Genomic DNA, 144,179 nt, shown 5'->3' with positions numbered 1-144,179 from the left:
TTACTAATCTGAAAACTTATGAATCTGAAAACTTATGAAACCCATCAAAAACAAATTCAGTCGATGGAGATTAAAAGCAATGATTTTAAATGTCATATTCGTTCATAATTCACACAGAATAATCGTCACAATTAAAAATAAATAATATTTTTAAATTTAGATTTCGTTTATTATTCATGTAATTCACCACGAAAATCTCTTCGCAGGTTTTTGTAGAATACTCGTTTTTGGTTAGGTATTCTACCAGAGGTATTCTACGTAGAAAACTCGTCGAAAACTACATGAGGTTTTCTACATGACATCCCTGCCTGCGACTGAGAAAGCGATTAAAATTGCACTTGCTCTACCATGTACAACATGCACGATTGAACGCTCTTTCAGCACATTACGTCGGGTGAAAACCTGGCTAAGGTCTACAATGGTTGAACAGCGGTTTAGTGCTCCCTGCTGAGATTTTGAAGTAAACGCCAGAAGCACAAAACCGCTCCAGAAGCGATTTGTTTTAAATCGTTCCCGAATGAACAGAAGCGCTTCATTACGCAATCTGATCTGATAGAATCTGAGTAAATATGTTAAAAAATGGCCATTTCTACAATACAATGTTCGGACAAATTGTAGAGATAGAGTATCTCTACAAGTGCTTTATATATTGTTCGAATTCTAATTCAAGAGACTTCTTTTTGTTTTAGATTTTTCATTTTAATTTTATTTTAGATTTTTAATTCAATAACAGGATGATCCTAGAGATGATCCTTGTCACTGTATCGATGCAATCGATTTCAGGATATGTAAAAGAGTCGTTTTATTGTTATTTTAATTTAAAAGATTCAATAAAACTCACGCTCAAAAAAATTTTTTGGTCTCTGGGTAAATGTGCTGCTTGCGCTGTTCGCCATCGTCACTATTTTTGTTTCGCTTCAAGGTTTTGACGTTTGTCAATTGGAATTGCAGCTGTAATTCAAGCGATTTAAACAGTGGTGATAATACAAGAGATAATCATTATAACACGACGTTGATTTCAATTTATCAGTTTTCAACGCAAGATCAGTTTATTGGAAAGTGTTAATCATCGAGAAATCACCACTAAATCACTTCAACTTGCAGTGTGATGTGACGAATTGAGTCAAGCACAAAAACACTTGAATTAATCGTGACATTTTTTATAGTGTACTAAGCGAAATGGCGCTAACGCCACTTCTCGTTCTTTATATTTCTCTGCTAATTTTCAATATTTTTGAAAACGGCAACAAGCATTTTGAAGAAGACTGCCCACACTATAGTAATACGTAAAATAATGAAATTTGAAAGTTTGGCGTTTACGTCAAAATGCAAGCCCACAGCAGAGATGGTTAACAACAATCGTGAATAATTTACTGAATCAGCTTTGGAGCGATTTGCGGAGGATAAAAGGATGATTGTTTTTAGTTAACGACATTGTTATTGTTATCTTTCTACGGCAGGTTTAGAGTAAATTAACTTACAGTTTAGTTTAGTTAGGTGTTAATAAAAAATGAAATTTAGTGTCGATCACTAAGTACTAATATTTATTTTTATTTCTCAAAATACCATTTTGTACTCCTAAAATTTTGAAGAACTGCCCCCCCCCCCCCCATATTCGAAATTCTGGCTACGTCCATGACAAATTTCAATATACAAAAAATAAATCCCCCGGCTATATACCAACAAAAACAACCGGTTAAAATACAATGTGCAAGTCGAAATTGAATTGTCACAGCAGTAAAAAAAGATGACTGTTAATTCTAATGGTCAGTATATGATTTTATCATATCTACCATATAAAAGAATCCATTCATCTCCGAGACACATTAGACACATCACGTCTAATGACGTAACCGGATTAGAATACGGAAAACTTTAATGAGTATTTAAATCATCCACTTAAAATTGCACGATTTTGAAAAATATAGAGCTTCTAAACATAGTTGAAAATTAAAACACAAACAACACTCGTAAAATCACGATCATGTAAGGTTGAAGTGTACTACATCTCCCATTAAACCAACAACTCAACTTTATGTTCATGAGTCAAAGAGTCAATGGCTTAATCCGGTTATACACGTCGATACTGGTGTGTCTCGTGTTAGATGAAATCTTCGTTTGCAGGTCAAAGTGTGATTCGTTTAAGTAATGAATACCTAGGTACAACATTTTCATTGACACGACTGTGCAGTTAAGTCGCAACGCAACACAGTCAATCCTATATTCGTTGGTCATAGAACGATTTCGCTCTGGGACTTCTCACGCAAGCACCGCTGATTATTCTTCTTGCTCGGGCTGGTTTATGTTGAACTGAACCGTGTCCCAACAACGATCTACACCCAGCGATACTAAGTGTTATAAACCTAAGCTAAGAGACGCAGCATGTTGAGGTCAAGGCAAGAAGGTCATCATCCATTCCGTCACCGATCAAGACGAAGCTGACGGCAATGACGACGACACATAGTCGAATACAGTGATGTGTGCAAGCGCCATGGGAATGGATTTTATCGACGCAACTGAGCCGGAAGCGAAGGATGGCGTGATGGTGAATTTTACCGTGTTTTATTTCAGTTAGTAATTTGAATGTCAGCCTTAGCTATCAACTGCTGTGGCTTACAATTTAGTTTGTCGAAAGATTTTGGTCTTGTCACTTTCGGATGAAGTCACTATCATGTTTCCCGAAATCGATGGTTCAAGCCACAACCTTGACAAAATTTCTTGAATGTTAAAGTTCTACAATGGTTTGTCGAGAAACGGAAGCATGCCGAATACCACAAGCAAATTTATTCTCATGCAAAAACGCGCAAACCTTTCGGATTTCCCCGCACGTTTTTTTATCATACATCAGCAGATGAGCCCACCACAGCGCGTTTATAAAGAAAGATTATTATCTCATCGATCGTCTCCAGAGCATTGCATGATGGCTAACAGCATCCAACCGGATTCAAGCCGGTGTAAATGCGTGCGGTCATTTGGACGACCATTGAGAAATCACGAACATCGCGCGCGAGGTTCGTTACTATGAAGGTGTTCTCATGTATCCTTTAAACGGTTCCATTTAAAGTACACGATAAGTCAAGCGCCGAAAATGTAGCAAAAACCCGATTTGATCCACCTAATGGTGAATCAAACTTGCGTTATACTATCGTCGTGGATCGTAAGAAACATTAACCTACCAGCTAAGCTTTTCGACGGATTCCACACAAACATAACAAAGGTCAACACATCACGTTCCGCTGCGCTGGCTCGCATCGCAGGGTAACGTTTATTTTAAGAGAACCGGAAAGACGTATTTTGTGCACCCCAGTTTTCGTTAATTGGCTGATTATTCCTGGAAGCAAAGCCGGATTGACCATGATCTACCCTCCGGTTGTTCCTTTTTGGTGGGACGATTCCGCACGGTCAGCGTGAATGAAACGTGTCAAGCAATAATCACCTAATTATACAGCCACGATGGTTTGGTCTGTTTGATTCGAAGAAACCGAATTGAACCGAATAAATAATAATTTTTTTTTTGGTACAATTATTATTGCACTATAGGTAAATGGTGTTTTCGTGATGTTGATCGTGTTTTGGTGATTGTGTTCATGACAAAAATGGTTGCAAAATAATATGTTTCTTATTGGGCATGTTATACATTATGTTATTAAATTCTGCTACTGGTACTAAATTCTGTTTTAATGAACAGCGAGTGTAATAAACGTATTTTAATGCGTCGCAGTTCTTTATAGGATCATGGTTATGAGATAGTTGGCCAAGCATGATCCATCATTTAGTGAAGAAATTGTTTTGAAATAAAAATGATAAAAAGGTACGAAGCTGCCTTCAGTCATGTTCAAAATTAAACTTTATTCAGTGCGTATGGAAAACTAAAAAGACATGGCAAGGTCTTTTTACTATAGTTTTTCATTCAAACGATGGACGTGAAATTCATCCACCGACGTTCAGTTGGTTGTACTCAATATCTAAATAAACTTTCAATTATTGGCAAATAATTAAACGCATTGATTTCATATTGTTTGATGGAATCGACAAAATTCCCGCATGTTCCCGCATTTTTCTTAAAAGTATATAGTTCCCCAGATTCATCAATATAAACGTGGGAAAGGCGAAAAATTGCGCAGTTCAATGAGGCTATGTCATGTAAATTTACACTTTTGAATCACTTCACTTTTTATTTCTAGAATAGAATTAAAAAGTAAAGTGAATTTAAAGTGAAAACTAAAGTTTATCCCATTAACAGCTCAAACGAAAGTTAATATGTCATGTAGCACTAAAAGATGTACAATGTGCACGGTCTTCGGTCAATGAATTCTAAATTTTCGAATTTGGTGGTTTCAAGAAAAAAATAATAAATTTCATTGAGGTTTTGATGAAAAATTCGGAATCCATAATTTGCCAATTTTTCAGTTTATGGATCCTAGAACATTAGTTTTTGGGTAGGTCTTTTTAGAAATCTGAGGTCTATTGCACCACTTTGTATGATTACGAAAATGCCATTATTTGATCCGTTTAATTATGTTTAAGAGTTCGAACTCACAAACAAGCACATTAGCAGTAGCTTACAAAAAATGAGAGAGGCCAAAAAATCAACTTGATTTCCCTTCGGTTTTTGCATTTTCGCATGTAATCGCCGCCTTCCTTTTTGTTTAGTGCTATTGTACTATTGAAAATTTTCAAGTCATTTTAAGACGCAAAATTCGACCTCTAATTGGTCGCTTGATGCTTACTATCTCAAGCACGGTCGACATACTTATAGACCTAGTAAATCGGGAATATACTGTTAGGCCTTCAGTCTAAACTGGTCATATTAGTTCTGGACAGCGACTGCAACAGTCCTTACTTAGCATCAGTGGCTGCAGATAGCAGTAGCAGCACCAACAGCGGGTATCAACGAGTATCTGCATAGATATTGGTAGAGCCAGTTGGTGCAGCGGCACTTCCTCTAGTAAAAAGCTGCCTTTGTGCGGTAGCGGGCAGCATCAGTAGTAGGTACATCAGCCGGCATTTCCTCTGAAGAAAAGCTGCCATATTTTTTTATCGATAATTTAAAATCACAATTATGCTTAACTGACCCATAATACTGCGATGACTGTACACCACTCACTGCTCATTCAAATTTGCAAACTCAATAAAATTTGCAAACTCAATAAAATTTGCCGAATTGAAGCACGGCAGGGCGAATTGACTCGCGCCGACGCTAGCGTCTTCCATGGACAGGGCCAAACTTAGGTTTGTGAAACTGGTATTGGTGTCCTTCGTTTCATATCGTCACGATTTTTTTTTAATTTCCTCTTCCTCTCTATTCGTGAAGTGCTGTATGAAAGCCTCCTGTCTCCGTCAGCGCTCACTGTCATTTTCAATTGTGAATCGTCGTGTTATAGTGACGCTGTTATTCTCCGCCTTTAATTGAAACTAATTTCTCCCCTTTTCAAGCCTTTCAACTGTCAAAATCAAAGCAAAAACTTTCGAGTTATTTTCATATGACTCACAAAGTGCTCGAAAATGAAACAAATGCTTATCAATTGAAAGCGACTGGTTTAAGCGTCACTACAACCTGGTGATTGTCAATTACCGCAGGAGTTCCGCAAGATTCTATCCTAGTACCGGTGTTGTGGAATGTCATGTAAGACGGGGTGTTGAAACTCAAGTTTCTTGTAGGAGTTGTGATTTATTTATTTATTTATTTCTTCATTTATCAACAGGCCTCAAACGTCCCCAATGATAAAAATTAAAGTTAAACAAACACTAAACATTTTTCAATAATTTAAAAATAGTTGTCTCAACCTAATCCTTGGAACATTTAAGTCGAAAATATGCGACGCACGATTAAACAGTCTTTGAAGCCCTGTTATTGCAGCATTTGCGGAAACGTTCGTTCTGCTATGGGTTAATCGGAGAAATGAACTGCTTCTTAAACTACGCAGCCTTGCTTGGATGTTGATGCGCCCTAGTAGAGATGAAGCATCACAACGTCCTGTCAAGGGATCGGATACTACTAAAGCCCGAGCTGTATTCCTTCGAGCATGTAGAGGGTCAAGACGGATGAGTTGACATCGGTTTTCGTAGCTTGTTATGCCCTTCGACAGTTACCTTGGCATGATCCATTAAGACTACAATGGATCATGCCAAGGTTACTGTCGAAGGGCATAACGAAGAAACCGGCGTTGAACATTTTCGATTCTTTCAGCTGCATTCAAGAACACTTGGTTCCACACTACTGAGCAATACTCCTGAACTGAGCGAACAAGCGAGCAGTATAAGCCTTTTAGGCAGTAAATGTCTGTGAAGTTTCTGGTCATTCGGAAGATGAAGCCTAAGTTGATATACTGCTGAAACGTTAGCTTAGAGTCAAGATTCGACATCAATTGGAATTATTCCAAGGTCCTTCACGTGTTCAACGCGAGGAACTATCACGCCAGCAACTTTGTATTCGAACTTAATTGTATCCTTTCTACGGCAAAAGGAAGTCACCGAACATTTCATTGGATTTAATCCCATCCGATTCCGTTCACACCAATTGGTAAAAACATCGATTTGCTGCTGGAGATCCAATGTATCATCGTCAACTTCAATTCTGCGGAAAATCTTTAGGTCATCAGCGAATGACAGTCTCGGTCCATCGAGCGCATGATTGATGTCATTAAAATAGAGCAGAAAGATTAGCGGTCCCAGGTAACTGCCCTGAGGCAGGCATGTCTAAACCCACCACACCACCCGCGTGTGTGTTTCAAGCGATGCCACGGAGGGTATTCAGATTTCCCTTCAGTGCCTATACAAAACGAAAAACCCGCAGTGTTCTAGATAAAACAGCCCTTCGAAAGATTCGGCAAACACAAACCCGAGTGTTCTCAACTTCGTGAGCCCTCGGGAGCCCGCATGCCTACACGTGTTTTCTCAAACGCTTCATTTTTTCAAAAGTATGCGATGGCTAACATCCAACTATCCATGATTATTCCATTGTCAATCTCTTCGTGGCGACTAATGCTTGTGTGTTCCCCGAAACTGCAAGCCCTCGGTTGCTTCATGTGCCGAAGTTTAAAATCCTCGGTTGGCGTGTTCACGAATGGCTCTCCAGTGTTTTGTTTTGAGCTCGCGACGAAGAGTAATACGAAATGCCCTGCGTGGTGTGGTTGTAAGCAGATGGGCCACATGCGCTTTGGAGTGCTGTGGTTTCCCCATGCCTGCCCTGAGGTATACCTGAAATGGCCGTAAACGGGGTAGAATAAATTTTAAAGATATTCACGCTGAGCTGGCGATTTGTTAAATAAGACTCAAACCACCTCTGAAGCGAATCACCGAAACTCATTTTTTCAATTTAGCTAGGATGATGTTATGATTGATCCTGTCAAAAGCCGCAGACAAATCAGTATATATTACGTCTGTTTGACAGTTCTTTTCAAATCCTTCGTATACGAACGAGGTTAGTGAAAGCAGATTTGTAGCGGTTGGTCGATTTGGCATAAACCCGTGTTGCTCATCGGAGATAAAGGGTTTGCAGTGGAAAAAAACTGATTTCATTACCACCAGTTCAAACAGCTTTGATACCGCGCACAATGCCAAAATTCCTCTATAGTTGTCAACGTTGTTTTTATCTCCTTCCATAGTGCTAAGACAGGTGCGTCCTGGGGTCCGTGTCCGAAGTAGCTGCATGGCATCTTGTAGACCGGAGAGCGAAATACTGGATCGTGGCGAGTTGTCAAATGTTGAAAATTCAACGTTCGATCCTGAGGCGTTCGAATCAGCGTGTAACAACCTAAAAGAGGAGGCAGCATCAGGCCGAGAAACGTCGTGATTAAAAATATACTTGCCGTGACAGGCAGCTTGGAGAGCCCTGTCCCCGGCAATAGACTCAGGGCCGGGACGACTGAGGTGGCAGGAACAAATGATTTTAGCAATACTGAAATCTGTGGCGGGCACGACTGAGCTAAGTGGATACAGGGCTTCCATACTGCTTTGTGACGTGCGTCCCAGGCCGGTTAAATCGGTGTTTGGAAAATGAGCGGATGATTCCACAACGTTTCAACCCGGTGAAAGGCATGTTTCTAAATTTAACATTCCTCTGGATTGGCTTCAAACTGAGATCCTTCCTTCGGTTTCAGGTTCAAGCGTACGACTCTCGTGAAGTTTTTTGTGCGATTATCCTCGAATTCGATTATCCTCGAAATACAATTTCAGGCCATGTGTCACGCGTTAGTGCGATTTCTTTCAGCTCATAACTAACGCCGACTTTGAAGGAAACAAACCTCAAAGTAGAAAGGTCTATTCCTTTAGGGACTAGTTTAACAACTCTGGGTATCAGATCCCAAATTCAAGCATTCGCGTACCAAACCAGCAATTTCGTCGTGATCGTCGGCTTTGCAGACGACATAATGCTAGAGGTCTACGGCGAGTCGATCGTGAAGGTCAAGTTAACGTCCGCGCACTGTATACGCAAGGTCGTAGACTGGATGCACTTCAAGAAACTTGAGTTAACGCACCATAAGACGGAGGTCACGGCTGTGAATAACCGTAAATTAGAGCAACAAACAGTGGTCAGTGTCTGGATCTGCACCATTACCTCAAAGCGTTCTTTGAATCTTTCGGGGACTACGGTTGACGATAAGCTCACTTTTGTGAGTCACGTCAACTATGCTTGCATGAGGGCTTCAACGGCTATTGCAGTAATCGAATGATGTCGAATACTTCAGCGGTAAATGGCAGCAAGCGTAAATTTCTTGCCAGTGTGGTTTCGTCCATACTTAGGTATGGGGGCCTAGTGTGGTCCAAAGCGCTAGGTATTAACCGTTATCGTGGTAAAATTGTACTTTCCATATGCATTGGCTTGAGGGTTGCGAGTGCGTTTTGTGCAGTGTCGTACGACGCAATCTGCACCCTGTCCGGCATGATGCCTATCAGCATACCCATCAACGAAGACGTAGAATGCTTCGACCAACGTGACACAAGCGGCATACGAGGTACAAGAAGATCATTCTCGATGATCAGATGGCAGCAGGTATGTTCCAATTTCGCGAAGGGTAGATTAACGCACCGACTCATTCCAGACGTATCCGGATGTGTCGGGAGGAGCCATGGAGAAGCTCACTGCCACCTGACACAGATCCTGTCAGGTCATGGCTGCTTCAGGCAGTATCTACACTGGTTAGGGCATGCGGGGTCCCCCATGTACCCCGAGTTCGTGGATGCGGGAGAGACTGCTGAGCATTAGACTGGGACACGGTTATATGGGAAAAACGATGGTGTTATTTTTTCGCTCCCATGCACTTTTCGTGTTCCTTATGGGTCCTATAACAACCGTGTAACTTTTCAGATCGAACGGTGAAACTATATTTTTGCGCCCGATTTTTAAAGTTTCCATACGATTTTATATGGGAAAATTCACTTTTTGAAAACTTATTCTCAAGAGATGTCCAGTTGGCCCCTAAAAATAAATCGATACATGATATTTGCAGGAATTTTTTCAGGGAAGAACTCTTCTGAAGACCGTAAGGCGCTACGATGCTTGTAGAAAAACTTGTTAACACCAAACTGATTGAATGTCTGACGAACGGCTCACCATTGAATTTTTCCAGCAACACTGTCACAGCATGTTGATATTGCAATCTTGCTTAAGAATGAGAAATAATTTCGCGTGGAAGTAAGCTTCAAAGTGTAATTTTTGTTCATAGTATCTTCCTAGAAGCCTCCAAGGTAAGTTTTACACGATATTGTTTTTCATCACATGATTGAATTTAAAACAGCAGCATGCTGCAGCAGTATTGCTAGTAAAATTCAATAGTGAGCCGTTTGTCAGACATTCAATCAATTTGGGGTGAATAACTTTTTCTTCAAGCATCGTAGCGCCTTACGATCTTCAGAAGAGTTTTTCCCAGAAAAATTTCTTACAAATATTATGTATCGATATATTTTTAGAAGACAACTGGACATCTCTAGAGAATGAATTTTGAAAAAGTGGTTTTTCTCATACAAAATCGTATGAAAACTTTTAAAATCGGGCGCAAAAATATAGTTCCACTGATCGATCTGAAAAGTCACACGGTTGTTATAGGACCCATAAGGAACACGAAAAGTGCATGGGAGCTAGAATTTTTCGTATCTCCTTGTTTTGCGCGTGCGCGGAAAAACATGATGGTAGTGAGCGGGCCAGACACTACTCCGGACAACCTAGTTCAGAGGATGCATGACGACCCGAACATCTGGAGAGCGGTTTGTGCAGCCGCCTCTCAAATAGTTCTAGAGTTGCAAAGCAGGTGACAGGTTGACCACCGACGGTTAACTGCCAGACTCTAGGCTAGTTAGCTAGTTAGCTAGGGGTCTTGATAGAGCCAGGAGGTTGCACAAAGCATAAAAGCCGCTCCCCGAAGCAATACCAAGTGGTTGTCCCGGGGAGTATTTTGGGCTGGAGACCGTAGGGTTTTTAGCGGGACAACCCCACACTACCCGAGGTTGGTCTCTCAGGTGTTTGGCAGCAAATTTTCCCTCTACCTGAAATAAAAGAGAAGGGTGAGATAGGTTTCATCGTCTATCACCACCACGCCACGTCGCGATTCGCCAGCAAAATCGACTTGACCATCTTACTCAGCCGTTGCCACTGCATCATTGCGTGCAGCTCCGAGACTTGTGGACGGGACTACCGCTTTTTGACATTTATATCTATGTTTGCCAGGTACTTTTTTACTATTTGGCCGGTTGCATCGACCTCCCGGCCAAGCGCACGCAGCGATGTAGCTACTTTGAAATTTCTTGTCGCTCAGGGTCGTTCGATGCTCTTTCTTTCGATGGTCTGATCGTTGTCCAATAGTGCCAAGATGTTGCAGATGCCGAAGCGGGCGTATCCGACGTCCAAAAAGCGCCGCTCGAACGGAGTAGCTTCACTGTTTTCGCCATCACGGTTAAAGTTCGAATAATAGAACTGTCAGTTTTTGCCTGCTGATTCATAGGTTACTATGATTGATTAACTACTATTATTGATTAATCTATTATTAATTAATCTCATTCATATTTTATCATGAATTTTATGGAAACAGGGTTGCAACAGAGTTCGCCTTCTCGTGGTGTAACTTGGGTAACGCTAAATGGACTCAACAATGGCTTACTTGATGCAAATCCTATCCAATCCCTTAGTTTCCTCCAATTACGTAGTATTCCGTAAACTGTTCAAATTAGAATATCAGAAAAACTTTTCTTAAACATTCTGGTTTAAGACAGCATTAATAAAACTGGTCGACAAAATGAAAAAAAGTGCATTCCAATAGCTCAAACCGAAGAAAAATGAAACAATTATAGCTTTTTAACCATTCCTATGATTTTTAGAGCGAGAGTGTCATATACATAGAAATTGCTCGCCGAGTTCGTCGCTTTAACGTTATGTTTACGAGAAAACTGATTTAAGTTTCTGAAAAAAAAAACGATAATGGCTAGGGACACCAAATTCACAGAAATGGATGATTAGCTATAATCTTTCATTTTTTCTGGCTTGAGCTTTTGGAGTGCACTTGTATTGACCAGTGTAATCGAATCTTAAAGTACAAAGTATAGATTACTCTGAGCGATGTGTGTTGACATTTTCTCACATTTTCGGTAATTGCGAGTAGGAATGGAATGCTTTTTCTGGTATGTTTATAATGGCGTTTTCGTTTTTGCGGTGAAGCTACCCCGCGGACTACACTTGTCCTATCACTGTTTTTGCGCAAGAAACCGAGTGCAGTTTTGAAGACACCAACATATTCACACGTATGTGTCAAAATAAAAAAAAAAGTGTCAAAATCGGTATGCTTTGATTATCGCTCTTCGCATGTCAAACATCAGGTTGAATTTTATTTATTTTATTTTGTTATTTTGTCATTTTTCAGTAAATTGGCAAATTTTTCGTACAGTAGCACAAATGCGATAAAAGACAATGGCGATAATGACCAAAACAAAAGTGACAGTTACCTCTGGTATTACGCACACCATTGCAACTGCTCGGAAAGTGTTTTTTTCAGCTGCAAAGCGTAGTCCGGGACGGGATAGTCCTGCCGTAGAAACGAATTCGACATAAACTAAATTTGTATTCACGTGGGTCGTAAATGTTTGATAGAAATAAGCATGGCTTCTCAAACCCGGAGGCTATTGCCATAGTAAAGGCGGGAAATGTCGCGTCCATGTTCTCCTTGCCGTGGTTAAATGTACAGCCCTGCCTAATGCTATGCATAATTTACGGCTAAGGAAATATGGATTCGACAAATTTTACACCCTCACTATAGTAGGGGCCTACAACTGTTGAAGCGTGTATTATTGAAAGTTTTTATGACTTTGCTTGCGATATTTCAATTTGAATTTGAATTTCACCATTTGGACGCAGATATGGCGCTTCGATCCAAACTACTTCCACTTACACGCCAGAACTTTGCGGCTTTCGGCAAACTTGTATAACATGAAATTTTAGGAAACTTTGTAGAAAAAATAAAATTTCTTTTTAAACGCTTCATGGATGAAGAATCATAGCAAAATCTAATCCTGACAGCGTTTATATTACCAAATTTCCTCAATTCGCAAAATTAACGGTCGGTGGTTCTGACGATAAAACTCAGCCGATGACGATGGGATTGGCTACAAAAAATGTTTTTAAAATGTCTCCATGATAAATCAAACCTAATAGTGCCGATACGGTGACAAGCGAGTCGTTAGTTATAAAGGTGCTAGTTGGTATTATCTCTTCGGATTTATTCAGTATTTTATTGGTATGCAAAATACGGGTGGCGCACCGACTCAAAAGCATCTGAAGCGGGGGCGTATAGAAAAGCGTGGGCGGTGTGCATGTCAGCTGCTTATGTTTGGAGTTTTTGCAGTGACCTTCTGAATTTAAATAGGTGGATTAAACCATGTTTATTAATTTATTTTATCCACTCCTTTCCCTAATTTTTATAATTTTACGTTAATTTGATATTGGTCGATTGCTTCGGTATAACATACGAAATGAATGGAAAGACGAAAAGTAACAGTATTAGTTGTAAAATCGATAAAACGAACATCTCCTGAATCCCAACATAAAGGTAATTAAAGAGCCGATTCGCTACTGCGACTACTTTTTCTTGTAATATAACTTTCAGACGTCCCTGCTTTAGGACTCGGTATTTTTTGTGAATATAACTTGTTTATAGGTATTGTAATTGTAAGGGTTACCCTTGAAATGCCATTATAGATTAAAAACTTGTGCACTGCAACTAATCGTCATGACGAGTTCTTAAGTAAAAACACATTTAATAATACTCCAAACTTAGGATAAATAAAACGAGAAAAACCAACAGCAACAAGACTATCTAAGTGCTTTGCGCGTACTGTCTGTATGTAAAATTTCAGTTATAAAGGCTGTTTCCCGCAAAATAATATGGTGTAATTAATGAAATCGCAAAGACCTAGATAACAGAGGAATATCTAAAATAGTGAAGAAGTGGATCACCGGATCGCTCTGGGCAAGATAAGTGTCATTATATTCTCGAAACTCTGTTATTTGTTTTAAGTTCAGTTAGATTAGAAACAAAAAAATACCGACCTGCTCTTTTCTCCAATATCCCGATGATTTCTCGTAAAAGCACAGAAGTGTTCTCGGCTTCCAAAAAAGCGAAAATCATATCTACATATTCCTATACACACTTCCTCATGACCTGCATTTAAGTAAAAGATTAAGGTCACCAGATCACACATTGAAGATGAATGTTAGTCCCAAACATCATCCGTTAGTTCTCTGTGTAACTACAGCTGACCTAACAATGACGGAGTAGCAACCGCTAGCGGTCAATCATGCTCATGCTCATTAAACGTTAAAAGCCAATAACTAATCTAAATATGTTTCATTATTCAGCACCATCTTACTTCAAAACGGAAAACATTCATTACCAATTATTTTAATCTTATTTTTTATGATCTCACGCCAAACAACTTCGAATGAGTTTAATTGCTTTCCATTCTCGACCCTAGCACATAACGGCCGTGATTGTAAATGACCGAAATCTATCAGCCGCATACCTGTCTTATAAAAATAATCGCAGATCGGTACATCAGATACACACAACGAGGCTAACATTAGCAAAAATTAATCCACAGAGCGTAATAAAATCCATTGAAAATCAATTAGTCTTCCTTTCGAATGATCGTATGAAATAGGGTCCGGACCGGATCTTGGCCGTCATTAGAATCATCATCACAAGCGTCACAAATGCCATCGCGATGCATCGTTAGTAATGGATCTTCATCTCGGAAGGATATGACTAAATTAATTGATTTTTCCGCCATTATCTCGCCGGAGTGTTTGCTACATAGCAGAAGATGGTTAGGGTGATCTTTGAATGAAGCTTTGAATTTAAGTGCTCATACTGCAGGAGCCTCCAACCTCCAACGCAAGCTGCTGCTGAAATGCTAATTGTTAGTGGAGTATTATTGCCATGGCTCCAAAGTACCCAATGGTCGTGGTGGTTCCGGTCGTGGGCTTAAAGGTAATAGCTTCACCGATTCTAATCATCTTTGCATAGACTAAATTGCTAAGAATGGGTGGCCCAATGCTCCACATAAAGCAAGAAACTTACAGTGCTGTAGTAAAAAAATAATAGCCTTCCAGGCGGTGATAATACTTGTTGATGACGATGGCTAATAGGATACATATAATAATTACCGCAGTTTTCTGGCTTGTGGCAGTTACTCATACCGAGCACAATGATTGCAAGTTGAGTCTCATCATACCTGTCAAGTCACGCTTTACGACCTAATTGCTGAACTTTCCGATTGAGTGCATGGCACGGTATGACACGACTTCAGGATGGCTGATGTGACTGATAGTTTGCAGTTTGCAGCGGAGGTGTGGCATTTACATGTACCAAATCTGTGACACATGATTTTGTAGTTTAGTAATAACTAGTTCTAGTTGATATTTTTTTTTAAAAAAAAGGGGGGGGGAATGTTTGTAATGATTTATTTATGTACTAATATCTATTCAGAATTGATATTGTGTGTTCTGCCACAAATGGTGACATTTCAACACTATTATATATATATATATATATATATATATATATATATATATATATATATATATATATATATATATATATATATATATATATATATATATATATATATATATATATATATATTGTACGCTTTTTTATATTATTGAATGTTATTAGCTTTCGCAGTTAAGTTAATGTAATTGTAGGAAAATTATTAAACCTACTTGTCAAGGAAAAAAAAAAGGACTAAAACAAAACTTAAAATAAACTCAAAACTATCTTACTGACTATAAAGTGAGCTAATCGTTGCAATTTAGGATTGCAACGATTTTTGTCGGAATTTGTTGATAATTTGGCTTGACATATTTTCTAATGTTTCTACATTAGTGAGCCTATGTAGCTCGTTCGTGCTAAACCAGGGAGGACGCTTCAAAATCATTTTCAAAAGTTTATTCTGAATCCTTTGAAGTGTCTTCTTCCTGGTTGCACAACAACTTGTCCAGATGGGAACTGCATATAACATCGCTGGCCTAAAAATTTGTTTGTAAATTAACAGTTTATTCTTGAGACAAAGTCTAGAATTTCCGTTGATAAGAGGATATAAACATTTGATATACTTATTGCACTTTGACTGGATATTTTCAATGTGCTCATTGAAAGTAAGATTCTTATCATAAATTAGCCCTAAGTATTTACCTTGATCAGACCAATTTAAGACCACACCGTTCATTCTAATAACGTGGTTATGGTTGGGTTTGAGAAATGAAACTCTTGGCTTATGTGGAAAAATAATTAACTGTGTTTTAGAAGCATTAGGGGAAATCTTCCATTTCTGCAAGTATGAAGAAAATATATCTAAACTTTTTTGTAGCCGACTGCATTTAACACGAAGGCTTTTTCCTTTTGCGGAAATGCTTGTATCGTCACAAAACAGAGATTTCTCACAACCTGGTGGTAAATCAGGAAGATCAGAAGTAAAAATGTTATATAAGGTTGGGCCCAAGATACTCCCCTGAGGCACACCAGCTCTAACAGGCAATCTATCAGATTTACCATTTTGATAGTTAACCTGAAGAGTGCGGTCAGCTAAATAACTTTGTATCATTTTTGTAAGGTAAAGCGGAAAACTGAAATTTGACATTTTAGCTATTAAACCTTTATGCCAAATACTGTCGAATGCCTTTTCTATATCTAGTAGAGCTGCTCCAGTCGAATAGCCTTCAGATTTATCAGTTCGAATCATATTTGTTACTCTAAGTAACTGATGAGTAGTGGAATGCCCATGGCGAAAACCAAACTGCTCATTTGCAAAAATTGAGTTCTCATTAATATGTGTTATCATTCTATTGAGTATTATTCTTTCATAAAGTTTGCTAATAGAGGAAAGTAAACTAATTGGTCGATAACATGATGCCTCAGCTGGATTCTAATCGGGTTTTAAAATTGGATTGACTTTGGCATTTTTCCATTTCGTAGGAAAATGTGCTAGTGCGAAGCATCTGTTAAAAATTTTTACCAAGAAATTTAAAGAGTTTTCGGGAAGTCTTTTAATAAGGATATAGAAAATCCCATCATCTCCTGGTGCTTTCATGTTTTTGAATTTTTTGAGAATAGTTCGCACCTCATTCAAGTTTGTTTCCAATACCTCTTCAGAAAGAAATTCTTGGGTGGTGATCTGATCATACTTTTGGTTTACTTCATTTTCAATAGGACTTACTACGTTCAAATTCGAGTTATGAACGCTCTCAAACTGCTGAGCAAGTTTTTGAGATTTTTGTTCATTCGTTAGAAAAATGCAATCACCATCTTTAAGGACTGGAATGGGCTTCGAAGGTTTCTTAAGAACCTTCGAAAGCTTCCAGAAAGGTTTTGAATAAGGTTGTAGTTGTTCAACTTCTCTCATGAAATTCTCATTTCGCAAAATGAAAAATAATTTTCAAAGCAGGATCACGAGATCTTTGGTATTGACGTCTCCGTATGTTCTTCAAACGTATAAGAAGTTGAAGTTCACTGTCAATAATTGGTGCATTAAATTAATGCTCTGTCAATGTCAGCACTATTTTGTAAAGTAATATCATCATTCAAATTTTCTTCGATCGTAGAACGATATCTATCCCAATTAGTCTTGTGATAATTTAACACAGATCTAGTGGGATTTAAAATAGTTTCATGGGAAATAGTAAATGTTATGGGAAGATGATCAGAATCAAAGTCAGCATGAGTTAATGAATCACTGCATGAATGACTTTGATTTGTTAGTACCAGATCAATTGTAGATGGATTCCTAATAGAAAAATAACATGTAGGACCATTTGGAAATAAAACTGAGTAAAATCCAGCCGAGAAATCATTAAACAATATTTTTCCATTGGAATTGCTTTGAGCATTTTTCCAAGATCGATGTTTCGCATTAAAATCACCAATCATTAAAAATTTAGATTTATTTCTTGTGAGATTTCGCAAATCTCCCTTGAAATAATTTTTTCGCTCACCAGTGCATTGAAAAGGCAAATACACTGCGGCTATAAATAGAATGCCAATACTTGTTTCAATTTCAATTCCCAAACTCTCGATAACTTTGGTTTCAAGATGGGGTAAAACACGATGTTTTATTCGACGGTGGATAACTATTGCAACTCCACCACCGGCAACATCAATTCTATCAAACCTATGAACCATGTAATTTGGGTTCTTTTTTAGTTTAATATTTGGCTTAAAAAGCGTTTCAGTCACAACTGCAATATGCACATCGTGGACTGTTAAAAAATTGAAAAAGTCATCTTCTTTCGCTTTTAAAGAGCGAGCATTCCAATTTAGAAAATTTACAGCATTATTTAAAATCATTGCTGAATTTCAATTTCATAACAATATTAGTTGTAAATTTTATACCTTCTTGAACAGCCTCCATTCGAGTTACAGTTCAACAAAACGGACATTAGCTGCAGCATGGATTGTTGTAGGTATTCAATCTTTTCTGGAGTTGGACTACCTAAATCAATACTGGCTGACTTTTCAGCACCAAACACGAATGGTTTGTTACTGTTTGAATTTGAAATATTACCTGTAAGGACACTGGCATATGAACAGCCTGGTGTTGCCTGAACAGGATTTTTTGTCTGAAATTTGTTAACTGAATTTAAATTATTACCTACAGACACACCTGGTAATGAAAGTGCTGGTGATGCCTGAACAGTATTGAAAGTCTTTTGTATACCCACTTTGACAACAATTGCTTAGAATTTCTACGTTGTCTGGAAGCAATAATTTTTGACCTTACAGGACAATTAAAGAAATTAGATTTGTGATTTCCCCCACAATTTACACATTTGAAACTATTAGTGGTCTCTTTCACGGGGCAGATATCTTTCGTGTGACCAGTGTCACCACAAATCATACATTTTGCTGCCATATGGCAGTTTCGAGTTCCATGACTATAGGCTTGGCAATTCCGACATTGGGTAAGATTATGGATTTCTCCATGTCTCTTGAAATTTTCCCACTTTATTCGCACTTTAAATAAAACACGTGCTTTTTCCAAACATTTCAAATTATTTACTTTGGTACGATCAAAATGTACTAAGTAATTTTCCTGGTGTATTCCAGTTTGATTAATTTTGGCATTTGCCTTTCGTTTCATCAAAATTACTTGGTTGGGAGCAAAACCAAGTGATTCTGACAAACATTCTTTAATTTCCTCAATAGTTTGGTCATTTGAAAGACCCTTCAAAACAGCCTTAAACGGTCTCTCGTTTTTGGCATCAAAAGAATAAAATTTATACATCTTTTCAGTCAAATACTGTAAAAGCTGTTTATGGCCATCAAGAGATTCGGCCAAAATACGAATTTCGCCTTGGCGGCCAATTTGAAAATTAACTTTCACATTCGACAGAAACGATGAAAGCTCTGATCGAAATGCTTTAAAATTTGCTTTAAAACAAATACCACAATAGGTGGAACTTTAACCTTCTTCATAACGGCTTTATGCTCAGTATGAGAAGTTTGAATTTCTTGATCCCCAACGAAAGAAAGAATATCATACCTGTTAGTCGAAATTTCAGTGTCACTTGGAGGAGATGCCTCACGTTTCCTTGAAGCCGCATCAAAGCGAGCTTTTTTATTTTTTCCAGGCATAACTGGAAAACTTCACTACACTTTCACTTCACTATAGAATTTAATTAGAAATATCTCAAACCAAATTTACTCACTAAACACTCGTTAACTTTAAAAACAAAATTATTACGAAAAACAAAATTTCAATATCTCTCGGTAGTCTAAGACTTAGCCTCGAGCTGTTGGTAAAATGCGACCGTACTGTAGGACAGTTCAAGTCGATCTGTAGTTCTAGTTGATGGTTATTGAGTAATTAAGGGAACAGCAGCGAACCTCGCTGGATGTAAATTACCTCCCGTAAATGTTGTTTGCTTTGTAATGCTTCTGGGGAGCAGTGTGAACATAACGAGTGTTATGATTTATGGTTTTATTATTAATCCACACCCATTATCCTTTAAAATGCACTGCATAAGTAGCGTAGTAGCCAGCAAAGGTTTTCGGTACATCATTTAGCTTAGATAACTAATTATCCAACTGATCAGTTCCCACAAGGATGTTAACGGCAGAATGATAAATTATACTAATCTCACATGTCAACTTCTGCCATGACGTTTTGGCCCATATTAAAACAAAATGTCAGACTACACAACATCATATATGATCCGAAAAGAACGATCGATTGGTTTCATCAATAAAATAAATCCGTTCCGCAGCCATTCATTATTCAAACCATCATCAAGAAGCAGCTATTAGATAATCAATCTAGCAAGAATGCCACCGAACAATTTATAATCCACTCGCGGGGCTTACGGTGGAAGACTTCATCACTCATTCCCATTCACCACGGCGACGACAACGCTGGCGGTGGCGGCGGTGATGATGACGCTTAAGTTCACTAATTTGTACTCCTTTCCCATAGCTTAATGGCGCTGTTGACCATCCGGTCGTTTAGTAATTCTCGATAGACTAGGATTAGGTTGAAATGCTGGATCACAGTAAGCACCATGATTAGAAGATTCAACGACAAAGTTGCACCGGTTATGTAAAGCTGTTGTAAGTTGATGACACCCAGCGCATCAATGCGCTGTCTACGTAACATCGGCGGCGGTTGATATAAAATATTTGCGGTTTCCATTTACTGCTTGTTTGGAATAAGCCTGTATTATAAACGAGTTGGTGAACATACCATCGCAGGAAAGATTCACTTTCAACGAGTGTGCTTTTTTAAATTCTTTATTGCGTCAAACATTGTAGACAACAATCGTAAATTATTTGCTAATATTACAAAAACAGTATGTTATTCTTGTGATGAATGTTTTTCTCAGTACATTCTGTGTCATGTCATCTTTTATTTAACAACCACGCAATCTATATAAAAGTCAAGACTTTTCTACCAAATCTGGCATACGTGTTCTTTGTACAAGAATGCGGTACTAGAATATGGGAAAAGGAAGGGGTTTCTACCCCCTACATTCCGGTATCCCATTCAGTAAGCCCCACCTTACAACATTATTGGAATCTTTTTAATGAAAATTAGTTAAATTAGTTAGAATATTCAAATATATAAAACTTTTTAAAACTCAGAGGCAGTAATTTAAAATAATTCACCTCACACTTCTAGGTATCATATAAATTAAATTAAATTATATTAAATTTTACGCGAATTATCGAATTTATCGATTAAAGTGTAAGTATTTGAGTAAGTAAGAGACTAAGTCAAAAAAAAAACTCCGAAGAATCCGGAATGCCCGTAAAAATACAATTTTAAAACTGGTCGTAACCGTCTCAGCTTTTTTTTCTGACTCCTTTCTGGGTTTGACTTACTTTACGCGGATTTTTTAACCAACGCGATTTTTACGCGGTTTTTTCACGAGGTTTGTATTATCCCCAGCGTAAAAAAAACCTGGCTGTACTGTATGCAGTTATTGTCACTCAAACCTGGTGAATGTAAACCACATAAAGAGCGGATTTCTGGTGGAGAATGTACTATCATTGAAGGTATGTGAATTGACAGTCACCGAGCCGACCTAAACCAAATGACGAGATGCACTCGATATCGAGGCTGGGGGGATGGTTTGCAACCTCAGTCATGCCAACCATTCACCTGCTTGCTCACCTGAGTATCCGCAAGCGACAAGAATGGCAAACGAACATAGGGGAAAAATACGAACAAAGTTGGTGAGCTAATTTCAGTTCGCATGTTAATTAGGCGTCTCCACCTTCAACGGTCGCGTTGCGGCACGTTGCATCATGAATCGGAGCCGGTAGGGAAGGCCTTTGAGATGGGCCGCGCAATGATGGCGTAGCCGTTTTACTGCCATATGGATAAAAATGACGTCGTCCGGCGCTGGTGCACTCGCTCTGTGCGGATCCATTCGAACAAGTTGATATTTATTGAGTTATTGGAGACATTTGAGCTTGCAAAGGAATGGAATGCATGGAATTATCTATGCCGGTCTAGGCTTTTACTGAGCGTGAGAAGATGGCACAAGCAGCGTTAGATGTCACCGGTGTAAATTACTAATAATAGCTTCCAATAAAAGAATTAAAAGAGGATGTTCCTATTGCAATGTCGATGCACACATGTTACTACTAGTAATGAAATTAGGAGCAACAATGCGTCAGTTTCATACACGATAATGAGTAATACGATTATATGGAATAACATACCATGAAGAACAAGCTTAAAGACCGCCAACTCAACATTGGAAGTTATTTTAATGATAACTTAGATGAGCTCAAGAGCACTTCCAGATCGAAGCTTTCCGATATTGTACGCTTTTAATAAAACACTGTTTATGTGCTTGCTGCTTCCCACAATTGTATTCATCCTTCTCATTAGATTCTGTTATGCCTTTTTCGGCGTGGAAAAACTGTAACTTCACACCGTAAAATTGCTTTAGTCAATTAAGGCTCACAAAACAATATCACATCTTCTGATCCTCTGATAAAAAAATAACTAACTTTGTATTGACAGGCATATTTTAAAGGTATTAATGCTCAGTTGATCATTATCTTAATTGTTACTGTGGTTATTCATATTTACGATCAAATTTAGGAGTTCATAAGTCTCAATTCTATTTTACCCGAGCTGGCATTAAAGCGCTCATTTCAATATTTTTCAACCAAAAAGCATTTTAACTTCGACTCATTCATATATTTTATGCTAGGTATACCGAAGAAAACATTCACAAAACACATCTCTTACGCTTGCGATATTCAGTTACTATTTTGTCTTAAAATATACTATTTTTCTTTGAATAACCCTGTTTACGTTGTTCAGCAAATAACTGAGACATAATAAATAACAAGTTTTAGACTAAGAGTAAAGCCTGTTCAGACGACATGGCTAGTGAGCTGCAACCATGGAGCAAGTTGAATGGAGAAGACTTCTATGAATAGCAAGAAAGACTTCGGCAAACTGGTAAGGTAAGGTAAATACAATTGAACAAAATGAAGTTGACGTTGGATATATGATTCTTTAGCAGCACTTGATGGCGAATTTTGTTATATTTCTTTCACAGAATCATTGCCCAGATTGTATTCTACAAGATATGAAGGTTTTCAGTACTTTCAAACTGTTATTTTACAAGAAATAGTGAAGTTTAGAAACTAGGATAAAAACGACGTTTAGCAATCAGTGCGGGTGAAACCGGCACCCTTTGGGGGTAACACCAATTTGAATTCGAAAACCGCCGAATGAGAGATCTTAAATTTCTGTATGTTACTGTTGAATTTGGTTGTTGTCGGTTAGCTGGTTCTGGGCAGATTGCCAGAACAAGTTCCGGTGAACATTATGTTTAAACAATGAAAGAATTTGATACGCGGCAAGCCTATCATGTGGCACTTTAAATCATATTATTAACTACAGGGTGACAACAAAGTGCGGTCACACAGGAAAATCTCAATATTTCGAAGAATAAGAAGAAAATCTGAATCTGGCTTTCATAGCTTTATTCAGTAACTCATAAAGATACTTCACAGACGATATCTCGGAATTACACCACCTTTCTCTGATCGAACCAGCTTAAGACGTCTTGGAAAGTCGTCGCAAGCGGCGCGCACGTACTCCATCGGCATCTCGTCCCAGATTTTCGTGATAACTCGCTTTAATTGCTCCAAATTTGTTATTTTATAGTCGTTCAGCTTCGACATCATGTATCCCCACACGAAACAATCCAGTGGATTCAGATCCGGAGACCACGGAGGCCATTCATTCTTCGAAATGAAATCGGTCAAGTTTTCCTCACACCACGCTTGAACTTCCTTTGCGGTGTGGGATGGGGCGCCATCTTGCTGGAAGCAGTAGTAATCGTCTTCAAACAATAGTTCAGCTTGAGGCAGAACATTTTTATTCAAAACCGTGTCCCGGTAGTACGCTGCGTTGATTTTGACCCCTTTATCGATAAAAATAAGAGGCAGTTTACCTCTCATGCAAATGGCTCCCCAAACCATCGCTGACGTCTTATTTTGGAACCGGAAAACGTTCAGCTTGTCCGCAGGAGCTTGCTGGAGGCTTACACTCCAAACTCGATCATTTTGGCGATTGACTGTTTGCTCCAAAACGAACAGCTTCTCGTCCGAAAAAATAATCTCGTCATCTGCGCGCCAACCGAGCAACTCCCGCGACCGTTGGTACCTCTTGTCCTTTGTAGCTTTGGTAACCCCATGAACCACCTGTTTTTTGTACGGTGTAAGTTTCAAATCCTTGCGCAGAAGCAGGCGGATTGATTCTCGGTTCATTTTAAGGTTCCTGGCCAGCTTCCGTGCAGATTGGGCGGGATTCCGGCGAATCCGGTCTCGTATAATCTTTTTCAGCCTTGAGTTCTCACAGACCTTGGTCGTCCAGATCGTGCCTTGTCCTCGATGCCTCCGGTCTCTAGGTACCGATTTATGGTCCGGTACACGAATTTCCGGTTGATTCCGAGCGGTTTTAGGTGTTTGAATATGTGTCCGGGTTTGTACCCTTTCACATATTCAGCGATAACAGCTGCTCTTAACTCTGCCATGGCTCACAACTCAATGTAAACAAACTGCACAGAAACGAAACTCTGCCACTTTGGGCAACAAAGTTAACCCTTTCATTTGACAAATAGATGGCACCAAAGAGATGCAACGTGTAGGCTACAGGCGACCCCAAAAAAGTGTGACCGGACTTTTTTGTCACCGTGTAGTTTTATTGAAGCCAGGATCACATTGACCACACCGGAGCATATTTCAAATACAACCGGGAAAGCCGTCAGTTTTGTGACTTGATCCAGTACATCTGACACCTCTTATAACTCTTGGAATCATTCACAAATCACAGAAGAGCTTGAGTGCATGGTTCTGAGTCGATTAATTAATTTATTTATCAGCGAGACATCGGTAATAGATGAGAAATATGTGTCAGTAACATCCAACTAGCCTCAGACCATGTCGGACATACCCCACTCACTGGGTGACGGTGTTACCCTGACAGCACACAATTTTTTAAAAAGAGTATTCCTACAAATTTATCGCTTCAATTTACCTCAGTTCGAATTCCTGTGATTGCTAACAATACAGGCAACAAATTGTAGAGCAACGAAAAGTTATTCTAGTCTTTTCAAATGAATAAAAGCTTAAGTTCCACTCACGAAAAATTACATCCGTTTACGCATTAGCTGCAGTAGCGTATGTTTTGTCTATTATTTTGACGTTTGACGTTTCACGGTGGCTTCGATGTGTTTTAAAATGTCTAAAATATTAAATACCAACACTTCACATATTCCAAAACACAGTTAATTAGCGTTTTCTAGTAAAATCCTAGGGGTGACGGTCTTACCCTCAGTGCCGGGCTTACCCCCAGTACCCCAAAATCATTTCGTCGTTAACGGTGGCGAATTAAACAAACTCTGTTGATTACACAGTGCAACAATTTTTTGCCTTGGCTTCTACGTTTGATTTTTTGATGAAGTTTGATGCGAAAATAAATTTCCCGGAGTTTGAACACATTTCAACTTAAGGTGCAACAATGGCGCCATTTTGAATTTTTGAGAAACTGGAAATTTTTGATGTTTTTTCGACGCCATTTTGTTTTAAGACCAAATATCAAAATTCTAAGAGTTTGTCCACATATTAGCATCTTTTTACCCATCTTTTGAAAAAAAAAACAGATCTTAAATCGGACAAAAACTGAGCTCAAAACGGTGATTCTACGAAACCGATTTTGGCATAGTTTTAGTGTATTTCACAAAGCAAAATAATATCGATTATTTCTGAGCAATAATGGTAATTCACAAGTATCTTAAAGTGGTAGTCAAATTATATCTTATCTTGAGTAAAAAAATTTTACACATTTTACGTAGATCAGACACCTACCATTCGATTTCTGAGACTTTTTTACTCAAAATAAGATATAATTTGACTACCACTTTGAAATATTAGCGAGTTACCATTAATGCTCAGAAATAATCGATATTATTTTGCTTTGTGAAATATACTAAAACTACGCCAAAACCGGTTTCGTAGAATCACCGTTTTGAGCTCAGTTTTTGTCCGGTTTAAGATCTGTTTTTTTTTTTTCAAAAGATGGGTAAAAAGATGCTAATATGTGGACAAACTCTTAGAATTTTTATATTTGGTCTTAAAACAAAATGGCGTCGAAAAAACATCAAAAATTACCGGTGCTTCAAAAATTCAAAATGGCGCCATTGTTGCCCTTAAGTTGAAATATGTTCAAACTCGGGGAAATTTAGTTTTGCATAAAAATACACAAAAAAATTATATATAGAAGCCAAGGCAGAAAAAAAAGTCAATTTTTGTTGCACTGTGTTATTATAATGATCAAGCAAAGATCGCGAAATAGATTTCAAGATAACGTTTCGAAATAACGTCAAGTCTTCTCTTCTATTTTTGCAAGCTTTCCAAAGAATGTAAGTCGTCATGTGGGATTTAAAAACTGGCACCGGACATGAGTATTTGGATTCTGTACGTCATCTCGATACCGAAAACATACATATTGCAGAGCATAAATTCGTTTTTCGCAAAATTCTGAAACCGGAAATCGTCATCTTGAATTTTAAAAATTACGTTGGACTTTTATTTCTGGTTTATTAGAATCATCCTGGTTCCGGAAATACAAATGTTGGGGTGTTTGTAAACGTTTTCCACAGTTTTTAAAGCTTCCCAGAAACCGAAAGTCGCCTTTTTTCGAAAAACATCGGACATCATATTCCGGTCGCTAGACATCAACTTCTGGCCATGACTGACCGAGGACATGACAGTTATCGTACTCGTTTAAAAAGTTCCCATAATGCACTATAAGACCTGACTTATATTAAAACCTTTCCCCCTTTGATAGTTGTCGCTCCATGTTTTCGACATATATTCCACAGTTCCTGGAAATCAATTTCCGGTCTCCAGACATGACCAAAGGTCAGAAAACTATCGTATTCATGCAAAAAGTTCTCATAATGCATGAAAAACTTGATATTCTTATAAATTAAGACCCCCTCCTCCTTTGGGGGTTGCCCCTACCTCTTCCCAATATTTCTATGACAACTTTCTTTGTACAAAGAACACGTATACCTAGTTTGGTTGAAATCGTTTCAGGCATTCAAGAGTTATGCTGGAACATACTTACATGCATACATACAAAATTTGTCTTTTATATAAATAGATAATAGATAATAATAGATAATAAAAGCTATCGAAATATTTTTTTCAATTTTTCATACCGACCGATCAGTAGCACACATTTGTAACTATTGAATAGCTTCAAAATATGACAGATGAGTGTAGGTAAAAATAGCCAGTGTGTTAGGACACATTGTAATTAAATAAATCCTAAAATAGTAATAAAAAAGCGCATTATGTGTGTGAATACTTAAGCCAGCTTTTTGGATCAAAACCTATGGGCAACGGCAGAAGATTCTAGATATGCTAAAAAATTGGCAAAGAGAGAATAGTTTATAATAGAAATGGTTGGGTATGGGAAATTTGTTACCCTTACCCGACCCGTATCCGACTAATCGAAAATTTTCAAACCCGTACCCGACCCGAACCCGAAGTCTGGTTTGTTTAAAATACCCGTACCCGACCCGAACCCAAAAAATATCTATTCCAACAACCCGTACCCGACCCGTACCCGAAAGAAAAAAACGCCGAAATTGCTTGAACCCGACCCGTACCCGACCCGTCCTGGAAAAATACCTGGGTACCTCGCACGTTATATGCACTGATTGTCATATGTGGTTTCTCGAGATGATGGCCGGAGTTAGACAAGAACCGAGTGTGAATGTGAACGAATGTTAATGAACCCAGAGTTCCAGGCGGATGGTCCACTTTTAAAAGTGCATGTCTGGTAAAGTTGAAAAAAAACGACGAGTTTTATGTGAACATCGCAGCAAACTGAAATTTTATTATTATAATATGGTCAAAATTAATATTGTTTATAACTTGAGAAAAATTTAATAATTCATTTGCATTTGCCGAAAACCCTTAATTTTTGAGTACAGATTCAATGTCATCGATTCAATCTAAAAATAGGTTTAACACAGATATTTCTGTACATGTGACATCCCTGATCACAGTGCAAACCAAGACTATGCTATCGCTGTCATATCTCATATACATATTTGCTTCGTACCAAACATCTCTATACACAGTGGGGAATCGGTGGCCACCCGCCTGAAAATTTTTTTACGTCAGCTGTTTCATAATGTTTTTCCATTGTTGCTATAACATTCAAGGGCTTTAATCCAAAGTTTTCGAAGTTTGGCATACTGACGTTTTTTGACATGTTTAAAAAAAAATCATTACTTAAAACGCTCCGCAGCTTCAATGATAGCTTGGATTTTTTTGGCGTCAAAGAAAAAGTTGATTTGTAGTTAGTGTGTATTACTTATTTCGTTTTAATTTAAAAAAACCTTTTTTTCGCAAAATTTGGGTGATTTGAGGAGTTGTGCCAAAGCTACGTAATTTGTTTCTGTGAGGAGGACACCCTGTGGCGTTGCTTGTGGTTGAAGATATAATTCTATTTAATGAAAAAAGTATAGGAAAAAGTGCCAAAATCAATAAAGACTAGGTCACGTGTTTTATGGACGGCCTCAAATAAAAAATGGAATGGATATTGGTATTGAGCACCCCAAAATTAAGTAAATACGATATTTTTGTCGCATTTATCCACACGTTTTTTGCTCAGCCAGCCTTTGTATTAAGTTGCCTTACTGTGCAATGCCCCGCGGTTTCCCAGACAGATATGAAAAAAGCCCGGCAAAAATTTCAATTAACTCAAAACGGTTACAGGAAGAAGTATTCACTTTCACATTAGAAAAAGATAGCACGATGTCATTCCCTTGGTGCAAAGACTGCCGGCAGCTGTCAGAATAGATACATTGGGGTAGTTTTTCACGCGGTTGGTTGTACCGCGTTTAAAAGATTGGATTAGATTTACTTATACTAAACTTATTTGATACCGCTTACAAATTATCCGTTCAAACGCGTAAAAATAATCCGCGTTATTGTAAATCAATCGCGTTTGAAAAAACGCATGAAAACAACCCGCGTAAAAAAAGACCTCAGTGTATTGGCCGATCTCTCGTTGATTGAGAATGGGCAATTTCTTCTCCGATCTTTCCGATTATCGACACTAAGAAAACACCTAGGTTTGAAATGTTAAAAATTAAATTCTCATAATGCACGAAAATCGAATTACCCGTACCCGACCCGTACCCGACCAATTGAGAACTTTTCAAACCCGTACCCGACCCGAACCCGGAGCCTTGGTTTTTAAATTACCCGTACCCGACCCGAACCCGTAAAATATTTTTTGGCGTTACCCGAAACCCGACCCGAACCCGTCGGGTACGGGTTTCGGGTAAAAATACCCGTACCCGACCATCTCTAGTTTATAACGATATCAGCAGCTTGAGAATATAATTATTATAGCTGCGAACGATCACCGACGGGCGACGATTAATGATAGCAGCAGCAGCTGCAGCGAAACAAGCTTTAAGGTCGTTTTCAGCAGCAACACAAAAAAAATATTTACCGAGATTGACTTGTGTAAAGATCCCAAACGTTCCGCGTGGTAGACCTTTCCGAAGGCGTTCTTCGCACGAGATTCGATAGTTTGATCTTTTATGGCTATTGCTGCTGCTGCTGCTGCTGCCACCGCCACCGACACACTGATTGCGCCGGACTTGCCGAACCTAGACTGTTAGCATTATGATTACTGTCGGGGAACAATCGTCACCATACACTGCCCGGGCGGCACGGTGTTTAGGCGAAGCAGAAAATTATTATGAAATGAAATGAACTGTCGTCATTGCGCAAGTTAGGCTGCTGCCGCGCCGTTGCAGCCCTCGAAGCGCACATCAATTTCTCATGAAGGGGTCAAAATGTGCGCCCGTGTTTTCCTATCGATACAAACGAAAAACGTGATTCGGTGAAATTAAGGTCTTAGAGAAGCGTGTCGATTAGAAATTTTATCAACAATTGACAACGTCCATACAATTTACGGTATTTATTTATCCATGCTCAGAATTTAATGTTTTTGAGGGGCTATATGTTTTTTAAAACATTCTTCAAATTCAGGATAGTTCTTGTTGTTTCAATCCATAACTATTTATTGTTAGTGCCCAAACAGATTTTAAAAAATTTCCTCTCAAAAAAGTACGACTCCCAACTCCCAAACAAAACCTGCGCTCACAGAAATACCGAAACTCTGTATATGAAATAAAAAATCTCATATATAAATATTTATTCGTTTGAGGTTTATTTTGGATTTTTTTTCGATTTTTAAGATAGTGTACCACTCCGGTACGTAACGGCTCGTTTAATTCAAGCTCCAAATTGAAATTCAAGGACAACTATAATAAGCATCTAATAAATATCTCTTAAAAACGAACCAACCATAAACCCTCCATTATCTACCAAGCGCTGCTCAAGTTTCAACCTAACTAACAACTATATTGCCCATTAATTAGCGTGCTAGGCGATAATTAAATAGTCCTATAACCCCCCACCCATGCATACCATCCAAAAGTTGTGTTTGATTTGATTTTCATAACAACCAAAGAGGAAACCAACGAATTTGACTATGGAGAGACTTCATCAATGTTGAGACAACCGTAAACAAGACAAAAGAAAAGAGTGGTCTTGGTAATTCATCATTTGCCATTGAATGTTTTTTCTTAGCAAACCTAATACTTCACTATTTATCTATCTTGTGACATAACCAGCTGAGCAGAGTTCGATGTTTGCGAAACCACACAAGCATAATTGTAACTCATTCGCTAATTTTCTCATGACCTAAATGAATTGTTCCGTTAATTGATGCCTAACAATTGCAGTCATTGAAGAACCTTCGTGCCCTTTTGGATTCACTCATCGTGGTCCTGATTCTTGCCATCTATCATTTAAAAAACCTGCAAGCATGAGTTGTTCAAATCAACACTCTAATGACTATTTCTATTACAGTAGTTGTCACTCATAAAACATTGTCGATACAGATATGATGCTTGAGCCGTGACATTTCCGCTGTGCTGGTACATTTTGCAGTGAATTGCATCGCCGTTGTCAAATGCAGCGGGTAATTTTTCATCGCTGAAGGAAACACCGTAATTATTTTCGCACCCTTAAAACCCACACCACGCCACTCGCAAAAAGTGGTCGTAACCTGTCCTATGGATGGGTAGACAATAACCTGTTTCGGACTCTAGCGTCGCCCACTGCGCGTGAACCGGCTGACAGATGGAGTCAACCCCATCTCCATTAGGGAAGGTCACGCTTCTACTAGCCGGTCGGTAACGGGGCAACCACGGCCAGCTCAGTAAGGCCCCTGATGATTTGTGTCAAATGGTACGATGCTGCCGATACTGGTGTAGGCAGCTTTGCGAGGGCTTGTGAGCGTGCAACAACCGGCGCAACTTTTTAGCCACCGTGCTAGCCCCGATCTGCACACCATTTGTTTGCATATTAACCAATTCTTTGGCGACGCCTTATTTGAGAAGAAGCTGTGCGAAGTTACACCTATGCCTGTAGCGCAGGTGTTATCATTTTCAATTGATTCTTCGTGAAAATACGCGAAAGATTTATCAAGAGTTTTTTTCAAGGACGCGTGCATTTCACCATACACTCTATTAAATTATTGTAGCTGTATTATGCGCTATCTTGGACTGAAAAGTAACAGGTGACTACTAAAACTTTGGATTTTTTTTTCTACTGCTGTCAAAAATAAAAAAGGGTGAATTTAGAGAAAAACAGATTTATTTCTCAATAAGATACATGCATTATGAACTAACAAAAAAAATGAACATTTGAGAAGGGTACATTTCCGGAAAGCATCTCATATTTTTGCACCGAAGAAACTCAAAATTCCAAAGAAACCATCGATTGGACGACACTGAGGTAGATTTATTGGGTAGCGTATTTGGAGTACAAATGGAGTAGAGTGGTTTTTTAGTTTTTGAATAGTTTATTTGACACGGCACGATACAATTTATGTTTAACTGAGCCAAGTACATTTTTTTTAAATTCTAAGTTAGCAGGGAAAAGAGGGAGGCCTTTTTTTCATTCTCGCGGCCGACTACGAGCTAGTGGGGATTTAAGGTGAGAGGAGGGGTGTTACAATTTTGTTTTTAACTATTTTATATTACAGAATGTATTCATTTGTACGTGACTATCCAGTGATGTTCTATTTGAGCAGTTTTGGTCTGAGGTGTCTGCGTAAACATAGAGATGCCGAGTCTTCGTTTTAGTGTCTCCAGCCGGGTGTATCATTCTCTTTCAGTTTGTGACAGAAATTGTATTCTAGCAAATAGATAAAAGAAACCAAATTTTAATGCCAGCATTTTTTATAAACCCGTATAGCTGTGTCATGTACTGGAGATCACCGCTTCCCAGAATGTCTCTAACGGGTACGTTCGGTTGTTTTCCTCGGGCCCGAAGGGAATCTATAAGCTCAGACCTAACACCACAGTATTCGGTACACGACCAAACAACATGCTCGATGTCATGGTAGCCATCGCCACAAACGCAGTGATTACTGTCTACAAGCCCTAGACGAAAGAGATGCGTGTTTAACGTATAGTGATTGGACATAAGTCTGGACATCACGCGAATGAAGTCCCGACCTACATCCAACCCCCTGAACCATGCTTTCGTCGATACCTTAGGAAAAATGGAATGTAGCCACCGTCCCAGTTCATCTGAGTTCCATGATGATTGCCAACTGTTGAGTGTTCTCTGACGCAAAATGCTATAAAATTCATCATAAGCAATTGGTCTTACATAAATATCGCCATCAATAGCACCCACCTTAGCTAAAGCGTCAGCCTTTTCATTGCCGCTAAGGTAACCCGGTTATTTTTATCTGTTAAAGCACTTAAAAACCGCCGTATTTTACCCAGGAAATACGGGGTGTGCTACACAGGCTTCATCGATCGCAAAGCCTCAATGGTACTGAGACTATCTGTGAAGATGAAGTAGTGGTCTATGGGTAGGGTTTCGATGATCCCAAGTGAGTACTGAATAGCAGCAAGTTCTGCGACGTACACGGAAGCAGGAGCATCGAGTTTGTAGGAGGCGGTAAAATTTTCGTGGAAAACACCGAAGCCAGTGGACTCATCTAGATTAGATCCGTCGGTGTAAAACCTTTTATCATAACTAACATGTTTAAACTTATTGGAAAAAAATTTTAGGGATCTCTTGGGGTCGCAATTGATCCGGGATACCAGAAATGTCTTGTTTCATGGTGGTGTCGAAGAATATAGCATTATTAGAAGTATCTAAAAGTGCGACATTGGAGGAATCATATGAAGAAGGATTAATATCTTGAGCCATGTAGTCAAAATATAAAGTCATAAATCTGGATTGAGATTGAAGTTCGACCAACCTCTCGAAATTTTCAATTACTAATGGGTTCATAACTGTGCATCGAATTAGCAACCGGTAAGAGAGATTCCAAAAATGATATTTCAACGGAAGAATACCCGCTAGCACTTCAAGACTCATCGTATGGGTCGACTGCATGCAACCTAAGGCAATTCGCAAACAACGATATTGTATTCGTTCCAGTTTGATCAAATGTGTGTTTGCTGCGGAGCGGAAGCAGAAACACCCGTACTCAATTACAGACAATATCGTTGTTTGGTAAAGCCTTAGAAGGTCTCCTGGGTTGGCTCCCCACCAGGCTCCGGTAATCGTACGAAAAAAAATAATCCTCTATTGGCATTTTCGTGTCAGATACCTAATATGGCAAGCCCAGGTGCATTTAGAGTCGAACAAGACCCCGAGGTATTTAGCGACTAAAACCTGAGTGATTGTTTTACCCGTTAGTAGGAGCTTCAGCTGAGCTGGGTTATGCTACCTAGAAAAAACGACCAGCTCAGTTTTCTCCGGAGAGAATTCGATACCCAGCTTAAGAGCCCATTCAGACAAATTGTCTAAGGTATCTTGCAATGGTCCTTGCAGATCGTTAGCCTCGCTTCCAGTAATAGATACAACGCTATCGTCTGCAAGTTGCCGTAGCGTGCATGAATTTGCAAGACATTTATCGATGTCATTGACATAAAAATTATATAAGAGAGGGCTTAAACATGAGCCCTGGGGAAGACCCATGTAACTAATTCGGGAAGTTGTCGAATCACCATGTGAGAAATACATATGCTTTTCCGACAACAAATTGAGCAAAAAATTATTCGAATTTGGTGAAAGTCCCTGCGAATGAAGTTTCTCGGTTAAAACTTCTACAGAGGCAGAGTCAAAACCCCCTTAATGTCCAAGAATGCAGAGCCATTTGCTCTTTTCGACCAAAGACGAGTTGAATTTCGGTAGAAAGCAACGCTAGGCAATCGTTCGTTCCTTTGCCCCGGCGAAAGCCAAATTGAGTATCTGAAAGTAAACCATTTGTTTCGACCCATTTGTCTAACCGTAAGGGGATCATTTTCTCCATTAATTTCCGGAGGCAAGAGAGCATAGCAATCGGCCTATAAGAATTGTGATCAGAGGCGTGTTTTCCGGGTTTTTGAATAGCAATGACTTTTACCTCCCTCCAGTCGTGCGGAACAATGTTTAGCTCAAGAAACTTGTTGAACAAGTTCAACAAGCGTCTTTTTGCAGAGTCGGGTAGATTCTTCAACAAGTTGAATTTAGTTCTATCCAACCCTGGAGCTCTATTGTTGCACGCGAGGAGAGCCATTGACAATTCCAACATCGAAAATGGAGGCTCTTCCGTAGCTACTAAAAACGCGTCGCGAAAGGTCTTCTGTTCGGGGACAGAGTCCGGACAGACCTTTTTGGCGAAATCGAGTATCCAGCGATCTGAATACTCCTCACTCTCATTCGAAACGTCACGGTTCCGCATGCGCCTGGCGGTATCCCAAAGAGTGCTCATCGCTGTTTCCCTCGACAACGCGTTCACAAACCGCCGCCAGTATCCGCGTTTTTTTGCTCTTATCAAGCTCTTCATTTGTCTATCCAGTACATCGTACTTTCGGAGCAAATCGATAGTGCCTTGTTCTCGGAAGGCCAAATACACCGAGGACCTTCGCGCGTACAGGTCTGAGCACTCTTTGTCCCACCACTTAGAGGGAGGGCGCCGTCTAATCGTTACCCCGGGTATCGGTTTCGTCTGAGCTTGAGTCGCGGCGTCGATGATCAAGCCAGAAAGGAACGTGTATTCTTCCTCCGGAGGAAGTTCCACGTGGGACTCGATTCTTTGCGATATTATGGTCTCATAAGACTTCCAATCAATGTTACGTGTGAGGTCATACGCAATATTGATTGGATCCGTTGGAGTTGACCCATTAGCAATTGAGATAACGATTGGTAGGTGGTCACTACCGTGGAGATCGTTGATTACTTTCCACTGGCAATCTAACGCTAGTGATGACGGATATATAACAAAACAAGGCATAGGTCTTTTCCATTCATATTCGTTTGAATGGCAACGACTTCAATATTCGAGATCGAGGGGAGGTCGATTCGGAAGAAGGAATAGCACTTTTTAATCCCTAAAAGTACCCCTCCACCGTGTGAGTCTCGATCTCGACGAATTATGTTGAAATCGTGGAAATTGAGTGGATCGTTTGAGATGAGAAAGGATTCACAGAGCGCAAATGCGTCACAATTGTATGTATTTATTAAATGAGAAAATAGATCGAATTTGGGGATGATACTTCTGTAATTCCACTGTAATACAGTGATAAAATTCCTAACCTTTTTCGCCGTATTAGTCATCGAAAGATATGACAGCTGGAATGAGGGGCCAAGTTGCTGCTAGTTGCTTCAAAAAGGTTTTCACTCTAGAAGGGCAAGAAGAATATTTTGTAGGGGATCTGGTATGTTGAATGTTTTAAATATCCAGTCCACAATATCAGAAAATTTTATGAACCCTGTTTCTTTTTTATCTTCTGATCGAGAAATAGGTGCACGAGGGGTTTTTGGTGCCCCAGGAAGCGGTGGGTACTCCTGGTTTGATTTAAAATTGAAACCGGGAGGTACTTGCTTCGGTTTTTCTTCACCGCTTCCTTTTTGTGTTGGCTTATTGATCATTCCACTAGGGGTTATCTTGCGACCTTTGCGAGAAAGATTAGGAGAGTTGATCATTCTCCTCTTCCTAGATCCTTCTGGCATGGCATAAAAACACCCTTCGACGGGATCGTCAGATGTACCCTCATCGGTTGGCAAAAAGGAAAAGATGTTTCCTGTCGAGAGTGGCTCAGCACTCTTCAGCATTTCTGCGAAAGAGCACTTTGATCGTTCCTTGAGGCAACGCTTAATTTTTTCCTCGCGCTGTTTGTACGCGGGACACGCCGAAAGGTCATGCCGAGTTCCCTCGCAGTAAAGACACTTTTCAGTATTGCTGCAGCGTGCCTTGTTGCAGCAGTAGGTGGTTGTATGACCTAACTGCTTGCAGTTTTGGCAATGCATGACCCGCGGTACGAACAGGCGTACAGGCAGACGAACCCTGTCCAAAGAGATGTAGTTCGGCAGTGCGGATCCGGCGAATGTTACACGGAAGGAATCCGAAGGGAAGAATTTCTTCTTCCCTTCTTCGATGGATACTGAATGCAATTGCTTGACATCCAGTATCTTTACATTTTGAATCAGGGGGTTCTTGAAACAGCCAACCCCGTGCCGCAAAATGTCATCGACCGTGAGGCTTCCTTCGGTAACCACACCGTCGATCTCCACGTCCTTGGCAGGGATGTACACGCGGTACTCTCTCGTGAAGAGCTCGTAGCTAGCAATTGCGTTTGCTTGCTTCAAGCTACTCACAACAACTCGCAGTTTGTTCGGTCTAACCTTTGTAATTTCGGTTACGTCCGAAAACTGTTTTGCCAGGTCCTTGCCGATTTGAATAATATTTAGAGGCTTCTTTATGGGCCTGAAGTAAACTACGAACGGACCTTTCGAAGCATCTGGGTAAGCTTCCACCCGTGTTGCCGGTACCCTTGGTACGGGGCTAGGTAGCGGGGAAGGTAGAGGGGAATTGATGGGGGAGATCTCAATCTCTTCCCCATTTGTTTCCACATCCAGGAATAGTTGCACCTGCATGTCGTCCATTTTGCGGGAGCGTTACGCTCTACCGCACACAAACGATAAATATTCGAATGTGGGGGGGGGTCAAGTAGTTGCTATTAAATTTCAAAAACAATTTTTCAAACTACAATGGATCAAAATAAAAAAAGGCAGTAATACTAATACTAATAACAATAGTTATAATAATAATAATAATGATAATAATAATAATAATAATAATAATAATTATTATAATAATAATAACGATAATAATAATAATAATATTAATAATAATGATAAAAATTCTAAAGTGAATACTTCACCGAACGTCTAAGTCACGACCTCACGGCTGATAGTAGGATCAATCGAGCGTCTCCGCAGAACAAACAATGACGATCCAGCTTCGTGTTGTGACACAGTGGCCGTATCCTACACGCGACCTTGTAGATGCCACTTGTAGTTGCCTTCCACTCGCTCGATCGTATGGTGGTCCGTGCTGCTAGCGGGGTAACAGCGGTGCGGGAGAATTATTCTTGCTGATACATCAGCTGCGTATCAGATCACTGGCGGGGTAGCCTGCCCCTACCAGTGTACAGAAGATGTTTCTGCCGATAAACGGCGGCGCGGCACAAGAACTAATCGGCAAAAAAAAAACACCCGTACGATAACTCGTGTATTGTTATTTTGCGAACTCAAACGGAGATGAACAATTTGCGTCTAATCGAGACGAAAGCAAAACAACGAATGGAGTAGAGTGGTTGTTCAGAAACGTTTGTGTTTTTTTTTACGTAATGTTATGATATTTTCTATCTCCCAGACGGTCTCGAGGTACGACGCTGGCCTGACAAGCCAGTCATCGTGAGTTCGAGTCTCGGCTCGGGTAAGACTGCTAGTGTCAATAGGATCGTAGCGTTAGACCCGCAATTGTCCTGTACATTAAACAGATGGCTGCGAAGTCTGTGTATAAATAAACAGAAGGTCGAATTCCGAATCTGAATGTAGCACCCAGGCTTTGCTTTGCTTTAAAGGCTCAAGTGAAATTTAATTCACCAATAATTGACGAAAATCATCAACTTCTAATTCGTTTGAAAAATATCCGCAGGCGTCAATATCAATGTTCTCGTGACCCTGTTTTTAAAAATATTTATAAAGATTTACAGAAAGAGATTGAACATAGATTTTCTTTTTTTAGAAATCAAAATTTTGAGACTAAAGTTGAAAAATTGAAACCATATTCAAAACCTTTTTGGAAGCTGTCGAAGATTCTTAAGAAACCTTCAAGGCCTATTCCAGTTTTAAAAGATGGTGAACGTTTTCTTGTATCCAATGTACAAAAGGCTCAAAGACTTGCTCAGCAGTTTGAGAGTGTTCATAATTCAAATTTGAATTTTGTGAGTCCAATTGAAAATGAAGTCACATGTCAATTTGATTTAATTTCTTCCCAAAAATTTTTACCTGCAGAAATAATTGAAACTAACTTGAATGAGTTTAAATCAATTATTAAAAATTTCAAAAATATGAAAGCACCTGGTGACGATGGAATCTTTAACATATTAATCAAACATCTCCCTGAGAGCACAATAGAATTTTTAATAAAAATTTTCAATTGCTGCTTCAAAAGTACATATTTGCCCAAATTATGCAAAATATGAAAAACATACTTCAATTTTAAAGCCGGATAAGAGTCCAGCTGAGGTTTCAAGTTATCGACCAATTAGTTTGCTTTCTTCAATAAGTAAACTGTTTGAGAGAATTATTCTTAACAGAATGATGTCACACCTAAACGAAAATTCAATTTTTGCAGACGAACAGTTTGGATTTCGCCATGGGCATTCCACTACTCATCAATTGCTCAGAGTTACTAATATGATACGAGCTAACAAATCTGAAGGTTGTTCCACTGGAGCTGCTCTTTTAGACATAGAAAAAGCATTCGACAGTGTTTGGCATAAAGGTTTGATTGCGAAATTTCAAACTTTTAATTTTCCAATTTTCCTAATCAAAATTTTAAAAAATTATCTTACTGATCGAACTCTGCAGGTTGTCTATCAGAATTCAAAATCTGATAGATTTCCTGTCAGAGCAGGTGTGCCTCAAGGTTCAGTCTTGGATCCAGTCCTGTACAACATATTCACTTCAGATCTTCCTAATTTGCCTCCAGGATGCACAAAGTCATTGTTCTGCGATGATACAAGCATTTCCGTAAAAGGAAAAAGTCTTCGTGTCATATGCAGTCGATTGTAGAAAAGTTTAGAAATTTTTTCTTCCTACTTACAAAAGTGGAAAATTTCTCCCAATGCTTTTAAAACTCAAATGATAATTTTTCCCCATAAGACTAGGGCTTTCTTTCCATAAGCCAAATAATAATCACGTTATCAAGATGAATGGGGTTATTTTAAGTTGGTCTGACAAGGTTTAGTACTTGGGACTAATTTACGATAAAAAACTTATTTTCAATGAGCACATTGAAAGTATACAAGCAAAGTGTATCAAATATACGAGATGTTTATATCCTCTCATTAATGGAAATTCCAAACTTTGTTTAAAGGATAAACTTTTGATTTACAAACAAATTTTTAGACCAGCAATGCTTTATGCTGTACCCATCTGGTCCAGTTGTTGTTTAACAAAGAAGAAAACGCTGCAAAGGATTCAGAATAAAATTTTGAAAATGATTTTGAAACGTCCTCCTTGGTTTGGTACACTCGAATTACATAGACTTACTGGTGTTGAAACATTAGAAGCTATGTCAAATAAAATCATTAACAATTTTCGACAAAAATCGTTGCAATCCTCAATTGCTACGATAAGCTCTCTTTATAGCCAATAAGTTAGCAATTAAGTTAGTTGTAAGTTTACTTCCTCTTTTCTGACAAGTAGGTTTAAATCCCTACGAATGATAACTCCTAATTGCGAAAGCAAACAAATCCTAACAATTAAAATTACAATTTTTCTAACAGTGTTGAGAAGTCACCATTTGTGACTGGACACACTTACCTCACCTTACCAAACAGCCCCAAACCGTGGTGTGGCCTTTGCTGTACGTAAGAGTCGTCTCCATTCCACTCGGTCCATGGCTGCAGTTCGCCAGCTCTGCAGTCTGCGTAGGGCCCGCTGGTCGTCTTCCACCTGATCGATCCACCTTGCCCTCTGTGCAACCCCTCCGTCTCGTCCCTGACGGATTGGTTTCAAGTACCATCTTTACCGGGCTGTCGTCTGACATCCTCACAACATGCCCAGCCCACCGCAACCTGCCTATCTTAGCGGTGTGGACGATAGATGGCTCTCCAAGCAGCTCCTGCAGTTCGTGGTTCATTCGCCTTCTCCACACGTTTTCCATCTGCAGTCCACCGAAGATGGTACGCAACACCTTCCGCTCGAAGACCGCAAGGGCGCGTTGGTCCTCCACAAGCATAGTCCATGTCTCATACCCGTAGAGGACTACCGGTCTGATCAGCGTCTTGAAGATGAAGTTAACCATGCGGCGACGAATTCTACTCGATCGGAGCGACCTCCGGAGACCAAAGTATGCACGATTTCCTGCCATAATGCGCCGTTGAATTTTTCTGCTGGTATCGTTGTCGGCAGCTCAGTAGCGTAGCTAGGGGGGGTGCGGTTGGTGCGGTCCGCACCAGGCCCACCACTCGAGGGGGCCCCAAAATCTTGCGAACACCGAACCGGTCAATCTGCCTATCTGAACTTAACCTCATGTATTTGTGCTCGCCACTCTACTCTCGTGATCTACACGGACAAAGTATACGTGCTACCGATGTTCATTTTTACCACGATTCGTGATTCGACTAAAGCCGAAGTTGAATGTTTTGCGATCGCAGAAAACATTCGATGCAACGTGGGAACACGCAACGAAGGAGCGATTTTTTGCAATCCTGAAACAAAACGCTGTCTATCTGGGTTGCTGTGTGGCTAACGAAAACATGAAACAGAGTGTTTCAGGGACCACCCAGCTGCGACAAGCGTTACCCAAAACGCAATTACCATCCGTCAGAGTGATAGACGTCCGGATGGGGCTATGTCATCGTAAGCGTAAAGAGAATGACACTCTGATATCCGCATTGCACAAGTACACATGTCCTATTTATTATATCTCGTTACACTTCGTTAATTTTTAAGTAAAACTATATTTTCTCTTGTTGTGTGTAATCGCGAGTTGAATATCGTAACACTTTGGCGACGAGTGAATAAACGAGTCAGTTTGCGGGTTTTTTGCACGTAAAAAATTGATTTTTCGTCGACGAGAGACTGAGCATCAAGTTGGAGTTTAGTAAAGCGGGCAATGTATGTAGTTTCGCGGGAATGCGTAGATGAACGGGAATAGAAGGTGTGACTAGACTTAGAAAAAATTTCCCTCGTCCAGACGGTTTTCATCGCGGCGTGATGAGATGCGGGAACACAATAGTAGAGGGTGATTCGACATTGGTCTTAGGAAGAGTTAACCTTACCCAGTAGTTTAATTGGCCAAAACACCTTGCCGGAGACAACGGAGATTGCGGGTTCGTGTCCCGTCTGGACGAGAGAAATTTTTTCTAAGTCTAGTCACACCTTCTATTCCCGTTCATCTTCGCATTCCCGCGAAACTACATACATTGCCCGCTTTACTAAACTTAAATTGTAAGTCAATTATGACAAAAAATGAAATTAGTCCGTGTAGTAAAATCAAGTTGGAGGTTAGCTGCGATGAGGACGTCAGAACTGTTCCTAACGCAGCAGCAGCAGCTGATCGCTCATCTATCCCAGGAGATGTCAGTCCAACAATGCCTAAAGGAGTTCTCCCGCGATGACGTAGCACTGGATGCACTAGCTGGCAACATCACCGAATTTCGATACGCTCCGGACGAAGGGTGCACTTTTGATTCATGGTATTCACTTTACGAGGAGCTATTCGATAAAGACGCCAGTAAGCTAGACGATTCCGCCAAAGTCCGACTCCTTATGAGGAAACTCGACCCAGCGGCGCACGAGCGGTACAGAAGTTTCATTCTCCCAAAACTGTCCAAGGAGTTTGGCTTCACCGAAACTACCGCGAAGCTGAATCGCTTTTCGGATCTATCGTCTCGATCTTTCATCAGCGGTATCAGTGCTTTCAGACCATCAAAGATGATACAGAGGACATCGTGTCATACTCCTGCAAGGTAAACCGTGCTTGTGTGGATTTTAACCTTGCCGACCTATCCGAGGAGCAATTAAAGTGCCTAGTTTTTGTTTGTGGCCTCAATTCCTCGAAGGACTCCGATATTCGAATGCGGCTGATCACGAAGCTGAACGAATCGTCAGAGATAACGTTGGCGAAGATCGTGGAGGACTGCAGAGCCCTGACGAACCTCAAAAACGACACCGTGCTGGTAGAAAAACCTTCAGCAACAGTGCGAGCTGTGAAGCACAACACCAACAAACTTGTCAAGTCGTCATGTAATTCGTCGGCTGCTGCGGGTAATGGAACCAGGGCAGATCAGCCACGTTCTCCGTGCTGTTCGTGTGGAGGAATGCACTATTCGAAGGACTGCCAGTTTCGGGGTCATCAGTGCCGAGAGTGCGGAAATAAGGGTCATAAAGAGGGCTACTGTGCCTGCTTCACTGCAAAATCATCATCCGGCATTTCGAAAAAGAATGCACGGAGCCAGAAGTTAACCAAGGTGGTCTCCGTAAACACAGGCAGCCGTGGGAGGAAATTTGCGGAGTTGCGGATAAACCATGTCCCGGTCCGACTACAAGTTGATTCGGCGTCGGACATCAACATTATCACCACAGAAATGTGGAAGAAGATTGGAGAACCAGAAACATCTCCGCCTTCATGCCAAGCGGTGACAGCATCCGGAGAACCGCTATACATCGCATCCAAGTTCTGGTGTGACGTATCAATCAACGGGGTCTCCAAACGAGGTTTGTGTCGTGTCATGGTTCCGGAAATTTCTCTATCAGTTCTAGGTGCTGACTGGATGGACAATTTCGGCCTATGGGACGTTCCAATCAACTCGATCTGCAACCAAATCAGTAGCCAGTCTCAACCAGGCATAGGGGCAATTCAATCAAAGTTCCCTGACGTCTCGTGTCCTACAGCATGGAGGGAGCCGTCGAAGAGGAATTCCAACGACTGCATCAACTTGGCGTGCTGAAACCGGTTGATTACTCCGAGTGGGCGGCGCCAATAGTGGTCGTTCGGAAGCCAAACGGACGGATTTGCATCTGTGCGGATTTCTCTACTGGTTTGAACGACGTCCTCGAGCCGAACCAATATCCGCTACCGCTACCTGAGGATATTTTTGCGAAGATGTGGGGGTGTCGGTATTTTAGCCATATCGACCTCTCCGATGCCTACCTACAGGTTCAGGTGGATGAAAGCTGCCAAAACCTTCTCACCATCAACACTCACAAGGGGCTCTCACTCGCTTGTCTCCAGGCATCAAATCAACTCCGGGGACGTTTCAGCAACTGGTAGATGCAATGCTCGCTGGACTCAAAAGTACCAGTGGGTACCGCTCGAATCGAGAAATGCAGCTTCAGCATGCGTCAAATCAAATATCTGGGACAGATCTTGGATAGCGATTGCATTCGACCGGATGCAGACAAGGTCGCCGTCATTGCCAACATGCCACCACCGGTCTGCCGTCGCTGAGATCGTATTTAGGAGCCGTAAATTACTATGGCAAGTATGTCCCTGAAATGCGGAAGCTACGGTATCCCATGGATCAACTCCTGAAAGCCGAAACCAAGTGGGAATGCAACAAGGCGGGTCAAGACTCTTTCGATCGCTTTAAGGAACTGCTGATGTCTCCGCTGGTGCTGACCCACTACATTTCTCAGTTGGACATTGTGGTGTCTGCCGACGCATCTTCGATCGGTATCGGGGCCAGAATCGCACACCGGGTTCCCGACGGCACCGTGAAGGCAATCTGTCACGCCTCCAGAAGCCTAACCCCAGCCGAAACAAATTACAGCCAGATCGAGAAGAAGGGGTTGGCCTTGATCTTTGCTGTAACGCGCTTCCATCGAATGCTTTTTGGAAGACACTTCACGTTAGAGACTGACCACAAACCGTTGTTGGCCATATTCGGATCTAAAAAGGGAATCCCCGTTTATACCGCCAACAGGCTGCAGCGTTGGGCGCTGACTCTTCTCCTTTACGACTTCTCCATCGAATACGTGTCGACCGATAGTTTTGGTTACGTAGATCTTCTATCGAGGCTGATAAACACCCACATTCGGCCTGTTGAGTACGTGATAGCATCGATCGAGCTGGAAAGTACGTTCCACGATGTCGTTAATGTCTTTAATCTTCCCGCTCACATTCAAGTCGATCCAGGCAGAAACCAGAGCGGATCCTGTTCTCCAAAAAGTGCTTCAGCACGTCCAGCAAGGATGGCCGACCAAGAAGACAGACGTTCATCAGCAGTCCAGCAGACGAAACTAAATCGATCTTCCAATCGAATCCGTATGCGCCTCCCGGAAACAAGCCAGTGCAACCAGATGGACTGCCCCCGAACTCTAAACCTCGCCCTAATTGGAAACAGAAACTGCAACGACAACCATTAGTAACTCGTCAATCCTCGCGCAGCCGGAGGCGTCCCGTGAGATATGACCCGTACCATCTGTACTACTAAAAGGGGGAGGTGTTGCAGGGACTACCCCAGCTACGACAAGCGTTACCCAAAACGCAATTACCATCCGTCAGAGTGATAGACGTCCAGAGGGGGCTATGTCATCGTAAGCGTAAAGATAATGACACTCTGATATCCGCATTGCACAAGTACACATGTCCTATTTATTATATATTGTTCGTTAATTTTTAAATAAAGCTATATTTTCTCTTGTTGTGTGTAATCGCGACCTGAATATCGCAACACAGAGCGAGGGAAATAATCTGCGTTCACGCGTGACTATATGCACCCAAAAACAGTTGGCTCTAAGTCAAAGTTGATCAAGTTTCTCTAAGTTAAAGTTGATCAAGAACTATTTGAGGTCAACGATGAGTAACTTGAGATTAACAAACCTTGCCATTTTATCAAACAAACGTGAAATCACTGATTCCATTGATTTTGAATCTGTAATTTCTGATTATATCAACCAAACGGCTCGGAAAGTGAGTATCTAAATACCTAATTATTGATTTGGCGGACATCGGAATAAATAAGTAGAAAAATCTAAGTTTTTGTTTGTCTCAATTACTTTTATGGAAGAAAAAAATGCCCAGTCATTTTCACTGGGGGCCCACATTTTTGTTACGGCACCAGGCCCACCAAACCATAGCTACGCCACTGCGGCAGCTATCAGTGAGTCCAGATACACGAACTCATCAACCACCTCGATTTCATCACCACCAATTTGAACTCGAGGTGGGAGGTTAGCACTGTCCTCTCGTGAACCCCTTCCTTTCATGTACTTCGTCTTCGATACATTGATGACCAGTCCAATCCGTTTGGTTTCAGCCTTTAATCCAATGTACGTATCCGCCAACTTCACAAAGGTCCGAGCCGCATCGTCGATATCGTCGGCGAAACCAAACAGTTGAACCGACTTTTGGAATATCGTGCCACTCGTGTTGATCCCCGCTCTTCTAATGACACCTTCCAGGGCAATGATAAACAGTAGGGACGAGAGACCATCACCTTGCCTTAGACCTCGAGAGTGCCCCGAAACTCGAACTACACACATCACTCGATCCATCGTCGCTTTGATCAACCGCGTCAGTTTGTACGGAAACCCGTAGTCGTGCATAATTTGCCATAGCTTGTCCCGATCGATGGTGTCGTACGCCGATTTAAAATCGATGAACAAATGGTGTGTGGGCACGTTATATTCGCGACATTTCGGCCGAACCGCGAATATCTGATTGTGATTGGACACACATACTCATTATTTACTAATATTCATCATAAAAACTTAAACCACTAACAACCCCCCGCACCCCTATTAAAAAAAATTCCTATTCTTATCAAGCTCTCTAGCTGTCAAAATCAATGCAAGAACATTCGAGTAATTTTCATGTGGCTCACAAAGTGCTCGAAAATGAATGAAATTATTCTGAAATGAAAGCGAACGTTACCAGCATCACTATCGCACAGAGATTCCAGATGTTTTTAAAAAAACCTGGAAAATCTACTTGAAATCTAATAAAAATGTATACAATGTATGGAAAAATTGCGCAAATATTTATAAGAGGCTTTCCATGGAAAATAAGTAAAAAATATTTTTTTAGCATGTCATTTCCGATTTCGTTGAAACTTTTCACAGTTGTTCCTTTTCATAATAAGGCCATTTCATCATATCCGCTGTTTTTTTTAGGAATGAATGACCACCACGGTTGAAATCCGTTAAAAAAAAAATATCCGCTGTTCATGTTGACTCACGACGTCTTCAGCAAAGTTGTTGGTAATAAAATTGTGGTTTTTGAGAAACAGCAGTGAAAAATTTCTGCGAATTCGAAGATGGTCGATCGGAATCGATTTGCGAAGTAGCATTGAATGACTAATAAGCGACGCGATTTTAGGATAGCTCGGATGAACATTAGTTTTAATTTGTTTAATCCATTGACATTACAGCAGGATAAAAAGATCTATCTAATTTTGCCCAAATTTCATCTTGAAATGTGCCTTGCATTTCATGATGCTAACAGATTAGCAAAAATAATTTGATTGTCCATTGTCATTACCATTCTCTCGAAAACCAAATAAAAAAGTTTTCACGCCCGGCACTCGTTTCACATGCAATGTCAATCGGCCTCCGAAACTTTACCTTCAACCAACCGAAAACGCATGTTTTTGTCACACGAGATTCTCGCGACTTCAATAGGTTTCGTAACAGCAGACGATTTCTCATGTACAATGCTTATGTTGTGAATGGATGTACATACGTATGACACTTACGTTCGAATCGACATTCAATCGAAATTCGCTGATCACTTAGCTATTAATTATCAACCAGTTAGCGAATGGATACTGTATCAAGATCTACGAAAAGTGTAGTAAAAAATAATTTTCTGAAAGCTCTACTTAAACATGGATTGAACTGTTGAGGTATAAAAGTGGAAATAAAACTTGGAATGAATTTTAACAGAACTGATGAATCTGGCATAAAACGAGAAAATCGAGTGCATGTCTCAAAATTTCTAAATCCTGTTACTTGCTTTCTTACTAATATTTATATCGCTTATTGATTGCTCGAGAAAAACAAATTTGTATCATCTGAATTGCATCCACGAGACATCAGTTTTCTAAGATGCGCATGGAATATTTTTTATTGGTCCTTTTCTAAAAGCAAAAACTGAGATGTTTGAAAGATGAAATTAGGAAAAAACATTCACATCTGGCGAAAAAGAAAGTCTTTTTATACCCCATCCCATCCGATTCTATTCTATTCCCAAACATTTACCAGCAATAATGAGAAGGAGTTTGCAGTTGATGAATATTTCACTAACCTCCTTAAAACGAATAGTTGGTTGCCCGTCAAGGGTTAAGTTCCAACAGTGAAATGTTAGCCCCTAAGCTTTACCTTGTTCAAATTGTATTCTAATGTCGCTAATTGAAGGTAGAACAATAACGAAATTGATGTGTCAAATATCAACTTTACCTAAGAAAACCGTATCCTCCAATAATTTTAATTTATTTATCTAGTATAAATCGACACGTGCCGTATGCTACTGTCCAAAACGAAAATCAGGGTCAGCAACTTTCTTACCTCTTATATTTTAAAATGTCATTCTGTTCACCATTTGCCACGAGTCGAAATTGGTCATCTCAGAGCGCGTATACATTTGCATAAAATATTGCACCGAATCTTCGACCTAATGCAGACTATTGATGTAAAAACCAGAGATGGAACATTTCGTTTATCTATTTACAATGGTCACTCTCGGCGCACTTTTCAAGCAAATGTTGCAATTCAAACAAACAATCCTATTATTGTGGAATGACCGTAGCCAGTGCGTAAATACAAACAAGAAAAGGAGTCGTAATCTCAGTACCCAGCATCTATCGCGAATGTTGGAGTCAGTCGGACAGTTGCGCGTTACTTGAATAGGTGGTTGAAATGGGTCGTAAAAAGATATCGCTGCCGCTAACTTCATGTATTGTCATTATGTTTCCACGTCAGGTTGCCGCAGCCAGTTCTAGACAGACAGATTGGAGGTATACGCAGATACGCCTGGTGCCCACAGGTTCAATGGTGGCTTGATTTACGGCCACGAACGCACTCGTTGGTGTAATGATCTAGATTTGAATACCGCTCTGCACTTAGCATCATTGTTTCTCTCATGATGGGTCGAAGTTGCAAACGAAGATCAACTGCAACAGAACGAATTGAAAAGTTTGAACAATGATGATCGCTGTAATATGTCAAGGTGTTGGTATTCTCCGGTAAAATGCTGACCTCATCGGCTTTTGTGCAAAATTTATGGAATGTAGGCTACAATGCAAATGATTTGGACGGGAAGTGAGTTTCTATTTCATTTTCGATTTTCCTATTTTTCGAGTCAGAATTATAGATTGAAAATATAACAAACTTTCAAAATGAGCATTATTGATCGACATTGTAGCCAAGGGCCAAGGGTGGGCTCCTCTGGTCCGATCGAAAAGAGAACCCATTTTCGGTTTGGTTAAATCAGATGTGGTTCGTTTTTGGTGAATGAAATATTTTCTTGATATGAGAAACTGAGACAAACGACACACAAGTGTGTGATAAGCATTTGGAGTTAATCGGCATAGGAATGAAACAAAAATCTCAAAATTGTTCATTCGTTTGAGAAATCTAAATCATACTCTTGAACCCCATCTGCAATAATTTATAACTTATCAACCTAATCAACGGAGAAGCGAAGTTATCAATTGGATCTAGGTATATGAAATATTCTCGATGGTTCGGAAAAAAATCTGAAAAAAATACAAACCAGATCCACTACCACTTCTGCTACTGCGCTACGATTTTTATGACAGTTTATGTCTTTTAATATCTTTTTTAAATTTTTCATTATGACTTTTCATTGAGAGTTGTTTATAATGTCTCAGTAAATCAGAAATTTTTTCCTTTAAAAAAACCTAACTTTGACATATTTCGTGTTGAGTGTTACATATTGAAAATCTAGACAGGTTTGTCGACACAGTATGGGAATGATGTACACTTTGATGACTTTCAACCTCCTAGTCACATTTTCCGTCCAACCAGAGATTGCATCCAGCGGCAACTGATAGTATAATGGATGCTCAATGAGCAATTCGAAGTGTCGTTGCAGCAAGCAGTTCGTGTCAACGGAAAAGGTTGCTCTGTTGGTAACGAACAATTCTGCAATAAAGTTCTATTTTTTCACCTGATCAATCAATTTCTCGCCGAACCGAACTGCTTCGGTGGTAGGTAATTCTTCATTTGACTGTTTTTTTTTCTTTTCCTTCTGCATTATCCCATGGGCCATGTGAAAATCAGTGTGCAAAAAAGTATGCCGCAAGAGATGATGTCAAGTCAAAAGTAATTTGTTGTTCGTTGCCAACCAGCAAAGGCTAGCCGTTAATTTCCGTTCCAGTGTTGTTCATTTAGTTTCAAGACCATCAAAAGTTGTATTCTGGAATCTTGACACTGGAGTGCAGGCCATGGATTGTTGGCATACAGTGAAGACGTTCGTCGCTTGACATTCTGTACGCTGACTGGTGTGGCATGCAAGGGGCTTTTTGTTGACGGAACTGTTTTGCTGCAGAAAATTTAATTTACGCTACGGGGGCTGTCAATCTTCAGCTGTGCTTGCTCTCGTGATGATACAATATTGATTTGAGCTTCTTCGAATCAGAAGACCGATTGCGGTTTACGACTGAAAATCAATATCCGCGATTATGTTAACGGTTTCGTTGTGGTTGTACATCAATAATGCACACTGTCTATATTTTCAATCTAATACAGTAATGAGCAATGCAATGCTCGTAAAGTTGGTTGACGCTGATGGGGGAAATTTTTTTCCTGTGTTTGCTATACTTACACGCAAAACTTTTCCTTATTACTTTAGAAGCAATAGCGCAAAATTGCCTTTTGGGTAACAAACCTATTACTTTAAAGGCAATAAAATTCTTCCCCAGTCAAGTAACAACACATACTGACATAAATTTAGCACGTGTTACGGGAGTACGACTATCTAATAATGGTCGTTTCAACCACATGCAAGATTTTTTCTGTCGAAAACTGCTTACTTTCCATCTCAAGCAAAAAAAAATCACACACCGTCGCATATGTTGCACATGTTACAAGTTTCTTCAATCTCCAATTTATCCGGTGTGCGTGTATTAGTTCGCATACGGAGTAGAGAAAAAATATGACAAGAGCTGCCAAGCAGCATTTTCCCCGTCATAGAGTATGCAAACGTTGATGATTTCAAAGACTTGAAATGCGTCTTTAAATGACATCACGATCTGTAAACTGCGTTAGAGAAAAACAAAAACATTCGCTTTCCTGCGAGATATCTAAAACACATACTCATTGGTTCATGGAAACTCATTTGCACCTGTTTGAAAATACAATACTCGTGCCTATCCAGACAATATTCGCAACTTCGGCAACTCTGGTCAGACAGTATTACATATTTTCATTTCATGTAAACACTGGGGGACGAAACGAAAGTGTTTCTAATTAGATATTTGAGGTTGACGGGTGAGATTCCCATTATGTGTGGATGAAGGGAAGCAAAAATGAATCTGATCGTTGCATCAATACAAATGAAGCGAGTGAAGTCTTGCTAACACATGCATTGCGGTGGGTGCTTGGCTGTATGTTCTCCTCCAGAAACACATACAAGCGTGTGGCCGTCATAATTTTTATTACTTTTTGTTTGTTACTATTTGTGTATAATGCGCAGTCATAAGACACAATAAGTAATAAAAAAATGCCCTAAAGTAATAAAATGTTCCCCGTTTGCGTTGGGTGTATGGTATTTTGTTTTTCAGAAAAGTATGCCAACTCGAAAACTATTTATCTCTTGAGACGTATATTCTAGGGTGGCAATGAAAATCGATTTTTCGAATTTTGCTTATAAGTAGTACTCAAAAGTTACGTCATCTCGAAAGATGCCTCCATGCAAAATTTTAGCTCAATCGTACCTTGGGAACATGTGCCTCAAAGTGGCCAACTCTCTCTAAGTTGTTAGTGAAACCATACCTTTCGGTTCAAATCATTTTATTATTGAATGATGGAATGGACGGTCCCTCCGGTGAACTCTGCCTACAGTCTAGTTTTAAGTTTGAATAACAGATGGATTGTGTGCAAAGCCATGACCGCAAAATTGACGTGAAATTACTAAGAGCTGTTTGTTGCAACACTTAAATTGTTGCATTCTGGAGTGATCGCGAATTCTTTGAAGGATATACGTTAACATTAGGAGCTCCGTAGCCGCAAGGTTACAGAGTTCGCTTTAGTAAGCGGGTGGCTGTGGGTTCGAATCTTAGTAGAATCAGGCCATTTGGTTGTCAAAGGATTCAGGATGGGTTTATTCTTAGGCTCCCCACCTCGTAATCTGAATTCTACAGTACCCCTATTGACTCTACTTCTGACAAAAATAAGTCCCTATCATAATAAAGCAAGTATGAGTAACGTATGAAAGGAAGGGAATTGTAATAAGGCGATATTGTTAGGATGGACAGAGGCTCGGTATAGTAGAGTAGTAAGTTTGAAACAGAAAGGTAAAACTTACACACAAGCACGAATATGAATGATAAGCGTATCACTTACTTCAATAGTGATACTGCTAATAAAATGAAATGCGGAGTACAGAAAACACCTGGGCAACAAGGTTGTTAATCGATAACCTATCGTAAGCGTCCTGGATAGCGACACAAACAAAGCAGCATTTGGTTCAATAGCAACGGATCGGCTCGTTGCTATTGCGTAGCTACTCGAGAATTTTCACCTTCGCGGGTTGTTATTTTCCAAGAGTAAATAGCAACGCTCGGCGCAGTTATTTTGATGACAACCATGAAAATAACCGCTCCGAGCGTTGCTATTTAGCCAGTTTCAGCAACCGAAATTTAGCAACTGGTGCACTTGCTCTGACGCAACAAAAGACGTCAGTGCGCTGATAACGCCTGGCGATTATCGTCACCGCCGATAACGTTAATGTTTGAAGACGGTATCGTCATCGTCAATAACGATAGAAGACGTAATCGGTATCGGCGATGACGATTATCGACGATAATCTATCGTATTAACAACCCTGCTGGGCAATATCACAAAAGATCTAATCTCTGGTCGCAGTGATGAGTCCACACAGGAAAAAAAACATTAGGATGACCTATCTTCTCAAGGTTAACAACTTTTATCCAACACTTTTTATAAATGTAAACCTCTGGGAAAATGTGGTAGCCCAGAAAAGATTTATAACGTCAACTGGAGTTGATTTACGGCCTATTGATATCATCCCGGTTCCAGTAATACCCATATAGACTGATATTGAGCCGTCTTCAGCTGTTTTCTAGGAACATTATTTCATGAGTCAACCTTGAGGCGTGGCTTTGGATACAGTCCTTCTGTTATTTTTCAAGTCAAGAAATCAACTTTCTACTACTCAACCATAACGACATTTTAGTGGAGATCAATGCTCGTGAGACATGACTTTTCAAGGATTTTCCCTACTTAAACATAACACCGTTTTCAAAAATCAGCCTTGCGTCAGAATGGTTCAAATAACGTTTGCACTAAACAAAATGAACAAAAATTGCCGATTTTTCATGGGTTTACCTTCACACGCACTGACGAAACTATCCATGTAGCATCAACCATGAGTCAGCAGAAAAAATCAGTCGAACTTTAACCGTAATGACGGAAACAGTGAAGCCAGTCCGTTGAGATGTGTGCGTTCAAAGAACGGTACCCCGCCGCGTCGAAAACGGACATGTACTTTGTGGACGCCGGATACGACAAAAAGCTCCAAAGGTTGACGAAGAGGAAGACCAACGAAAAAGTGGCTGCATTGCTGCGTGCGCTTTGCCGGGAGGTCGGTGCAACCGGCAAAACAGTGAAAAAGTACCTGGTGAATATGGAAAAAAGTTTCTGGTCCACTGGTCTTGGAGCTGCAGGCAATGAGATGGTCTATTTGATTTTCCCGGCGAATCACAACTTGGTGGTGGTTATGGACGGCGAGACCTATCTCACCCTGGATGGCAACGACAGGCCGGGCACTTCGTAGTTTACTTCCCCCACGAAGGAAAGGAGCTTCGAAGTGAAGTTCATTTCACACACCAAGTTCCCTTAGTAGGTGCTGCTGTGGCTGACAATCAGCGAGAAGGGGAAGAACAGTCGCTCCGGACTGGCCGTGAACGGTGAAATTTGCGAAATTGGGTCCTGAATCAAGAAATACCATCTGGAGCCGGCCCACTACTCGAAGCGATCGTTAGAGGTGATGGATCGGCTGAACATCAATGTGGTACTTAAGTCGGCGAACCAGTCCATCGTTCCTGAGCTGCGTCCTATTGTGGATTTCTGGGCAAACCTGAAGCGTAAAATCTACTCCAACAATTTTGTCGCGAAAACTGAGGAGGAATTGATGAATAAAACGAAGAATAAACTCACAAACACGCATGTTTTCGTCCGCCATGACGAATGTTCCAGTTAACTGCCGGAAGGTCGCTCGCAAGGGCGAAGATTTTTTGACGTTGGACTTACGTTTATCTCGAAGTTAGGCACTTGAATTTGAAAATCTAGTAATTCAACCAGGGAGAAGTGGTCAGGTTTTGTCATAGCTATTCAGAATATCGAGGTTTTGGCATCAACCGATCAGAATTTTTTTTACGGTTAAATTTATGTAACAAAAACAAATTATTGTTTGAGATACTCTATTGGACAAATTGGTAAACAACATCGATTGTCTAAATCATACCGAGCAACCAATCACTACCTCTCTTCCCAAGCACAGCCGACACTAACGGATACAACCGATCTGACTTTGTAAACGATTTGTTGTTGTTGTTTTACTTTCCTTGCCATTTCCTTTCCAAATAACTGACAAAACCTTGATATAGAAGGTACCATTCGAACATTTCACCCCATCATTTTCATTCCAAAACTATACCGGTATCATACGCACGCCATCAAATTAAATTCTTATTCGTGCGTTGGCCGGTAAAGCTAACGATTCATTCTGGAGCAGCAGGAAGCTGGTGGTGGCGAATATTGGTCGCTTTTGAAAGCGCATGCCATCGAATTGAATTTCTCGTTCGTTCATTGACCGGCAAAGCGGATTTCTTTCTGGAGTAGCATAAAGCGGTTGGTGGCTAATATTAGTTGCTTATGGAAGTGCACGCCATCGAATTGAATTTCATATACATATATTTTGCTATATCACGTGTGTGGGTAGCTAAAGTGGGTGTTGATCAAAGATTTAGTATTTTCTCGTTTATTCATTAACACTTAATTGAAAATATTAAAACGCCCAAACGAACACGGATGAATAATTCGACTGTGCAGCAGAGATAATATGTTTTTCTGTCACTCGTTGAAACCTTGATAATAACTACCCAAAAAGCGTGTAATTGAAATGTTGCATTTTTAAGTTATTGAAATAAGCGTAATTTCTTAAAATGCATAAAGTTATATGCTGGGCTGGAGCCAACCTAGCATGAGTTTGATCGGTTTAATGTCAAACAATTTCCAAGAAAAATACTGAAAAATTTTACCCAATTTGCAAAATTATATGATTGTCTTGGTATTGTAGCTTTGAAGAAAGGTTTTTCTGAAGTGACAGCGCTTATATAAAAGATTAATGCTTTTAGTATATATTATTATTGATAACGCTTTAACGTCTCCGCATTTAAGAATGCACTGTTACCTTGAAACACAGCATCGTACCTTGAAACCAGCTTTTCAGGTATCTGTGAGCATATTCCTTTGCCACCTTCGAAAAAGGAAGCTTGACCGTTCAGAAATGACAAATCGAAGTACTAACAAAAGAACACATGTTACAAACGTTCATAATAGCGCTCGTAACACTTAATGAAATTTAAACAATCGGGTTTTTAGAAGCAGCATTTTTTTAAATATATATTTGAATCAACATTTGATTCAACACAACAAGCATAAAGCATAAAGATCAGTAATAAAAATATAGAGAAAATGATGTCCTAATTTGCATTGAGGTGTCTATTCCTGCAGAGCCGCTAAGTAAGGTAGTCATTAGTTTTTATGGAGTGTTTGGATGTCAACACACCATAAATTTTAAATAATATTTTTTGCGCATCTTACTGAACTTGCTAAATCCAACCGATATTTAAGCTCCAGAAACACACCAGTTTCAGTAAAAAATAATATCGATAAACAAAACTCTGTAAGAATGGTTCTAGATTAAACCTAATCCAAATACGCACAAATTTAAGTTGGGCGAGTTACTGTGGGAGATAACATTGGCAAAATTTAGTAGGTTAGTGTACTCATTGTAATAGCCATGCAGTTTTAATTTGAAATCTTGAACGAAGCTTACTCAAAAAATTCATCAAAATCCGAATATTTTGGGTTGTCTCTAATTTTAAATAATTCATTTTTTGTTTGCTATGAAATGGGTAGCCCATCATTCAACTCTATTGTCTTCTGTTGTCTTCTGTGGTCTCCGTAGCTCTGTAATTAGCGTGTCGTTAGGCTAGCTCTCTAACACGGTTGTGATATCGAGTTCAATTTCCGATTTTTTCGAGCTGGAAATTTCCTCGATTGAGCACTGGAGCACATTGTATCGTTGTATTTATCCTACAACCTGCAAAATGTGCCAAAAACAACATCGATAGTGAATTCTCTCAACTGATCTAGTTGATCGACACCGCTATTAGCCCCACAGGCTTGCGTGTGATATTGTTATTGTTGTTGTCTTCTGGAATAAATATTTGAAACATTAGTAGAATATTTTCAACCTAAAACGCAGAAGAATAACAATTTCGGCCTTTGACCTTCTCAAAATGCAACGAATAGCTAGATAAATATCTATATGCTGATATGTTGGCTACCATACTATTAATCCTAATGTCAGATTTGAATATTCTCAATAACTTGAGAACGATGCGAAGTTTCATCCAAAACAGAAACAGTCAATTTTGTATATCTTGCATGGAAATGCAAGGGTGATTCATTTCTGAACTTGTTTTGAATCAGCGGGTTTTTTTTTTCTTCATCTATAATTTATTTGACACGGCACAAATACATTTTAATGTTTAACGGCGCCAATTATATCTGGTAGCTTACTTTCTAAAGTATCTTAATAACCAAAAGCAAATTTTTTATCCTCGCTGCCGACTACGAGCTGAAACTAAATCTAACTTAAAGCTAGAATGTTTTGCATTAAAAGCACTGATTTGTTGTTTGATGGTTTTCCATCGCCATAGGTAAGCAGTATATTGAATATGTTCCGCTGCTGGGCCAAGATATTACGGACTGGCATATTGGGTTGTCTCCCTCGGGACCTGAGAGTATCGTGCGGGTCTAGTTGCTGTTTCCGGATCCGGGGTCTTAACGTGTTCCTGTCGTTTGGTTGGATGTAGGCGGAAGGGAATAGGATTAAACTGGGGCGTGGATGGATTTCAGGAAAACGTATATAAGGGACATGTAGGATAGGTCACGGCTCGCCAAGACATCACGAACAGGAACAGCCGGCTGCCTACTTTCGGCCTGCAGGGAAGCTATTAGTTTAGACCTGGCGTCACGGTGTACAGGGCATGACCAAACCACATGCTCTATGTCGTGATAACCCTCACCACAGGCACAGATACCACTTTCCCCGAGCCCAACACGACGGAGATGCGCGTCAAATCTATAGTGATTGGACATAAGCCGGGACATCACGCAAATGAAATCCCGACCTACATCCAACCCCTTGAACCACGGGTTCGTCGATACTTTGGGGATTATGAAATGTAACCACCTTCCCAATTCCCCTCTGGTCCAAGCATGTTGCCAACTGATGATCGTATTCTGACGTACAAGTGCGAAAAATTCATTAAAAGCAATTGGTCTTACATAAATATCACCGTTTGTTGCGCCCACATTAGCCAAAGAGTCCGCTTTCTCATTGCCCGGTATCGAGCAGTGAGAAGGGACCCACGCTAAGGTAATCTGAAACGATTTTTCGGATAAAGCACTCAGATGTTCCCGTATTTTCCCCAGGAAATACGGAGAGTGCTTAACATCTTTCATCGATCGGAGAGCCTCAATGGAACTGAGACTGTCCGTAAAGATGAAATAATGGTCCGTGGGCATTTTTTCGATAATCCCTAGGGTGTACTTAATTGCAGCCAATTCTGCGACGTAAACAGAAGCAGTTAAATTGTTATTGAAAATACCGAAGCCAGTGGACCCATCAAGAAGTGATCCGTCAGTGTAGAACATATTGTTGCAGTTGATGTTTCGATATTTATTGGAAAAAATTTTGGGGATCTGCTGCACGCGTAAATGATCCGGGATTCCACGAGTTTCTTCTATCATGGATGTATCGAAAAGCACAGTAGAATCAGAAGTATTTGATAAGTCGACACGATTTGGAATATTCGAAGAAGGGTTAATATTTTGGGACATGTGATGGAAATAAAATGTCATAAAACGGGTTTGAAAATTAAGTTCGATTAACCTTTCAAAATTTTCAATCACGGGACGGTTCAAGACCTCACATTTGATAAGAATACGAGAAGACAGGCTCCAGAAGCGGTTTTTCAATGGTAGTACTCCAGCTAAGACCTCCAAACTCATCGTATGGGTCGACTGCATGCAACCTAAGGCGATACGCAAACAATGATATTGTATTCGCTCCAGTTTGATCATATGTGTGTTTGCTGCGGAGCGGAAGCTGAAACACCCGTACTCAATGACAGACAATATCGTTGTTTGGTAAAGCCTTATAAGGTCTCCTGGATGGGCTCCCCACCATTGTCCGGTTATTGTACGAAGAAAATTCACTCTTTGTTGACATTTTTTCATCAGATACCTCACGTGACAACCCCAGGTGCCTTTAGAGTCGAACCAGATAGCAAGATATTTGTGTACCAAAACCTGAGAAATCGTTTTACCCATTAATTGTGTTTGAAGCTGAGCAGGTTCATGCTTCCTAGAAAAACTACTATCTCAGTCTTCTCCGGAGAGAATTCGATACCTAGCTGTAAAGCCCAAGCAGACAAATTGTCCAAGGTATCTTGCAATGGTCCTTGCAAATCGGCAGCTTTGGCTCCTGTAACAGAGATTACACTGTCGTCTGCAAGTTGTCTTATCGTGCATGAATTTGCCAGACATTCGTCGATGTCATTTACATAAAAGTTGTAAAGAAGGGGGCTTAAACATGAGCCCTGGGGAAGACCCATGTAGCTAATGCGAAAAGTTGCCAAATCGCCGTGCGTAAAATGCATGTGCTTTTCGGACAACAAATTGTGCAAAAAATTGTTTGAAATTGGAGAAAATCCTTGTCGGTGAAGTTGCCCGAAAGAATGTCAATAGAAACGGAATGTCCAAGAACGCAGACGCCATTTGTTCTTTGCGAGCGTACGCCAGCTGAATATCTGTTGGAAGCAGCGCAAGACAATCATTCGTCCCTTTGGCACGGCGGAAGCCAAATTGAGAATCCGATAGTAGACGATTTGATTCGACCCAATGGTCTAAACGACGGAGTATCATTTTTTCCATCAATTTCCGGATACAGGATAGCATTGCAATCGGCCTATAAGAGTTGTGATCAGAAGCTGGTTTCCCTGGTTTTTGGATGGCGATCACCTTCACTTGCCTCCAATCCTGCGGTACAATGTTTTGCTCCAGGAACTTATTGAACAAGTTCAACAAGCGCCTCTTGGCATTGTCGGGTAGATTCTTCAACAAGTTGAATTTGATTCTATCTAACCCAGGCGCGTTATTGTTACAGGACAGGAGGGCAACTGAAAATTCTGCCATCGTAAAAGGTGATTCTATCGCGTCGTGGCCCGGAGACGCATCACGAACAATATTTTGCTCAGGAACAGAGTCCGGACATACTTTCCTGGCAAAATCAAATATCCACCTACTTGAAGACTCCTCGCTTTCGTTGACCGTTACGCGATTCCGCATTCTTCGGGCTGTGTTCCAAAGAGTGCTCATCGATGTCTCCCTCGACGTCTCGTTAACGAACCGACGCCAATATTCGCGTTTCTTTGCTTTAACCAAGCTTTTAAGCTTGGTATCAAGCTCCGAATACCGTAAATAGTCGCCAGGTATACCTCCCTTCTGGTAGGCCAAAAACGCGTCGGATCTTTGCGTGTAGACATCGGAGCACTCTTGGTCCCACCACGGAGTGGGAGGCCGTTCTTCAATCGTTACGCCGGGATATTTCTTCGTTCGGGCTTGCAACGCGGCGTCGAGAATCACGCCCCCGAGGAGATTGTATTCTTCAAGTGGTGGATGATGTTGAATCGAATCGACGCTTTTGAAATCATTTCCTCGTATAACTTCCAATCGACATTCCGTGTGAGGTCATACGGAATGTCAACTGGTCGCATGCGAGTTGACCCGTTATTAATTGAAATAAGAATAGGCAAATGGTCGCTACCGTGAGGATCGAGGATTACCTTCCATGTGCAATCCAACCGTAGCGACGTCGAACATAAGGATAGATCCAAAGCGCTTGGGCGCGCTGGAGGTTTCGGGATACGTGTCATTTCGCCGTTGTTTTAAATAGTCATGTCGAAGTCATCGCAAAGGTTATAGATTAAAGAGGAGCGGTTATCATTGTAAGGGGAACCCCAAGCCACGCCATGAGAGTTGAAGTCTCCCAAAATCAAACGTGGCGAGGGAAGAAGTTCTATTAAATCAAAGAGCAGCCGTTGTCCAACCTGTGCTCTGGGAGGAATATATATTGAGGCAATACAAAGCTCTTTACCTTGTATTGTCATTTGACATGCGACAACTTCGATGCCTGGAATCGAGGGGAGGTTAATACGATAGAAAGAATAGCACTTTTTAATTCCTAAAAGTACTCCTCCATATGGGGTGTCTCGATCAAGGCGAATAATATTAAAATCATGGAAGTTGAGATCAATATTTGAAGTAAGCCAAGTTTCACAAAGGGAAAATGCATCGCATTTGTTTTTATTTATCAAAACTTTAAACGAATCAATTTTTGGTAAAATACTTCTACAATTCCACTGTAAGACAGAGATAGAATCCTTCATATACGCAGTTGAATTAGGCATCGAAGGATACAATCGCTGCAAGGAGGGGCCATTGGGCAGTCAACTGCTTCAAAAATGATCTAACTGTTGGGAGAAATGCTGTAAGAAAAATTTTAATTGGATCGGGTACATTGAAAGTTTCAAAAATCCAGTCCACAATGTCAAAAAATTTCACTAATCCAGAGTTTGTTTCATCAACTGGATGTGCAAAAGTAACAACTGGGGTTTTAGATGTTCCTGGCAGTGCTGGGAACTTAAATTTCTTCTGGGACTTTAAATTTGCAAGCCCAGGAGGAGTTTGCTTCGGTTTTTCCGCAGCACTGTTTGGTTTGCTTTTAACTTTCATTTCACTTTGAGAAATCTTAGGACCTTTTCTGGGAAGTTTAGGAGAGGAAATATTTTTCCTCTTTCTAGACTCCCCAGGATTGGCGTAAGATGTTCCCGCTGGTGAATCGTCAGAATCGGTTTCATCAGAGGACAACAGATCATAAGGGTTTGATGTAATGGGAGAAGTGGTAACGGTCTTCTTCAGCATCTCAGCGTGAGAACGCTTCGAACGCTCTTTGAGAGACCTCTTTATTTTATCCCTGCGCTGCATGTACACCGCACATGTCGAGAGCTCATGCTGACTCTCCCCACAGTGAATGCATTTTTCAGCATTTTTACTGCAGGAATCATCCGCATGATTCTCCCCACACTTGCCACAACGTGCCTTATTGCAGCAGTAGGCGGCGGTGTGGCCTAACCGCTTACAATTCAGGCAGTTCATGACGCGAGGCACATATAATCGCACAGGGAGACGAACCCGGTGGATCGAGACGTGGCTTGGTAGCGCTGACCCGGCGAACGTAACTCGAAACGAGTCTGACGGGGTGTATACTGTTTTGCCACCGATGATCGATGCTGACCGCAATTGCTTGCAGTCGAGCACCTTTACATTGGGACAGGTTTTGTTTTTAAAGCACCCTTTGGCACTTTCCAGTACACACTCGACGGACAGACTCGAATCGGTTATGACACCGTCGATCTCCACGTCTCGTGCGGGTATGTAAACGCGATACTCGCGTGTGAAGAGCTCAGAGCAAGCTATATCGTTGGCCTCTTTCAGGTTACTGACCACGACACGGAGCTTGTTAGGCCGGACCTTGGAAATTTCGGTCACGCCCTTGTACTCCTTCGTCAGGTCTTTAGAAATCTGCAAGAGGTTCAACTGTTTCGATTTCGGTCCCGCCTTTGGCCGAAAATAGACAGTATAGCTGCCCTGGGCTCCGTCTGGGTAAAGCCTGGGGCGAGGGGGGACTGAATAATGAACAGGGGAGGGGGTAACAGAAGGGTCAGGGTCAGAGGGGTTCGGGGATGGTGGCGCGGGAGGCGAGGGATCTACATCCATCCCGCTAAGTCTAGCGCACTAGCGCCGACAAGAGCACGTACCTTTTTACTTCTCCCTTCCAGTAAGGTTGGTTGTCCGATCGTTCGAAGTTGCAGCCGTCACAGCCAGCAGCACCAATACAGCAGCACCAAACAGCCACCAGCAGCGAGCCAGGTGTGAGATCACTCCACACAGCGATACAACTCACTGTCAACTGATGGCTTCTTCTTTTTCCTCTTTTGTGTCTCGTCCACTGCTGTAGCACAATTCAGCCAGCAGCCAAATCGGCTTACGCACCAGCTGGTAGTCACGATGCGAAACAGTTGCACAAAGGCGCGACCTTGAACCCGGATTTATTTCACTCGACCAGGCAAACAATGCCAACACTTGTTCACACGTCTTTTGTTTTATATTCTATCGGAGCGATCACCGATCACACGTCCGATACTGATGCGTGTTCGGCACAGAATGACAAGTTTACCTATGATATAGTATAGTTTTACGATGGTCGGACCTCTAGTCTAGTTTGCATATTGCCAATAACAAATGAGGCAGTAACTTCAACCGTTTCGAGGAGCCCACCAAAGAAAGGTTAAAGATGTTGTGGCTTCTTTTGATCGGCTGAACTTGGTGTGCGTGCTACTATTCAATTTCCTTATAGCAGACGTGCATTTTTGCTACTGAGGATTAGTAAAACAATCTAAGCTTGAAGCTCTGCCTAGTGGCTGTTGTGATTGAAGTCGCCGAGCAGGAAGCAGAATCCTGATCAAGAGCTGATTCAGTAAGAGCACAGAATAATAAACATAATACTTTGAATTAATTTTCAATGAATTCATCGTACTTTACTTTAGTAAGCACCATCTGCTGCTGTGTTTGCTCTGCGTCTTGTATTTCAACATCAGCGCCAGCGTACGTGCATGTGTCAAATTGGGAACCACAGCGCCCCAGCCAGTGTTGTCACGCAATGACTGCTATGCAATTGGGAATTTGTGGCGATGGAGTTAGGTTATAGAGTTTTGTCTGTTAGTCTGTGGTAAGAGTTTCGGTGCGATTAGTAGTAGATCTGACAGATATTAAAGATGGAATCGTTACGCCTAATGATGTCTGATTTCTGATATGGACCGAACGGTCTGCGCCAAACAGCGAGAAAAGAAAAAAAAAAGTTGTTTGATTTTCTCAGTTAATTGATTACTTTTTCCGTAAACGATAATGGACATCGAATAATTGGTATCATCATCTGATTAATCAAATCGAATAATTTTTATGCTAGATGAAATTGAGAAACAGCAGCATAATTGTTTATTTGCCGTCATCCTACTGACACTAACAGTCTCTCCAGAACCGGGACACGAACATACAACTACTGGCTTGTAAGGTCAGCTTGGTATCTCGAGATCAGCCAGGAGGCAACTAGGAGACATAGGCTACCGGTTAATAATTTATCGATTATTTTGCTAGGTAATCGAATAATTAGTTATGTGTTGTGTTCAGTATCAAAGAGAAATTAGGTTTACTGGGCAATCGTATTTAAAAGTGGTGAACAGTGGTATATTGTAGCTTACACTCAATTAGTTCAAACTTACTATCTTAATGATGTTTGGTTCAGTAAAATTTTCCTAATTTAAAAACCACAAACAAATGAAAAGTCGAATGCTGGTCATCAAACTGGTAATATGAGGCGCAGAAAGAGTTAGTGACATATTATTATTAATATATATTTCAAATCAACGGTGATAAACAATAATTCATCGTGTCGACAGAAGATATTCTAATCCGCAAGAGAATAAAACAGATCTAAGTTCGCAGGTTAAAAATTTACTAATGATCTAATAAATATCTAAGATAGAGAAATGCGGGACGAATTTTTTTAGGCTCAGTTTCTATGTTTTTAAGATTGATTCAAGCTGTTGATTACAAACAAATTATTAAATTATTTTGAATTTAAGTTGAAAAATCAAAAGAATAAACACTAAATCAAAAGATAATGGGGTTTTTACGCGCATTAGAGAGTTTCGTAAGGAATTGCTAAAATGGGCTATTCTCCACTTCATTAGGACCAAACAAGTCAGTTGATATTAGTGGGGGCCTAGTGTGGTTGGTAACGTCTCTGCCAACCACGCTCGACGCCTGGGTTCGAATCCCACCGCCGACATAGGTGTCGATGGTTGTGAGGTGGCGTGTTCCACTCACAACCAACCCAACTGGTCTAGATTCATTCCTAGCCGACACCGGGAGATTTTCTGAGGCGAAAAATCTCTGGGATCACGCCTTCCATCGCATGAGGAAGTAAAGCCGTTGGCGCCGGTCCGTTAATAAACGGGTCGTGAGTTAGGGTCCTGGGTGTGGAGTCGCCTCCCTGGGCGTCGGTGATTGGCCACAACAGTGGCGGAACTAGACCGACGGAAAATAAGCGAGAATAAAAAAAAAAGTCAGTTGATATGAATGAATACAAATACAAATACAAATACAAATACAAATACAAATACAAATACAAATACAAATACAAATACAAATACAAATACAAATACAAATACAAATACAAATACAAATACAAATACAAATACAAATACAAATACAAATACAAATACAAATACAAATACAAATACAAATACAAATACAAATACAAATACAAATACAAATACAAATACAAATACAAATACAAATACAAATACAAATACAAATACAAATACAAATACAAATACAAATACAAATACAAATACAAATACAAATACAAATACAAATACAAATACAAATACAAATACAAATACAAATACAAATACAAATACAAATACAAATACAAATACAAATACAAATACAAATACAAATACAAATACAAATACAAATACAAATACAAATACAAATACAAATACAAATACAAATACAAATACAAATACAAATACAAATACAAATACAAATACAAATACAAATACAAATACAAATACAAATACAAATACAAATACAAATACAAATACAAATACAAATACAAATACAAATACAAATACAAATACAAATACAAATACAAATACAAATACAAATACAAATACAAATACAAATACAAATACAAATACAAATACAAATACAAATACAAATACAAATACAAATACAAATACAAATACAAATACAAATACAAATACAAATACAAATACAAATACAAATACAAATACAAATACAAATACAAATACAAATACAAATACAAATACAAATACAAATACAAATACAAATACAAATACAAATACAAATACAAATACAAATACAAATACAAATACAAATACAAATACAAATACAAATACAAATACAAATACAAATACAAATACAAATACAAATACAAATACAAATACAAATACAAATACAAATACAAATACAAATACAAATACAAATACAAATACAAATACAAATACAAATACAAATACAAATACAAATACAAATACAAATGTCAACTGGTCGCATGCGAGTTGACCCGTTATTAATTGAAATAAGAATAGGCAAATGGTCGCTACCGTGAGGATCGAGGATTACCTTCCATGTGCAATCCAACCGTAGCGACGTCGAACATAAGGATAGATCCAAAGCGCTTGGGCGCGCTGGAGGTTTCGGGATACGTGTCATTTCGCCGTTGTTTTAAATAGTCATGTCGAAGTCATCGCAAAGGTTATAGATTAAAGAGGAGCGGTTATCATTGTAAGGGGAACCCCAAGCCACGCCATGAGAGTTGAAGTCTCCCAAAATCAAACGTGGCGAGGGAAGAAGTTCTATTAAATCAAAGAGCAGCCGTTGTCCAACCTGTGCTCTGGGAGGAATATATATTGAGGCAATACAAAGCTCTTTACCTTGTATTGTCATTTGACATGCGACAACTTCGATGCCTGGAATCGAGGGGAGGTTAATACGATAGAAAGAATAGCACTTTTTAATTCCTAAAAGTACTCCTCCATATGGGGTGTCTCGATCAAGGCGAATAATATTAAAATCATGGAAGTTGAGATCAATATTTGAAGTAAGCCAAGTTTCACAAAGGGAAAATGCATCGCATTTGTTTTTATTTATCAAAACTTTAAACGAATCAATTTTTGGTAAAATACTTCTACAATTCCACTGTAAGACAGAGATAGAATCCTTCATATACGCAGTTGAATTAGGCATCGAAGGATACAATCGCTGCAAGGAGGGGCCATTGGGCAGTCAACTGCTTCAAAAATGATCTAACTGTTGGGAGAAATGCTGTAAGAAAAATTTTAATTGGATCGGGTACATTGAAAGTTTCAAAAATCCAGTCCACAATGTCAAAAAATTTCACTAATCCAGAGTTTGTTTCATCAACTGGATGTGCAAAAGTAACAACTGGGGTTTTAGATGTTCCTGGCAGTGCTGGGAACTTAAATTTCTTCTGGGACTTTAAATTTGCAAGCCCAGGAGGAGTTTGCTTCGGTTTTTCCGCAGCACTGTTTGGTTTGCTTTTAACTTTCATTTCACTTTGAGAAATCTTAGGACCTTTTCTGGGAAGTTTAGGAGAGGAAATATTTTTCCTCTTTCTAGACTCCCCAGGATTGGCGTAAGATGTTCCCGCTGGTGAATCGTCAGAATCGGTTTCATCAGAGGACAACAGATCATAAGGGTTTGATGTAATGGGAGAAGTGGTAACGGTCTTCTTCAGCATCTCAGCGTGAGAACGCTTCGAACGCTCTTTGAGAGACCTCTTTATTTTATCCCTGCGCTGCATGTACACCGCACATGTCGAGAGCTCATGCTGACTCTCCCCACAGTGAATGCATTTTTCAGCATTTTTACTGCAGGAATCATCCGCATGATTCTCCCCACACTTGCCACAACGTGCCTTATTGCAGCAGTAGGCGGCGGTGTGGCCTAACCGCTTACAATTCAGGCAGTTCATGACGCGAGGCACATATAATCGCACAGGGAGACGAACCCGGTGGATCGAGACGTGGCTTGGTAGCGCTGACCCGGCGAACGTAACTCGAAACGAGTCTGACGGGGTGTATACTGTTTTGCCACCGATGATCGATGCTGACCGCAATTGCTTGCAGTCGAGCACCTTTACATTGGGACAGGTTTTGTTTTTAAAGCACCCTTTGGCACTTTCCAGTACACACTCGACGGACAGACTCGAATCGGTTATGACACCGTCGATCTCCACGTCTCGTGCGGGTATGTAAACGCGATACTCGCGTGTGAAGAGCTCAGAGCAAGCTATATCGTTGGCCTCTTTCAGGTTACTGACCACGACACGGAGCTTGTTAGGCCGGACCTTGGAAATTTCGGTCACGCCCTTGTACTCCTTCGTCAGGTCTTTAGAAATCTGCAAGAGGTTCAACTGTTTCGATTTCGGTCCCGCCTTTGGCCGAAAATAGACAGTATAGCTGCCCTGGGCTCCGTCTGGGTAAAGCCTGGGGCGAGGGGGGACTGAATAATGAACAGGGGAGGGGGTAACAGAAGGGTCAGGGTCAGAGGGGTTCGGGGATGGTGGCGCGGGAGGCGAGGGATCTACATCCATCCCGCTAAGTCTAGCGCACTAGCGCCGACAAGAGCACGTACCTTTTTACTTCTCCCTTCCAGTAAGGTTGGTTGTCCGATCGTTCGAAGTTGCAGCCGTCACAGCCAGCAGCACCAATACAGCAGCACCAAACAGCCACCAGCAGCGAGCCAGGTGTGAGATCACTCCACACAGCGATACAACTCACTGTCAACTGATGGCTTCTTCTTTTTCCTCTTTTGTGTCTCGTCCACTGCTGTAGCACAATTCAGCCAGCAGCCAAATCGGCTTACGCACCAGCTGGTAGTCACGATGCGAAACAGTTGCACAAAGGCGCGACCTTGAACCCGGATTTATTTCACTCGACCAGGCAAACAATGCCAACACTTGTTCACACGTCTTTTGTTTTATATTCTATCGGAGCGATCACCGATCACACGTCCGATACTGATGCGTGTTCGGCACAGAATGACAAGTTTACCTATGATATAGTATAGTTTTACGATGGTCGGACCTCTAGTCTAGTTTGCATATTGCCAATAACAAATGAGGCAGTAACTTCAACCGTTTCGAGGAGCCCACCAAAGAAAGGTTAAAGATGTTGTGGCTTCTTTTGATCGGCTGAACTTGGTGTGCGTGCTACTATTCAATTTCCTTATAGCAGACGTGCATTTTTGCTACTGAGGATTAGTAAAACAATCTAAGCTTGAAGCTCTGCCTAGTGGCTGTTGTGATTGAAGTCGCCGAGCAGGAAGCAGAATCCTGATCAAGAGCTGATTCAGTAAGAGCACAGAATAATAAACATAATACTTTGAATTAATTTTCAATGAATTCATCGTACTTTACTTTAGTAAGCACCATCTGCTGCTGTGTTTGCTCTGCGTCTTGTATTTCAACATCAGCGCCAGCGTACGTGCATGTGTCAAATTGGGAACCACAGCGCCCCAGCCAGTGTTGTCACGCAATGACTGCTATGCAATTGGGAATTTGTGGCGATGGAGTTAGGTTATAGAGTTTTGTCTGTTAGTCTGTGGTAAGAGTTTCGGTGCGATTAGTAGTAGATCTGACAGATATTAAAGATGGAATCGTTACGCCTAATGATGTCTGATTTCTGATATGGACCGAACGGTCTGCGCCAAACAGCGAGAAAAGAAAAAAAAAAGTTGTTTGATTTTCTCAGTTAATTGATTACTTTTTCCGTAAACGATAATGGACATCGAATAATTGGTATCATCATCTGATTAATCAAATCGAATAATTTTTATGCTAGATGAAATTGAGAAACAGCAGCATAATTGTTTATTTGCCGTCATCCTACTGACACTAACAGTCTCTCCAGAACCGGGACACGAACATACAACTACTGGCTTGTAAGGTCAGCTTGGTATCTCGAGATCAGCCAGGAGGCAACTAGGAGACATAGGCTACCGGTTAATAATTTATCGATTATTTTGCTAGGTAATCGAATAATTAGTTATGTGTTGTGTTCAGTATCAAAGAGAAATTAGGTTTACTGGGCAATCGTATTTAAAAGTGGTGAACAGTGGTATATTGTAGCTTACACTCAATTAGTTCAAACTTACTATCTTAATGATGTTTGGTTCAGTAAAATTTTCCTAATTTAAAAACCACAAACAAATGAAAAGTCGAATGCTGGTCATCAAACTGGTAATATGAGGCGCAGAAAGAGTTAGTGACATATTATTATTAATATATATTTCAAATCAACGGTGATAAACAATAATTCATCGTGTCGACAGAAGATATTCTAATCCGCAAGAGAATAAAACAGATCTAAGTTCGCAGGTTAAAAATTTACTAATGATCTAATAAATATCTAAGATAGAGAAATGCGGGACGAATTTTTTTAGGCTCAGTTTCTATGTTTTTAAGATTGATTCAAGCTGTTGATTACAAACAAATTATTAAATTATTTTGAATTTAAGTTGAAAAATCAAAAGAATAAACACTAAATCAAAAGATAATGGGGTTTTTACGCGCATTAGAGAGTTTCGTAAGGAATTGCTAAAATGGGCTATTCTCCACTTCATTAGGACCAAACAAGTCAGTTGATATTAGTGGGGGCCTAGTGTGGTTGGTAACGTCTCTGCCAACCACGCTCGACGCCTGGGTTCGAATCCCACCGCCGACATAGGTGTCGATGGTTGTGAGGTGGCGTGTTCCACTCACAACCAACCCAACTGGTCTAGATTCATTCCTAGCCGACACCGGGAGATTTTCTGAGGCGAAAAATCTCTGGGATCACGCCTTCCATCGCATGAGGAAGTAAAGCCGTTGGCGCCGGTCCGTTAATAAACGGGTCGTGAGTTAGGGTCCTGGGTGTGGAGTCGCCTCCCTGGGCGTCGGTGATTGGCCACAACAGTGGCGGAACTAGACCGACGGAAAATAAGCGAGAATAAAAAAAAAAGTCAGTTGATATGAATGAATACAAATACAAATACAAATACAAATACAAATACAAATACAAATACAAATACAAATACAAATACAAATACAAATACAAATACAAATACAAATACAAATACAAATACAAATACAAATACAAATACAAATACAAATACAAATACAAATACAAATACAAATACAAATACAAATACAAATACAAATACAAATACAAATACAAATACAAATACAAATACAAATACAAATACAAATACAAATACAAATACAAATACAAATACAAATACAAATACAAATACTAATACAAATACAAATACAAATACAAATACAAATACAAATACAAATACAAATACAAATACAAATACAAATACAAATACAAATACAAATACAAATACAAATACAAATACAAATACAAATACAAATACAAATACAAATACAAATACAAATACAAATACAAATACAAATACAAATACAAATACAAATACAAATACAAATACAAATACAAATACAAATACAAATACAAATACAAATACAAATACAAATACAAATACAAATACAAATACAAATACAAATACAAATACAAATACAAATACAAATACAAATACAAATACAAATACAAATACAAATACAAATACAAATACAAATACAAATACAAATACAAATACAAATACAAATACAAATACAAATACAAATACAAATACAAATACAAATACAAATACAAATACAAATACAAATACAAATACAAATACAAATACAAATACAAATACAAATACAAATACAAATACAAATACAAATACAAATACAAATACAAATACAAATACAAATACAAATACAAATACAAATACAAATACAAATACAAATACAAATACAAATACAAATACAAATACAAATACAAATACAAATACAATACAAATACAAATACAAATACAAATACAAATACAAATACAAATACAAATACAAATACAAATACAAATACAAATACAAATACAAATACAAATACAAATACAAATACAAATACAAATACAAATACAAATACAAATACAAATACAAATACAAATACAAATACAAATACAAATACAAATACAAATACAAATACAAATACAAATACAAATACAAATACAAATACAAATACAAATACAAATACAAATACAAATACAAATACAAATACAAATACAAATACAAATACAAATACAAATACAAATACAAATACAAATACAAATACAAATACAAATACAAATACAAATACAAATACAAATACAAATACAAATACAAATACAAATACAAATACAAATACAAATACAAATACAAATACAAATACAAATACAAATACAAATACAAATACAAATACAAATACAAATACAAATACAAATACAAATACAAATACAAATACAAATACAAATACAAATACAAATACAAATACAAATACAAATACAAATACAAATACAAATACAAATACAAATACAAATACAAATACAAATACAAATACAAATACAAATACAAATACAAATACAAATACAAATACAAATACAAATACAAATACAAATACAAATACAAATACAAATACAAATACAAATACAAATACAAATACAAATACAAATACAAATACAAATACAAATACAAATACAAATACAAATACAAATACAAATACAAATACAAATACAAATACAAATACAAATACAAATACAAATACAAATACAAATACAAATACAAATACAAATACAAATACAAATACAAATACAAATACAAATACAAATACAAATACAAATACAAATACAAATACAAATACAAATACAAATACAAATACAAATACAAATACAAATACAAATACAAATACAAATACAAATACAAATACAAATACAAATACAAATACAAATACAAATACAAATACAAATACAAATACAAAGACAAATACAAATACAAATACAAATACAAATACAAATACAAATACAAATACAAATACAAATACAAATACAAATACAAATACAAATGCAAATGCAAATACAAATACAAATACAAATACAAATACAAATACAAATACAAATACAAATACAAATACAAATACAAATACAAATACAAATACAAATACAAATACAAATACAAATACAAATACAAATACAAATACAAATACAAATACAAATACAAATACAAATACAAATACAAATACAAATACAAATACAAATACAAATACAAATACAAATACAAATACAAATACAAATACAAATACAAATACAAATACAAATACAAATACAAATACAAATACAAATACAAATACAAATACAAATACAAATACAAATACAAATACAAATACAAATACAAATACAAATACAAATACAAATACAAATACAAATACAAATACAAATACAAATACAAATACAAATACAAATACAAATACAAATACAAATACAAATACAAATACAAATACAAATACAAATACAAATACAAATACAAATACAAATACAAATACAAATACAAATACAAATACAAATACAAATACAAATACAAATACAAATACAAATACAAATACAAATACAAATACAAATACAAATACAAATACAAATACAAATACAAATACAAATACAAATACAAATACAAATACAAATACAAATACAAATACAAATACAAATACAAATACAAATACAAATACAAATACAAATACAAATACAAATACAAATACAAATACAAATACAAATACAAATACAAATACAAATACAAAGACAAATACAAATACAAATACAAATACAAATACAAATACAAATACAAATACAAATACAAATACAAATACAAATACAAATACAAATACAAATACAAATACAAATGCAAATGCAAATACAAATACAAATACAAATACAAATACAAATACAAATACAAATACAAATACAAATACAAATACAAATACAAATACAAATACAAATACAAATACAAATACAAATACAAATACAAATACAAATACAAATACAAATACAAATACAAATACAAATACAAATACAAATACAAATACAAATACAAATACGAATACAAATACAAATACAAATACAAATACAAATACAAATACAAATACAAATACAAATACAAATACGAATACAAATACAGATACAAATACAAACACAAACTTCAAATTGGCCTAAAAAGAGTTAAATTTCCCTTACATTTTCTTTCAGTGAAACCTTAAATTTTTAAATTTTTGGTAGAACGTTAAAGTTGGAGAATTGTAAGACAAACATTTTCTTAAAACATAAGTTTTGAAACATTTTTACTTTTCTAGCTTTCTTAAAAACAATCATTTTTCAATGATTCAATACAATTCTAATAGTATTTTCAAATCATAAATCTATTGGTGACTAATTGTTCTAAATCCATCCGTTTTTTGAAATATTCAAAAATAAGTTTAGGTAATTTGATTTTTAATTAAAAACACGCCTTTTTAGTAAGTTACACCTGATTCTACAGCAACAACTTGGGTAAAAGGTGAAAATATAGAGAATATTATTAATTGAGACAGTTGAAATGTTGGGCCAAGGCATTATGGAATAACCGTCCTAGGGAAACCACGACGAGTCATCAAACAGCATTCATTACCTTTTTATACTCAATCCATATCACTTTTTCATCGGTTAAATTCAACGCTGTTATTCAAAGTTTGGTTTCGTTCAAGAGTGCGCACAAACGAGATAACCTTTATGCATAATTTTCATTCACAAAATATACATCAAGGAAATAGCCATCCATTGAACTTTTATCAGCCGCAAGCAAAAACGAAACCCGAACCCAACAATGTGCATCCAACAACTCACATCCTCTGTCCGCCAAACGGAACTTACTCATGAGCTGTCCACATGGCGCAGCGTATCCGCCTACCGACTGAACAAACTACCTGGCGCTGCATCATGCAACAACTCTCGCAGAGGAAGAACCCGACGACGATCGAATGTCCCCCGGCACACGACGACGACGAAGCCGAAGTAAGAACTGAAGCTCTCTCTCGCGAAAACAATTTTATTCTGAAATCAAACTGATCGTACCACCCTCCGGAGGGTGAGAACGATCACGCTCTCCGAGAAGCGATGTTATCGCTTCTCACCTGAAAGCTTTCGGGGTTCGTCGGTTATGTCAACCCCAAACGACATCAGCAACACCGGCCGAAGAAGCGTCTGCTGTTGTAGAAGATCCTGTGCCTGAATGGTGCACCATCTGTGGGGTTGACCCGAAATCATATAAATATACCATCCCGCAAGGGGTGAGCTGCGAGTCTGTCGTCAGCCGGCCATTGAATGCGATCAGATCAAGTGGTGCTCATTGGAGTTCATTAGCGGGCGCGTGTGATTAATTACCTGTTGCGGAAAATTTCCTTTGTTGTTTGTACAAACAAATAATATACCGCGCTGAAGGAACGTTACTGCGGGTGAAAAAGTTCATCAAATAGGCAAAGACATTTTTGTCAGTGGTTGGTAGTGCGAAGAAAATTAGGCGCATGTGTTTTTTTCTATTGTAACATCCTAGGCGAAATTCTGAAGATGGTGAGATGATCAATTAATTTTATTTTCTTCACTGTGAGTTCATGGAAACACTGATGCAAGCAGCAAGTGCGGTACAAGTTAAACAAATTTTTGATTGTGTTTCATCGTAACATGACCATATAATTTTTCGGACAGTTAATAATCGACTCATTATGGAAGGCATGGTGCGCAATCCGTACGAACTTTGGTGACATTTGAGCTATGGTGAAGCATTGTGCATTGCGAAACTTAAAAGCCAGAGAAGTTGCAAAATAATGGTCGGACACAAGCGGATAAGCCAAACGTGCCGAATAAACTCCTGGTAGAAGTCAACAGTTTTTGCGTTCATACGATAAACTATGATGTAGACATTTGACATCGTCGTCAGTGATGGAGATCATTATCGCGTTGATGATATATGCGGATTTCATGCTTGCGGGGGTCTACGGATGAAGCCATTGTTATGTGGACATTGTGTGTCATGGCATACTAGTACTTCTAACAAAAGGATAAGTAGAGAGACCCTTTAATTCTCATCACTGCAGCTGGTGGGATGATTACGTAATGGAGAACTGAGTAGAATTTAATTGATTACTTAGTCGGTGAAGTCTAGGGAATTGACAAATGATTCTAATGATTTGTTTTGACACTCACTCACGATTTAGGGAAACTCAAACTCTAGTAGCTGATAAATATTTTAATGGTTTATGTTAATCACCCCTGGATTTTTGCATTGAATTAGTTTTTAAAAATCGATTGCCGATGTCAGCTAAAATATTATGCAAATATTTTCAAGTAGATTCAATAGGAAAGAAATATGAACAGCACTTTAAACTACTGTTTTGTTAACCCGCAGTATTTTGTATCATTTTCCCGCTATAAGTTCTGCAGTAGGCTGTCCCAAAAAAAAAGATGTTGCAAAGGTCAAGGTGCTCAACCCTAAATTAGAAGATCATGTTATTTATAGTATTTTTGTAGAACATTTCGAATCGAACAAAGCTACAAAGGTCATTGCGCCAAATGACCTATGGTCGAATATCGACCATTTTTGATTTGAATGAAACATTGCACACGTATTTGGCTTAGCAAACTGAGCATTTTTTACAGATGGAGAGATTTTTTACACCCATGAGTTACATTCTAAAAGGGGGTATGCCTTTTGGCATAGGTTTTATTCGAAGCATTGTAGCCCAGAAACCATGGTTGTATAGAAAAACTGTCTGAGAATGAGTTGTAGGGAATTAAAAATGTACCTTGAAAAAATATACACTGTACAAAAAAAATTTTTTTTGACCAAAAAAAATTAAAAATAAACATTAAATTTCAGTAAAAAAAAAAGAGTTGAATTTTTCTATTTTTTTTTAAAGAAACTTTACGTTAATACGCAATTTTTTAAAAAAAGTCCAGGATGGAGAAATTAAAAATAATTTTTTTATGGTAGATTAATTGTTTTATAAAAATTCTAATTTAAACATTTTTAAAAATATTTGTATTCTGATGATTTTAAAAGATGCAGAGAGTCATTTTGAATCAAAAAGCTCTTGGTAGTAAACATTCTAAAGGCATCGGTTTTCGAGTTATTTTTAATGTAAGCTCGAAAAATTATAATTATTTAGGAAAATACATGTTTTTCTTAATTTGTCCATGGTTCTCCAGCAAAAACCATACGTTCATTCTCCACCTGTGAAAAATGCTCAGTTTGCTAAGCCAAATACGTGTGCAAAGTTTCATTCTAATCAAAAATGGTCGATTAAATTTTCGCGTAATTCCAGGCGATTTGAAATGATTTTGCTCGAAACCACTCTTTTGCACTTTTTGCAACCCTGTTCGATTCCCACATTTTTCCATATTTTTTTTTTTATTCTTGTAGGTTTAATTTTGAATATTTTACAAAGTTTGGTTCAGCATCGCATTCAGTTATTTGACCCACAGAGCTCATTAAACATCACAAAAAAATGATTTTTTCCCATAATTTTCAGATAAAACCCTTGAAAACACATACCTACAAAAAACTTTAATCAAGAACTGACATTTTGACTGGAAAGCGAGTGTCATGACGAAAAGTTTCATCAAAAGATCCTTGATAGCTTATCGGGGAGCTAAGTTATAGGCATTTTTACATGTAATGGAAATGTAATGGAAAATTAAGCATATTTACGAAAACTAAAGCTCAATGTATCGATTGCACAGTGTTTTATTTTGCCGTTAGTGATTCAAATGTTGATTATAGCCATAACGTATGTTCGGAGAAGTTTTAGGATATTCAAAAATGCATCTTTAATGTAGAATGATGGGCAATTGATCCATTAATGAATGAGATAGCATATTTATTTTTTTAATCAGATTGAGATAGATGCAAGGATCTTTTTTATGTAAATTTTTGTCATGAATCCTGCTTTCCAGTAAAAATTTCAGTCTCTTCTTCTTCACTTTGCAACATCGATTTTTTTGGGACACCCTGCCTACATGGTATGATTGTTATGCCCGTTTATATGTATTTTAATGTCATTGCTAAGAAAGTTAGTCAAATGTGTAGAAACTATGCGGAGAAATTTGACCTTGAACTTTCAATACTTTTTCATTCAGAGGCAAATTAAATTACCAGACATTTCTTTTTATTCTTATTAATGCTAAATTTCCTAGAATGAGATTTTTTGAAAATTAAAATGATTTTTGCTGTTATTTATTTTGACTATAATACGATATAAAATTGATAAATGTAGAATTCGAAATCTTATAAACAGTTGTATCTCGAGATTGGTCAAAGGTAGAAAAAAACACGTTTATAAAAAAAATGCAGATAATATGTTATTCTTTTGAGAAAAAAATATTCCGTTATAATTTTGATGAATTTTCGAGTTTTGCAACGAGAACCTTAGGGTTCCATCTACAGCTGCAAATTCCTTGCCAAATCTAGAACTTCCTGGCTTATTGGCGCAAACGAAACATTCAGCACATCATGTACGGTCGACTTTAAGCAATTTCGCGTTTTTAGTACCTGGTCACGCCAGAGTTTTGACGTGGAGCGTCCAACAACAGATTTATTTTCTCGGCTCTCACAGCTTTTTCAAAACAAAACAGATCAACGTGATTTTTGCCATCGGAAGAAACAGGTTTTTTTAACAGCCTGCTATCAAAAGATTTCAGACAGTTCAAATTATTCATAATGATTTCGGATTTTAAATGAATCAAACCTTATGAACTTGCTTTTTTTCATCGCAGATCCGTAAATCTAAATTATGGAAATTAATCTAGCAAAATGAAGCGATAAAACGTTTCTCAGCCTCTAGGTTTTCGACTTCCACCTCTTCAATTACTTTTTTCTGACATCAATGCGCTCTTATTTTTTATTAAACACAATACTTTACCCAATATAATTGTTTATTATAAATAAACCTTTTTTTTAATTTCTGACTTATAACTCTAAAGAACTCCACAAATTATTCTGCTTATTATATTTTTTTCTGGAATTTATGACTCTTAGTAATGTGATAAATTTTATTTCTCTGCAACAGTGGCAGCTTGCCATTGTACTCTGTTTCCAGAACAGTAAAGCATGATCGAAATTATGTCGATCCACAAAAAATATTTTGTCTTCAAAGTTATTCCATTAATTATTCTCTGTTTACTTGAAAGTGAGAAACAAATTTAACTTTCTTATCTCTTATATTTCTTTATTTATGGATTATTTTTTTCGAATAATGTACTAGTTTTCAAAAAAAAATAGCTTAGCATAGCATAGCATAAACAGCTGCACAACTTCGTAGTTGGTGCTAGCAACAGTATTCTGTTTACAAGAACAAATCACCTTCGTTCCTGAGCAGCAACATGAAATTTGGGATCTAATTAAATGTTACTAAACAAAGGTAAGATGTCTCCAGAGAACTGTTACCGCCCTGGCCACGCCCTTGCAACTGTTGGGGAACGGAAAAGGAATGTTAGTCCAACATTTAATTAAGAGAACCGCAGAGAACTCTACGTGCTCTCATAAATGTTAAATGAGATAGGAAATTTTAGTAGGAAAGGGAGACCCTGAGATACATCTGTTAGATGTTGCGGATCGATATAAGTATAAATTTTGAGAGCTAATAAGAGCTGAGGCTGCTGTGATTTACCGACTTTTTAGTTTTAAATGTATTTCATGCACTAGTTTACTAAGAGATATCTACAAAATCCGCAAATACCTGCAGATTAAAACTTTTCTATATTAAAGAGTAAGTCAAACATCGTTCAATCTAGACATAAGCATTCGTCTCTCTGGGTAGATATCTGTTAGTAAATTGGTGTATTGTTAAAATAAAAATATTCATGAACTAAAAAAATATTAGCGATAAAATTGAACTTTGTTCAGTGAAATTGTGTGTTTCATTATAGCAAACAATATTGTAAAACAATGAAAAATTGTTGGAAATTAGTACAAAAAGTTATACAGGTCGGACTCGATTGTATAAGTTAAGAACGCAAATAAATAGAATTCAACAGAGTAGGCAGTGTGACTTTGCACTCACTTGGATACGAGTGCAAAGTCACACTGCCTACTCTGGTTTTAAAACTTGCTTGCACATTTATTTTCGGTTTGCACGAAACCCTACTAACAGTGCATTACACTTGAGTTAGATTTGAGTTTGAATCCTGCATAACAACAATTGCATAAAAATCGAATTGCGATGAAATTCGCGCCGCGTCTGATACAACAGTTTATTGCATTGTCCTTAAAAAGCATAAATTCGATCTAAAAACAAAACTCATCGCGTCACATCATCGCCTGCATCGTTGGTTACATCGTGCACTGCATGAATTGCACGCATTTAAGGTGAAACGGGATTGTGGCCTTTTCCTATACAATTTTGAGGTTAGAGTTCTTTTTACTTCTGTATTTTGACCGTAAAAAATTCGGCTTCCACTAAATGAACAGCATTCAAATTGCTACTTAAGGCATGCAACAGTTGTGAAAACAATTAATCAAAGTTTCATGTACGTAGTCTTCATAAATAAAGAAAAAGTTAAATTGCAAAATTCGAGTTGATCGCGACCACGTCCCGTTTCACCTTAAATTATTTTTCATTTCTCCATCCTGGACTTTTTTTAAAAAGTTGCGTATTAATGTCAAGTTTCTTTAAAAATAAATAAAAAAAAATCAACTCGTTTTTCCTTTAAATTAAAATTTAATGTTTATTTTTAATTTTTTTGGTCAAAAAAATTTTTTTTGTACAGTGTATATTTTTATGATGCATTTTCGATTCGCTACAACTCATTCTCGGACAGTTTTTCTATACAACCAACGGTTTCTGGGCCACAATGCTTCGAATAAAACCTATGCCAAAAGGCATACGCTCTTTTAGAATGTAATTCATGGGTTTAAAAAATCTCTCCACCTGTGAAAAATGCTCAGTTTAAATGCAAAAACGTGTGCAAAGTTTCATTCAAATCAAAAATGGTCGATTGAATTTTCGCGTATTTCCAGGTGATTTGAAATGATTTAGCTCTCACTGGAATTCAATTATATCGATGCAATAGAACCGAGACTGCCGAGTTGACAGAATGCGCGTTAACAACTGAGTTCAAATCAGTACGACTTGAACTGCCTTGCAGAACGGTCGCATTTTACCAACAGCTCGGCTTGTCTTAACGGGAACGGTCGGCGGCAAAAATGGAAAGATTCTATTTTTTGCAACAACAACAAGCGACGGTCGACCGCTGTGTTCCGATTGGTCGAAAAAGAACGGAACGGTAGCGGTTGACCGCTGCAACAGTTAGTCTGATACAGGCTTCAGACTACCGAGAGATACTGGAAATTTTCCGCTTTCAAAAGGTAATCTTTTTTAAAGAGTATCTGTTGAATCGCAAAGTATTGAATTTGTTATTAACGTTTAACGAGTGATTAATGTGTATATTTGAGTTGGCAAAATTTGTGTAAAGTGAAAGTGAAGTGAATTTTGTCCTTAAATGCAAGGACGATCCAAAAAAGCTCGCTTTTATGCGGCTACGAAGGGGATCAAGCGGCTAGGGGATCAAGCATTTGAAGCTTCTCATTCTGAACAAAATGCCGGTATGAAGAAAGCTAAAATTCCACCTATTGTGGTGATACTTGCAAATTTTAAAGCTTGTCGTTCAGAACTTTAATCATTTCTTTCTGATGTTAAAGTTAATTTTCAAATTGGCCGCCGAGGTAAAATTCGTATTTTGGCCGAGTCTTCTGAAGGCCTTTAACATCTATTACAGTATTTGACTGAAAAGATATACAAATTTTATACCTATGATGCCAAAAACGAGAGATCGTTTAGGGCTGTTTTGAAAGGTCTTTCAAATGAGCAAACTGTTGATGAATTTAAGATTGTTTGACAGAATTACTTGGTTTTCCCCCAACCAAGTAATTTTGATGAAACGTAAATCAAACGCAAAAATTAATAATTCAGGAATACACCAGGAAAATTACTTGGTACATTTTGATCGTACCAAAGTAAGTAATTTTTAGAAATTTTTAGAAAAAGCACGTGTTTTATTCAACGTGCGAATAAAGTGGAAAAACTTTAAGAGACATGGAGGCATCCATAACTCACGCAATGCCGGAATTGTCAGGCCTATGGACATGGTACTCGTAACTGTCATATGACAACAAAATGCACGATTTGTGGTGACTCTTCTCACACAAAAGACATCTGCCCTGTGAAAGAGGCCACTGGAAATTTCAAATGTGTAAATCGTGGGGGTAAAAACAAATCAAATTCCTTTGATTTGAATTCCTTTTTGTTAGGACAAAAATTATTTCCTCTAGACAGCGTAGGCATTCAGAACAACCTGATGTCAATAATATTAATGTGGGTAATCAAAAGACTTTCAATACTGTTCAGGCATCACCAGCATTTCCTGTAGCTAGTGTGTCTGTAGGTAGTAATTCAAATTTAGAAAACAACAAATTAAAAATAACTAATCCAGCTCAGGCAACACCAGGCATTTCATATACTAGTGTCCTTTCGTGTTTGGTGCTGAAAAGTCAGCCAGTATTGATTTAGGTAGTACTACTGCAGTAAATTTTCTAAATTGGAATGCTCGCTCTTTAAAAGCGAAAGAAGATGATTTTCTTAAATTTTTTAACAGTCCATGATGTGCATATTGCCGTTGTGACTGAAACGCTTTTGAAGCCTAACATTAAACTAAAAAGAAACCCCAACTATATAGTTCACAGGTATGATAGAATTGATGTTGCCGGAGGTGGAGTTGCAATAGTTATCCACCGGCGAATAAAACATCGTGTTATGCCCCATCTTGAAACGAAGGTTATTGAAAGTTTGGGAATTGAAATCGAAACAGATATTGGTATTTTATTTATAGCCGCAGTGTATTTACTTTTTCAATGCACTGGCGAGCACGAGAAAAGAATCTAAGGTATTTATCATCGGTGATTTTAATGCAAAACATCGATCGTGGAATAATGCACAAAGCAATTCCAATGGAAAAATATTGTTCAACGATTGCTCGGCTGGATTTTATTCAGTTTTATTTCCAAATCCTACATGTTTTTCTGTTCTAACAGCTCCTACATGTTTTTCTTCTGTTAGAAATCCATCCACAATTGATTTAGTATTAACAAATCAAAGTCATTCATGCAGTGATTTGTTTACTCATGCTGATTTTGATTCTGATCATCTTCCTATAACTTTTTCCATATCCCGTGAAACTGTTTTAAATTCCACTAGGTCTGTGTTTAATTATCACAAGGCCAATTGGGATCAATATCGTATCACGATCGAATAAAGCTTGAATTGTGATATTGTTGTACAAAACTGTGCTGACATTGACGGAGCATTGGATGATTTTTGCAGTTTAATATTCAATGCCTGAAACTTATCAGTTCCTAAGGCTAGAGTGAAATTCAATACACCTATTATTGGCAACGAGCTTAAAATTCTTATACGTTTGGAAAACATACGGAGACGTCGATATCAAAGAACTCGTGATCCTGCTTTGAAAGTGTTTTTTAAAGATTTACAAACGGAAATCAAATATAGATTCACTTTCTTGCGAAATGAAACTTCATGAGAGAAGTTGAGCAACTAAAACCATATTCCAAACTATCTGGAAGCTTTTGAAGGTTCTTAAGAAACCTTCATAGCCCATTCCAGTCCTCAAAGATGGTGACCAAATATTTCTTACGAATGAACAAAAAGCTCAAAAACTTGCTCATCAGTTCGAGAGTGTTCATAATTTCAATTTGAACATAATGAGTCCTATTGTAAATGAAGTATTACAAAAGGAGTGCGTCTTGAACTGTCCTACAGATCAGACGTTTTTTCGGTTGCTTGTGGACTGGTCTTTGACTGCCTATAGCTTCAAAGTTTGTGTTTTGTCAGTGTGTCTTTTAAAGACTACCTGAAAGTTATTTCCCATCAGTCTTTCACAAGACTACCTACTTTTGAATTTAACATTTGTTTTAACTTTTTTCGTATCACCTGAAATGGCTGGACGAAAAAAGGAACCACGCATCGCTGCGGGAAGGAAAAGAGAGGCATCTCTTTCTGACACTTCGAGTGTCTGTAGTGAGAATCCTTTTGATATTTTGCCTGAGCAAGAAGCTGGTGAAATGGAAGTTATGAGTCATGAAACTATACAAAATGTCAATTCTTTTAAAAAGGAAAAAGTTCCACCTATTGTGGTAACTATTTCTTCTGAATTCAATATTTTCAAAAAGGAACTTTCAACGTTTGTTTCTGACGTTAAAGTTACCTATCAAATTGGTCGTAGAGGCAAATGATGCTTATTAGCCGACTCTATAAAGGGTCGTAATCGTCTTATTCAGTATTTAACTGAAAAGATGTATAAATTTTTTACATATGACACCAAGAACGCCAAGCCGTTCAAGGTTGTCTTGAAGGGTCTCACCAACGATCAAACCGTTGATGAGATCAAACTTACTTTAACAGAATTACTTGGCATAGCCCCTACCCAAGTAATTCTAATGAAACAAAAATCACGAGGCGATAACAGTCAGAGAACTGGAATTTCCCTTGTTAATTATTTAATTCATTTTAACCGCAATGAGGTTAACACCTTAAAATTTTTTGAAAAAGCACATGCTTTGTATAATGTGCGTGTAAAGTGGGAAATTTATAGGAAGTATGGCGGAGGTGAAAAGCATATCACCCAATGCCGTACTTGCCAACGTTATGGCCATGGTTCCAAATTCTGTAACATGGACCAAAAATGTCTTAATTGTGGAGCCTCTGCTCACAAAAAGGACACATGTCCTGTGAAAGAAAGTAAAAATTTTCGCTGTGCGAATTGTAACGGCAACCATATGTCAAATTTTTATCAATGCCCAGTCCGTTTAGCAATTGTTAAGGCAAGGCAAGGTAAACAAAATTAAATTTCTCAATTAAAACCAACTTCAAAACAAAATTCTCCAAGCGTACCAGTGACGCATAGTTTACCTATTCCTTTGCATACCCGTTTAACTTATGCACAGGTTACAGGTAGTTCGAACATTATACCGCCTAGTGTTGGTAGAAAATGACCGTTAATATGGGTAAGCAAAACACGCTAGAAAATAATTGTACACCTATTACTCGCTTGCTGCCGAAAATATTTTTTCTAATGTCAACTGCCTGGGGCCTATTACGGCAGGTAAACTTTCTTTTTTGCAACAGGCAATGTTCGATCTTATGAACGCCATGTTGCAGGCAAAATCAATGTTTGAAGCCATTCAAATAGGCACAAATTTTACTATTAAAATTGTTTCTAATTTAAAATTTAGCAATGATTTTAAATAAAACAATTAAAATATTAAATTGGTATGCTCGCTCATTGAAGGCCAATGAGAATGAGCTTTTTAATTTTTTAACAGTAAATAATGTGCATATTGCAATTATTACTGAAACATTTTTGAAACCTAACATAAAATTAAAATATGATCCCAATCACGTGGTTCATAGATATGATAGGATTCAGGGTTCCGGCGGTGGAGTAGCAATTGTTATTCATCGCCGAATCAAACATCGTGCTCTTCCCCATCTTGAGACGAAAGTTATTGAAACTTTGGGAATTGAAGTTCAAACTGAACTTGGGATTTTATTTATTGCCGCAGCATATTTACCATTTCAATGCACACGCGAGCTCAAAAATTATTTTAAAGGTGATTTACAAAAACTCACCAGAAATCGTTCGAAATTTTTCATAATCGGCGATTTTAACGCTAAACATCGTTCATGGAATAATTCTCAAAGTAATACCAATGGCAAAATTTTATTCAATGATTGTTCTTCAGGGTACCATTCTATTTTGTCTCCGAATAGTCCTACATGCTTTTCTTCTGTAAGAAACCCTTCAACAATTGATTTGGTGCCAACAGATCAAAGTCATGTATGTAGTGATTTGATCACACATGCTGACTTTGTTTCTGACCATCTTCCAATAACTTTTTCTTTATCACATGAATCAGTTTTAAACCCTATGAGCTCTGTTTTTAATTATAACAAGGCTAATTGGGAAAGATACAAAACTCATATTGAGAGAAATTTCAATAATGAGCTTGATTTGCAAAACGAAGTGAATATTGATTCCGCTTTGGAATCATTAAAATGTGCAATTGTTGATGCCAGGAATTATTCTGTTCCAAAGGCTCAAGTGAAATTTGATTCACCAATAATTGACGAAAATCTTCAACTTCTAATTCGTTTGAAAAATGTCCGCAGACGTCAATATCAACGTTCTCGTGACCCTGTTTTTAAAACTATTTTTAAAGATTTACAGAAAGAGATTAAACATAGGTTTACTCTTCTGAGAAATCACAATTTTGAGACTAAAGTTGAAAAATTGAAATCATATTCAAAACCTTTTTGGAAGCTGTCGAAGATTCTTAAGAAACCTTCAAAGCCTATTCCAGTTTTAAAAGATGGTAAACGTTTTCTTGTATCCAATGAACAAAAGGCCCAAAGACTTGCTCAGCAGTTTGAGAGTGTTCATAACTCAAATTTGAATTTTGTGAGTCCAATTGAAAATGAAGTCACACGTCAATTTGATTTAATTTCTTCCCAGATTTTTTTACCTGCAGAAATAATTGAAACTAATTTGAATGAGAATAAATTAATTATTAAAAATTTCAAAAATATAAAAGCACCTGGTGACGATGGAAGCTTTAACATATTAATCAAACATCTCCCTGAGAGCACAATAGAATTTTTAGAAAAAAAATTTCAATTGCTGCTTCAAAAGTACATATTTGCCCAAATTATGGAAAAATGCAAAAAATACTCCAATTTTAAAGCCGGATAAGAGTTCAGCTGAGGTTTCAAGTTACCGACCAATTAGTTTGCTTTCTTCAACAAGTAAACTGTTTGAGAGAATTATTCTTAACAGAATGATGTCACACATCAACGAAAATTCAATTTTTGCAGACGAACAGCTTGGATTTCGCCATGGGCATTCCACTACTCATCAATTGCTCAGAGTTACTAATATGATACGAGCTAACAAATCTGAAGGTTATTCCACTGGAGCTGCTCTTTTAGACATAGAAAAAGCATTCGACAGTGTTTGGCATAAAGGTTTGATTGCGAAATTGCAAACTTTTAATTTTCCAATTTTCCTAATCAAAATTTTTAAAAATTATCTTACTGATCGAACTCTGCAGGTTGTCTATCAGAATTCAAAAGCTGATAGATTTCCTGTCAGAACAGGTGTGCCTCAAGGTTCAGTCTTGGGTCCAGTCCTGTACAACATATTCACTTCAGATCTTCCTGATTTGCCTCCAGGATGCACAAAGTCATTGTTCTGCGATGACACAAGCATTTCCGCAAATGGAAAAAGTCTTCGTGTCATATGCAGTCGATTGCAGAAAAGTTTAGATATTTTTTCTTTCCACTTGCAAAAGTGGAAAATCTCTCCCAATGCTTCTAAAACTCAAATGATAATTTTTCCTCATAAGCCTAGGGCTTCTTTCCTCAAGCCAAACAATAATCACGTTGTCGAGATGAATGGGGTTATTTTAAGTTGGTCTGATAGGGTAAAGAACTTGGGCCTAATTTACGATAAAAAACTTATTTTCAAAGAGCACATTAAGAGTATACAAGCCAAGTGCATCAAATATACGAGATGTTTATATCCTCTCATTAACAGGAATTCTAAACTTTGTTTAAAGAACAAACTTTTGATTTACAAACAAATGTTTAGACCAGCAATGCTTTATACTGTACCGATATGGTCAAGTTGCTGTTCAACAAGGAAGAAAACGCTTCAAAGGATTCAGAATAAAATTCTGAAAATGATTTTGAAGCGTCCTCCTTGGTTTGGTACACTCGAATTACATAGACTTACTGATGTTGAACCATTAAAAGCTATGTCAAATAAAATAATTAACAATTTTCGACGAAAATCGTTGCAATCCTCAATTGCTACGATAAGCTCTCTTTATAGCCAAAAAGTTAGCATTTAAGTTAGTTGTAAGTTTACTTTTCTTTCTTGACAAGTAGGTTTAAATCCCTACGAATGATAAGTCCTAATTGCGAAAGCAAACAAATCCTAACAACTAAAATTACAAATTACTCACAGTGTTGAGAAGTCACCATTTGTAATTGGACACACATACTCATTATTTACTAACATTTATCATAAATACTTAAGCTACTAACAAATCCCCCCCTTAAAAAAAAAAAGTATTACAAAAGTATGATCAGATCACCAGTCAAGATTTTTTTTCCTGAAGAGGTACTGGAATTAAACTTGAATGAAATACGGACTATTATCAAGAACTTTAAAAACATGGAAGCACCAGAAGATGATGGGATTTTTTATATCCTCCTCAAAAGACTTCCGGAAAGCTCTTTAAATTTCTTGGTGAGAATTTTTATCAGATGCTTTGAATTAGCATATTTTCCCTCAAAATGGAAAAATGCCAAAGTCACTCCAATTTCAAAATCTGAAGAAAATCCAGCCGAAGCATCAAGTTATCGTCCAATTAGTTTACTCTCTTCTATAAGCAAACTTTTTGAAAGAATGATTCTTAAAAGAATGATGACACATATCAATGAAAATGAGCAGTTTGGATTTCGCCATGGGCATTCCACTACTCATCAGTTACTTAGAGTGGCTAATATGATTCGTACTAATAAATCTGAAGGTTATTCAACTGGAGCTGCTCTTCTAGACATAGAAAAAGCATTCGACAGTGTTTGGCATAAAGGTTTGATAGCTAAAATGTCAAATTTCCGTTTTCCTCTTTAAATCACAAAAATGATACTAAGACTTGACAGACCGCACTCTTCAGGTTATCTTTTTGAATAGTAAATCTGATAGATTGCCTGTAAGAGCTGGTGTACCTCAAGGAAGTATCTTGGGCCAAGTCTTATATAATATTTTTTCTTCTGATCTTCCTGATTTACCACCAGGATGTGAGAAATCTCTGTTTTGTGACGATACAAGAATTTCCGTAAAAGGAAAAAGCCATCGTGTTATATGCAGTAGGCTGCAAAAAAGTCTAGATATATTTTGACTTCCCTTCTTTGTATGGATCTTCAAAATTTTCTTTATGGGTTGCTACGCTTTGTCAGATAGCTTCCCTCATTTTCCATCGAACGTATTTTATGGATGTTCTCTTGTGACATATTAGCTCTAGATAAGTCATATTTGATATTATAAGAAAAATTTTACTACTATATATAATCGAGCCCGACTTGTATTGAAAAAAATTAATTCATTCTCAAAAGAACTCCGCAAAATAGTAAGATAGAATCTTCGACAAAGGGTGTCATCTTTCTTTGTCAAGTTCAATTCGTAAAGAATAAAGAAAGAATATTGACCCAAGCTTCCTTTCCGCAAAAGCGAATTGCCGGAGTTTAACTCCTTTCATCAAATCCATCAGCATCTTCAGCTTGGATACTCCACCTTTTTGCTAATCGATAGTCCAGCTCGTTTTTTAGCTCGATTCACAGTTGTAGCCGTCACTCCCAGTTTGCATGCGACATCTCGGACAGAAAGGTTGGAAACCCGGGTGAAACTCTTTTCGTTGTTTTTTTTTTGGCATTCGAATTTCGATTTCCCCCCCGATACTGTCTTCCTGACATTCAACAGACTTTCTCCAAACACTTTGGTACGTTGGTTACGGTTGATTTGACCACATTCATTAATTTTGCCAACTTAACGTGCGTATAGTTCGGATTTTCGCGATGCACGAGCAGAATTTTCAAGCATTGCTTCTCTTGCTTCGACGCTATTTTCACTACTGAAGAGCAAATGTAAAAATTGATTGAATCATGATACTATACACAGACACACACATCTTTAATATGAGGGGGGGTTCAGGTTTTATTTTATACATAATAAAAGTAATAAGACAAATTGAAGTGGAAAAAATGGATTTTTACGTACAAAAATAAGAAAAGTAATATGCGTTTCTTACTTAAGGAGAACTAATCACAAAATAACAACTTCTATACAATGGAGAATATTTAATGGAACAACTATGCTGAAAAAAAAATCTTGATCATATTTTTGCCGCTTTGAAACAGTGTGCATTATGAGCTTTGATGAACAGAATAAAGCGTTTTTTCAGACACTGCTGCCTATGCATTAGGGTGGCAATGAGTTGTACGAGAAGAATTTGACCTTTGATTTTCGCTTAGAAGTAGCACTGAAAAGCTTCGTCATCTCGAAAAAAGCCTCCATTCAAAATTTCAGCTTTCGACTTTTTCGAAAATTTTTTTTTTTTCGAGACAACACTAAATCTCGACTTTTCATGCATTTCTAAGACTTTTGGCATCAAAAAAAATTTTCAATATCGACAATTTTTGTGCTTTTTTTCATCGATATTTTTGTAAAACTTTGGCCGCTTTGGGGCACGTGTTCCAAAAGTCCGATTAAGCTTAAATATTGCATGGAGGCTTTTTTGAGAAGACGAAACTTTTGATTATTTTAATTGTTGTTTTTTTAATTGTTAATGATTCGATGATGTTTTTGAATGACCGGATTCATGATAGTGAATCGATCAGTTCATATTTGCATTAACCTATTCAGTAACAAAATCATCAGTATTGGTTACTGCTTGCATTGCTTCAGCGGCGTTCTGAAAAATATTACCAATACCAGTACAAATCATCATGACAATACTAGCAACGGTTAATATATCATATATGTAATGCTTTTGAGCATCCAATACATTGAACATTTGCTAGAGCACCAAATGTATTATGAACAACACACATCCGTTGTACTGGTTCCAAAATAGTACAGTAAAGTATTTTTTAACACGATCCTACGTACCGTGCAAAAAAACCGCATTATTTGGAAAAAACGTCGAAAAAAAATCGTGTCAAAATGTAACTGTGCAAAAAAACACCCTACTTTAGTCTGTTACCGTAACTGTTACTTACTGTAACTGTTTGATACGAGGAGGCAAAAAAAAACCGTGTAAAAACCGCGTTGTTTGAAAAAACGTCGTGAAAAAACGTCGTGAAAAAATGTCGTAAAAAACGTTAAAAAAACTACTGTACAAGAGATGCGCTAACTTAACACAATATTGATGTGGTTCCGTACCATCCAACTTTTGCGTGTAACGAACAAAAAAAATTCAACGAATACAGATACAGATACACAGATTTATTTGTATTTTGAAGATTTTTGGGTTGAAGCAACAGATTTCCATCAAAAAGTATATAGTTACAGATTTTACAAAATAGCTATTTATTTGTGTAAACATTTTAAACTTTAATAGGGTATCGACTCTATTATCGTCAGGTTTTACCTATCATCATCCGAGGGTTAATGAAGTCATAGATAACTAATCTTTTGCAGGAAGTTGCTCTGCATTATGAAGAACCATCATGCAAGTAATTAACGCTCTAACACATCATTTACTTCCGGACGATAATAGGTAAAACCTGACGATAACGAGCCGATACCCTATACAATTTTGGTCAAATTGAATATACTTTTAATAACTTTCACGTTTCAACTGAAAAATAAATTTTAAATTTAAACACCATAAACGCTACGAAAAATTTTCATTTGCAGATTCCATGCAGAGAGAGTTTTATAATTTCCAGCTAAAATTATCAATATTGGTTCATTCCACGGTTGGATTTCATATTGCTTGGCTAAATAATATTTAAGCTCTTGCACATACATATTTTCTTCATGTTTTATACATATATTTTTGTGTCAGATACAGACGTTCAGTTTTTTTTTTAAAGGAAAATACAGATTCAAACATGGCAAACCTACTCGGTGATACCGATAAATTACCGAGATTCAGCAGTAAATTCTAAGTGTGTATGTCACCAATAATCTCATTCGAAAATATGAGTTGCATTGATACACCAATTCTGGGTCCAGTTATGTGCTGTTATGCAATTACGCATCAAGCTTTTTAGGTATGGTCAGCATGCTGTTGAATCTCGCCGTCAACTCGGCAAGATCGACAATGAAAAATTTATTGTTACCCATTTCCATAGAGAATCCTTACAAAAAATGCATGCTAACCTCAACCTTGTCACACAGCAAAATTGGCCTTTTCACGTTACTCTCTTCGGGTGCACTTTGCTGCTCTCGATTATTTTCCCATTAAAAATGTCCGTCTTGGCTGCCGCACGGTTAACAGTCCGTAAAATCATCGACAGCTGGCACTTTACGTATTCGCGACCAGTCGTCTATGAAGATAAACAGAAAAAACGCCCACACTCACCTGCTTAGGTACCATTCAACCTATGGCTCACGAACCGGCCGGCTGAAGACAATGTTACTGAGCCAGGCCGCAGCCGGGCCCCCTTGCAAGTTCTCCTAGTGAAGATCGCCGTGCTCAGATTCGTCGTTCACCCTTCCGCCCGGCGAGCCCGGTTTGGGTTCTTTTGTTGCCTAGATTAGCCGACGTTATCCGTGCCGAACACGATTGCACCGCACTCTGTAGCTGTAAATGCGCGCGTGGTTTTTCATGTTGGGTTTTTGGTTACACATTACGTAACACATCTGCGTCGATTGGGGGATGCTCGACTGAAAAAGACTTCACTCGTGATGTTTGAGGTGATTTTTTTCTTAGACGGTCAGTTGAAAAATAACTGCTGATATATGCTGTGTGTCTTGTCTCTACGCAGCTGCGATTGGGAAACAAATGGCACCAATAGCACATGGAGTTTATTAAAATATTTCAAAATTTTAAATAGTCCTCATAACATGTCAAAAAGTTTCAGCAAGCCTCTGCTACTGGTAATCACAGCAATTGAGTCCTAAAGCTATACCAGTTTTTATATATCATTTGAAAAAGCCGCGTTTTCTGAGCAAAACGTGATTTTTGAAAAATGTTTACCGTTTTTTCTTCGATTTGTAAATGAGGAATAAAAAAAGTGCTCGAAAGGTCTTAGATGACGTTTCGCCCATGTACGGTTTATGAGAGAACTGTCATTTAAGGCATTTCGAGCAGTTTTTCATTCTTCATTTAAAAATCAAAGGAAAATGATGAACAATTTTTAAAAATCACGTTTTGCTCAGAAAACTGCACTCTTTCAGCTGATATATAAAAATCAGAAAACCGTTTAAAACTTTAGGACCCAATTATACGTAACTGATCAGCGTAATCAGTCATGCATCTGCTACTTCACTTTGGCCAGCAATCCATCTGACAGTCGTAAAATTTTGCTTTCATTCAAGTAACCTGAAGTGCTGCCTTCTCAAGCAGTTCGCATGGATGCTATATTGGGGTTAACTCCCAGTAAGGCAATCATCTGCAATAAAATCACGATTCTGGTATCGCTGCAGCCCATGTTGCGAACTCTATCGGTGTTGGGGCGGGTGAAAAAAAAACGTGAATAAGCAGTTCGTCTTCACCTTTCGGATTCTAATACACTAAGTAGGTACTGCCTTTAACGCTTCTTTTACAGCCCAGGAAGAAGAGATTTCGGGCGGGTGTAAGAGACATTTTTTGCCATCATTGTTTCACGATGAATTGTTTTTCTATTATCACGCTTCGCGACGATTGGGTAACCGGGAATGATTAATGATACTTTGGAAAAAGTTCAAGTGTTTCGTTTTAAGTGTCAGAGTACAGAGAACCCAAATTGGTTTGCTCGAGTATCGTCGAATTACTGGGGCAACGAAGCATCATATTGAGTGACGCGCGCAGTGACTTAACCTCTGATAGAAGACCTTTTTAAAATCTCGAGAGAAGAATCTTTGTGAAACTCTTCACTCCCGCAATAGGTAGTTTTTGTGTAAATGAGCCTTTCGGTAGTTAAAACTTGATGAGGCATAACTATAAAACAAATGGAACTGATTAAAATCACAACAAAGAGACAGTACATAGTAAAATACCAAGCAAGCTAGTCTTTAGACTGAAATAAAATTGAAGGATTTCAAGCCAGTTTGTATAAGGCCGTTACAAATTTTATTTTCATTTTATGTCACCCCCCTTCAAAAATCTTGAATATTGGAAGGGGAAGAAAAAAAAGCTCAAACCGTTTTGTTCATTTCATTGGTTTTCCGACAGCATAAATGCTTAATTTAGCAACAAACAAGTCAGGTGACAGCGAGAGTGTCGTCGGAAGGCAAGCGAAATAATAATAATAATAATAAATTGTTATTTTTCAACATTTATTTGAGTGCAAGTTACAAACGTCATAATCCTTCTTCATACGATTCCTCCAATGCCGCACTTTTAGCTACTTCTAATAATGCTATATTCTTCGACACCACCATGAAACAAGACATTTCTGGTATCCCGGATCAATTGCGACCCCAAGAGATCCATAAGATTTTTTCCAATAAGTTTAAACATGTTAGTTATGATAAAAGGTTTTTCACTGACGGATCTAATCTAGATGAGTCCACTGGCTTCGGTGTTTTCCACGAAAATTTTACCGCCTCCTACAAACTCGATGCTCCTGCTTCCGTGTACGTCGCAGAACTTGCTGCTATTCAGTACTCTCTTGGAATCATCGAAACCCTACCCATAGACCACTACTTCATCTTCACAGATAGTCTCAGTGCCATTGAGGCTCTGCGATCAATGAAGCCTGTGAAGCACACCCCGTATCTCCTGGGGAAAATACGGCGGTTTTTAAGTGCTTTAACAGATAAAAATTACCGGGTTACCTTAGCGTGGGTCCCTTCTCATTGCTCGATTCCGGGTAACGAAAAGGCTGACTCTTTAGCTAAGGTGGGTGCTATTGACGGCGATATTTATGAAAGACCAATTGCTTATGATGAATTTTATAGCATTTTGCGTCAGAGAACACTCAACAGTTGGCAATCATCATGGAACTCAGATGAACTGGGACGGTGGCTACATTCCATTTTTCCTAAGGTATCGACGAAAGCATGGTTCAAGGGGTTGGATGTAGGTCGGGGCTTCATTCGCGTGATGTCCAGACTTATGTCCAATCACTATACGTTAAACACGCATCTCTTTCGTATAGGGCTTGTAGACAGTAATCACTGCGTTTGTGGCGATGGCTACCATGACATCGAGCATGTTGTTTGGTCGTGTACCGAATACTGTGGTGTTAGGTCTGAGCTTATAGATTCCCTTCGGGCCCGAGGAAAACAACCGAACGTACCCGTTAGAGACATTCTGGGAAGCGGTGATCTCCAGTACATGACACAGCTATACGTGTTCATAAAACACGCTGGTATTAAAATATGAAACTCTTCTATCTATTTGTTAGATTACCATTCCCGCTACACGCTGAAAGAAGATGATACACTAAGCTGGAGACACTCAAACGAAGACTCGGCATCTTTATGTTCACGCAGACACCTCAGTCCAAACTGCTCAAATAGAACATCACTGCTTAGCCATGTACAAATAAATAAATCGTATAACTCAATATAGTTAAAATCAAAATTGTAACTCCCCTCCTCTCACCTTAAATCCCCACTAGCTCGTAGTCGGCCGCGAGAATAAAGAAAAGGCCTCCCTCTTTTCCCTGCTAATTAAGAATTTAAAAAAAATGTACTTGGCTCAGTTAAACATAAATTGTATCGTGCCGTGTCAAATAAACTATTTAAAAAAAAAACAAACGTCATAACTTGCACACAAACTTTGATCAAAGATATTTCTTTTTTTTCGTCTCGGTGTTATTTATTTTTTGCCACCCCCTCTGCTAACTTTGATAACCTTGGACATAAAAAGAATTCGAAATTTGTATCAGCCTAAGAACAAGAAGTTTACAACAATTTCATGCACATCTGTAGTTTATTTTTGGCTTTGTATGCATGAAACATTACTTTTACAAGTAAGAAAAGGATCGTGCTTAGAGATGCCTACATCAGATATAAACAATATTGATCAGAGGCACCAGACGCATGGTTGTTTTGCATAATTAATCAAGGTCAATACGCGAATAGTTAAAGAAGAGCTGAGTAAATCTTTCAGAATCCGCTTCGTGCTAGGTATCGTTTCCGCCTCATTACCCGCAAGCGAAGAGTGGTGAGAGAAAGCAATATTCCGACTTTTTTTTTCTCTTTTACTATCAAAATTAAAACGAAAATAAGATCTTCAAAACGTACTGTTGTCGATGAATCTTAAAAAAAATGCATTTCAAAACATGTATGCACCACTTTTAACGTTATTATTTTCCCAAAAAGATGACTGAAGCACACAAATTCAAAATTTGTTTGTCATAAATTTTCATTTTGCATATCAAGCACATATTTTGAAATGTCAACTGCACACAATCTTTCGTTACGAAATGAATTCTCACGCGCATTTGAGATTGGCCTGCCTCCGCCGAATAAACTCACCACTTCTGGCTATTGCGCGGCTGCCACGCGGAGCCTAATTTATTAGTGTCCTTCAACCTTCCGTACTATTTACATATTTTTGCAAGTCATACCCACCTTTTGTTTGGACTGATCTACCATCCGCGATTCATTGACAAAAGCCGCTGCAGAATTTATGTGAAAATAAATATAACTTATGTTATCCATTTGCACGCACGCGTTGTTCATATATCTACGAACAAAACCGATTTTTTGCGCTCAATGTAAACATCTCGAAACACTTAGAAAATAGACACAAAATGCGGTTATAATCCACCCGGTAGCAATCAATCTGTTTGCACTTGAAAAAATTTACCTAGGCAGATATTAACTAACGCAGTAAACAGAGACACACCTTGAGTAAATGTCGAAGCTATATAAAATAAATTTACTATAAAACAAGTTACGCCTCCTTCGGTCCGTTCGGCTGGTCATGTCAGGATGGCAATCACGTCCGTCATGAGAAGATGACACTGCACAGCCTGCTGCTGCCGAAATCGATTATGTCATGTTTCGGATTTGTTAGCACACTTTATCAGCAGCACCACTATAGGGTAAGGGACCCATAATTCGCCCTGACCCCATAATTCGCCCACCCACTAATCACCGAATTGTTTACGGGGTTTGTCATTGAATTATGCCAAATAATAATTTATTTTCATTCTCAGCTGTTTCTTTTTTATGTTTAAACACGGTTCTAAGAGTTGACACTATATAGCGAACAATAAAAAAAATAGGTGGGCGAATTTTGGGTACTCGAATAAAGTGGGCGAATTATGGGGTCGTTACCCTACCAGTTTTGTAACGCCACCGGCCGTCAGCGATTAGAAACAAAGTTAACCTTCGAATGTTTATATTCTGTTTGTCTGGTAGCAGCTAGCAGTCACAATACCGCAGGAATAATAACAAGAGGATAGCAAATAACTTTGCGTTATCATTGTTCTGAGCAGGACGTTCTTGTTTCGTTATTTTTTTGTAAATGGGAATTTCTTGCAGAAAAGGAGCGGAAGTTATATTTTGTAGAGGTAACTACAACAATTGCTATAGATTATTTGATGTAACTGTAGTATCGGAATGCCAGAACCGGGCTAAAGCCCTATCGTTGAAAAAATATTCGAGCAAATCGTGCCTTGAATGTTTACTTTTGAACCGAACTCACGCGATAAGACTCCGAGCAGTATGGTCCATAAGATGTATCATTTGAATATTTCAACGACGGCTAATTAAGGGGTTGTATACCTTTTTGGTCGAGAAAAATGGTGGAAGTTTGGATTTATTTTTAAGTGCATAGCACCATTTTCATTGCATCAAAGTGGTATTTTTCTGAAAGTACAGTTTATCAACAACAACAAAAATACGTTTGATTTTGAGATATACCAATTATTACTAGAGTAATGGCCGTTTCCCCGAATCGCTATTTTTTGCAGAGGCTTGCGGTAATCCTGATAGAGACTCAGCGGGTCAACCGAAATAAAAAAACTCATATTATTTCATTAGTTTAGAAGTGTGCCGTGTCCTTGAACGATCGCTTTTATGAGTATTTTGTTTTCAGTGCAAACGGGAACGTTTTTCCCAAAAAATGCACGTTTTTAGCGCTAAAAATTGCGTTTAAAATTTTTTTGCGGCAAAATGTAACTGCATGTTTCAAAAAGCGATCTTTCAAGGACCGGCGAATTTTATAACGAAAATTTAAAAAAAAAGATGAAGGAAATCAGTTCAGTAGTTTTCCCGCAATCAGGATCACGTCAAAGTAATTTCTCGGAAAACACTACTCCGAGATAATCGCGTGCAAAGCTTCAAGTTTAGCTTATGTGGCCGTGGCGAGGCGCGCTGCAAATCGCTCGAACTTTCTTCCTTTTGCTCAAATCTTTATGAAAATTTGTGAAAATGTTTTCAGGATGTTGTATTTGAAGATAATGCAATAAAATTTTTTTCGGTTTTTTGAAAATTAAAAAGGTATATAACCCCTTAATCAAGGTTATAGGGAGTGTAACTTTTTCGCATGTTTCTTTGTGGTCTTATTGGTGGTGGTGTTAATCATTTCGATTTTAAATTAAGTCATACTCTGAATGTTGAATAGAAAATATACCAAACGAAAAGAAAAAAGAATCCATCATCAATCTCACCCGATAAATCATTGAATTGAATTGATATCTCTCGTTTTTTTTTTTCAACTCTTTATTACAGCGGCTGCTAGTGCTCTACACAGTGCTAGCAACGCTCTGTCGAGCGGAAATCACCACTCGACTCGGTCCAAACGGTTACGACTATCCGCGACCAGTTATTCCTTTCCCGCCACCATCGCCGCCATCTACGTCAAGACCTTGTCCGTTTGGAGGCGACCCTCCGTACTGCTGCACCAACGGCGGAAAAGGACCAAACTGTGAAGTGTCAAAGCCCTGTCCAGCAGGAGGTCAAGATATATTTAGAAATCCCAACTTAATTCATATATAAACAAATTCATAATTCATTTCAGGTGTACCACCTTATTGCTGCACAAATGGGGGTCAAGGTCCTAACTGTATAGTCCCAGCACCACCTTCTCCGCCTCCTACTCGGCCACCACCGCCACCTCCCCCTACATGTCCATATGGCGGAGTCCCACCCTACTGCTGCACAAATGGAGGTCAAGGTCCTAACTGTGTGGTACCAGCACCACCATCTCCGCCTCCTACTCGGCCCCCACCACCACCTCCAACATGTCCGTACGGCGGAGTCCCACCTTACTGCTGCACAAATGGAGGTCAAGGTCCTAACTGTGTGGTACCGGCACCACCGTCTCCGCCTCCAACTCGGCCACCACCGCCACCTCCCCCTACATGTCCATACGGCGGAGTCCCACCCTACTGTTGCACAAATGGAGGTCAAGGTCCTAACTGTGTGGTACCGGCACCACCATCTCCGCCTCCTACTCGGCCACCACCGCCACCTCCCCCTACATGTCCATACGGCGGAGTCCCACCCTACTGCTGCACAAATGGAGGTCAAGGTCCGAATTGTGTAGTACCGGCACCACCATCTCCGCCTCCTACTCGGCCTCCACCACCACCCCCAACATGTCCGTACGGTGGAGTCCCACCTTATTGCTGCACTAATGGGGGTCAAGGTCCTAACTGCATAGTACCAGCACCCCCATCTCCGCCTCCTACTCGGCCTCCACCGCCATCGACCCCCAAACCTTGTCCGTTCGGTGGAAGTCCACCATACTGCTGTACTAATGGAGGACAAGGACCAAACTGTGTTGTTCCTTCACGACCACCTCCAGGTCCGACGACACCTAAACCCTGTCCTTTCGGTGGTGTTCCGCCATATTGTTGTACGAACGGTGGATCAGGGCCCAACTGCTACGTTCCTGCTCCTCCGACACCGCCTCCAACACGTCCTCCTCCACCACCACCAACAGGTAACGCAAACGAATATCTCCCTCCATGTACCAACGGAGGGCAGGGGCCAAATTGTGTAACAAATCGACCTCCGTATCCGCCTGCGACAAAGCCTACTCAACCACCACGTTGCCCATCTGGAGGAGTGCCTCCATATTGCTGCACTAACGGAGGTCAAGGTCCGAATTGTGTAGTCCCTACAAGGCCTACACTGCTGCCAACCTCACCTGCCCCATGCCCATTCGGAGGTGTCCCACCATACTGTTGCACTAATGGAGGGCAAGGTCCAAACTGTGTGGTCCCTACAAGACCCACACAGCAACCAACTTCACCTGCACCTTGTCCATATGGAGGTGTTCCCCCATATTGCTGCACTAATGGAGGTCAAGGTCCGATTTGTGTAGTCCCAACGAAACCTGCACCACGTCCACCGACTACACCTGCACCTTGCCCATTCGGAGGTGTCCCACCATACTGCTGCACTAATGGAGGTCAAGGACCAAATTGTGTTGTTCCTACAAGTCCCACACCACGGCCAACTCCACCACGGCCAACTCCACCGCGACCAACTTCGCCTGCACCCTGTCCATATGGAGGTGTCCCACCATATTGCTGCACCAACGGAGGTCAAGGTCCGAATTGTGTAGTCCCAACGAAACCTGCACCACGTCCACCGGCTACACCTGCGCCTTGCCCGTTCGGTGGTGTCCCGCCATATTGTTGCACCAATGGAGGACAAGGTCCGAATTGTGTAGTCCCTACAAGACCCACACAGCGACCAACTACACCGCGACCAACTTCACCTGCACCTTGTCCATATGGAGGTATCCCACCATATTGCTGCACTAATGGCGGACAAGGTCCAAACTGTGTGGTACCTACGAAACCTGCACCACGACCACCGACTACACCTGCGCCTTGTCCGTTCGGTGGTGTCCCGCCATATTGTTGTACCAACGGAGGGTCAGGTCCAAACTGTGTTGTACCCACTCGACCCCCTCCTAGTACACCTGCTCCATGTCCCTTCGGAGGTCTTCCTCCATACTGTTGCACGAATGGAGGACAAGGTCCGAACTGTGTAGTGCCGACGAGACCACCACCTCCGAAACCAACTGAGAGTAATGAATATCTACCACCATGTCCAAATGGTGGAGTAGGTAAGAATATAAATGAACTGAACATTTCAGAAAATAACCTTCTCAATGTTAATAGGACCATCATGCCAAACACCGCGTCCACCACCACCAACTCCAGGACCGACACGACCACCTACCAGGCCTACGACCCCATCAGGCTGTCCCAATGGAGGAACCCCTCCGTATTGCTGCACAAACGGTGGCCAAGGACCTAACTGCATTGTACCAACGCCTCCACCACGTCCAACTACACCAACATGCCCCTACGGTGGAGTTCCTCCTTACTGTTGTACTAATGGCGGACAAGGGCCGAACTGCGTTGTTCCTACCCAGCCTCCTAGACCAACAACTCCCGCTGGGTGTCCATACGGAGGAGTTCCCCCTTACTGTTGTACTAACGGAGGGCAAGGACCAAACTGCATTGTACCTACTCAGCCTCCACGACCCACTACACCCACATGTCCTTACGGAGGAGTACCTCCGTACTGTTGCACAAACGGTGGCCAAGGACCTAACTGTATAGTACCTACGCCTCCACCACGTCCAACGACTCCACCACGTCCAACGACACCGACATGCCCCTACGGTGGAGTTCCCCCTTACTGTTGTACTAACGGGGGACAAGGACCAAACTGCGTTGTTCCTACCCAGCCCTCTAGGCCAACAACTCCCGCTGGGTGTCCATACGGTGGAGTTCCTCCTTACTGTTGTACTAACGGAGGCCAAGGACCAAACTGCATTGTACCTACTCAGCCTCCACGGCCAACTACTCCCGCCGGATGTCCAAATGGTGGAGTTCCTCCCTACTGTTGTACTAACGGAGGACAAGGACCTAACTGTGTTGTACCTACTCAGCCTCCACGGCCTACTACAACTACATGCCCATACGGAGGAGTGCCTCCATACTGTTGCACAAATGGAGGCCAAGGATCCAATTGTGTTATTCCTACACAGCCTACGAGGCCAACAACTTCTGCTGGATGTCCTAATGGTGGTGTTCCACCTTACTGCTGTACAAATGGTGGACAAGGTCCAAACTGCCAGTTACCACCCCCTGTCATACTAGACAAAGACGGATACCATTATGATAAGCCCAGTAAACCATTTAATTACTAACTGCACCGTCAGTAGAGCTATTTATTGACTCTCGTTTCTATTGTGAATATGTATTATAGTCAATATAAGCAAACCAAGTCAACAGTTAACGCGTTTGTGAAAAAAAAATCGCAAAAACGATAATTATTGTAAAAAAGAGCATATTTATATTCAAAGCAACTGGAAAATACTCGTTATATGTTGTGGTTAGACAGTTCGACGCCGTTATGAACCATTAAAAAGAATATCTTCAAGCGCCAACAACGGAGGCTTCAATAAACATTCTATCGCAGCAGTTTTCGTTTTCGTGAAAAGTCCATTAATACTAATCTACAATTCCATTATCTGTTACAGAAGAACTGACTTGCTCCTTTTTTCGTTTTTCGTTTTTTCGAGGGAAATCTTCCTATTTTCGATGTACAAGTGAAACGTTATGCTTATTCGAACTCGATTTGACGTTTTAATGTCAAGACTTGTTGAATAATCGCCAGTTTTTTAAGATATTAATTTGCAACAAAATAGATCATTGCATGGAGCGGCCTAACCTCACTTTTTGATAGTTCCGGAAAGCTCGTGGTGTTACAATTTAAAGAGATGAATCGTTTTTTGTTTTGTTGTTACGAAGATTGTGACCGATTCCATTAGAAATTGCTTGAGAAACTAGTAATAATGAATACATTTTGATTAGAGTAGACCAATCCCGAAAACCAATAAAACAAAAACATCTTCAAGTTCCATCGAACATTCACCTAGGTCAGCAAAATTTACCTTCCTGAACTGACAAATGACTTTCTGGGTTATTTACCCTTTTATAAAAAAGTTGTTACTTACAAAAATCAATTGTTACTCGAAAACATTATTGGTTTTTAGTAGTACAGTGTAGCACATTGCGTCAATGGAAGTTTACGGAGAGGCAAGGTACTTATTGCATTAGTTTTGTTTCAGAATGGAAATTGAAAGACGCGTTACCTTCGAACAAATAATGTTTATACAGTATTAAGGGTCGGTTCGATATGTTTTTCAAGGAAACCTGTAAGCTGCACCTGACAAATCATGAAATATTTTATTTTAAATTGATTACCGGCATGACCTGAATAGCATTTAAAAATATATTACTTATCTATAAAAAAATCTACTTTGCGTCATACACTACCCGTCACAAGTTTGGAATCGCTTTACTGAGTATTGCAACACCTCTCGCAAAGTTTGGCATCACCTGGAATAGGCGGAATCAACAACTTTGTAGAATATGTCAACTCGATTAAATGCGATTCAAACTCAAGAAACTCAATAAATTGATTTTAGGGGGTGTTGACATAAATTTAGCTTTAGTTCAATGGTTTTACAATATAGACACTTAGTGTTTTCGAGAAAAATTCATAAATTTTACAGTTATACAACTTTGCCGAAGACCTAAATTTGATATCTTGCAACTAGATGTTGTTGCTTTTATTTTGACAGAATATCCCCTTAATAACATTTTCAACGAATATCTCAAATTATTTAAAATCGCATATTAAAAACTTCTCTGAGGACACCTATATGCTAAAACGTCGAAAAAGACTTTTGTCCGTCTTTTTTCAGTTTGGTCCCACTGTGCGGCGTTGCGTGTTCGGTCTTCAGCTTACAGCGGAAAGTAATACGCAACGCCCTCTTTGGTGTTCAAATCCTTAATCATCGGATTAGAGGCATATCTACTGCAGCTGTTTGCAGCCGAGGTAATCAATTAAGTCGCGATATCGTAAATTTTCCCCCTTGTAGAACGGGTTGCGAATGTTGGTGATAAAACTGTCAACATACCAACACAGACGCATGCTACATGTTGTAACCTTCTCAAATTGTGTGAAGTGATCAAACTGTCAACTTTCAAATTGATTTCACTTTGTCATGTGTGAACAATCAATGCTTCTAGAATTGCGTAATTAAAAGTGTTACTGAATATTGCAACTATCTAAAGGGAATTTAAGATAGAGTAAGTTAAAAACACTAAAAACTTTATGCACACTAGCAGCACATTGAAGAAAAATTCCGAACTAAACTGTTAGCCAACCAGAAACTCTTGATCTTTTGAGTAACTTTACTGAAAATCGCAACTCTCTAAATGATGGGATTATTGAGCTAAACGGATTTCGAAACGCTCAAAGCTACATGCACACTAGCGCTACGTTGCGGCTGAATTCCGCACTATACTGTCCGCCAAATACAAGCCCTTGACCTCCTGAGAAAATTTGCTGAAGGCCACAACGCTCTAGGTTTCCAGAATCAAAAGATAGAGTTAAATAAATCTGTCCATTTCGAGTGATGCTAAACTTTTCGGGGTGTTGCAATATTTAAACTGGGTGTTGCAATACTCAGTAAAGCGATTCCAAACTTATGACGGGTAGTGTATGTATGTATGTTCCAGCGTAACTCTCGAATGACTGTACTGATTTAACTTGGCATACGTGTTCTTTGTACAGAAGAAGTGGTCACAGAAATATTGGGAAGAGCAAGGAGCAACCCCCAAAGGAGGAAGGGGTCTTAATTGGTCAGAAAATCAAGTTTTTTTATGCATTATGGGAACTTTCTGAATGAATACGATAGTTTTTAGGCCTTTGGTCATGTCTGGAGACCGGAAGTTGATTTCCAGAGACCGGAACATGATGTCGAAAAGAGAAAGGGGCAGTTATCAAAGAGGGAGGGGGTCTTAATTTATAAGAAAATCAGGTCTTTTAGTGCCCTATGTGAACTTTTTGAGAATGTACAATAACTTTCATGCTTTCTGTCGGTCATGGCCAGAAGTGGATGTCTAGGGACCGGAATATGATGTCCGATGTTTTTCTAAAACAAAGATGGCGACTTTGGGCGATGGCGTTTCTGGGAAGCAGTATACAACTGTAGAAAACGTTTACAAATCTCCAAACATTGGTATTACCAGAACCAGGATGACCTTTAGAAACCAGAAATAAAAGTCCAACGACATTTTTTAAATTCAATATGGCGTAGGGATACCATCTGGTCAAAGTCAGAAATCAGGACACCTTTTTTCGGCACAAATTTGATCTAAGCTTTTTTTTTTTCTTCGAGGTAAAAAAATATAACACGTTGTATGTGATTTACACCTCAAAAAACACCAAAATACCTTTTTACTTATCTATATAATAAAAACAAGTTGGAATCCGCAAATCACGATTTAACACAAGAACGGCTCAGCGAATCGCCGTGAAAAGTTGTGATGGTTTCTGGGGCCTGAAAAGTTATTCTGCTCGTGTAAAACTCCCTTTTCTGGAGGGGAGGGCTCCTATACAAATAAAACACAAATTTCTGCATAACTCAAGAACTAAACGAGTAAATGGATCAGAATTTGGAAGTTTTTGAAAGCAAAAGATATTTTTTTGGTGGTTTGATATGTCTCCCTCCTCTTGAAGGGAGGTTTTATATCAATGAAACATAAGTTTCTGCCTTACTCGAGAGCTAATCAAATAAATTGAACCAAATTTTAAAACAGGAGGCTTTGGTGGACAAGACATGTTTTTATGGTGGCTCCCTCCTCAGAAAGGAAAGCACAATTGAAGGCGTGGATGTTCTCATTCCGATAAAACCAATCAATTCAAATGATTTGCCTGTTAAGTTTGAACGTATCCAATATCAGATTCGCATCCATTTGCAAACTATAAACAAATCGCAAGGTCAATCTTTGGAAGCATGTGGAATCCTTTAAAACTTCCCATGGTTTCAATGTTCAAAATTAATTAGACAAAGAAAAAAAATAGGCGGGACGAAGTTTACTCAGCTAGTTTAACTTATTTCTCAGACGATCCAATTTTATTGAGCAACTTTATTAGGCTGATATTCAGTACACGTAAATTAAACTTGACAATTGCCAGATGTTTAACGGTTACAACGCCTAGAAGATTTCTCTTGTCACTTCACTAAGGTTCAACCAAAAACAAATCGTTCTTAGTGACCGTGACTGGAATCGAGTTACTGATTTTCAAAAATTCTGAATATTTTTGCTACAATACAAAATTTAATATCTCAAGAAAATCAGGACAAATACTAGAATATGAAAAATAAATCAGGACATCCAAATACAATCTCAGAATCAGGACATGTCCTACTAAATCAGGAGGGATGGTATCCCTAATATGGCGACATCTGGTTTCAGAATTTTATGGAAAATGAATATATGTTCTGCAATATGTATATTTTCGATATCAAGATGACGTCCAGAATCCAGATATTCATGTCCGGCGCAAATTTTCAAATCGTACATGGCGGATTAGATTTTCTGGAAAGGATACTAGAATACAAAAGAAGGCTTGGACGTAATATTGAAACGTTGGTTTGAAATCAATTCCGCGATTTCCTCGCCTCGCCAAAGAGCAAAATTTATTCAAAAATCGGATTGAGTAGTAAATTAGTCAACTATTCAACTAATTCTTAAATTCCTTAGGAACATCATACTATAAGGAAACTAACCGGAACCTACATGATGAAGAAAATATCAAAGTTCAAGCGTTACTTTGTGACACAGTCCTTGCATCAGTACGTTACCTTAGCCACACGTTTGTTGATTCATACGAAATGGATCAAGCTCATGCGCCTGAATGTAGACGCATGCAAATGCAGGCAGTTCAATGCTTGTATAGTTCTTATGATAGAGAGAAGTGCACAACCGATTCCTAGAAAAAAACGGACAAAATGAATATTTATCACTGGTAATTGCGATAACGTGTAGATGAATTCAAATAAATACACACGTTTGTTAAAAATGGGAAGGATCATTTTCGGCATATATTTAATTACTAAACTGCTTTCATTTATTAAATAGCCAATATTTATAAAATTCCAAACCGTATTTGCAGAATATAAATAAGTATAAAAAAAAAATGTTATAATTCACATATAACAAATTACGAATTTGTTTAACACTGTTACTTCTATGTAGACACGAAAACCTTCATAACTCATAATTAAACAATAGATAACTCAGTTCGCGCGGCGTAATTCTTGTTAGCGTTCTGAACAATTAGGGTAAGCGATATTTTATAAGCCAAGTGTAATAATAATTACATAACGATTAGAACGAGTTTTCGATTTAGTTCACGGAGGTGTGTGGTAAAAAGAGTTGGAGAAGAGGTGATTGATACCTTTAACGAGCAACAAATAAAACCGTGCGTTGGAAACGGTGCATTCGACGGAAAATCAGTGACGCATGCGTAAAATTTCGCACAGCTGTAGATATCAAGAACGAGGAAATTCTATTGACATATAGCACTGATTCTATGCGTGTTTAAATTAATGGCGTTCTAAATTGATTATGTATTTCGTGCGGGTTTGCTGAGGACTGACATAGTGGTGACATGATGGTAGCTGCGCAACTAACAAAAACGGAATGCAAGTGTTGATGAGCAGTTTATTTTTCGTAGACTACAGTAACAAGCCGGCCTAACTACTTTACGGTGATAAAATTCATTCAGAAAAGTACACTCAAAAGCACGTGACGTAAGATTGTGATCTTTAAGACAGTAGTACAGTGTTGATTATTTCGAGAAAGAAAGCGGATACAGCGGAATGATATAACCAAACTAAAACTGCATTACTTTGTTCCATAAAACCGTTATAAATATAAGGAAAATTTTCGCGTGGGGAGGAGATGAAATCTTCAGAATGAGATGATATATGTATACAAATATTTCTCATTACAACTGCCGGAGATTCTGTATAACTAACCAAAAACTTATATACTAACTGAACTAAAATACGATACGAGAGTTAACGTACAATATCAACTGAACCAAAATGGAGAGATTATTCGATTTTATTCGTGTTTGTTAGTATAAAACAAAAGAAAAAGAACGCCTGCTCTGGACATACATTTTACTTTGTTTGCTAGACGATAAAAATGAACACTTTTTAATTATCAGTGTCGATTTTCAGCCCTAGACGAAAGGAATCGGTGTCTAACTAGGTAAGGTTAGCCGTAATCAGTGCCTGTTAACTATCGATCAACACAACCGTCAACCTAAATGAAACTCGAATCTGAACCCATTATCGCTTGTTACCCTTACCTATCAGCCATTGTGAGCTTAAAAATCTAAACTCTCGTGCAATAACAGATAACTGAGAACGTTGATAAAACCTCACATACCTACTCACAAGCGAAGTCGGCGATGACTGATCGGTTTATTGGCAATACGCTTGTGTCGAATCGACCTATGTTGTGTTTATCTGTGAACTAAGGAGGCGCAAACACACAAAAAAACCTTCGTGATAAGCGACTGTCCGCGGAGTAAATACTTCTTAAAATAGGTACTAATTCGGATTTCATAATTACGATTAGTGGTGATTAGAGCACAGGGAAAACTAACAACAAAGGCTTATCTGTACAACGGAATTTGTGGTGTTTTGTTTCATTATCAAATTTCCAACAATTCACGAAATCGAATTCATGCCACATAAAGAGCCGCAAAGGATGGAAATGAAGCGATAAGATAAAATATGTATTTTGTAATAAGTCTGGTAATAGGTCACAAAGGTCGTACTCGTACAAAATATCGTTTAAGACATAACTGTGAAACAACGCATAATTCCAAGCAAAATTGAAAAGATAATAAACCGCAGTGAATCTAAATTCAGAAATTGTGTTTGAACGCAATAAAAACAATCAACTAACATACTGTCTAGCCGAGTCTTATAAAGCACCCTTTTGAGCCTTCGGTAGTGCTTTTGGTACCAAACAGGAACGTTCATTTTTTAGCGTCTATTCTCTACTCACCCAGTCGATATGATAAGAGCGAGCGAAATTTCGATGACAGGCGCACATCAATACTGCCACTGACAGCCTTTGCAAGCCAGTAAGTTGCCAGCCACTCCACAAAGCAGATCCAACCCCGGGCAGCAATTGTTGGCCGATCCGATCTAGTGTACCTTCATCGTCAACCGTTGCGTGCATTCTCTTCATGTGAGTATAGAACATATACGAGTTGAACGTAGAATTGTTTGCTAAATTGGGTAATTTATGAAATCGTGAGCCCAATCTTGCTAATCAGTAATTTGAGTGAACTTGAACTTTCGTGATTCGGTTAACAACTGTATGCATTCAGCCAGGTTACCAGCTCCGACAATTTTGTCGGATTGACAAAAAATCCCAGCGTTTTTTAGAAATACATTTTACCGTTACAGGTGCAATCTGCCGCGCGTGAAAAGCTAGCAGCATGAGAAAAATCGAGTGGGCTCCTCTGAATGTGCCACTAAGGCGGCGCCTTGAGACGTTGAGCGCCTTCGGGGTTATGTTTCTGTTTCTCTTTGGAGAATTATGGTTGTTGCTGTACTATGTTTATTTATTGGTACGAAGACTTCATTTCTGTTCGAGAATAAAAAATAACATTCACTTCCTACCTACAGGTATTCGGAGGCATTTGGGCAAAAACTTTCTGTGTGATTTACGGAATTTTTATATACTTTGATCGCAAAGCAGGAGTAAACTGTGGACGCGGACAAGGGTGAGTACATTTTCCGTTTGTTCAGTAGCCAAGTGATTTAAAAATAGGGCTAATATAGATGTAGGAGCGAGATAGATAATTTGCTATTGCGGTGTGACGCGGCTTAAAGGTGTCGCGTTAGTGATAAGATTGCGCTTCAAACGAATTGATTTGCGAATTTTGGGGTTACCTCCGAAATCACCGCCGTGCGCGGAGTTTCCGTTTGAGGGAGGCTTCAGGAAGGGGGCATACAAATTGTAACATTTTATTAATCTTGCTTGCCATTTTGAATTGTATAGGCAAATATGGATCATAGTTCATTAAATTTAAACCACCAGTTGTGTTATGAAGTGTTTCCATTCATAAAAAAAGGAAGAAGAACAATTTGAAGCAAAGAACGTTCGATCAATAAAATTAATGAATTGTCTACTTTTAAAGTATAGATGCTTTAGATAAATTTCACTTTAAATTGAACAGTTGATGCTCAAATCAAGCAATAAATATCACGTTTACGTGTAAATCTCTGTGGTTAAGACATTTCAGTGTAATATTAATGGAAATATTTATGGAAAATTAATGTTAATGCTCCGATCTGCACATATTTGGCGAGATCCATTAATGACGTCACGCGAATTTTGGTTCAATTTTACTCCCCCTCCCCTCCTTGTCACATTTTGTCAAACATTGACGATCCCAAGCCAAGTTAACGAACAAATTCAACAGTCGAATAACAAGTAGCAAATCTAGCACAACATCAGAAAAAAAATTGTTTAAGCCGAACGTAAACTCTTATATAACCCTCCAAGCGCTCGCCGATACAAACAGGCACGAGAAGATTGCTGCTCGATGTTGAGATATGTGACCGTCCGTCGCTCCGTCCACTAGTAAAATGATTTGTTCGAGCCGAATCAGGCTCTTATATAAACCAGAGAGTGCATTCCCGGTTAATAAAGTATAGTATTTTGTCGACCGTGCTAGAGAAAGTATTTATGAATTACATGCATGCAGAGTTGCCAACGTTCCAGTTTAAACTGGATTCTACCGGTTTTTTTTTTAAGTAGGTAACCACTCAAACAGTTCAATCTCAAAATCTTAAGGACTTTAATATATTTGTCAATTTATCCAGATTCCTTATTCACTGAAGCTCCGCTAGGTTTTTTTAACGTACATTTTGTTGATAGACTGTTTTTACATTTTTAGTCTATAATAATATAACAAAAAACAAGCCCGAAACAGAACGATTGTGATTAAATTGAGCGATTTTTTGCGAGCTGATATCTCTTTAGATGCTGCATTTAAAACTGACTCTGGATTCAGTAACCATCAGAGAAACGCTTTCTCACAATATATATTTTTGCTATTTTGTAGATTTATTTGAAATCCAGTTTTTTTCAGTTCAAAAATTTTATTGGCAACTCTGCATGCATGCAGCTCAGCTCTGATCGGTCGAAATCTGCGTTTCAACAAGGCTTGGCAATTTTCAATATTACAATAGTTACAAATTACAATTTCCGGACATTTTCTGCGGATGCGTAGTTCATTTTTCTTCTGATTTTTGCAGCAATGAAAGAAGAAAATCCGTTGAAATCTAACTGAGTGATAAGCATACGAAATTGGAAATAATTTCGTCCCTTGTTTCTATTTCAGATTTTCATTTAACATCCCAATAGACCTTCATTAAAGACGTATTCCTACGTAAAAAAAGCAATCAATATGAAGTGATATATTCATACGAACTATGAAACTTCAATGTTTATGGTGAGATACATTATTTTGAGTAGTAGAGGGAATCAAACTCAACCTAGAATACGTGTGATCTGGCGCAACTGTTAGATAACTTAATTGATAGAAATGCAGTTTTGGTCCGAATTTTATTTCTACATTTCACTTTTCTGATTAACGAGGGTAGCTCCAGAAGTCCTTGCAGTGCGCAAGGTACTTGCCGCGTTTGATTTCATCGGAAATAACATCGTAAAAATGGTAAATTAAGTTTCGCACACTAAAGAGGTCAAAGCATCGGTTTTCTGAAGTGCGCTTGGGTAAATGTTCTTTTTATTTAAAAGCAACTAATCGTTGTTGTATGTGAAATAAGATTTGTAACACGCTAATTTTTTTTTTTGTTGTAAAATGTCCACTCTATCATTTTACCAACGGATTTTGTTTTTTTGTCTTTAGATCATTAATCACTAATTAAAGATGGGTTTTTAATATAAGGACAGCATTCTCTCGAACAGCGAGTCGGCCGAAGGCCGCGAGTGTATTGCTTTCCGAATGACACTTTGAAGCGAAATACATGTTATTGAATGCTCTGATGACGATGGCGATAATAACATATTCCGCATCACTTCCCCTTGGCCTTGTGTCCTTTCGGCTTTGTATCCATTCGGCTTCGCGTCCGTTCGGCCTCGCGTCCGTTCGGCCTCGCGTCCATTCGGCCTCGCGTCCATTCGGTCTCGCGTCCATTCGGCCTCGCGTCCATATGCCTCGTGTCCGTATGCCTGCCTTCCATTATGCCTAGCGTACTATGCCTCGCGTCCGTATGCCTCGCGTCTGTATGCTTAACGGGGTGTCATCATAAAAAATCGGGTCATTGAATGATGCACAGTGAGAAGGAATTACCACTCCCAGTCGTTCTTTCAGTTGATTCATTGTGCATCTTGAGTGGCTCGGACCCATCACGGAGTAGCAACCATAGATATGTATAGTCAGAACTAAGCTAAGCTAAGCATAGTTTGACAGTTTGGAAGTATTGCTAGCGGAATGGGAGGAACGGAAGAGACGGAACTTAACACACTGAATGAATGGCGGAATCGTATACACTCTACTAATTAACTACCAGAAGAAGGGAAAATACCACTAACATACTGAATGAATGGCGGAATGGCGAAATCGTATACACTCTACTAATTAACTACCAGAAGAAGGGAAAATACCACTAAACGATTGTGTATTCTGCACTAACGATTGTGTATTCTGCGAAACCGATATTCTCGGTTCAAACTGTTTAAGCCAAACGCAGATTTTTATACGGCCCCCCTCCTCCAAGAGCTCGCCAACACTGACATAAACGGAGAGACTGCCACTGCTACTAACATGTGACCGTCCGTCGCACCGTTCGCTAGTAATCAATTTACTGTAATCATTTTATTTGAGCCGAAGCAGGCTTGTATCTAGCCCTAAGAGAGAGTAATTAATCTTTCAATCGATTGCTGCAAAAATGAAGAAAATGCAATAAAAACTAACCAAGTAATAAGCATTTGAAATTGTACAAGATTTCGTCCCTTGTTCCGATTTTAGATTTTCATTGTTACCACCTATTGACCTTCTTTAAAGACGTAGTTGTACGTCAAAATAAAAATTACTAATCCTTTGAAGGTATTTTCATATTTGAATCATATTTTTTATAAAAACTTCAGATGGTGGTTTGAATTAGAAAAAAAATGTGGAAAAAAGCCCAAATTTTCAAAAAAATTTGTTTGCCTGAGCTAAAATGGTTTGTTTGATTTTCAACCATGAATTTTTATAGTTTTTATAAAAAAAAATTTTAAGAAATAAGTTTTTTTAGATAAGTAATTGCTAATTTTTTTTCTCAACAAGAATTTTTTTCACAGTGTATAAAGACTGGAACGCGCAAAAATTGGTCGACTTCAAATTGGTTAATAATGCATTGAAAAACCATGAAATGTTGCTTTTGGAAGTTGATAGTATATACAATGGTTGCCAAAATGGGTTTTCACCGGTTGCTCTCCAGTTTTCAAAATGGCGTCCAAGAGAGAAGAACAGCGTGTCAAAATTTTGCTCGCGCAGCAAGAGAATCCGACGTTCTCGCACGCCAAATTGGCAAAATTGCTGGATGTGGCCAAATCGACCATAACATATTTTTCACAAGTGTTCAGGGAGCGTCTGTCGACCGTCAGGAAGTCTAGAAGCGGCGGCAATCGTAGTTCGGACGTGGCAGCGACGATGAAGAAGGTGGAAGCGAATTATAGGCAGAATTCTAAAACCTCCATGAGGTACGTCACTGGCAAGGTTTTTGTCTCTCATATTGATGTGCAGCAGGCCAAGAAACGAGCCAGGTTGTCGACGTTTAAGGCGGTGAAGGTGGCGAACCCAGATTACGATCAAAACCCCTCGGCAAAGCGGTGGTCCTGAAAACTGTAATCTGCTAACAAAGTTCGACCGTGGGTGACGAAACTTATGTGAAGGTTGATTTCGAGCAGCTTCCGGGACAGCATTCCTAAAACGTATCAGGAAAAGGGACGGTGGCCTAAATTTTCAAAACCATCAAATTGTCGAAATTCCCGAAAAAATACCTCGTCCGGCTGGCCACATGCACGTGTGGTCTAAAAAGCGGCATTTCCGTCACTACGAAACCGTCAATTAAGAGATCTACGTCCAGGAATGCCTGGAAAATCGGCTGCTACCATTCCTATAGCGACATAACACGCTTGTGCTGTTCTGGTCGGACTTGGAAAGCTGCCACTCTGGGAAAAAGGCGATCGAGTGGTACGAATCGAACAACGTGGTTGTGGTTCCCTACGACCACACCCCTCCAAATAGCCCAGATTTCCACCCTTTCGAACAGTATTGAGAATTGTTCACACGAAACATAAAAAAAAATTAATAAATCCATCGGAAACGAGCAGCAGAATAAATCGAATAAGGTCGATAAAACCACTGTACAAAATTTAATGAAAGGGGTTAAGCGGAAGGCACGGCAGTTTGGATTTGGCAAACCAAAATAATAAACGTACATTTTTTCCTTAAAATATGTGAGTTGAACTACTAGAATAAACATAAGAAGTTTTTTGTATAATGAATTTTGACTGAACGAAACGATTTTTTTGTCGACCAATTTTTGCGCGTTCCAGTCTTTATTTTTTACGGAGAGACAGAACTACTATTAACAACTTTGCCGAAGGCGTCACACCGATTAAAGAATACGATCCGGTGATAGGCCCGGCTCAAAAATGAGTGACACGAAGATCTATTGAATACAATTCCATAGAATATATATTATTTAGTTTTGCAGTCTTTGGTCGTACACTAACACAACTACGCAAATTTCGTACACTTTGCTGTAGATATTAAAGCGGACAAAGAAAATTCTCTCAGGACAAGATAGAACTATTGCGAAGTAAATAGTAGAAATAAGCAGTAAAGTTATTTTAAGAAATTAAATCACTAGACGGGCTTAAAAATGTTTTTAAACATATTATGGTTTAGTATAAAACAATAGAAAATATTAGAACAAACAGTAATCGCTGATTGGTTTTCCGTTCATCGCAGTATAAGTTTTGTATTAATTTCTTTTTGCTCGAAATGGACGAAAATTTAAGATTAGTAATAAACATTGGTCTGAAATTTTTCAACAAAAAAAAACGTTTAACTCTAAAATTGAAAATCATAAAAAAAATTATTTAGTCGATAGCTCAGGGTTAGACGCTTTCGTAAGCCACCTGAAACAGACGTGCAGTAAATGTTAATAAGTATTTTTTCTCTTTTTTCCAGTGTAAAATGGTTCCGCAACATGTACTGGGTGCGACTCTTCCAGTCCTACTTCCCGGCTAAACTGCACAAAACAGTAGATCTTCCAGCAGACCGAAACTACATTTTCGCTGCTTTTCCTCACGGTGTTTTGGGGTAAGTACATTCAACTAAAAATGAAAGTCATTCGCTGCTCGTTGCTTGGGCTTGTAATGCATATGTTGAAAACAAGGACTGTGAATGTTACCATAACTTAGTACTGTGGACCTTACCGTTCCCCATAAATCAACCCAATTGAGCGATTATTCGATTTCATAAACTGTCTTGGCGGCGATAATGAACGAGATCTTATCTTGACCAGCACATAACGTAGGTGTACTTCGATCCCGATAGCTAAATTGATTCAAAACAATTTTACGGTCATAGTAACCCACCCGTTCATTCTATTTTGATCACATCCTGTGTGACGTTAACTTGAACGTCATTCAGATATTTGTCAAAAATATCGTTGACCCATTACAGTGGAAGTTTTTAGTTCTTTTTCTGAACAGAAAACACCCACTGTTGTGGATGTCTTAACCGCTAGGTCTAGTTTAAACAAGTTATGTTGTGGTTGAAATTCATTTTTTTATATTGTGCATGTAAATCGCAAATCCGCTCAAAATTGTTTGTATCACCCGATGTTCTGTTAAATAATCAAAAGTGCATGTGAATTTCCTATCCAAAGTGCAAACCCCATCATCAGGACCTAACAGATATTGTTGTATCGTAAGTACTACACAGCTTGCCTGCGCTTCACCCACCTTATTGATGAATCTGTTATCATTTGGGTACCGGTAATCATCATGACTGCTGTTGTTTTCATCCACTCTGATTATTTCCAGCTTAGGGTGTTTCGCAAACTTCGCCACCGATGCAACTGGTTTCTACAAACTGTATCCGGGCATTCGAACCCGCCCCTGCACCCTGAACTTCCACTTCGTGATTCCCTTCTATCGGGAAATCCTGCTAAGCTGGGGTCTGGCATCCTGCGCTTCTCGTAGCGTTATGAACATGCTAACGGCCTCCAACAATCCCGATCATCCGACAAATCGTCGCGATGGATACACCGCGAATGCTGTGGTTCTGGTCGTGGGAGGGGCAGCCGAATCGTTACATACGCGGCCAAACAACTACACGTTGGTTTTGAAAAATCGTAAGGGTTTCTGCAAAATAGCCCTCAAAACTGGAGTGCCCGTCGTGCCGGTGATCAATTTCGGCGAGCTAGACTTGTACGATCAGCCCCCGAATCCTATCGGATCAAAACTTAGAAATTTCCAGGAGTGGGTGAAAAACTCGACCGGAATTGCGCCGGCCGCTTTTCGCGGGCGTGGTTTCTTCCAGTATACCTACGGTATTATCCCCAGGCGAAAACCGTTGAACACTGTCAGTAAGTAGAAGATTTTACAAAAATAGATACACAACGAGCGAATCGCCATTATAACAAATTGTATTTTTATTCTAGTTGGTGGTCCAGTTGAGGCTAAAAAACTCGATAATCCAACGAGCGAAGATATTGACGAACTGCATGCCAGGTTTTGCAAAGCCCTGGAAGAATTGTTCGAGAAGCATAAAAGCAAATTTGTGGATGATTATAAGAACGTAAAACTGGTTTTGGAGTAGCTAATTAAATGTCAATTTTTTTTAAGAAAAATGGGTAACTAGTCGCGTAAAAAATAGGATTTAATATAGGTGCCATTGGGATATTTTTGCTAAATATTAAGCACAAATATGAGATGTTCTAGGAATAATTTTAGAATGACGTTTCTTGTATGCGTTCAAATTAATTGAGAAAAAAAAACATTCATAATAAAAGACGTTCAAAAATCGCTTTGGTTGTTTTTCAAGTATCCTGTTTTTGGGTGTTGCTGGTTACTTGAATCGAACTTTGAAACGATTCTGGCATAGTGGTACGATAACAGGTATACATTTGGAAAACAATAACTCTTTATTTTTTGTATCATTTTCATGGCCATTTACTTACTTAAATAGGATAGAGAACCTATTTTAAGCAGCATAAGTAGGTATATCAATTTGTTTAAAACCTTTCTCTCTGCCAGCATTTGTTTTCAGATTGTAAAACTGATTTAGCAAACTTTAAAGGCCTAAACACAATGGATACGTTGCGGCTGCGTTTGTGGCAATTTGACAGCCCATACATTTTCTATCAAAATAACGTCCTTAACAATAATCAATCGAGGGACACTATTTCAATCACACCGAATCTATTTCAAGCAGTTTGCATCTGTTTTGCAGTAGATTTTTTCAGGACCGGAATGGTTGCAATTTTGGTTGTTTTTTTTTTTCAATTGGTGTTTTTTCAAAGAACACCTGGGAGACCAACCTCAGGTAGTGTGGGGTTTGATTCACTAAAAACTCTCCAGTCTCCAGCCCATAATACTCCTCGGGACGACCACTAGGTATTGCTTCGGGGAGCGGCTTTTATGCTTTGTGAAACCTTCTGGCTCTATCAAGTTTCCTAGCAAATTAGCTAACTAATCGTGAAGACTGGCAGCTTGCTAACACTGGCGTGTCGGTGGTCAACCGGTGACCTGTTTTGCAACTCTAGGACTATTTGACAGGCGGCTGCACAAACTGCCCTCCAGATGATCGGGTCTTTACACATCCTCCGAACTAGGTTGTCCCGTTCACTACCATTATGTGCTCAGCAGTCTCTTCCGCTTTCACGCACTCGGAGCACATGGGGGACCCCGCATACCCGAACCTGTGTAGATACTGCCTGAAGCAGCCCTGAAGTTAACTTCTTCATGGCGTCTCCCGACTAATCCGGGTACGCCTGGAATAAGTAAGTGCATCCATCTACCCCTGCTGCCATCTGATCTTCGAGAATGATCTTCTCATACCTAGTATGCCCCCTGTGTCACGTTGGACGAAGCATTCTACGTACTTCTTAATCGCTATGCTGATAGGCATCATGCCGGGCAGGACGCAAATTGTTTGGTATGACACTGTACGAATCGCACTCGCAATCCTCAGGCACATGAGCCTATAGGTACCAGTTTAACACGATAAATGTTATTACCTAGCGCTCGAGCCCACATCAGGCCCCCATACCCAAGTGTGGACGAAACCACGCTGGCAAGAAGTTTTCTTTACGAACTAACTTCATTTTTGTCATATGACTTACATTTTAAGTTTAGTAAAGCGGGCAGTGTATGCAGTTTGCGAGGATGCGAAAATGAACGGGAATAGAAGGTGTGACTTTTTAGGCTTAGAAAAAAATTTCCCTCGTCCAGACGGGACTCGAATCCGTTGTCTCCGGCAAGGTGTTTTGGCCAATTAAACTACTGGGAAAGGTATAACTAGTTCTAAACCAAAGTCGAATCACCCTCTACTATTGTTTTCCCGTAAGAGATCACTCTCTCAGTTACAAAAATAAACTCCCACCGGGCAGTGTGTGCAGTTCATCGTTGGCGTGCTGAGATCGTCAACATAGATAAGTTGCAAATATCATTAAAAAAATATCATTAAAAAAATTTGAAATAGCAGTGGTCCAAGATTGCTCCCTTGAGGCACACCCGCAGTTAACGAAATTATCTGACTCGGTGTTGCCTAGCTTTACGCAAAGTGTGCGGTCAACGAGGTATGATTTCAGCCACTTGGTGAAATGGTGTGATGCACCAAGACGTTCAATTTTGGCCAAAAGAGTAATGTGATCAACACGATCAAACGCTGCTATCAGGTCGGTATAAATAGGGTCCACTTGCATGCCGCTCTCCATGTTTTTAATACAATTAGATGTGAACTGAAGCAAGTTAGTTTTTGTCGATCTACCGGGGTAAAAGCCATGTTGGTCTTACGAGATATATGTCTTGAACTTACGAAATAGAACGTTGCCGACGAGAATCTCAAATAATTTTGATCCAGCGAATAGTGAGGTTATCCCTCGATAGTTCGTTACATAATAACATAATAGACTTCTTCCAGCAGTCAGGAAATACCGCTTGCGATAGCGAGTTGTTAAATATCATTCGCAACGGAGCACAGAGCGCGATAGCACATCTTTTGGCGGGTGATGAGCATCAATACCAACTAATGGGTCGCATGCTTCAGCAATATTGCGGTTCGAAGTGGATTCGTCGTTGACTAGAACGAGATCAAGGGTGCGATTTCAAGTGTTTTTAACTGTGTTTATTTGAGTTACAACCGTGACCTCCGTCTTATGGTGCGCTAACTCCAGTTTCCTGGAATGCATCCAGCTTTCGACCTTCCGTATACAGTGCGCGGCCGTCAACTCGACCTACTCAATCAACTCGCCCTGGACCTCTAGCGTTATGTCATCTGCAAAGCCGACGATCACAACTTCTACAGGGAACTTGAGTTTAAACAACACCAATCCCAGGATAAACCCTGGCGGAACTCCTGCGGTAATTGGGGCGCATTTCTGTCCCTCGTCTGTGCTGTAAACAAGTACGCTATTCAAGCGTGACGATTGTGCAATAGTGTATGCCCCTTCTCTTGCGCTGGAGTACTCCCTCCGCCGTCTTGGTGACGGATAGGATAGCATCCAGCATGGACCTACCCTGGTTACTTGCCAGGCCCTTTACACCATTCGTCTGCCTCACCAGTCTGTTAAGGATAATCCTCTCAAGCACCTTGCCCGCAGTGTCCAGCAGGCGGATAGGTTTGTATGCCAATGAGTCCCCTGGCGGTTTCCCAGCCTTCGGCAGTAAGGCCAATCGCTACCGCTTACACCTCTCCGGGAAGAGGCAGTCATCCAGGCACTTCTGCATGACTCTCCCTCGATCTCGACACGACTGTCGTTGCTGACGGATCGAATATTCGGTAGGTTGGCCGACCATCCATGGTCTATGTCTGAGATACTGGAATGTCGGACGTGAGACTCGACTGCCGGAGGCCAAGGACTGGGCTCGTTGCAAGGAAAGAGTCTCCCGATGATACGGTCCAGCATAGCATATTTCCAGTACAGCTTCCAACATCGGTACACCTAGAGATCACCTAACCAAACAGAAACCTAAGTCGACCACGTGTTGATAGATGGTCGGCACATTTCAGACATTATCGACGTCAAAACACGTCGGAGCGCTAACATCGACTCGGATTACATAGTTTACATAGTTGACGTAAGAGCCAAAATGACCAAAATGCACTTTTTCGTTGATTCAGCTTCCTTTCCCTAAAATACATACACTACAAACAAAAAGAAAACCATTTTGTTCTGAAACTTTTGAGAAATATTGGAAAAACGTTTTGGCGTAACTGCCAATTGGTTGCAAAAACTGGCGTCACTATATACAAGGTGCAATTGTTTATGTTAAGTCGTTTTATTCGACTGTCTAACTGTTGTCTGTTTTTCTAAGCTAAGTCGTTTAATTCGACAAATATTCCATGGAAAGGGGTAAAGGGGAAAGTGCGATTGAATAATTGTATTGTATATTAATATTTTTACAAAACACTCAGCCTCAGGAAGGTGTAAAGTCACCGTGTCCTTTCCCCCCTACTAGTGAATATTTGCATCAGATGAAATAATTAAAACGTGTGTGTATAATACGGTGGGTGAACTTAATCGATTTGCCAGAACGATTTTAAGGTTCTATTTGGGGCCCCAAACAATCCGAGTAATCCATACCCGGCAGATTTAGCATTGTCTGGGGCCAAACCAAAGAAAAACTTTGTCCTGGCTCTGTGCTGTCAAGTTTGCATTTTTCCATGTAACGATTACCCACCTTAGCGTAAATGTAAGTCTTTATGCATGTGTTTGTGTGTGTGTTTGTATGTGTGTTCGTGCGTGTTTGTCTAATTGAAACTGCCGATGGACAATAACTGACGTTTGACCGAAACACGATTGATAAAACTGAATCAACTGCGAGGCAGAAAAGGAAGTAGTCAAGTTTTTACGCCAAGCTATGCGAACAATCTGCGTGAAAAATACATGTTTATTCGCATAAACTGGCGTAGCGGTTTTTCTGGATCAATTACCACGGGCCGACTCGTATAATCCATGGGGCCTCTTTTCAAGCATCAATCTTCATAAAATTGACAGACTATTTTGTTGAAATTGTATCTCAATATAATGATTTGGTTTAAAATAACAAAAACGTGTTTTTCTCGCAATGATGGTGTTGGTTGTTACGTCAACTATGTAAACAGTGGCAGTATAATCTCGCGCGGCTGAAGTAACCTGAAGTCACCGAAAACAACGCTCTTTCTCTCGAAGCTGCACTGCCAGAAGAGGACGAGCTGGAAAATGTCCTTTCAGAGATCTGCTGGAATACCGTCAAGCAAGCCATCAGCAGGTCGACGTACCGAATGGTTTGACGAGGAATGTCGGCGGATATTAGATGAAAAGAACGCAGCGCGGGCAGTAATGCTGCGAAGAGCCACCCGTCAGGACGTGGAGCAATACACACAGAAACGAAAACAGCAAACCCAACTCCTTGAGGAAAAAAGCGCGGCCAAGAGAAGGAAGAGTGCGAAGAACTACAAAAGAGGTACCGATCTCATAAAAAACGAAAGTTCTATCAAAAACCTAGCGCATCCCGCAAAGATTTTTTTCCGCAAGCACAAATGTGCAGGGATAAGGATGGGAGTATCTTGACAGATGATCGTGTGGTGATCGAAAGGGGGAGACAGCACTTGAACATCTGAATGGCGTACAGGCAGGAGACCAGAACAACGACGCAGGAGACCCAGTCAAGTTAGCCAGTGGTCTGCATAGGCTGATTGTCTAGATTTGGAAAACGGAATGCCTACCGGAGGAGTGGAAGGATGAAGTTATTTATCCCATCTACAGAAAAGGCTGACGGTTGCAGCCAGATGGAATGAGCACTTTCAGGCACTATTGAACGGTGGGGGGCAGGAGGAGCGAAGAATAAACAGAATGATGATTATGGGTGACGAACAAGCTGTGGAGCCACCAACACAGGAAGAGGTCAAGAAGGCGATTAGAGAGCTGAAAACGGCAAGGCCGCTTGGAAGGATGGTATCCCGGCCGAACTAGAAGCGGGAAGCGAGCGGCTGTACTATGCAATCCATCAGACCATGCTTAGGATCTGGGCGGATGAACAAATGCAGAACGACTGGTTGGAAGGCCTCATATGCCCAATCTACAAAAAGGGCCACCGACTGTATTGTAGTAACTATCGAGGCATTACGTTAATCAACTCCGCATACAAAGTGCTCTTTCGTATCCTGTTCTACAGGTTGAGACCGTTAACGGAATCGGCTGGTTTTCGGCAGGTGCGCTCCACGACGGATCAAATTTCACCCTGCGACCGATCCCCGATAAGTTTCGGGAGTATAACTCTGTTTGTGGATTTCAAGGCGGCATGCGACTCAGTGAAAAGAAACGAGCTGTGGCAGATCATGCTGGAATACGGTAAGCTGAGTCGTATGACGCTGGGGGGATCGAAATCATGCGTGCGAATAGCTGGCGAGACATCAGTAGCATTCGTAAAGTTAGATGGACTGAAGCAGGGGAATGCGCTCTCTAACCTACTGTTCAACATCGCCCTTGAAGGTGCAGTATGAAGAGCAAACGTGCAAAGAAACGATACGATCATCACAAAATCTCACATGCTCCTTGGTTTCACGGACGTCATTGATATCATTGGTATCGACCATAGGGCTGTGGAAGAGGCCTTCAGGCCTTTCAAGATTGAAGCGGCGAGGTTGGGTTGGGACTCAGCATAAACTCTGCCAAAACAAAGTACATGGTTGCTGGCAGGGAGCGAGTTACCGTGGTGTGGTGCTGAGGTGGGTAGGTGCTGAGATGGGGAAGATGAGGAACGATTTGAAGTAGTTGATGAATTCGTTCATCTTGGTACGCTTGTGACATGTGACAACGATATGAACCGTGAAGTGAAACAACGAGATGCAGCTGCAAACAGGGCCTTCTACGGACTACGGAACTAGCTAAGGTCCCGTAGTTCGCAAACTCGCACAAAACTAGCGCTGTATAGGACGCTGCTGCTCCCGGTAATAATAATAATATCTTCAGCAGAGAACCAGGAAGAGGCCGTCGATTTAGTGGTAGGTCTCGGTGGAAGAAGATGCACGTTCTGCTGGTGTGCCAGGTGACCGGAGACCGGCTGCCCAAGATGGAAGAAGCTAGATATCTCTAATTCGTTCGGCCCTAGACCGGTAACGGTCCGTCGACCAATAACATAAAGTAAGTACAAGAAAGGCGACAAGCTAGATTGTGAAAACTACCGAGCGATCACTTTCCTGAAAGCCGCCTACAGAGTGATATCCCAAATAATTTTTCAGCGACTGTAATTTTAAGCAACATTGTGGCAAGTTACCAGGCCGGCTTTATGGAGGATCGGTCCACAACGGGCCAGATCTTTGCTCTGCGGCAGATCGTTTAAAAAAATCGCGAATACAGAGTCCCTCCGCATCATCTATTAATTATGGGTGGTCTATCCGACCCATTCGAATCCCGCATGGGACTTCGACAAGGTGAAGGTCTTTCCTGCCTGTTGTTCAATATAACGATAGAAGATGTTGTGAGATGAGCGGGAATAGACACGCGGGGCACGATTTTCGATAAATCCGGTCAGTTATTCTACTTTGCGGATGACGCGGACACTTGAGGCGGTGGGAAATCAGTACACCAAACTAAAATGTAAAACAGATAAGATTGGATAATAATGAATATGTCTAAAACGAAGTACATGTTAGCAGGTGGTGCTAAACGCGACAGAGCGTGAAATTTTCACGAAGACATTTTTCTTTTAACTTTTCTTGTTTTGGAAAAACACGTTCACGTTCGTTTTGAGCTCTTGTACGGAACCACGGTGTAACGGCGAGCAGCGTAAAACCGAACAACTTTCTCCCTTCTCTTGTGCATAAAGCTCGGGAAAAAACGAGACTTTAGACAGCATTTACGACAATAAAAGCCGCCTAAATCCTTGAATTTGTGTGAGAACACATTAGTTTCGAAATAAATGTGAAAATAACAATTGCTTCAATCACTTTAATCGCCCTCTCAAACCAACTTCCTATTATTTAAAAATTAAAACTTTTGGATTGTATTGTATTGATAAATTTTCTCGAATTCTGTTTGGTGTACCGTGACTGCGGGTAATTCCGCGCAGCACATTTTTTCGCGCACTCATCTTAAAAATCTATTTTTCAACAGTAAATTTCACTAGAACACAACCAATTTGTGTGCTTTACCATGTGCATAGCATAGCCTGCCATGATAGTACAGAAGTTGGGTATGTTTTAGTAAAATTTACTATTGAAAAACAGGTTTTTAAGATGAGTGCGCAGAAAAATGTGCTGCGCGGAATTACCCGCAGTCACGGTATAGACAGAAAATCTTAGTAAAAATGCAATTTATGGAATGAACCGTCTTTACCAATTCCGGGATGACGATAGTATCAGTGAATTATTTTTTTATTAGTAAAAGCCTTTTCTTTTGCTATTATTTTTTAAGACCAGTGTACCTTATCTCAATAACATACAAATTCATAAAAATGTACTAAAATATGAAATAACCTCACTTTTTCATCTTAACCATCACTTCCATTGTTTAGCACTGGATGCTTCCTCAGTTTCGCTACCGACACAACCGGTTTCTCTAGCCAGTTCCCGGGCATACGTTCGCACGTGGTCACTCTCGATTTCCATCTGTTGGTTCCGTTTTTTCGTGAGCTCATCCTTAGCTGGGGTGTCGCATCCTGCTCCGAGCAAAGTATCAACAACCTAGTTCAGGCTCCAAACGATCCAAAAGATCCACGAAACGCGGACGGATACACCTCGAATGCCGCAGTTATTATCGTCGGTGGTGCTGCGGAGTCTTTACATTGTAGACCCAACAACTACCGGTTGGTATTGAAAAAACGTCGAGGTTTCTGTCGGATTGCACTGAAAACCGGCACACCAATCGTCCCAGTCATCAATTTCGGAGAGTTAGATATCTACGACCAAGCTGACAACCCTCCCGGATCGCGAGTTCGACGCTTTCAAGAGCAATTCAAGGCGACCACCGGAATCGCTCCGGTCGCATTTGTTGGGCGTGGTTTTTTCCAGTATAGCTTCGGAATGATACCACGGCGAAAACCAATCAATACAGTTAGTAAGTATCGATATAAAGGTTGAGAAGTTACGGCAAAGTTGAAATTCATTGTTTTATATTTCCAGTTGGTGCCCCTGTTGAAGTGACTAAAGTCGTGAATCCATCCAAGGAAGACATCGAAGCTTTGCATGAAACATTCTGTGCTGCCCTTGAACAACTTTTTGAGACACACAAAAGCAAATACATCGAGAATTGCGAGGGCGTTAAGTTGGTATTAGAATAGAGCCAATAAGTCAGGCATCTAGTAAAGTTCACTCACTTTACCGTTATTTATTTATATTCATTACATTAAAGCTCTTTTCGTACAATTAATTTAAGCATCCTGCTCGTATAATTTTCTAAAAGACATTTGTTTAGGAATGAAATTGCAGTTAAATGACTTGATTCGATAAGATAGCTACAGATTGATCACTTAAGCTTAAGTAGTTTATTGAACGAATTTGTGATTGATTCCAACTGCTGCAAACTACCATATTTGTAACTGCAAACACCAACGATTGCAGCTGCTGCAAATGAGGAGCAGTACAGAACACGAGTCAAAATCTGCAAATAGAAATTGTATAATTAAAACCAGATATTTTTGGAAACTTTTCAACGGACACAGTATGAAATTGTTTGCTGTCAATATAACACAATTACATTACGACATATGTCTTTCAAGAAAAATATTTCTTTTACCCCGAATTGACATTAGAATGATTTTTGCCCTTTACTTTTAGATCATAATCGCATGCCCTATTGACTCACCTTATCTTGCCATTTGCGATTAGCTATGCACCTACTATAGCGCATGTGAGAAAACGAAACTGAGTTATACAGTGGAACCCAGGTATTTGGCATCAACCAAAACAGCAACTCGTCCAGTTTTTTTCGGAAGAGATATGAGCGCTTCGTTACAAGATCTCGCATCTAGAAAACAATACATACATAATTATAAGAATGGCACTAATGACATCGTCAAATGCTAACCTCAACATAATTATACATGGCCAGGTCACAAATCGAGTGTGCATCTTCCCAGCGTGTTTCACTGAACTCTGCCAAAATTCTGTCTATATCGTTACCATGGCGGTTGAACAACTCCGTAAGTACCGAGCAATCCTCAAAGCCTGCGTTCATTCCCTGACCATAGAAAGGAACCATTGCGTGGGCTGCGTCACCTATGATCAGTGCCTTTCCACCTACGTTGTACGGTTTACATTTGATCATCACCAGCGATTGAGGTGTTGTCTTGAAAAAATCCTTTATCAACCTGGATTGACCAATTAGATCGACTGCATCCGGGAAGTATTGCCGAAAGAAACGAATCAGATCCTGATCGCATTTAATACTGCTGAAGTTTGCAAACGGCATAAACAACGTCACCGTCCACGTGCGATCCTGGTTGGGTAGAGCAATCATCATGAATTTTCCCCGCGGCCAAATGTGCAGATAATTGTGGGGCATAGCAAAATCGCCCTCCTTCGTAGGTGGAATACACAGCTCCAAATAACCATGCTCGATGTAAGTCTGACTGAAATCATATCCCGGCCGTTTAATAATTTCCTTGCGTACTGCACTGAACGCTCCATCGCATCCAACGATCAGGTCCGCTTCAGCTTGGTGGGTTTCTTCCGTCAATGGGCTAAAACGCATTATTGTGCAATTTTTAAGCCAATATTTGAACAAATTTGTTCACTTACTTGACGAAATTAAGAATTCCTTCGTCCAAATCAGCTCGTACAAGTTTCTTATTAAAGTGCAGATGGATATTCGGATATTTTTCCGCGGCTACAACCAATGAAATTGTTAATGTCAAGAACCATTACAAAACGAACAAGCTGACCCGCTCAAATTAAGTATTAGGCCTGTTGGAAAGGGAAGCCCGCTAAATGCGCGCTCAGCGTTCCGCCACAACAATATGGCGACACGTAGGCATGCAACGCACTTCACAGAACACTTCCGTCGCCCCGGCCGGCTTAATGCGTAATCGATATCTCTCATATTTCCCACCGACCAGACTCAACTCACCGTCGAGAAGCACCTCGTTCAGATGTTTGCGGCCAACCGAGTATATGCACTGGTTGGTATTGGCGTCATACGGAACGAACTTACGGTTTCCTTTCAGATCGTGTAGCATGCGGCCTTTCATCGGGATTCCATGCTGGAGCAGTGTCCCCTCTAGGCCTACTTCGGCAAGCGCTTTGCGGCCACGGGCAGACAGTGCGAGGTTGATACTCCGACCGATTACCAACTCGGCTGTTCGAATGTCTAGTGGAACGATTTTAAAAACAACAAAAACAATGCAAGCGTTGGACGCAGTGAAGGAAAACCAAAACTACTACCTTCTCTGTACTCGTACAAATCAACCTCGTGACCCTTTTTGCCCAAGTGGAGTGCGAAAAGAGAACCCACCTGGAAGGAAAATCGTTTATTTTCTCCGTTTATTAGTTTATCGAGTTTATTGAATAGATTATTTTGCATCTAGGCCAATCTTTAGAAAAATTAAGGCTTTCTTCAAAACATGATTATCTACAAATTCCTTATGTTTGAGCAGCTTTGATAAACTGCACTTCCCAGATTTTGCTTATGGCTTGCATAGTGAAACTAATTGTTTGTAAAATCCGTTTCCTTTCAAGGATTTTTTGTTATTATTTCTGTATCTGAAAACCATCCGAGAAAGTAATTTTATTGAAACTTAACATTCATTGTAAATAATTTTTTTTTAGTTTTAAATACCGCTTATTTGCTTAACAAAAAATTATGAATTCATTTCTGTATTCAAGTTCCGATTTTTTCGTCGGATTTCATTTAAACAGACTTGTAAAGGTTTATCTACAATATTATTTTCCAACGATTCCATCGTTTAACTTCATTATCCTGCATTAGGTATTTGCGAAGGTGTCTCTAGTTAGAGATCCTCAAAGATAAATTTCTATACATCTCGCAAATTTTGAGTCAATCGGATAACCCCGTTTTACATTCAAAACATGGAAAATTCTGGTTTGTCAAAACATGCAAAAATTGAGTACCCACAATTGGCAGAAGGTTGTCCGATTAATCCAAAACTTTGGATTTTTTAGTTTCGACCTAAAACATGTTATTTTATTCATTTTGGAATGAATCGGAGAGGGTCGTTCCATTTACCTAATCCTTTGATATGAAGTGACTCATTGGTATTTCGATTTTTTTCTGTCTAATCAGAGCGTCCTAAAACATTATTTCTATTGTGGGCCTTTCTAACTCAAAGTTCTTCAAAGTTTTTTTTCGACCATTTTGAACTAAATTTGAAATTCATTCTTTTTATTCTTTCAAGCCTTTTTTGCTCTGCGATGTTTCACGAAAGTTCGCTAAATTCGCTATTTTTTTGGTTTATAATTGCTTTTTTAAGTTATTAGATGCGTTTCTCTACTCATTCAATAGTAATTTGGAATAAATTTCTGTTGTTCTGTTCTGTTGTGTTGAAACAATAAAGACATTGTTTTGCGTTTTAGGGCTTTTGGCTGAATTTTAATCTGTAATTTTCTGCTCGTTTTGTCATCAAGAAGTTGTAGATTATTTTTTTATGATTTTCAAGTCGCTTTAGGTCCGTTAATCAACGGGTCGAAAGTTAGGGTCCCGGGTGGAATCGCCTCCCGGGCGTCGGTGATTGGCACAACAACAGTGGCGGAACTAGACCGACGGAAAATAAGCGAGACTAAAAAAAGTCGCTTTAGGATCCATATTCGTTTTCGGTTTGTTTTTTGTAAACTAAACTTAGACTTATTTATTTCATTTTGAAATGGTTCGAACCGATCCGAGAAAATATTATAATTGGGGTCATTTCCGATTCGAATTATTCTGGGGTTTAAGGATGTTTTTCAGCATAAACTTTTGTATGCTTTCTTCCTACTTTTTGGAGACCTTTAACGTTTTTGCCTTTCTCCTAGAAAAGTATAGTAATCACTGCAAAAACCAAAGGTAAAAAAGTGCTCCAAAGGTCCAAATGTCCTTTATCACTCGACTCAGTGCGACGAGCTAAACATTTTCTGTATGTGTGCATGTATGTATGTAACACTCTCCAATGCACTCGATTTTTCAAAGATGGCTGGACCAATGTTCGCGTAAAAAGTTACAAATGAAAGGGACCCTATTACATTTTATTTCAACCAGACTGTAACACTGTCTGTTATATGGGTCAGAATTCGTAAAACGGATCACTAAAAATCGCAATGTCTTATTTTTTTCAAATAAGTATTGAAAACTTTAAGAGTTTCACTTTAGAAGTTGATTTTCCAATTTTTATTGAATTTGAGTAAGTTTTCAAGTTGTTAATGTCATTTGAATTTTAGGTCAATATTTTTTTTTTAATAATATTGCGTCAAATTTGATGAAATTTCCACAGCAGATGCATTTTTTACGGTTAACCATAAAACGAACTTTTTCAATGTTTCTTTGCAAATGAATCGCTTTGTTGGTTTTGCCTCGACTGTAAATGTGAATTTATTAATTGAAACGCAGAATATTACACTTCGAACTTTTAAGTCCAAAGTTTTCTACTTTTGGCCACATTGTTACTTTTTGCTGCACAAAAGCGTTCCCGTTCATGATATCCAATCTTGTATTGATCATTTTTTTGCGAAATCTCCTTGTACTTTTTTTTTACATCAGGCACCACTTATATACCCACACTCTCCTCTTTTGCAAACTTTTTCATGGTAGCCCAAAAACGGAACACCATTCCAGATATAGGTGCTTATTACGGGAGTCACTTCACGGTAAAATATTTTTCACTCTCACGCTCACTTCACTTTTTGAGACCTATTCCCGATTCCACCTCAAGTGAGGTGACAAAAATCACCTCCGTGAAGTGAGATTGACAGTGAAGTGAAAAAGAGAATGGGACAAGTGAAATGAGCGACTTTCCCAGCTCAAAAAGTCCCGGAAAGTCGATTGAGCTGAAATTTTGTATGAGGACATTTTTCGACAAGAGGAAACTTTTGAGCCCTACCGCTAAACGAAATTCGAAGGTATATTTTTCCTTCACGTTTTATTGGCCGCAGCTCAAAAATTTGTAAGTCCCAGAGAGTCGATTTTTTTCAAGAAAAAAAACATTAGCCTTGTTACTGGAAAATAAATCCCATATATTATCACTAGATTACAAATCAATTGATTTTTAAACTTTCCTATCTTCGGTGCTTATTACGGGAGTCACTTCACGGTGAAATCAGAGTGAAGTGAACAAAACCCTATTACGGGACTCACGTAAGTGAGAAAAACGTCGCAAACTGACATCTGCTGCGGAATCTGGGTTATTATGAGTGTCATATCAGTGAAGTGAGAAGGGAAAAAGCGACGTTTCGCGTGGAATTATTTCACGACCATTTTGAACGGTGGAATGATTCCACGAAGATGCCATAAGTTTTAAAGTTGATTGATTTGTGATCTAATGGTAAATATTGGATTTATTCTTCAGTAACGAAACGAATCAGAATTTGATCCGTGCCGTAAAGCGGTAAAATTTTCATTTTTTGCCCGATGAAAAAAATGCAAACTAGTTCAGGAAATTTTCGATACCGAAAAAAACATTTTTTTTGATGCCGAATGTCTTAGAAATGCAGAACACGTCAAGATCTGGTGTTATCTAAAAAAAACGAAAAAAAAAGACTTTCTGGGACTTAGAGATTTTTGAGCTGGGAAACAATCTCATTTCACTTGTCCTATTCTCAATTCCACGGAGGTGATTTTTGTCACCTCACTTGAGGTGGAATCGGGAATAGGTCTAAAAAAGTGAAGTGAGCGTGAGAGTGAAATTTATTTCACCGTGAAGTGACTCCCGTAATGAGCACCTTCGTGAAATCATTTCACCGTTCAAAATGGTCGTGAAATAATTCCACGCAAAACGTCGCTTTTTCCGTTTCCACTTCACTCGTATGACACTCATAATAACCCAGATTCCACGGCAGATGTCACCTTGCGACGTTTTTCTCACTTACGTGAGTCCCGTGATAAGACTTTATTCACTTCACTCTGATTTCACCATGAAGTGACTCCCGTAATAAGCACCTTTATTTGTTTATTTATGAACCTTAGTGACAAATTCTTCAGTGTAATGATTGTACCTGTATTTTAAACACAAATTTTATAAAAGTAGGCTACAACGTTCGCATTAGAAAATGGACAAAAATTTGTCAATTTTTCATGGGCTTACCTTCACACGAACTGACTTAACTACCCATGCAGCATCAATCATAGTAACCAATGGAGTCAAAAAAAAATTGAAAGCTCAATCAGTCGAACTCCAACAGGGAAACAGTGAAGCTACTCCGCTCAGAGAACGGTACCCCATCGCGTCGAAAATGGACATCGTGCGGCACTTTTAAGGATACCGATTATGCCCGTTCCGGCATCTACAACTACAACATCTTGGCACTATTGGACAACAATCAAAGTATCGAAAGAACGCCCGGTTCCGGACAGCCGACGACTGTGAGCGACAAGAAGCTCCAAAGGATGCTGAAGAGAAAGACCGAGTGGAAAGTGGCTACATTGCTGCGTGCGCTTGGACTGGAGGTCGCTAAAAGCGGCCAAACAGTGAAAAAGTACCTGGTGAACATGAACATACACGTCAGGAAACAGCAGTCTCGTCCATTGGTCTCGGAGCTTCAGGCAATGATGCAGCGGCAGAGGTTGAAAAAGATGGTCAAGTCGATTTTCCCGACGAATCGCGACGTGGCGAGAATGATGGACGACGAGACCTATCGTATTCTGCATAGCAACGACTGGCAGGGCACATCGTATTTTACTTCCCTCACGAAAGAAGTGAGATTCGAGGTTAAGTTCATTTCACACACCAAGTTCCTCAAGACCACTCTTCTTTCGCTCCATACTGGCCGTGAACAAGGAAATTTAGAGTATATAGTGCCTGTCGGAAGTTGTGCCGTTCATTAAGAAATATTAGAAGTGCGAAGATGCGGTGTTCTGGCCGGATCTGTGATGAAACGACTGATTATCGATGTGCTACCCAAGTCAGCAAACCCGCCCAACGTCTCTCAGATACATCCTATCGAAAATTTCTGGACAAACTTGAGCGTGAGATCTACTCCAACGAACGGCTCACCATTGATTTTTTTCAGCAACACTGCTACAGCATGCTTCAAAGTGTAATTTTCGCTAATAGCATCTTTGGAGAAACCTCCAAGATAAATTTTACACGATAGCATTTCTTATCACACGATTGAATTTGCAACAGCAGCATGTTGCAGCAGTATTACTAGTAAAATTCAATAGTGAGCCGTTCGTCAAACATTCAATCAGTTTGGGGTGAATAACTTTTTTTACAAGCATCGTAGCGCCTTATGGTCTTCAGAAGAGTTTTTCCCAGGAAAATTTCCTGCAAATATCATGTATCGATATAATTTTAGGAGTCAACTGGACATCTCTAGAGAATTAGTTTTGAAAAAGTGGATTTTCCCATATAAAATCGCATGGAAACTTTAAAAATCGGGCGCAAAAATATAGTTCCACCGATCGATCCGAAAAGTTTCACGGTTGTTATAGGACCCATGAGGAACACTAAAAGTGCTTGGGAGCTAGAATTTTTTGTTTTGTGTTTTTTAAATTTAAACGTTATTCGTGACAAAGTTAGTCTCACACCGCTCTGCACGTTTAATTTGTTTTTGTATTGGTCTTAATTTGCAGAAGAATTGAAAAGACGCTCCCACTGAGGTATATAAATAAAAACTCTATCATCTGTCAAATTTACCAAGGCTCCCACAGCCCCCTGAATAGAATTTGTCGACCGCAAACCATCGGTTGGATACCACTGGTTTAATGCAGGGGAACAAGAGGAAAATTATGAAGAATCGACAAGCTGTGGATCCGCTTTCATGGACGAGGTCAAGAAAGCTCATGAAGGATTCAAGAAACAGTTTTGAATACAGAAGCGAGCGATCATTTGCCCAGTCTACGTTGGATTGCAATAATTGTCGCGGCATGGCACTCTCCAAATATGCGCACAAAATTCTCTTCCGCATCTTGTTTTATAGTTTTCTAGTCGTTGCAGAAAGCCTTTGTTGGAGAATACCTGTGCGACTTTAGATAAGGTGAATTCGCAACAGACCAAATGTTATCCTTTCATCGAATTCCTGACAAGTTCAGAAAAGTAAACTTGAATTATACTTGTACATGCTAACTCAACAAAACTGATTAAGCTAATTCGAATTTTGACGGTTTCACATCAGGATAACGGATGTAATTTTGGATCCGTTCGTGACGTGGTACAGTGTTTTTTGTGCGATTTTATAAATAGTGATTCAAATGTTGATTATAGCCATAACGTATGTTCGGAGAAGTTCCAAGGTATTCAATACTACATCCTTTAATGTAGAAAGATGGGCGATCAATCCACTTAGAAAGAGGTAGGAAATTCTTTCTTCTAGACGCGTAGAGTCATCGGCGAAATTTCAGGTAATCTTAAACCAAGAAACTTTGCTAAAGACACCATGTTTCTATGCCTTACATGTTACGAGCAACATAAAGTTTTTATGAAGAGGCACTAAACATCACAATTTCCGTTTCAACTTTTTTCCCAGATTTTTCCGACATTCCAAACCTTCTACAAAGTTATCAGCCATCTAAAAATGTTTATGGTGAGCATTGTAATTTTTTATTTCCCAAAATAAAAAAGTTATTTGACATATTTCGATATTCTTGGGGGTACTTTCAGCTTGACCATCTCCAAATTTTGCAATTTTACGCAAGTGGCAATCTCATAAGATGAAATAACTATCAATTGAAGGTGAGAACATGTGTATGTAAGAGTATGTACACAGCCTTTCCGATTGATTCATAGTGGTAGTCTTTTGGCTTAAATATACTCAGCAAACGAGTTATCGGCGCGCTAATTATTATATATTTCATGATCTTTAGATATCGAGTATATCACACCAGAAAGATACCCGAAAAAGCGCTAACAAGGATCTTCATGTCGTCTGTTATCACAAAAGCTCATGGGTGGCCAAAGTTTGGCATTAAAACTTTCTAAGAAGACGCTATGCATTAGACGGTTCGAATCAAGGTGATGGGTTCTCGGCCAGGACATGGAATACTTGGCGAAAAATTGGAAAACTGAGTGTGTTGTGAAGACTAACGTTGCACCCAGTTGTTATTCGATGGCTGCTCGATTTCATCATTTTTCAAATGCGCCTGTGACTACATTATAAAGTGATTTATTTGCGATATCATCCTAAAAAGCGATCTGTAGTTTCAAAGATTAACTATTGAAAATTTTAAATTTCGAAAAATCATGATATCTTGACCCAGTTTCACATGGAAACTAGTCGTTTAAAAAAAGTATTTATATGACCAGTAATAATCTACTGAGGAATGACTTAATGACTTGAGCGCATGCGCTATAAATGACCTACCTTAAGTGGAAGGTACTTAAAAAATACCACAAGGATTAAAACGATGTTGAAATAGTAGACGTACTTCACATTAAAACTATACACGTTTACTCATACCACAGATTAACGGAACATTCAAATTATGACAAATCGAGTAAGTACGTGATGTTTTAGGATTGGAACTAAGCTTCGCCGTAGGATTTCAATGGCAAGTTACTTGATAGCATAGAATACTAATCAGTATTATTCTAAACATCTTCACAATTTTAGATTTTCGAGAGAGAACGCTCGTGGTGATTGGAATTCATCACCATTGAATTTACAACTGATAATAACTTAAAATATGTCCACACTTCTACTATTCTTTTTTTGCTAATTGTTGAGTGTTATCAAGTTTAAATATTAATTAAAAATGAAATAGATCTTTAGTATATTTTTGCATGCAAACATTTGGTTCAAACAGATACTGAACAGAACTTCAAACAGATACAGATACTGAGAAGAAAACTGTGAAAATTTGTTCCCACATCAGTTCTAAAGATCAATAAATATGGATATAGTGATTTTCATTATTATTTCTGCGATTTTTTCCTTTAAAAAATTGAGTCTCATTAAGCTAAACACCGTATTACATGACGACTAACAATGTTACTTACTATTGAGCCATTCCACGCCAAAAGATCTATAATCCAATATCGACAGTTTTTTATTTGAATGAAACTTGGCCTAGCAAAGTAAGTATTTTTCACAAAAACTTTTTAACTAAAGAGTAATTTTCTGAAAGGGCGTAACATATACTTCATTTAAAAGATAGTCACTCAGAATCCTTTACTTGTAGTAAAAAAATTTCTAGCAAGTAGTTGTAGGGAATTGAGAAGTTTAACAACAAAAACATATGAACACCTTGAAAAAAAAGCGAAAAATATCAAAATAAACCTTAAGTTAAAAAAGAGGTGAATTCTGCTTTTTTTATAAGAACTTGAAGTCATAATAAAACTTTTGGTAAAATCTCCTTGTTCAGGATGTAGAAATATGCAATGTTTTTTTTTTTAAATAATGCCGTTAGCCGGAAATGCAGAACGCGCATATTTTCAAGTATAACGTACCAACAACCTAAGTAATCAATCATCTTTTCATGTGTGAATAGACTGCAGCTTTAGGTACCGATAACCCAAAATTTAATACCATCAATCTTCAATCCGCTAACCGAAACACGTACCGTCGCCATTCACTAATCGTTAACTGTAGATCAGCTTTTCCTACATAATAGATTCTTTTTGAACTTATTTTTTCATTCATTACACGAAAACATGAATGAAGTTCGTTTGTTATGATTTGTAAGGACCACTAAAATCTTAGTTTGATTTAAAAAAAAAGATCTAAACTCAATCTTATTTATATTTCTCCGCCCAACAACAATTGAACACCGTTTTTATTTTACACTTTTTCACAAAACATTATTAGTTCCGTACAATTCATGTCTCTTTTTTCTCAAGAGTTTACCAATATTAATAGTTTTTACCAATAGTACGCTAAAAGGCAAGCACCCTGTTAAAAACATACTTTCAGGTCTAAAAGAATGTCTTCGCCGGTAGAAAATACTGGGATTTTCTAAACCTAATACGTGTTCATAGTTTCTTTGACACTGGAGCCACTCAAAATTGATCGACTTATCATTTGACATGGATTTACCCAGTACCAAGTGAATTAACGATGCCCGAACTAAACTCTGTAAAAATCAAAAAACATGTCTAAATGGATGCACACAATTTTTGTGAACATTTCTTTCTCCGTTTTTCTGCAGATTAACGGACTAGCGATTTTAAAAACGTTAACAGTTTCAAAAGCCAAGGCAAATGGAATACACTAATTTTTATCCCTAATTTAAAACCAAATTGCACGCAACTTGACAATTCTGAAGATTGAAACCCTAATAAGAATGGTGAAGTAACACTATTTTTCCCAGCGCGTTGAGATTGACCAAACAATATCCTCAACTGTTTACGTCGTAGCCATGTCATGTGAAAGCCTTAATTCCACAATAATCCACTGCATCCACTACCTCGATTGTTAACTATAACATCCCGACAGGAAGCAAATTCCTTACCAATCCTCCCCCAACAACAGCGACGTTGAGATTCCGCGCCGGTAATCCGTTGGTGTTTGTTTGTTTATACTTAGTAACCATCGCCGCCGCTTGATCACCTTTCGCACCAATCACACGAACAAAATTCGAAGAGCGGCTTTTCACACCGTAACTGCCCTAAGTGTTAATATTTCCTTACGAGTTCCGGACTGATGGTGTTGCTCTGACGACGACTAATCGACTAACCATTCTGAGGCAGGCTCTTGTCATGTTATAGTACGACAGTGAAAAATTGTAATTCCGTTTGCATGGAAAGTGACATTTTTCTTAATCCGATTGGGCTCCGAGACTCGCGCGAGCTTCTCTCTTTTTAGTTTTGTTCTCACATATGATTGCTATACAATCAGCAACAGAAACGGCCTTTCTTGCATTGCCGCACTTGACAGGGTGAAAAAGCTCGCTCCGTTAGTTTTATCCAGTGGTATGAAAACAGTTATTTAAAAATAAAATTCATTCTGAACTGCTTTGCAGAATCCTTTTGAACGATATCGCAAGAACACTTTTTTGAAAATATCGATACGTTTTTATTACTTTAATATAAAAAAAAATCGACAGCGATGCACCCCTCGGAAGACGGCTTGGAAGATACCGTCGTTATCATCTAATCCGGACCTAAGAAAAAATACGTGTTGTGAGATGTGTACGGAATTGTTTCCTGCAGTTCTCGGCAAAAGATTAAACGATGATTTGATTATAGTTGAACTGGTGGGAGCAGGCAGAAGAGTGTTGCGTTCATACACGCTGTTAATTATTACAATAACTTCAGTAATAGAAATATGTAGTCATAATTTCATTTGAGAATTACCATTTCGGCATAGGTAAGAGCAATACGTATTTACTGTTGAATAATTTTAAAACAATATTTCATCGCAATTTCAATGAGATACTCAAATGATATTAAATTTTTCGTAAAATGTGAATTGTGAATACTCACTTGAATATTTAGAATACAGTTTCCTGAAACATTTTCTTTTTTCCAATATCGTATGATTCCCAATCGATGTGTAAATTCTCAGCACGAATTTGTGTTTATGCGATTTAGTCATTCGTTCATTCGCTTAGCGTTTGTTAGCGTAATCGACTCAAAACAAACCCTTGTCGAAATTGATAACCTTTGAAATTATAGACAAAGACAACAAACGAACTTTTCATTGACACGAAATGCGTTCTCCATCTTATTACCCAAAACAGAAAAGAGTATACAGACCTACTCCAAAAATCTTAAAACATCATTTTGCCGGAATAAAAACGGGGTATTGCCACAAGTTAGGGTAAAATAGTATAAAATCAACATATTCTTTCAATTATGCATACTATGTTCAGATTTGTTTCTTTGGCAGTAACAGTTATTCAAGCCTAGATGAGAGGAAGAGATAAAAAAGTTAGATTGAAATAATGAATATGCTACACCTCTGAAAACTTTTATTTCATGCTAAATATTATATAAACTCTTTACACAACCATTATGAAGATTATGTAACAAATGTTCTATGTTGCTTACCCCTCATCCCAAACAAAAAATTAGATTGCGTAGCCTATCAAAAGACGTATTCGGAGGTTATCAATTTGGGTGAGATTTTTTTTTGCCTGGCAAAAACCAGCAAGCACTACGGAAGTGAATGAACGATACTTTACACTGTTGTTTACTATTGCTCATGTTCAAACGTATTACAAAAGAGCTTACAATTGTATACAATTTATTTCGATTACACTGGTCGACAAAAGTTAGAAAAGCTCAAAATAGTTGCTATAAAAATATTATAGCTTTTTAACCATTCCTGTGAATTTTGGTGATCCAAGTGTATGCAGAAGCGCGTCAAAGTGCGGCAAAATAATTGCTCACCGAGCTCGTCGCTTCTACATTGGCTTTTGGGAAAGTTCATTTGAGTCTCTGAAGAAGTTATTTTCACTAGGCGCACTAAAAAGCTAAATATTTCATTTTTTCCAGTTTAAGCTTTAAGGCAAAACATGTGTTTACCAGTGTTATTAACAGTGTACTGCGTGATGAGGCAATCCACGGGTGACGTTTTTTTGCTTGTACGTTTGTTATTGTTACTGTTTTTCAAGCTGCAAAATCAAAACAAGACCAAAACCGAAATCTTTTAATGTCGGCAATAATATCAAGAGTGGTTTTATATTGTTGTATTTAGGATTGGCACTCGCGATACTAGAGCTACATCGGATAACATTTGTTTTTCACGCTTCTGGATCTGGATTGCATCCAAGTTGAGACCGATCGAACATACATAAAGCTGTCATAAGTTGAAAACAGACTGAAATCAGCTGATCGCAACTGTCTCGTGGATTGCCTTATTAACGAGTAATCACCGGATTGCCTTGAGAATTGTTTTTACGTCACATCTCTCTGAGTAAAAATAACTTATGCGTTGCTACCTTCAGAACATTCAATATAAATTTGTAAGTTATTATGTATTCGTGATTTATAAACCATCCGGAACAATCATTTCCGATTAAGCTGCAAGTTTGCTCAGTTGTTTGGTTTGAATGATTATGCCGTTTTACGATGAACTAGTCATTTTAAATCAGGATTACTTCTAAGCATGATGAGCGTTTCAAACATGTTGGGAAACAATACGTTGTATTCAGAGCCGGATTTACGATTGTGGGGGCCCGGGGCCCAGTTTACAGTGGGGGCCCTTAAATAAAACAAATCCGTTTTTTTATCGTACGAGTTAAAAACATTTATTTGATATTGAAAAGTTACCAAAAATTTGCTAGATTTTTTTACGAGTTTTTTTTTTGCAGAGAACTTATTGATTGAATAATCAACATTCAGCTCCTTCAGAATATTGTACTCTCAACTTAACAATGCTAAGTTTGACAGCCTTTCACTCTTCATAGTCGTACGCAACCTGTTTTCAATCAGTTTCATCTTCGAAAAAGACCTTTCTTCAGTTGCGTTCGAGATCATTAGGCTCAAATAAATCCTTAAATAAAATAATTTTTGCAAGGCACTAACGAGTTTTTGATTTTTTTCTTCATGTAATCATCTTTTTTGAGCTCCACTTTGATATACGTGGGGTTTTGTGGTGACAGCTCATTTTGAATAAATGTAATAATAAATTCGGTTCTTGCTCACTGTTTACAGCCAGATCTAACTGTAGAATGATTTGGACCAGAGGTGCCAGATGTTTTCCAAAGATGTCTGCAACTGCTCGAAATCCGGAGGATCTTATGGATGTAGTTGTGATATTGGCGCTCGCGAAAAAATAACACTGAAGAAAAGTTTCAGATTGAAATGGTCTGTTCAAATTTTTTTGCTGTAAATTGAACTTTTGATTGAATCTCATTTTTGATAGAGAAAAGAACTTTTTCTTGTTTTGTGGGGGCCCCAAAAAGGTGGAGGCCCGGGGCCCGGGGCCGTTGATAAACGGGTCGTGAGTTAGGGTCCTGGGTGTGGAGTCGCCTCCCTGGGCGTCGGTGATTGGCCTCAACAGTGGCGGAACTAGACCGACGGAAAATAAGCGAGAATAAAAAAAAATGAATTACCATGTTTTGACACCTGATTTTATTAGCCTTGAAGCAGATTTATAACATTATTCACTTATGACTATGAAACCTTTTAAATGAGACCATTGGCGGTTTTGATGTCAGCTAGGAATATCTAAACCAGTTTGCTTGGTTGTGAGCAGCGTTGATTTATCTGGATTATCCAGATGATTGAACATGTATCCAGATAGACAGATTTTACTTTAAATGTTGATTACCTCAAGAATTTTTTACAAAAAGTGATTTTTTGTCCCACGAAATGACTACCACATTTTTCCGTATTTTTCTTGCTTTTACTAGATATCGATGACGTTTTTCGAAGAAATAATAAATCGAAACTGTCCTCATTTTTCACAAGCAAAAAGGTATGTTAACAGTTTGCCAGGATCATAGAACAATTATACCTAACTGTTCACATGCTTTATTTCGTCCACACCAATCAGTTGATAACCCTTTGACTCGGCGCTAAGATTGTGAACCTGGCCCGACTGCTAATATGTTTTACAGATATGCCATATTAACCCGTGAAGACCCGGGACATAACTTGTTTTTTGAAAATGCTCGTTCTCAGCACTGGAACGGCCGATTTGGAAAAACTTGGACTTTTATTCAAGGGGAATAGTTGCAAGGGGAAAGTTTTGGTAAAGATTCCACCCCTCTGGACCCCTCCCCGTTTTCGTGAGATGCAAATATGTGTGTTTTTTTTCTAATTTTTCAAACAAATTTAGCAAACACTGGAAATTTTTCATACGTATCAATTGCTCCATGTATCAAATCATGTCAGGTGGATGAAACATGGTATGCAAGAGTGAATTTTGGAATTTCTAAATTATTTCAGTACAAAATCACAAAACTACGTATTTTAATAAATTTCATATAAGAAAATCGTTCTTAAAATTTTAGGCTCTACATTTTTGGAGTAAGGCTCCTGAATCAATATGCGATGAAATATATATTTTAGCATGCAAATATTTTGAGAAAAACGAGCTACTTACTTACTTTACTTTAAAGGCGACAGACCGATTATCGATTCAATGCCGAATCCAGAATACGTCGCCATGTCCCTTGGTCTTGGGCTGCTATCCTCCAATCGCCCCTAACACCTATTTCGCGTGCATCCTCGTCGACAGCACACATCCAACGAGTGCGGGGTCTACTTCGAAGTCGTCGACCTCTATCGGGATTCCTGCTAAATATAGCCTTAAAAGGCCCTGTTTGCGGCTGCTATCCGCCTCTTTATCTCACGGCTAACCTCGTTGTCACATGTCACTAATGTGCCCAGGTAAATAAATTCGTCGACTACTTCAAATGTTTCCCCATCTAGCACCACCGCAGCACCAATTTCCGACGGACTACCACGCACTCTGCGAGCCACCATGTATTTCGTTTTGGCAGAGTTTATGACAAGCCCTAATCTCGCAGCTTCTCTCCTGAGAGGTCCGAAGGCCTCTTCCACAGCTCTACGGTTGATACCAATGATGTCGATATCGTCCGCAAAACCGAGAGGCATGTGCGACTTCGTAATGCTGGTGCCGGTTCTCTGCACACCAGCCCTCCGTATAGTACCTTCCAATGCGATGTTGAACAATAAGTTCGACAGCCCGTCACCCTGCTTCAAACCATCTAACGTCACGAACGAGTCTGATATCTCACCGGCTATCCTGACGCTTGATGTAGAACCTTCAAGGGTGGCACGTATCAGCTTTGTTGGGAAGCCATGTTCCATCATAATCTGCCATAACTCATTTCTCTTGACTGAATCGTACGCGGCCCTGAAGTCTATGAACAGATGGTGCGTCTGCAAGTTGTATTCTCGAAATTTATCGAGGATTTGTCGCAAGGTAAACATTTGGTCCGTCGTGGAGCGTCCCCCTCGAAAACCGCATTGGTACTCGCCAACAAAGGTCTCCTGCAACGGCCGTTGTCTGTGGAACAGGATGCGGGAGAGAATTTTGTACACGGTATTGAGAAGGGTTATGCCCCAATAATTGCTACAGTCCAGGCGATGGCCTTTTTTTGTAGATCGGGCATATGAGACCCTCTAGCCAGTCCGAGGGCAATTCTTCATCAGACCACACTCTCAGCATGATCCGATGGATGGCACGATACAGCTGTTCACTCCCGACTTTGAAGAGTTCGGCGGGAATGCCGTCTTTCCCAGCTGCCTTGCAGTTTCTCAGCTCTTTCACTGCTTCCTTCACCTCGTCCATGGATGGTGGATCCACAGCTTGGCCATCATTCTCAATAGTCATCCCCCTGGCGACATGTGACCCCTGGCGCGGTTCTTCTCTTCCGTCACTCGCTGGCACTCAGCGTCAAACCACTCATTGGGCGCAGCTGCCGCAGTTGTACCCAACACTTCTCGCGCTGTAGTGCTGATCGAACTGTGGATGTGCCTCCACTTTCAGCTGTTTCCTGCAGCAGCTACTCCTTCAGTTGATAGCCGCTGGATGTTCAACTGCATCCTCCTCGTTGCCTTGGATTTCAGCACGTTGGACAGCCTGGCGCGGATTTTGGCTACTACGAGATAGTGATCCGAGTCAACGTTCGGTCCTCTGAACGACCTCACGTCTGTGGAGTGCGTCTTGAACTGTCCTACAGATCAGACGTTTTTTCGGTTGCTTGTGAACTGGTCTTTGACTGCCTATAGCTTCAAAGTTTGTGTTTTGTCAGTGTGTCTTTTAAAGACTACCTGAAAGTTATTTCCCATCAGTCTTTCTCAAGACTACCTACTTTTGAATTTAACATTTGTTTTAACTTTTTTCGTATCACCTGAAATGGCTGGACGGAAAAAGAAACCTCGCATTGCTGCGGGGAGGAAAAGAGAGGCATCTCTTCCTGACACTTCGAGTGTCTGTAGTGACAATCCTTTTGATATTTTGCCTGAGCAAGAAGCTGGTGAAATGGAAGTTATTAATAATGACACTATACAAAATATAAAATCTTTAAAAAAGGAGAAAGTTCCACCTATTGTGGTAACTATTTCTTCTGAATTTAATATATTCAAAAAGGAACTTTCAACGTTTGTTTCTGACGTTAAAGTTACCTATCAAATTGGCCGTAGAGGTGAATGCCGCTTATTAGCCGACTCAGTAAAGGGTCGTGATCGTCTTGTTCAGTATTTAACTGACAAGATGTACAAATTTTTTACATATGACACCAAAAACGCCAAGTCGTTCAAGGTTGTCTTGAAAGGTCTCACCAACGATCAAACCGTTGATGAGATCAAACTTACTTTAACAGAATTACTTGGCATAGCCCCTACCCAAGTAATTCTAATGATACAAAAATCACGAGGCGAAAACAGTCAGAGAACTGGAATTTCCCTTGTTAATTATTTAATTCATTTTAACCGCAATGAGGTTAACAACTTAAAATTTTTTGAAAAAGCACATGCTTTGTATAATGTGCGTGTAAAGTGGGAAATTTATAGGAAGTATGGCGGAGGTGAAAAGCATATCACCCAATGCCGTACTTGCCAACGTTATGGCCATGGTTCCAAATTCTGTAACATGGACCAAAAATGTCTTAATTGTGGAGACTCTTCTCACAAAAAGGACACATGTCCTGTGAAAGAGAGTAAAAATTTTCGCTGTGCGAATTGTAACGGCAACCATATGTCAAATTTTTATCAATGCCCAGTCCGTTTAGCAATTGTTAAGGCAAGGCAAGGTAAACAAAAGTCTATTTCTCAATTAAAACCAACTTCAAAACAAAATTCTCCAAGCGTACCAGTGACGCATAGTTTACCTACTCCTTTGCATACCCGTTTAACTTATGCACAGGTTACAGGTAGTTCGAACATTATACCGCCTAGTGTTGGTAGTTCAAAAATGACCGTTAATATGGGTAAGCAAAACACGCTAGAAAATAATTGTACACCCATCACTCCAGCTAATATTGCTGCCGAAAATATTTTTTCTAATGTCAACTGCCTGGGGCCAATTACGGCAGGTAAACTTTCTTATTTGCAACAGGCAATGTTCGATCTTATGAACGCCATGTTGCAGGCAAAATAAATGTTTGAAGCCATTCAAATAGGCACAAATTTTACTATTAAAATTGTTTCTAATTTGAAATTTAGCAATGGTTTTAAATAAAACAATTAAAATATTAAATTGGAATGCTCGCTCATTGAAGGCCAATGAGAATGAGCTTTTAAATTTTTTAACAGTAAATAATGTGCATATTGCAATTATTACTGAAACATTTTTGAAACCTAACATAAAATTAAAATATGATCCCAATTACGTGGTTCATAGCTATGATAGGATTCAGGGTTCCGGCGGTGGAGTTGCAATTGTTATTCATCGCCGAATCAAACATCGTGCTCTTCCCCATCTTGAGACGAAAGTTATTGAAACTTTGGGAATTGAAGTTCAAACTGAACTTGGGATTTTATTTATTGCCGCAGCTTATTTACCATTTCAATGCACACGCGAGCATAAAAATTATTTTAAAGGTTTATTATTTTAAAACTCACCAGAAATCGTTCGAAATTTTTCATAATCGGCGATTTTAACGCTAAACATCGTTCATGGAATAATTCTCAAAGTAACTCCAATGGCAAAATTTCATTCAATGTTCTTCAGGATACTATTCTATTTTGTCTCCGAATAGTCCTACATGCTTTTCTTCTGTAAGAAACCCTTCAACAATTGATTTGGTGCTAACAGATCAAAGTCATGTATGTAGTGGTTTGATCACACATGCTGACTTTGATTCTGACCATCTTCCAATAACTTTTTCTTTATCACATAAATCAGTTTTAAACCCTATGAGCTCTGTTTTTTATTATAACAAGGCTAATTGGGAAAGATACAAAACTCATATTGAGAGAAATTTCAATAATGAGCTTGATTTGCAAAACGAAGTGAATATTGATTCCGCTTTGGAAGCATTAAAATGTGCAATTGTTGATGCCAGGAATTATTCTGTTCCAAAGGCCCAAGTGAAATTTGATTCATCAATAATTGACGAAAATCTTCAACTTCTAATTCGTTTGAAAAATGTCCGCAGACGTCAATATCAACGTTCTCGTGACCCTGTTTTTGAAACTATTTATAAAGATTTACAGAAAGAGATTAAGCATAGATTTACTCTTCTGAGAAATCAAAATTTTGAGACTAAAGTTGAAAAATTGAAACCATATTCAAAACCTTTTTGGAAGCTGTCGAAGATTCTTGAGAAACCTTCAAAGCCTATTCCAGTTTTAAAAGATGGTGAACGTTTTCTTGTATCCAATGAACAAAAGGCTCAAAGACTTGCTCAGCAGTTTGAGAGTGTTCATAACTCAAATTTGAATTTTGTAAGTCCAATTGAAAATGAAGTCACACGTCAATTTGATTTAATTTCTTCCCAGAATTTTTTACCTGCAGAAATAATTGAAACTAACTCGAATGAGATTAAATCAATTATTAAAAATTTCAAAAATATGAAAGCACCTGGTGACGATGGAATCTTTAATATACTAATCAAACATCTCCCTGAGAGCACAATGGAATTTTTAGTGAAAATTTTCAATTGCTGCTTCAAAATTGCGTATTTTCCCAAATTATGGAAAAATGCAAAAATTACTCCCATTTTAAAACCGGATAAGAACCCAGCTGAAGTTTCAAGTTATCGACCAATCAGTTTGCTTTCTTCAATAAGTAAACTGTTTGAGAGAATTATTCTTAACAGAATGATGTCACACATCAACGAAAATTCAATTTTTGCAAATAAACAGTTTGGATTTCGCCATGGGCATTACACAACTCATCAATTGCTCAGAGTTACTAATATGATACGAGCTAACAAATCTGAAGGTTATTCCACTGGAGCTGCTCTTTTAGACATAGAAAAAGCATTCGACAGTGTTTGGCATAAAGGTTTGATTGCGTAATTGCAAACTTTTAATTTTCCAATTTTCCTAATCAAAATTTTAAAAAATTATCTTACTGATCGAACTCTGCAGGTTGTCTATCAGAATTCAAAATCTGATAGATTTCCTGTCAGAGCAGGTGTACCTCAAGGTTCAGTCTTGGGTCCAGTCCTGTACAACATATTCACTTCAGATCTTCCTGATTTGCCTCCAGGATGCACAAAGTCATTGTTCTGCGATGACACAAGCATTTCCGTAAAAGGAAAAAGTCTTCGTGTCATATGCAGTCGATTGCAGAAAAGTTCAGATATTTTTTCTTCCTACTTGCAAAAGTGGAAAATCTCTCCCAAAGCTTCTAAAACTCAAATGATAATTTTTCCGCATAAGCCTAGGGCTTCTTTCCTCAAGCCAAACAATAATCACGTTGTCAAGATGAATGGGGTTATTTTAAGTTGGTCCG

General features: G+C 39.0%; 4 protein-coding genes across 8 annotated transcripts; 3 read left to right on the top strand and 1 right to left on the bottom strand.

Annotated features, from left to right (window-relative positions):
* The first annotated feature begins 41,219 nt into the window (after positions 1-41,219).
* LOC129719775 (uncharacterized protein K02A2.6-like) lies at positions 41,220-42,978 on the top strand. Its single transcript, XM_055671184.1, has 3 exons — positions 41,220-41,462; positions 41,612-42,540; positions 42,600-42,978. The coding sequence occupies exons 1-3, from the start codon at positions 41,220-41,222 to the stop codon at positions 42,976-42,978; spliced, it is 1,551 nt and encodes a 516-aa protein (XP_055527159.1).
* A 30,187-nt stretch (positions 42,979-73,165) lies between these two features.
* On the top strand, positions 73,166-100,062 carry LOC129723873 (basic proline-rich protein-like). Its single transcript, XM_055678345.1, has 4 exons — positions 73,166-73,448; positions 96,351-96,576; positions 96,640-98,703; positions 98,759-100,062. Exons 1-4 carry the CDS (start codon positions 73,446-73,448, stop codon positions 99,796-99,798), a joined length of 3,333 nt encoding a protein of 1,110 aa, XP_055534320.1. The 5' UTR covers positions 73,166-73,445; the 3' UTR covers positions 99,799-100,062.
* Positions 100,063-105,124: 5,062 nt separating this feature from the next.
* Positions 105,125-123,505, top strand: LOC129721998 (2-acylglycerol O-acyltransferase 2-A-like). Of its 5 annotated transcripts, none has more exons than XM_055675158.1 (7): positions 105,125-105,264; positions 106,542-106,723; positions 106,945-107,108; positions 107,167-107,264; positions 112,755-112,886; positions 113,615-114,159; positions 114,235-114,599. In XM_055675158.1, exons 3-7 carry the CDS (start codon positions 106,977-106,979, stop codon positions 114,390-114,392), a joined length of 1,065 nt encoding a protein of 354 aa, XP_055531133.1. In that variant the 5' UTR covers positions 105,125-105,264; positions 106,542-106,723; positions 106,945-106,976; the 3' UTR covers positions 114,393-114,599. The 5 variants fall into 5 exon arrangements, with proteins under 5 accessions (XP_055531133.1, XP_055531131.1, XP_055531132.1 ...); XM_055675156.1 differs by having other exon boundaries at positions 105,129-105,730; XM_055675157.1 differs by lacking the exon at positions 105,125-105,264 and adding an exon at positions 105,756-106,071.
* On the bottom strand, positions 123,057-134,824 carry LOC129721997 (kynurenine 3-monooxygenase). Its single transcript, XM_055675154.1, has 7 exons — positions 134,308-134,824; positions 125,160-125,229; positions 124,846-125,085; positions 124,518-124,605; positions 123,805-124,459; positions 123,583-123,744; positions 123,057-123,378 (listed from the first exon to the last, which is right to left on the bottom strand). Exons 1-7 carry the CDS (start codon positions 134,386-134,388, stop codon positions 123,244-123,246), a joined length of 1,431 nt encoding a protein of 476 aa, XP_055531129.1. The 5' UTR covers positions 134,389-134,824; the 3' UTR covers positions 123,057-123,243.
* Positions 134,825-144,179: the final 9,355 nt, after the last annotated feature.

Source organism: Wyeomyia smithii, chromosome 2 (assembly GCF_029784165.1).
Source record: "Wyeomyia smithii strain HCP4-BCI-WySm-NY-G18 chromosome 2, ASM2978416v1, whole genome shotgun sequence".
NCBI lineage: Eukaryota > Metazoa > Arthropoda > Insecta > Diptera > Culicidae > Wyeomyia > Wyeomyia smithii.
Note: the sequence above shows the minus strand (reverse complement) of the source record. Positions and strands in the feature narration are given on the sequence as shown.

Coding starts and splice junctions, on each gene's coding strand:
- LOC129719775 (XM_055671184.1), top strand. CDS start 41,220: ATGAGGACGTCAGAACTGTTCCTAACGCAGCAGCAGCAGCTGATCGCT. Junction 41,463..41,611: donor AGCTAGACGATTCCGCCAAA/GTCCGACTCCTT, acceptor ATCTTTCATCAG/CGGTATCAGTGCTTTCAGAC. Junction 42,541..42,599: donor TGCAACCAAATCAGTAGCCA/GTCTCAACCAGG, acceptor CGTGTCCTACAG/CATGGAGGGAGCCGTCGAAG.
- LOC129723873 (XM_055678345.1), top strand. Junction 96,577..96,639: donor AAAGCCCTGTCCAGCAGGAG/GTCAAGATATAT, acceptor AATTCATTTCAG/GTGTACCACCTTATTGCTGC. Junction 98,704..98,758: donor ATGTCCAAATGGTGGAGTAG/GTAAGAATATAA, acceptor CAATGTTAATAG/GACCATCATGCCAAACACCG.
- LOC129721998 (XM_055675158.1), top strand. CDS start 106,977: ATGAGAAAAATCGAGTGGGCTCCTCTGAATGTGCCACTAAGGCGGCGC. Junction 107,265..112,754: donor AACTGTGGACGCGGACAAGG/GTGAGTACATTT, acceptor TCTTTTTTCCAG/TGTAAAATGGTTCCGCAACA. Junction 112,887..113,614: donor TTTCCTCACGGTGTTTTGGG/GTAAGTACATTC, acceptor GATTATTTCCAG/CTTAGGGTGTTTCGCAAACT.
- LOC129721997 (XM_055675154.1), bottom strand. CDS start 134,388: ATGGTTACTAAGTATAAACAAACAAACACCAACGGATTACCGGCGCGG. Junction 125,086..125,159: donor TTTGTACGAGTACAGAGAAG/GTAGTAGTTTTG, acceptor TCGTTCCACTAG/ACATTCGAACAGCCGAGTTG. Junction 123,745..123,804: donor CCATGTATAATTATGTTGAG/GTTAGCATTTGA, acceptor ATTGTTTTCTAG/ATGCGAGATCTTGTAACGAA.